The sequence below is a fragment of the Mchenga conophoros genome, linkage group LG14 (genome assembly GCF_057382185.1).
Source record: "Mchenga conophoros isolate Kocher_MC1m ecotype Shallow Benthic linkage group LG14, M_conophoros_male_GT1.1, whole genome shotgun sequence".
In the NCBI taxonomy this organism is placed as follows: Eukaryota; Metazoa; Chordata; class Actinopteri; order Cichliformes; family Cichlidae; genus Mchenga; species Mchenga conophoros.
The window spans coordinates 35,163,582-35,307,760 of record NC_140539.1 but is presented as its reverse complement, the minus strand read 5'-3'; the positions used below and the strand labels follow the sequence as shown (position 1 = coordinate 35,307,760).

The window sequence follows — 144,179 nt, the reverse complement described above, 5'->3', positions numbered from 1 at the left end:
TATTATCATTACAATGTCTGGTTGTTCAATTTAGGAACATGAAATCCCTGCGCACTTTAATGTATTTATGAAATTCATTTTGAAAGATGGCAAATGGGAAATAATATACAATGTTCAATAGTATGACTGGAAACCAGACCACACAGATTTATTAAACATCTCTTGATCAGAAACAAAGATTTCTGCTTTTCAGTGGATTCTCACTTAAAAAAAAAAAGTTTAAGAAATGATGCGCAATTTTTTTTAATACCATATGTCAAACTCTTGCATGTACTATGTCTAAGGATTGCACGTGTGTACTATTACAGTTCTTTACAGTATATAACATTTAACATTCTAGTATAAAATATAATCATAGGCCTGTCAATAGATTTTTTTTATATACATTCGGGGTAAAATGTAGGCTGGGCTGGATCTTGTATGAAAGCAACATTTAAATACAGTCAAACACTGAGTTTCTGCTGCTGGTTGACGCGCTGACAGGTTAACTGGTTGTGTCTACACAGCAAAATATTCTCCTTTCTCTGAGTTAAAGTCAGCTTCAATTTAAGCTGACAAAAAACCCCAAAACAAAAACAACAAATGCACAAGCGCACAGAAATGTCTCTACTGGCATTCTGTCCACATCTAACGCAGGTTTGTTTAGATGTTTTACTGGAGATTTAAAAGAAAAAAGAAAGAAAGAAAAATCTGTGCATCAGGACACAGACTCAGTCATGAAGCAATTAAAAAAAAAAATCTGCTGAAGGTACATTACATCATCACTGTCAGTGTCATGTCAGTTATAAGCTGTAAATTTAACTTGTAGAAGCAGAAAATATTTCATTTGATGAAGCATTGGTAAATAATATGGCATTTTCTCCCAAGACAATTAACTCAACTTTTCAACAATAAAAAGAACAGCTGTGGCTGCTGTTTAGATATACTTTGACATACATGTAAATATATATATATATATGTGTATATGTAGTATATATATTTGTGCTTTTTCCTGCACAAAGCTGAGTGTATGCTGACAACACTGGGAAGCGGCTATTGTCTAAGAGTTTGAGAACTCTAATCACTCATCTATCAGGTCTCCTAACAAATCATCACTGACACAAATTAAACTGATGTCAATTGCTTTGACTAAAGTATTTGTCTTTATCTCCAAGGTGCCAATCAGTACCACGTATTGTAGCTAAACCGTAACTAATTTATGCTCAAAGCGTCCTTTGGCATGTTTGCTGTGACACACTGGGTTATTGTATAAATGAGCCATCAATCGCTTGCAACGCATCATTTGTCAAGGAGCAGGGTTCACTAACCTTAACCAAGTAGTCTTTAGTGCCTAAACCTAACCAGTGAGTGGATCTGAGAGCATAAACAGAGGTAAAAAAAAACAAAAACAAAGAATAAAACACACAGCTATGAATGGGGTACAAATCAGGGTCTCTTGGCAGTCAAGCCAGTAAAATGTGCCATCATCACCTCTACATCCTCACTAGGCCTTTGCACTCCTGTTAAAAGTTGCTGTTACGCCTCAGCAGCCAATGTAGCGCAGCTATAGTGCCAAAGCACCAACACTAAAGGATATCTTGTGCTTAATGGGAAGATCCAGGAAGCACCTGACAAAGCTGCATTGTATGTGTTCAGATAGGAATGCTATAATCTATATCCATCTGCTAACGTGAAAGCGATGCTTGTTTCAAGTAACAGAACTAATTACCAACTATTAAGCAGTAGCCGCTGTCCAGCTTGTGAGTCTTCCTGAATATGTGATTCCACCATCGCATGATTAGGGATATGTATACGCTGTATGTCTGGTTGTGGTGGTGATATTCCATTAGTATCTCTGCTGTTTTCTGGACTGAAAATTTAAAATGGCATTAAACTGTTTTACAGCATTGCTGCAAGTGAGCGCGCAATGCACAGAATGCATTGGGAAATTTAATTTCACAAGCTCACTATACAGTGGCAAAAATCAGCAGTTGCTCAGAGAAAAAACAAGTGATGTGTGCAGGCAGTCTTTGCTGCCATCATCAGATCTCTGATTAGGCCTAATAGTTTTGAATTCATTGCAATGTGACAAGCAGTTTAACTTGCTTAGTGGATGTTTTGAGATTTGTAGGTTGTTGCATTGCTTCTCTTCTGGGACTCTTAGCTGTTCGGGGGAGACGTCTGTTCTGATCTGGGATACGATTCTGGGACAGAAAACAAACACGTGAAAATATAGTTAATATCAGCTGCAAGCATATCGATCATACCATGGTTGGGATTATGGATATTACTGTTAAAACACTTGTAGAATACAACAGGAGAGCATCTCTTGTTGTATTTTAACCCCATTTTGTGTCCCACTTTATATCAATAACAAAAACACCAAACATCAGTGCTTTTTATAAATTTTCTTCACAAAGGTCAGATGCCTGTAGACCTGCCTGTTGCTGTGCTGGGTCCATGCTGCCACTGAAACCACCATCACGTCTCTCTCTCTTTCTTGACAGTGACATCTCCACTCCCACTCCCTGCTCCGGCTCCAGCTGCTCCTGCTGCTGTTCCACTTCCAGGCCCTGATGAAGCTGCAGCTCCAGGACCAGTACTGGCTCCAGATGTAGGAGCTGATGCAGGAGCTGAAGCAGACCCTGCTCCGCTCGATCCTGAACTGGCAGCACCATTTCCCAAAATGGTGGTTATCTCCCCCTGCATGAAGGCCCATGGGGGACTGTTGGGAGAGGTATCCAATGGACAGCGCTCTCCGCTGGGGCAGTACACTTCCCCATCACCATGCCTACTCTGGATATACCCTCTTGTGCACGGGAAGCAGAACCTATATTTGGCGGAGGAAGAGTATTACAGTGGACATAATTATTTTGGACGCTAACAACTGCAGGATATATATTTATAACCAGTTTAACAAATACGTGCTTTTGTATGCAAGACATATTTAAATACCTAACCTGGCTAAAAGCTAAAAACAAACAATGTTATAGGATATTTATATAACAATAAATAAATGACAAACATACAAACCTGTGGCCTGGCACTGATGGACATTGAACAAAGTGGGTGTCTTCCAGTCTCTCATGACACAAGGTGCAGGACAGACTGTTTCCAGCCGAATGGCTGTTATTAGCAGATGCAGATGCCAGCTCAGAGGCACCACTGTGGGGTAACGCGGCAGCGGCGGTAGCTGCCTCCGCTGAGGTGCTGGATCCTAGGGGCTCTCCTCCTGACCTTGCAGTTAGGGGGCGTGACTGCCTGGCTGGAGATGATGCAGGTTTAGGACTAGTCTGGCTTACACCTCCAGCCATGGAGAACGATGAAGAAGCCAAGCTTGTACTCTTGCTGGTACTGCTGCCAGCCACAACTGTGTGGGTCTGCGTCTTGGGCTGGTTCTGGGAGGAACTCAGCTCTCGCTCCAGCTCTGGCGCGATAAAAGGGGTGATCCCCATGCTTATTCCCAGCTGTCTGCGGCTCATCTCTGCCAGCACAGGGGCAGGGAAAATCATAGGGCTGCTCATAGGGGCTGTCCGGGCCGTCAGACCCGCGGGCATCCCTGCAAGTATCCCAGGGGGAATACCGGGAATACCTGCAATACTCTGAGTCACTAGATTAGGAGGGATGGCTGCGCTAATCATGGATCTCCGGCTGCCACTGGGGCTCTGACGGTTAACTTCTTGAGGCGGCTGCCCGTCACGATGCAGCCCGTTTGGCGGTACACGAATAGTTGAAGCGGTAATTTCTCCTCTTCCTCCCCTCTCGAAACGGTCCCCGTGCGGCCTGCCTCCGTCTGCCGCCACCTCTCCCCGGGCTGATGTGCCGTGTTTATTGGGAGAGGGACCAGGTGACCTCACGTTACCGTCCTGCATGCCGTGAGTTCGCTTCAACTGGCGGGCGCTTGCGATCAGGAATTCAATCTGGTTGGCTCCCTCGTAGTTCACGCATCCACGGCAGACCACCTCGCTGAAGTCCCACACCACGGTCCATGGCATCTTTGGCAGGTCGCACAGGTAGCACCACTGGCGCCTGGAGGAGGAAGGGGACGACATGGCTGGCCGAGCTAACCTGAGCGTGTTCAGCGAACCTCCTAACGTGCTAGCACAGGTTAGCTGCGTTAACCTACTTAGCGTGGACAGGTGCACGCCCTCTTTGCTACTGACTTCGTCCCCTAACGGACCTCACACAGCTTTAAAATAATGTTACGCATTCTACATATATGAAATTAGCTCAAATACTTTGGTTGTTTGCAACTAATTTTGATATATTTGTTGTGTTTACCGACTTCGGCCTACTCTTCCCCGCTGTCAACGGCTTCCCAGACTGGCTCTGGAACGTTACGTAACCACGTGAGGTGAATTGTGGGTATTTGAGTTTGCTTACTCGCCGAAGTCAATAGAGGGCCTCGTCGTGGAACTACAGTGAGAACTGGCACGGAAGTGAAATACTTAAAGGTCACGGTTCAGTTTTTGTCAACACGTGTGCCTCCCACACAAGCCATGCGATTGGAGACAGAAACTTTTAATTTCAGAAATTTGATCGTATTTTAAAATAAAAAAATGCCGAAAGACATATCCTCATCGAGCGAAGATGAAGCGGACACCACTGGTGTGGAATCGGCGCCCAAACCGACAGAATCCGGTAAGTTAACACGCAGACGTTGCACGAAGTTGGTGTAATAATGGAGGTGATATGCTAGTAGTTACTTACGTTAGAGCAGATTCATTAAGGCTTAGAAGTAGCCAGAGGACGGCAAACGGTATAGCAGGCTAGCGGTAACGATTGTGTTTACATTAAATATGTGGTTTAGATAAAGCAACAGAAGAAAGTTAATATCCACACTAAAACGTGTTCCAGTTTCTGTGCTTCTGACTCGATGGTTTTGTTTTTTAATCCACAGATAAGACTACAAGGTACCAGTGTCCTCCTGACTTTGTCTCTTTCTGCCATGAGCCTTGCAGCAGCACTCTCGCACAAAACCTCAAGAAGAACAAGAATGAGTTATGGCTCATTAAAGCTCCTGCCAGCTTTGATCCCAAATGGTGGGTACAGTCTGCCTTTACCTTTATCCCACACAGCAAACATTTTTTTTCTAACATAATAACAATTTTTTAGCCTTTTTTCTTTTTTGCAATGGTTCATTCATTCATTTCATTCATTCATTTATTTGTTCATTTCCAGGCATTGATTTGTTTTTGTTTTTTTGTCCTTCCTCTCCACGCAATCATATAAACAGTTTAAACCACAAACAAGTTTCAGATGCAAATGCCACAGTAATAATACTTTCATAAAGAAGCCAAAAGCTGAAGATCTCTCTGATATCATCAGTAAACATTCACACAGACATCAGCCCTCGCATATCTCCGGTTACTGAAGCGAAATCTCCCAGATATCCTCTGAGGTTTTGGTTAAATTGAAACGATGGAGTCACTGCTCACCCCATCTCATTCTGGAATTCAGTTTAAGATTACAAATCTTATTTGTTTACAGCTCCCAGGTCTCTCTGAACCACTGGCAAACTTCTCTTATATGTCTGAATATCATGTCTTAAACAAAAAGTGTCAGAACCTTTAAAGATGCTCCTCTACGGTTGTAGAATCAGTTACCACTTGACATAAAAAAGAGCGATTAGTGTGTCTGCTTATTGTTGAACGCCTCTTAATTCTGTATCATATGTGTTCACTTTTTGTTTTGTTTGTTTTTTTACCGTAATAATTTGCCTGTGTGTGTGTAGTTGTAGATACTGTGTGCAGCACTTTGGTCAGTGAATGCTGAGATTAAATCTACTTAGGTAATTTCCAAAAGGAGTACACCTCTAGTCTCATTTTTGTTGCCGTGTTGCACAGTTTCCACAGTGGAACTTTGAGTTAACTGCATTTAACAGCAACAACCTCTCCGTGGCATTTGTTAAAAACTAGTCATGCAGTCGTCAGGTCATTGAAATGACTGTAAAATCTGTTAGTATCTTTTTAAAATCTACAAATGGTAACTGACCCATTATGACAAGTATCGCTAAGGTGAGTAAAGGTGTTGGTTGCTGGTAATGAATTCAACATCCCATTGTGAGAATTATGTTGCTTTTGTACTAAAATTACATTAAATATCAAGTAACAAAGTAACAGCATGAGGGTGTAAGCAGAAACAGTATGTTTAAACTTTTAAGTGATGCATACTTACCTTTTCTCATTCCATCCAGCTTCAGTGGCATCAAGGTGCCCCTCTCTGGTCTCCAGACCCTGAAGGTTCCTACTGCTGCTCAAGCTGGAGCCAAGACTGGGAGCAGGCAGCAGATCTATAGCATCCTGGCATCCAACCACAGTACCTCAGAACTCCGCCTGCTCACCAGTGACAAGAAGCCGTCAAATGGCATGGTTGTTGGTCCTGCTTTTTCAGGCTTGCTTAATGTGTGCGAGACCTACGGAGACAGCAGCAACAATCAGGCCCCTCAGGTCATCCCCGCTGCTCCAGCCCCCTCCATACCGCCTGGACTCAAACAGCGATTCCAGCCTTTTGGCAGCAAGACCCCCACTCTTACCTGCGTGGCAGAGAATGAGTTGGATGGAGTGGCCTTTGGGCCCTCTTCCACAACTCTCCGACCTCTGGTAGTCAAGCGATTCATAGAAGAAGCAGGTCAAGAAGAAGAAGATGAGGAAGAGGAAGGGAGGAAAAAGAAGAAAAAGAAGGAAAAACGGATAAAAAAAGAGCGACTAGAGGAAGTGGTGAATGTGAAAGAGGAACCTGTAGATGAATTTCGGGAAGAAGTAATGATGGAGCTTCCCTTCCAGGAGGGTGATTATTCTGTGGAGAAGAGGAAGAAGAAGAAGAAAAAGAAGGACAGAGAGCGAGAGGAGGTGGAGGAGGGACTGGAGCCCAGTGTCAAAGTCAAGGTGGAAGAGGTGCCTGTGAAATGTGAACCCATGGACACATTCTTTGGTGAAGAAGTGGAGGTCTCAGGAAAGAAGAAGAAGAAGAAAAAGAAACTCAGAAGTGATGGTGACTAGTCTGGTGTCATTTTGGAGTTTTTTAGTTTTGTTTGTTTCCTTTTGACCATGTGAGCACGTCAGAGACAGTTTACTGCTTAATTACTTCGCTATTGTTGTTGCCAAGACGTTGGCATGGTGTTGCTCAACAAAAGGGCACGTTGTGAATACAATGAGTAGTGAGGTGAATTATAAAGACGATTCACTCTAGCATCTTTAAGACAAATGTTCGTTTCAGTTTGACCAGATGGAGACAGATTCACACACAATGTGTGCAGCTGGAGGCATCAGCGACTACAAAACTGATAAGAGTGCACATGATAATGGTGTCAGGAACCACAACAGATTTGAGCAATGCCACAGCATCTCATTAGATTTAGCATTTGTTTTAGTGTTTTTGTAAACAGTGTGAGTCCAGTTCTGGAGACCTTTTTTGTTTCATGAAAACAAATGTCATGAAGTCCAAAAGCGATTAAAGGAAATTAAAAATGAGAAAAACTTGTTTTGTTTTGTTTTTGTCCTGCTGTTGGCAAACGCAAGTAACAGCAACATTTTCCTCTTGTGCCTTTTCAGAGCAGTGACTTCATCTACAAGGAATGAAAGTTGAATTTGTGTGTGAACTCCACACTGTGGATTTGAAATTGTGCAACAGTTTGACTGTACCCAGTTTACAGAGGTGTAGTTTTGTAATGATGTTCGTGATGTCAGGCAAAAAAATCCAAACCATCTGTTCTGTGAAATATGATTTTTATGAATGATCTTCCAGTTTTTTCAGATGGCCCAAAGACTAACATGAAATAAAATGGTTTAAGCCTTGTGTTCTTTTTTTTCTTCAAATTGGCAGATTTTTTATTCTCATGTAATAATATGGTTATAGAAAATGTGATTTCTCGACACATGAACTGCGGTTATTCAGGTAAATTTTCGTGCTCATAAGAAGTTGCGACAGGGAGAGGGCGCCACAGTCCAGCTAGTTGTCTGCGTGGAACGGCTGCCTGCAGCCTTTGAACAACCCCTGAGCTTCTAACCTACATGCTACTATTTCTTTTAACTAATTTAACACAGATCTGCTGTAGCCGTCTGAATGCACAAAGAGGCGATTCATAATTTTTGACATTTTCTGATGGCAGCGACTCTTCAGAGCTCTGTGACACTCAGGTGAAAAACCTCAGTCCATGCTCTGCATCCTCCCCTCCTCCCTCTCCTCTGCCTGCTCTGCACCGGAGTATGGTCCTGTTTCTTAATGAGCTCAGGCACCTCTGGTGCTATCACACTCACCATCTGTAGTAACCCCCTGCACATGCTGCAAGCCTTATTGATCCACCCTCATGATGCATTAACATTTTTTAGCCTTTTCAAAAGGCCTGTCAAACTCGAAATGCTAAACACCATGCTAGAGGTGTAAAATGTAGCCTTAACACAACAAGGAACATTTTTTGCGTTCTTTCTACTGAGTGTATTTGACATGACTTGGCATCAAGTCATCTATTTTTATTTTTATTTTTTTGGTGTAGCAGGCAGTCATTAAAGCCGAGAGCCACAGATGTCAGATGCTGGCTAAAATGTTTTTCTGAGAGTCGCAGATAATGCCAGATTTCTGTGTATCCTCACAGGTATGTCGAATGTGTGTGCGAGCTCCTGCGCCTCAGACCTTTCAGGCTTGAGTGCCTGAGTGCATATGGCTGTGTTGCTGAGAGAGGGTGTGTGCAGCTGTCTGAGCTTAAGGTCAATGAAACGAAAAATAATTTTTACTGTGTTGGCTAAAATATACAAAATTCATTCGTGCTTTCTTGTATCTTGAGCACTTACCTTTTAAACTAAGAGAAAAAAAACATTTGTTTCCATATACGATCTCCTATTGTTTATAGTATAAAATAAAAATGTGTAAAGACCAGACGCGATAAATTAAAAAAAGAAAAAGCACTGTCTTTCAGAAAATCCAAATATATACAAACCAATGGCAAGTGTTGATTGCTATCCCTGAGTCCAGCAGCCGGCTAAAATCCAAGCCAAGTCGATATTTCCCAAAATGCTTGTCTTTAAGAAATTTTGCCTCGGGATTGTAAGATGTCTGTTGTTATTTTTACACACTTGATTTGGAGCCCTGCTTCAAGTGACTATTAAAGGAACCTTGGCCTTAAGGTGTGCTCAGACTTGTGGTAAAAGCTATTTTAGACTTGTGATATTCGCATGATCTGTTGCAGTTTAACAGTTTTAACATTTCTGTGTTTGTTCAAGGCAGCCAGCATACTGCACCAAACGGGTGTTTTGTCTGACGTTTGTTAGCCGTTATTTAATTCCAGCTACGCATTTCAATTTGCCTCAATTCTTCTACTTACATCTAGTCAACTACGGGAACTGAGATCATTTGCTGTAGTTTTGAGACTAAATGTTTTCCTATCCTGTCTTGAGATACCATTTCAAATTCTCAATAGTTTTCGACTGATTTTGGCATATTTTTTCCCTATTACTCAAAATATTTTAAATAGGGGGCAGACCACTCTTTTATTACAGAGATGTGGTCTTGTAATCTGCTCAGAATCTGGTTTGGTAATATTTTGCTGAAAGAAACAAGAAGAAAACATTATCTGGGTGGGAACGCATGTTACACCAAAACCTGTTTATGGTGTTCAGCAGTAGTGATGGGTCGGTCGCGAACGAAATGGCTCTTAGAGCTAGAACATTTTATGTGGAGTGAATAAATAAAAGTATATTTACGGTGGCCCCTACAGACAAAGCACATACAAACTTCAAATCACGTACAAACTCTGAAGCACGTACAAACTCCAAAACACATAAAAACACGTAAAAACTCAGAAGCACATAAAAACTCAAAACACATACAAAAGACAACAGAAGTGCTCCAGGATGCTGGGCGCAGTGTTGAGCTTTTGTTACCTAGTGGCTACACAAGCCAGCAAGTACCAACGACCGGATTTGGTGTGTGGTAATAACAGGTAAATTAACTGTTTTTTAAAATTATTTGACTACATATGAATGCTTGTGTATAAATACACAAACAATACACACATGCTTTCAATTGTGTAATTTAGGTGATCTAGGTAGCTCTGTTTTGGAAGTTCAGTTCATCCTAGAAATGTGTTTTGGAGTTTGTATTTGCTTTTTGGAGTTTGTACATGTTTTGTCTCTAGGGGCCACCGCATATATTTATATATAAACATATATAAATAAAACCACTTTTTTTTTTACATTAGTAATTCCTTTTGTGCATAATTTTATAATATTGTTAATAATAAATTAATTAAAGCAACAAAACAACCTGAAGAGCCGGTTCGGAGCTGAAAGAGCCGGCTCTTTTTAGTGAGCCGAACCAAAAGAGCCGGTTCTCTAAAAAGAGCCGGAAATCCCATCACTATTCAGCAGTGATGTAGCTGTGCATGTGTACGAATCCACACTCACCATGTGCTGATAAAAAGTTTGATGATCTCTCTCCTCTGTAGACTTTACAGGTTGTTGCCAAAGATTTGAAATTTTGATTCGTCAGAGAATGTGATTTCACTCTCTTGAATTTCAAAATAAAATACCTCAGCTATAGTTTGTCATTTGAGGCCAGGTTTGCACACACACACACACACACACACACACACACACACACACACACACACACACACACACACACACACACACACACACACACACACACACACAAATAAAACAAATAAAAAAATCCTCCTATTCTGTATCTATGCTCAGTCTTTTCAGCCAACCTCCAACTTATTTAGTAGCAACAAGCCCACAAGTTATTATTCACATTCTTCCCAAACCTTCCACCTATTTAGCCCCGTAGTTAAATTGTAACTACCAGCTTGATTGCACAAGCATATATGTGGTCACTTAGTAGGTTTTGTTTATGCGTTATTTAAGTGTTCAGTTATACATATGTGAGGCAAAGAAAAATATCCTGGCTTCAGCTGCTTTTGAATTGAAACATAAAACAGTGGTTGGTGATGACATCGGGGAGCATTAACGCATTAGCAAGCTTTATATTTCTACCCCCCTGTATGCTTTCATGAATCATTAAGGAAACAGCTAAAGGCGTGATCTCTGACCCTTTCTGACGTGCATCTTTTTAATACTGCTGAGGAACAGGTTTTTATAAACAGTCATCTCCCAGGAACTATGTAATAGCTTTTATGGTGCATGTGAAGCACTACACAGGCTGATTCAAGGAAGCTGGTTTCAAGGTAGAATACCATTTATGTATCTTGTTATGCTTTTTATAATGTTTTTTTCTGAATCTTTCATCCTGGTTGCGTCATAAGAAATCTGTGTGTGTGTCTGTGCACGTACCAGTGTGGTCAAGACAAAGCGTTATAGTCTCACCTAATTTCCATTATATGTAGAGTTCACTATCTGTGATATTTTATGTGAAATACACAGGCAGATGAAGTCTAAGAGTTGAAATCTCCATGATATTCACTCTTACAGTCATTACTGGCCTTCCTCGAGTGTTATGCTGCACACAGGAACTGTCACTGGGCATCATTTATACCATCTACACTACATTTGTTTCCAAGGAAGGAAAAAATAATTGGGTTCCTTTCAGAGAAACGGGTTCGTAGATTCATATTGATACACCTGCTGGGATGCGAGTAATGGTTTCTGCTTCCTTGACAACCTCACTTCTCTGAAAGAATACAGTTATATTCTGTGTCCTGCACGTCTGAATGCTTTCGCCAGTTTTAAGCAGTGAAAAGCAGCACAACATATTTGCTAATTGCTCACACAAATGAAGGATTAGAAAGGAGATTTTGACTACGGGTGTAGTTCCTCTGGACCTGAGTCATCCTTTTAAAACGTGCCCTGAATTAGATGACGAGTGTAGCAGGAGAGGTGGTGGGAGACATTTCAGCCAGATTATGTAAGGTCAATCATTGTGGCCCTGCACCAGACCTGCCCCAGCAGTGTGTAAACCAACAGGGAAACTTCTCTTTGTAAACTGGAAGCAAACACACCAAGACATGTTGTTGTTTTTGTTTGTTTGTTTGTTTTTACCCAGCTTTCATGCAGATAGATGAAAAAAGTTGGGGGGTTTTTACACTTTAAATGTATTCATGTGCATACATTTTCAGTCACATAGAAGTTAGAGGTAGATGAACCTACTATGTGGATCAGCAATATCTTACTTTATCTTATCTTAAAGGCACACTGTATAAAATCTCACCACTAGGTGTCAGTAGATCACAGATTGCGGTCAACTGAATCCAGTTTTCTTCTCTCTACCAGTTCAAGTGCGCAATCTTATCTGTGGTGGCTGTTGCAGGACAAACAACTCTGGCCACAGTTCACCTGCAGTGTTTTAGGCTGCCAGTCCGCTGTTTACCACACTGTTTGTCCACGTCTGTTTGCTCTGGAGGAGCCTGCGAAACTTGGCGATGAGACTTCTGTCCAATAACAGTGATGCTGATGTTGAGTATATCCTGTTAGCCAGCAGTAGTGAAACTTTATTTAGTGAATAAACTCATCCAATGTGATGATATAATCAAGCTGTTAATCAGCATTATGTTAGCTTATAAGCAGCTGTTGCTGTTGTTTAGCCGGCTTGTTGTCAGCTGTGAGAGTTGCATTCTGCTGACAGTAAATAATTGTGACAAAATCTGGAATTAATAAGCTTGTTTATGCATACTTTGTTCTTTTCTGACTTTTTAAAAACACGATTTACAACCTGAATAGGTGATAAAGCGATAGATCTTTCAGCCCAATTCTACTTTTTCTGCATAATCCATCATACAAAATGTAATCAAATGGAAAACTCTCTTTTTAAAACTTGTTTTATTAGTTTTAATCTTTTAACTTTATGCATCAAGCAAAGATTTAATTATATGCAACATTCTCTGACTGGAAGAAATTTGTTTAAGATTTAAACCTATTTTCTGCACATTCCAGCACATAAAATAAAATGTTTTTTTGTGTTTACACTCAGTCTTTCAAATAGATGCAAGTAAAACACAGCAGAAAATAAATAAAAACAAAGACTAGCGGTCCTGTTGCTCTATTTTCACCTGTAAAGCAGGAGTGGGGTAGGCGGAGGTTTACCCTGGTGCAGGTGTGCCGTGGTCAGTTGAAGAATCCGCGAGTTTCTCTGTGAATTTCACATTACGTCATAGCGCACTCGGTGCTTGCTCGGAAGTTTAGGGTTTTTTTTCGCTGTAAAAAGAAGTTTTCTTCCCACGCACAACAGACACTAATGTTTTTGTCACTTTTTATGGAATCAAACTCAAAGTAAGGTCAGTACTTCCACGTTTTAAACGCTGCACGCTCATACTCTCTCCCGCACTCGATATATGATCCATTGTTGATCTGCACACAGCTGTTGCCACTAACGGCGCACTTGCTTATGTCACTGTCATGAGACATTCTCGCAAAAAAATCACGGTTTTAGTAACGCAGCATTCCTACGGGAAAGTAACTAATTACCGTTTTTGCAACAGTAATCCCTTACTTTACTCGTTACTTGAAAAAAGTAATCGGATTACAGTAACGCGTTACAAGTAACACGTTACTGCCCATCTCTGATATTTAATGTATCTAAGTGCTTCTTTATACTTGTGTCAAATAGTTATCATGTACAGCTACACATCTGAGACAAAGATAAACATCCTGGGCTCTGTTGCTTCTGAGGTGAAACATAAAACTGTGGTTATGCATTCTGGGAATAATCTTGGGCAGCATTAACATATGAGCAAGGTTTATATTTCTATCCTCTTGTATGCCTTCATGACTCATTAAGGAAACTACTAAAGGCTTTATTTCTGACCCTTTATGGCCTGTAATCATTATACTGGATGCATCCTTCGGAGATAAAGAGTAGAACAACAACACAGAACTGCAGGTGAAGTGATGTTACTTCTCTCAGGGGAAGCTTTCGACTGAGTAGTTAACTGTTGATTAGAGGTCTGAAGCACATCTAAATGGTACGCAGCCATCAAGGCTAAAATTGGTTTAAATCTGGTTCAAATGTAAATGTTTAGCATGTGTAAAATAAGTACACAAATGCAAACATTTATGCATGTTTGTTTGTTTTTTTCCAGCATTTTTTAGTTATGAAATTGTTGCAGTTGTGATTAGTAAGCCACACAACCTCCACTGCAAGTCATAAATTGGTATTAATGGATGGCTTGTTTTACTCCGGTAACTTGACAGTCTGAACCAGGCATGTCCAAACCATTCTATATGGAGGGTCACGTGCAGCCCACTCTGATCTTAAGTGGGCTGAATGAGTGAAACCCCACTTTCTTTCAGTGTAACAATGTCTTAATATAAGATAAAGAACTACAATTTCAACAGCACATCTTAGTTTTTCTACATGATAAATGTGTAGAATTACAGAAAACATCTGGTAGCTCGCTGCCCAGTCTATCCCACATTTATAAAACATAACATTTTTGTTGATTGATGAAACTTTTTTCTGTTTTTTAACCAAAATTTCTTTAGTAGAGAGTGAAAAACAGGAACTTTTCTGTCATTTGATTGTTTATCCACTGCTTAACTACTTTGGTGTAATGTCATTGTAATGTTAGGTTATAGCAGGAAAATCTATAAAACTCGTGAAAATACAGTTAAAAAATACAGTTTTCCAAAGCTGTCCACTTGGCCGGATTGGAGTCTTTGCCAGGACAATTCTAGCGCCTGCACCTTATGTTTGACACCCTGAATCATAACCATTGCTATAATCTGCTTTGACTGCCTACAGTGGTAAGTAGTGTCGCCTCACAGCAAGAAGGGCCTTCTAGTAGCAGTTCTGTCACCTTGGCAGCCATCTATCTAAATAAATGGCTATAACAGTATTTTATGGGGTCAGTGGGACATAAAAACCAGTCAAATCCAAAATTTTGCCCCCCTAAAATGCTTGTACTTCTACTATGCATGGCCAGAGATTCACTGTTTTGTAATTGCAACATTATTATAGGCTCTGAGGTATTAACAGCACCTCTGCAGCCAATAAAAACCAAACAACAGTAACAAAAAAAAGTACACTCACCTACATCCTTACTATGATAACAAGTAGAGAGACAGCACTGCCGCTGGCTACACATCAGCACAACAACATGGCTGGACACATGTTTCTGCTGTCGACTGGTTCTTTGGGCGCAGAGCTGGGACAGCTATCCTGCCATCTTAGTGTTTCAGACTTTTACATTATTTCATTTATTTATTTAAAATTTTAGATTCTTTGCTATGTCTCTTCTTTATTTATCTGTGGTTTGATGATCTGGCCATCTGAGGTGTTTGCAGAGGTGAAGAGCAGTTGGCCTTTCTCTTTTCTTCAAAATTCAGACGTAACGACAACTTTTCACCCTTTACTCTTTCACCATGTCTCAACTTTGCTGACATGGCTTTTCAACAAACTTTTTTACTAAGTGGGATATGATTAAACAATGGTTCTCATTATTTAATAACTGTGAGGACAGTTAGATGTGCAGCTTCAACAGTCTTTGCATTTTTTTATGTTTTATTTTATTATTTTTTGAGATGTTAGGGACGTAAAAAGAGAAACTAAAAGAGGGGCGGGGTTCTTGATGTTCTTGTTGCGATGTCCATGGTGGGATTCAGCCTGTATCTTAGCAACCCTGCCTCAATGTGTTCACCTGCTTGAATGCACCACTGTCCCTGCTCAGCTTAGCAGCTGAGGGGTCAAGAGGTCAGAGCTCAGGCAGTGAGGCAGGTTCGACTTGTGCTGGAGTAGGACAGACTGACATTTCACCACCAAAACAAACAAACAAAAAAACTTTTAAAAAAAAAACCCAAAAGAAAAACACATGTAGTACTATGTGTGAACATCTGGTTATATGGTGCCATTTAGCTATGTGCGTGATGAGCACATCTGTGACATCTGCATTATTGTTCCACATACCTGCTTGTTAACTTTGTATCCTATATCCACTAGAGGGCAGATGACGGCCTAATTATCCCTGAAAACTGAAAGTCTTGCTTGTGAAGACAACATAAACGAATACTAATCATGTAATACAAACGGTTACGGGCCATAGGGATTCCTTTTCTGTGAACTGGACCGATCAATGGCCTTACCAGCACAAGACTCTGAGCGCATGGGAATATACAGTATTGAGTATTGATGAGGAGGAATATAACTTTGGAAAGTTCTTCTAGAAAAAAATAAGCACTCATGTCTCTGCTTTGAAGACGACAAACTCTGACACCTTCTGATCCTGACAGTCAGGAAGAACATTTGAAAAAAACCTCACCTCACTTCTGTGTCAGTGGAAGGTTACAGGGGTTAAACGTGAGCTGATGCAGTGAGGCGTCTTCAGTTCCAGTGAGTCACTGTAACCTCCATCTACAGACAGTAATCTTACACCTGCCTGTGCCTCTACTGTATTGCATTATACCATCTAAAGGTAATAGAATGATGCAATATATCGCTGTGTGCAATACTAATTGTGTGTTCCTGCTGTCTGAGCTCAGTACAGGTCCTGAGGTGTGTGTGTGTGTGTGTGAGTGTGTAGCTGGGTGTTAGGCTGCGGTGCTGTCTGCGATGGAGGAGGAGGAGGATGAATAATAAATGCAGTCTGAAGTTTGGATCCAACGTGTTCAGACTACTGAGCAGAGTAGAGGCCCTTCTACTGCCCAGCCGTGGCGATGCCAATGATAAGATTGTTGGGGGGGTTGGGTTGAGGTTTTTTTTTTTTCTTTTGGGGGGGGGGGGGGGTAATGAATTGAATTGGAGGACCAATTCTCGCCTGCTCTCCCCTCCCTCTGCAGTGATCTCTCTCTCCCTCTCGCTCCCCGCTCCTCTCATGCTTTCTTTTTCAACCAGCGCGCCTCGCTTGAGCCAGCCTGCGGCAATGTGAGCGTTGCCATGGTAACGAGGACCTGCCAAGGACCATGGCGATGGAGAGAGAGAGAGGGAGAGCGAGAAAGGAGGGGTGCAGCTCGTCAATGTCTTAGAGTCCCCCGTCCCTCCCCCACCCAAACATGCGCACACAAACACACACTCACGCACAAAGAGAGGCACACACACACTCTTCAGGCATGCTGCTGAAAGCACAAATATCACAAAGGAAATCTGTGGCAGGGAAACTGAAACACGGTTTTCAATTTTCATCTATCTATCTATCTATCTATCTATCTATCTATCTATCTATCTATCTATCTATCTATCTATCTATCTATCTATCTATCTATCTATCTATCTATCTATCTATCATTCCTTTACATGACTTCACTGGTTTCATTTTCTTCCCATATTTTTTTAATTAAAAAATAAAGGATACAATCTACAGTAAGAGAATACTGAGTTGTTGTTTTTTTTAACTATCCACTTTTCTACTATTTCTGTTTTCTGCCGTTTGTGTGTGTGTGCTTACGTGCATGTGTGCGTGCAGCTCTGGCTCATTTCCAGCTCCAACCCTCTAATAAGCTCCTCTGCTGAAACTGAAAGGGTGACATGGATCAATAACTGGATATATGAAGCTCTTCTGCACAAACTGACATGGAAATGGCAATCCTTTTCTTGTACCTCTATTTTCTCACAGACAATGGTGGGAGTTGTTGTGCCGGTTGATTGTGTAGTGTGTACTGCGCGTTTGTGTGACACTGCAGTGCAGCTTTGAAAAGGCTGCGGCAGCCGTCGACAGACGACAGTCCTCACCGCACCAACAACTTGATTGCATACTAATGTTTTGGTATGACGCATCTCTCTTTCTCTTCCTCCCTCCTAATCAACTTCTCTCCCTGTTTTCCACTTCCAGGCAGCTCTCCCCCTCCTCATCTCAATTATTTTCATACGTCTCCCTCTTTCTTTCTTCCCTTCCTTCTTTCTTCCAACCCTCCTGCTCTTCACATTGTGTGGCAGTGATATGGCACTGAGCTGCTGCTGGTACAACCCACCCACCACCTCTGCAATGAAATATAGGAATTCAACCAGATGGGACATAAAGATATAAAGGCGCTGAACACAGCAGCAGTATGCATTTTACAGGCAGAACCTTTACCAGGGCTGGAGCTAACAATTATTTTCATAATTCATCAGTAGTTTACATTTCAGTTGAGTCTTTCAGCCATAACACAGTAAAGAGTCCCTATGCTGTGCTCCCACAACCCAGGGTGTCTTCTCTAACAGTTTCAGGTTTCAGCAATCTAACACGTTAATGTTGCAGATATTTACAGTGACGCAGTGTAAAACAGAGAGAGAGGCTGCAAATCTTCACATCAGGTCAGTGTTTGGCAGTCAGGAAAATTGACTGAACAATTAAAAGTGATGCTGATGGTGAAAGCATCGCTCGCTCTGAGCCGTTTAATCTTCTGTAGTTAAAGAAAGAGCGAAGACAGCAAAGGGAAGGGTTGTTAAGCCTTGTGAGAACTAAGAAGCTTGTTCCTCAGTATGAGGACATTGGCGATCATATTTTGGTGCTCAGTGAATGTTGAACGTTTGCTTTTCTGAGGGAGAGATTAGCTGTTATGGATTTTAGGATTTGAAGCTCCATTGCCTTTTCTTTCTTTCTCTTTCGCTGCTGTGAAAACCTTTAAAAGAACAAACTGAGATAAAAAAAAAAAGACAACATGATGTTTTTGCGCAAACAATCTCTGCCTCTTCTAATGGGGGTAGTTTTCTTCTGACTTAATCATCTCAGACCTCTGACAGCAAAGTCAAATGTTAGACCAGTGAACGCTCTGCAAGACAGCGTGATAGGCTGCACACAGAATCTGTTGCTAGGCTCACTGTGAACAAACCAGTCAAGTCTGACATATGTTTTCAAAGCAGCCCTCTTAGCAGCTTGCAGCAGTTGCCATGGAAACCCCAATGCCATTTCCCCCCATTGTTTGGACCGCTCGATATCCTGAAAGCTTTTTCAGAGTCCTGGTATATTAAAACCTGGAAGCCCAACAGTAAGGGTTGGTTTTGTTAGTATGCATGTGTGAATATTTGTAAAAAAAATTATGTGTGTAGTTTTGTGTAAATGCGGAAGTATTTGTGGTTGTGGCTGCCTGTAAGTGTGTGTGTGAGACTGTGAGCAGGGTCATCTTCAGTCAGAAGCACCGATAAAAGAAGACGTCCTCTGCTTGACCTTCACGGGACACGCAGACATGGACTGCTCTCTGTTAACAAAGCCGAGGTGTGCTCAGGTTGAGAATCACAGATATGAAATATTTTAAAAAGTTATTGTCAGAGGAGCGCTTTTATTCTCAAAATTTAATCATATTAAACTCTACCATGAAAATGTTTCCCTTATGATTCAGATTAGATTAGAGATGCATAAAACTCTGCTGATGCTTTATGCATTATAAGCTGCTCTGCCTTTACATTTGAGTGTGGTTAATGTCATCGTGGCGCCGAGCTTGAATAATTACTGAACTTTCTATTAATAAAACTATAATAAATACTCCCATTTGATGTTTCCATGTGAACAGCTTTTTAACGATAAAAAATGTTGCTTTGGGCAGTTTGTGCAAAGCAAATTCAATTATTTCTGTCGTGAATTGGTGACGCTCTTCTTCACAGACGTCGCTTTTCCAAACAGGCAGCTCCCAAAAGAAGATTTAATATAGAATCAAATATGTTAAAAATAGAATTACCTTAAAGAAAAACTGCTGGAAAGTAATTTATATCAACAGTGCAAATCAATTACCGTGTCTAACTTCTTGAAGTAAACAATTATTGTCAGTATTGCGTCATGGGTAGCTCCTCATCAACCAGACAGAGACCAAAGGTTTTGTGACCTCATTCTTTCTGCTTTTTCCCAAAGACCAGGACTACAGGTGAGGTTTAGATACAGATCGACCGCTAAATGAATGGATTTGCCTTCAGGCTTTGGTCAGGAATCCAATACAGCAGCCTCACTATCGCTGACGCTGCAATAATATGACTGCAGATCTTTCTTGCTCTGACTAATTAACAAGACAAAACACATTAACTCTTTTTTAAGAGAAATTCTCTCCAGTCCCCTACCATTTTCCTACTGCTTATCTTGCAAACTTATCTTGCAAACAATCATCAACACACAACAGTGAATCCAGAAAAACAACAGAGATGTAGCAACAGCTTTCAACAAAGTGTATCTCAAATAACTGTGTATATATATATATATATATATATATATATATATATATATATATATATATATATATGTAGAGAGAGATATATATATATATATATATATATATATATATATATATATATATATATATATATATATATATATATATATATATATGTAGAGAGAGAGAGAGAGAGAGAGAGATATATATATATATATATATATATATATATATATATATATGTAGAGAGAGAGATATATATATATATATATATATATATATATATATATATATATATATATATATATATATATATATATGTAGAGAGAGATATATATATATATATATATATATATATATATATATATATATATATATATATATATATCTAAAAAAACACCCAGCACGCCCATGCGGGCGGTTTATCCTTCAAGCTCTGGTCCTCTACCAGAGGCCTGGGAGCTTGAGGGTCCTGCGCAGTATCTTAGCTGTTCCCAGGACTGCGCTCTTCTGGACAGAGATCTCCGATGTTATTCCCGGGATCTGCTGGAGCCACTCGCCTAGCTTGGGAGTCACCGCACCTAGTGCTCCGATTACCACGGGGACCACCGTTACCTTCACCCTCCACATCCTCTCGAGCTCTTCTCTGAGCCCTTGGTATTTCTCCAGCTTCTCGTGTTCCTTCTTCCTGATATTGCTGTCATTGGGAACCGCTACATCGATCACTACGGCCGTCTTCTTCTGTTTGTCTACCACCACTATGTCCGGTTGGTTAGCCACCACCATTTTGTCCGTCTGTATCTGGAAGTCCCACAGGATCTTAGCTCGGTCATTCTCCACCACCCTTGGGGGCATCTCCCATTTTGACCTCGGGACTTCCAGGTTATACTCGGCACAGATGTTCCTGTACACTATGCCGGCCACTTGGTTATGGCGTTCCATGTATGCCTTGCCTGCTAGCATCTTGCACCCTGCTGTTATGTGCTGGATTGTCTCTGGGGCATCTTTACACAGCCTGCACCTGGGGTCTTGCCTGGTGTGATAGACCCCAGCCTCTATGGATCTTGTACTCAGAGCTTGTTCTTGTGCTGCCATGATTAGTGCCTCTGTGCTGTCTTTCAGTCCAGCTTTGTCCAGCCACTGGTAGGATTTCTGGATATCAGCCACCTCCTCTATCTGCCGGTGGTACATACCGTGCAGGGGCCTGTCCTTCCATGATGGTTCCTCGTCTCCCTCCTCTTTCTTGGGTTTCTGCTGCCTGAGGTATTCACTGAGCACTCGGTCAGTTGGGGCCATCTTCCCAATGTATTCTTGGATGTTCGTTGTCTCATCCTGGACTGTGGTGCTGACACTCACCAGTCCCCGGCCCCCTTCCTTCCGCTTAGCGTACAGCCTCAGGGTGCTGGACTTGGGGTGAAACCCTCCATGCATGGTAAGGAGCTTTCTTGTCTTTATGTCAGTGGCTTCTATCTCCTCCTTTGGCCAGCCTATTACCCCAGCAGGGTACCTGATCACGGGCAGGGCGTACGTGTTGATGGCCCGGATCTTGTTCTTACCATTCAGCTGACTCCTCAGGACTTGCCTGACCCTCTGCAGGTACTTGGTGGTTGCAGCTTTTCTAGCGGCCTCTTCATGGTTCCCATTCGCCTGCGGGATCCCCAAGTACTTGTAACTGTCCTCTATGTCTGCAATGTTGCCTTCTGGTAGTTCAATCCCCTCAGTTCTGACTACCTTCCCTCTCTTTGTTACCATCCGACTACACTTCTCCAGTCCGAACGACATTCCAATGTCATTGCTGTATAGCCTGGTAGTGTGGATCAGTGAATCGATGTCTCGTTCACTCTTGGCATACAGCTTGATGTCATCCATGTACAGGAGGTGGCTGACAACTGCTCCGTTCCGTAGTCGGTATCTGTAGCCAGTCTTGTTAATGATCTCACTGAGGGGGTTCAGGCCTATGCAGAACAGCAGTGGGGACAGAGCATCTCCTTGGTAGATCCCGCACTTGATGGTGACTTGTGCTATGGGCTTGGAGTTGGCCTCTAGTGTTGTACGCCACATCCCCATTGAGTTCCTGATGAAGGCTCTTAGGGTCCCATTGATCTTGTACAATTCTAGGCATTCCAGTATCCAGCTGTGGGGCATTGAGTCATAGGCCTTCTTGTAATCAATCCAGGCAGTGCACAGGTTGGTCAGTCTGGTCTTGCAGTCTCGGCTGATTGTTCTGTCTACCAGTAGCTGGTGTTTTGCGCCTCTGGTATTCTTGCCAATCCCTTTCTGTGTCCCGCTCATGTATTGACCCATGTGCCTGTTCATCTTAGCCGATATGATGCCTGACAGGAGCTTCCATGTAGTACTGAGGCAGGTTATTGGTCGGTAGTTGGAGGGGACCGGTCCCTTTTTGGGGTCCTTGGGGATCAGGACCGTCCGGCCTTCAGTTAGCCATTCCGGGTGTCTCTCGTTAACTAGCAGCTGGTTCAGGGAGGTCGCTGTGGTCTGCCCTCAGATCCTCTAGCCACTGAGCATTGCCGTTATGGGTTGCATCCTTCTCCCATATGCTCTTCCAGTATTGCTCCGTCTCCAGCCTTGGTGGTGCTGTTCTCTTATTGTTCCCTTGCCACTGAGAGTACACCTTTGCTGGTTCTGTGGAGAACAGCTGGTTTATTCTCCTGCCTTCTATCTCTCTGGTGTACCTCCTCAAGCGGCTGGCCAAGGCTGTGAGTCTTTACTTGGCAGTTTCCAAGGCCTCAGGTATGGACAGCTTGCTGTATTTCTTAGGCACCTTATTTGTCGCACCTTTCTGCAACTCCGTTAGTTGGCTAACCTCCCTCCGTGCTACTTTGATCTTGCCCTCTAGCCTCTAGCCACTTTGCAATCGTGCGAACTGTGTATAGAGAGCGACAGCACTGATCTGTGAGTGATGATAATTTGTGCACCAATTCCTCTGACATCGTCTTATTAATCGTTAGCTTACTATGCAAACATGACAAGTGAAATCTCCCGCAGCAAGCTTAAACATGTGAGAGGTTGATCGCGCAGAGAATCGCTGAGCTTATGTGAGTGCGTGTGTAAAAGCATTTCAGTTCTGCTGAGCCAAATAAGACAGGTCGGGGTGAAGAAGTGACAGCCAAAGAAAAGCTTACCACAAAATGGAGAAGTTATGACAAATCAGACTATAAGGCAAAAAGAAAGTGCAGCTTTATGGTTTCATGGACAAAAGAATTTCTGTGGCTGCAATATGATGAGCTAAATAACCAGGGCTGCACATAAGTGGTCCGCAGGTGCGCATTCGCTGTCAAAATAAAAAACACGCACAAGGGTTAGGGTTAAATTTAAAAACTGTACTTTTGAGTTAAAATATATATTTATAATTTTAATAAATGACAAATTAAAAATGCATGAACATTTTTTGTATCGAAAAAATATCGAACCGTGACACCAAAGTATCGAACCGAACCGAACCGTGAATTTTGTGTATCGTTGCACCCCTAATATATATATATATATATATATATATATATATATATATATATAACAAAAAACACCCAGCACGCCCCTGCGGGCGGTTTATCCTTCAAGCTCGGGTCCTCTACCAGAGGCCTGGGAGCTTGAGGGTCCTGCGCAGTATCTTAGCTGTTCCCAGGACTGCGCTCTTCTGGACAGAGATCTCCGATGTTATTCCCGGGATCTGCTGGAGCCACTCGCCTAGCTTGGGAGTCACCGCACCTAGTGCTCCGATTACCACGGGGACCACCGTTACCTTCACCCTCCACATCCTCTCGAGCTCTTCTCTGAGCCCTTGGTATTTCTCCAGCTTCTCGTGTTCCTTCTTCCTGATATTGCTGTCATTGGGAACCGCTACATCGATCACTACGGCCGTCTTCTTCTGTTTGTCTACCACCACTATGTCCGGTTGGTTAGCCACCACCATTTTGTCCGTCTGTATCTGGAAGTCCCACAGGATCTTAGCTCGGTCATTCTCCACCACCCTTGGGGGCATCTCCCATTTTGACCTCGGGACTTCTAGGTTATACTCGGCACAGATGTTCCTGTACATATATATATATATATATATATATATATATATATATATATATATAAAATTAGAAATCCAATACTTGTAACAAGGACTTCATTCATGAGGCACATGCTCGTGACATTTTAAGATCCCCCTTTTTCCTTTTCACTACAAAACTACATACAGGACGTTTGCCACATTTCAAAATAAAACTCCCATGACAGGATTGAGTTTATTTTTCACAATACCAGAGTTATAAAAGTTTGGGATCTACGTTTTTAAACATTTTTCCGTTTGTATTCAGAATTAGCTTTAGTGGGAAAAATAAAAATAAAAAGTATATGCTTTTCCTAAAACATAATTTTAATTATTTTTTCAGTGATTTCATTTCACATGTAGTTGTAGAATTTATTATAGCTCAAAATAAAGTCTTTCTTCTGCACTCAGCCATTTCTATCTAATGCCAGTATCTATTGTCCTCTAACTGGCAGCTGTGTAAGAACTCTGTTGATCAAAGGTATCAGCGTGGGACCCATCCAATCCGTGTTGCTAAAAGTGATCTTACTTCTTGTTGTACAAGTGACTAATTTTCACTGGCATCCAATCCTCTCTCGTCCTACGCTGGTGGATCCAGAAATCAGTTTGCCACAGACTTAAATTTCACATTTGTATTAATAATTAAATTACTAATTGCGAGTGAGCAGCAGGTGTCAAGTATTGCAGAAACAAGTTTGGACAAAACCAATCAACATTTTTTCAGTTTGAGATTTCAGTGTAAATTTTGGTTAAATATTTGTTAAACAAATCTCGACTGTGTTATTTAAGCTTCTGGTTATCAAATTATGGTCAAGGTTTGATTACATAGGTCTGCAAAAAAATAGTTTTTTTCAGCTGTGTGGGATATTTGATTGGTAAATTTGATGCTTTTTAGGGTGCTGAATCCAAATTGATCTCCATTTTCCTCCATCACATACAGTTGTTGTTGTTTTTTTGCAAAACATGAGGAGTTTATATTTAAAAAAGCACAACAGTGATGAAAACAAAAATATTTTATTACAATTATTTATGCATAATGTTTCTGAGATTCCTTACCTTTTGCGATGAACAAAATAAAGCTGTTGGGACATGATCATCTGAGCTCCTCACACCGCCAAACCCACCTCCCCCTCCTAATGACCCCCATCAATTCATCGCATTTTCTTTTTGTATTTCTCTTGAGTCTCACTCTTAGACATATTAAATTTATGTAAGAAATCATTATTGGATATGGTTCTTTGACTCAAGTATAGTTTACCAGATTTCAGTTTAAAAATGGAAATTGCAAGAAAACCTGATGAGATGGAGTTTTTAAAAATATTTTCCTGGTTTCAGTGAGTAAAAATCCCTAAGAAACAGTCAAAAAATCCTATGCAGTTTTTTGGTTGCAGACCTGTGTTATAAGCCTTTGCACATCAAAATAAACAATGGTAACTATACTTCATTTAATTTGCCTTACTGACAATTTAAACCTTCCATTACAGGTAGACACTTAAAACAAAACTTTAGTTGAGGCTGTAGTGATGGCGAGGTGATGATTTCCTCATTGAGGATTCTTCTTCTTCTTGGGTCGTAACAGTTTACTGGGCAGTAAAGGTGCCATGTGTTTTTGCAGTCTGGGCCTTTACTCATTCATCTCTTCATGACTTACATCATCTTTCCAGAGAGCCTTGTGTGTGTAGGCCCTCATTTAAACTTAGGTCAGAGTTCAGGCTGCTGGATAAGAGATGAATTGGATGTCGGAGACGAGCTGCTGCTCGCTCCGAAGTCCTGCTGGGCAGCCATCTGCATGCGGGAGAAGGCAGACGAACCATTCTGATCAGACTCTTCAAGACTGGGAGTTTGGTAAAGTAGGACTGCCCATTTGAAACTGTTACGACAGCAAAAGTGGATTAACGTGTCATTCTCCTCATGTAGTCTTACTGTACCAATGAATTTCAGACAATTGAAAGTTAAGTCAGCCTTTTAGCTCTGGAGTGTTGAGGGGTCCACTTTGTTCTGTCTGTGTTTTCTTGTTGAATTGTTGTTTGTTTTTAGTTGATGTGCAGCAGTTTTGGTAAAGACTCGGTGATATTGTGCACTTTAAGATCTAAAACAATATTTCTTGTGATTGTGGAAACCAAATATTATTCTGCCGGGGAGAGGAATTGCTCTCCTTTAAGTTGCTGATCTGCTTTATTCTCCATTAGTTAGCATCCTCCTTTATGTTATGATTAAATATTCATGATTGAGTACTTTAATCATTGAATTGGCCATTACTTAATCCACTGTACACACTTGTTTACTTTTGTTCAGGCTGCAACAATCAATATTTTAAAGTTAACAATGGCTCAAATAACTATGTGTCATGTGAAAGGTGTTGTTTGTTGGCTCAAATACAAGCAATTATTGCCTGAGTGCCCTTAGATGTGGGTAAGCTAAGAGCGCATCAGTCTGACTGATGAGCTCCACTATGATGTGATGTCTGCAGTCCAACCCTGCAAGGTTTTGTGGTTCAGGTTACGTTAGATAGCTTAAAAGCGATGCTTTGCCTTGTAAAACAAAGCGTTTTTGTGGGCTGGATATGACAGATGAAATGCAAACCCTCATTTTCCTGCAAATCTGCAGTGTGACAATCAAACACTAAAACCTCACTGCTCAGCGCACACTGTTAAATGTACTGCAGCATTTTATTTTTACAATATGTCAGTATAACACTGTAACATACAGCATGTTAAAACATAGCTTTTTTTTTATTGTACTCCAAAAGGTCTAGTCAGTTTTGCGATGTAAAATACAGCAAGAGCTGGATAATAAGTTACTCGCAATTTGACAATAAACATTTTGCAGTGTAACATCAAGCATAGGAAAAAACCATGACATTTAAAATTTTGCTCTAAAATTTCACAACTTCTTCATAAAAAGCCAGATTGTGGCGTTAGTAGCAAAGAAATGTTTTATCAGTCTGGTGGTCAGGATCCCCATAATGACCCCAGACATAAAGATAAAAAAATTAAATATACGAACGCATCTTAATCATCTATTAAAACTAAAAGCACTCAAGAATCAATAGTGAATATGAGTTTTTCCTGAAAAATAAACCCTTTCACTATAATTTATCTCACTAATGATAAATCTATATTCCCAACATCCTGAGTACAATAGAAAGATACATGCATCAAGGGAAAAAGTGCAATAAATTCCTCTAATGTGAGAAAAAAGGAGACTCAGTGAGACTTGCAGAACCATGACACTGTACAGTTACCAGCTCGCTTTTACTACATTACAAAATGAGCAATGTGAAATGAAAGTCTGAGGTATACCAACTTCACACACTTATAATATAAAAATCCTGCTGTTCACAGTCCTCCAAAAGGGGACTGTGCTCTATATGTTATATAACTCACAGAAATAGGTCAGTGCAATAGTAATGGAGTTGCTTCCATAGTGTTGTTCCCCCTCTCCCGTTGTGTCGAGTTTCAACATGACATAATGTGATATAATTTTAAAATATGTTTCCGTTAAAATTTAATATGGTTGACTTTAATAACAGATTCTGTTGTCAGACACGTGGCAGTGAATTATTGTACTGACAGTTTACTCCGACTGAACCTTTCCTGTTTTCAGACAGTCTGTTGCTCCATAAGCTGACTTATGTAAAGGAGATTTAGCTGGCACTGAGTGTGTTGCATAAATAGTCCCTTTGTATTCCAAATGTCCATCCAGAAAACTGCCTCCACTTTCACAGAGCAAAGTACATCCACTTCACCCCTAACCTCAGCAACAAGTGACTCAGTCTGAATTTACATGATTTCATTTTCCTTGAGCCCAATGTCCATGTTCCAGGACTCTGCAAGGGGTATTTTTACCAGACAGAAGCTCAAAACGAGACAAAGGAGGCACTGGAAGTCTTAAGATTAAGATTAAAGAAGTGGGCTGTAATAAACCTCGGACACAGAGGTAAAGACAGCATTGATTGCATGCACAAGCTGCCAAAAAGCAGTTTGTGTGTTTCATTTGGGGGCTCAAATGCAAAGGCTGTGGTAAAATAATAAAGGAGAGTTTGGAAAAAATAGAAAATAGTAAACTTGCTCATCTATTTCTGCTCTCCATTGTGATTGCTGCAGCAACAGGCTGTGCTGGCTAGTTAAACGTAGAAATGCACATTCAAGACAGTTTTTAATTGTGGTTAAGAATGAGGTGACTGAAACCATGACAACTGTACAAGAAACTCACTTAAAGCTATAACAATACAAGCATTATTTGTTGTCTTATAAATATTGACACTTACTGATATGTTTCTCCAGTTGCACTGACTTCTTACATCTTGGCATCCTATTTAAGGTCACCTGCCTCCGTTTAGGATGTAACTAGGTGTGATCATAGAGTGTATATAAAGAATAAACCTACCCAACATGACATTTGTCCAACACTGTGTGGATTATTCTGGAGCCACCTGCAGCATATTTGGACAAGAAGATGGAGAGTGAATACTGGGTAGCTCGGTTAGGAATCTGCACCCAGACTATAAGCTTAGCTGCCACACAGAGATAGATACCCCCTAATTAGTGCTAAGTACAAATAGCACTGTTGGTTAGCACTGTTGCCTCACACCAAGAAGGTCCTGAGTTCAGTTCTTTCTGTGTGGAGCATGCTCTCCCTGTGTTTGCATGGGTTCTCTCTGGGTACTCCAGCTTCCTCCCACAGTCCAAAGACATGCAGTTAGTGGGGATAGTTTAATTGAAAACTCTAAATGGCCAGTAGGTGTGAATGTGGGAGTGAATTTGAGGACAAATGGCTGTCTGTGTCTATGTGTTAGCCCTGTGACAGACTGGCGGCCTGTCCAGGGTGAACCCTGTCTCTCACCCTAAGACAGCTGGGATAGGCTTCAGCAGAAGTGAATGGATGAAGGGGCAAATAAAAGGGAATTTCCCTCACCAAAACTGCAGCACAACCTTCTTGGATGGTCTGCTAGTACAATGAACCATGCAATGATTTCAGGCGTGCACTACCTACACCAAAACTAACTAACCCAAATTTTTTTGGGTGGCATTTTCTCTAAGCCTTGGGGAACATAGCACCTAAGTTGGCGTAGCATTGGACTTTGACCTTTCTTGTTTTTTTCAAGGTCAAGATCTTATTGTGTGATATGTCACATAAAAAGGCACAGATGTCCCATGATGACGCAAAGATGCCATAACAGGCTGACGTTCTCTGAGGGCTCGTGTTTAGCCACTGCGTTCTACAGTTTTTTCCTTAAGGTGGAAAGTTTAACACTGCTGAATAACTTTGATTTTTTTGCTGTTTAAATATATCCTATAGATAGATTTTTATTTCTTGTTCTAACATCAATGATTTTTCCAATGAAATCTGCTTCATTGCATTTTGGATTGAAACCTTGGGATCTCATCCGTCTGACTGGAGGAATAAAGAAAGCTTCATTTCATCCTCTTTATTTCCGAGCACTTAGCCTGATCAGATTATCATTCAGTTATTAAATGACCCGCAACAGTAATAACTTAAAAGCAGAGCAGAGGAATGCAAAGACTGAAGGTTAGTTCAAGTTCACCAATCCGCTAAGTCTGTCTTGAATCTCACTTAGTCCTGACATTTATTTTTTTCCGACTGCTGTCTTCCAATGTCTCTTGTTCAAATGAGGAAAGAGGAAGGGATGGAGAAAAGCAGGGATGGAAAGCCCGAGGCAAAGAAGACTGAAGGGAGGAAACAAGTAAAAGGGGTTAAGGAGTGAGGCTACACTGAAACAGATAGAAAAGGCAAGGAAAGGCTGGAGTAGGAGTGTTTATGTATTTTTAAAGGTGGAGAAAAGCAAAAGCCTTTTATGGAGAGTAGTAGGCAGAACCCTGAAGTCGTGTCAGCGTTTGCCTCAGCTGCCTCAATCATCTTTAGTTATCACTGACTCATTCATCAGCTTCTTGATTACCAGCTGACTAATAATAATCAAACAATGTCTCAAAGTAGAAATAATACATGTCTCAGATATTAATTCATATTTAAAACTGCCTTTCACCACAGCCCTGATCATATCGAGGTATTTGGCATCCCAATTTTAACGTCAAACTTCTCACTGTTGCTTTTCTGATACACTCTCAAGCCGTGTTATCAGTCTCCTCCCTGTGCGCTGTGCTCTCTGGCACACATACAGACTTTTCCCTAAGATAATGTTCATGTATTGTCATATAGAGGCTCAGATTCTTAGAAAGAATGTCCAAACAGCAAATATTTTGCTGCTATATATAAACCTTATAAGTCATTGAGGACTTATGTTTGTCATTCCCTATTTTAATGCATTTTATTGGGACCGATGTGATGGGTTTTGACAGAATATTCACCAACGATTTACATTTTTACAAGATTACAAGAACATACAGCTCTCTTTGTTAAAATTTGATTTGGCGTGTGACTCAGTTATGCAGTAGTGACCACTGGGTCGGTAAAGAGATGTTACCTGTAACGGACAGACAGGTAAATGATCATGCGTGATACCTGCAGATCATAAAATAAAGCAAAAACAACCACGAGAGAACGAAGGAGCTTACATTGTGTGTTTTTGTTGCTCCGCTGTGACTGTAATGTGTAGCAGCCTCAGGCAGTCAGAGCAGCCTGATGTGGTTTCAGCGCTCTCTGGCTCACTTCCATACATCACGGAAAGTCTAATGTCTCCCGACAGGGTTCGCGTGATGGTTTGGGGGTCTCAAAGACAGGTGGATAGTCGAACCCGCTGGGCAGAGCCAAACGTGTCAAGAGGCTGCTACACTGTGATTAAAAATGACTCTGTAAGATACCTGCAGGCGGCTCTTCTGGTTTCCAGAGGAATACTTTGGCCAAAAAAACAGGAGTGTCTTTGTTTTTCACAGATTTGATCACAGTCTTGTAATTAATGAATGTCACATGTGGGTACACTAATGAAGTATGGCTTTATTGCTTATATTTTCATACATGATATTGGTAAGTCTAACCCTCCTAAAGTCTTTTCCTGCACCATCTAAGAGAAGGAATTTCCTGTTTGGCTTCCTTACAGATATTCCCACCCCCTGTGTGGCATGTATTTTAATACAAAGGTGGCGTATTAGTGACGTAATAGTGGGAATTAGGAGCCACCAACGTTAAACTGTTATGGTCTTGGTCACGACCAAAGCACCATTTTGGACCTTTGAAGAACTGTCTTGTTTTCAGAGTGCAGTCTGAGTGCAGAGGGCTGCTGGCTTCTCATAAACTGTGGAAAGACTAATGTGTCCTTGTGGGTTTGTGTGATTTGCAGGGCCGGGAGGCGAGGGAACGTTATTACAGTAAAAATAGAACAACAACGGCAGTAATAAGCTCTGTTTCTATGCATGTCTTCAAACTTGTGCCAAAAATAGAGTCAAATTTGGACTATGGCTGTATTATGTTGCAACACTGGATGTGTTACATTTTTCTGATTGGAACAACCAAATGTGTAACACGTGTATTATGTCTGTGTTAAAACAACAGCACAATCCTGTAAATGTAGCCAACACTTGACAACACTCTGTATATCCAGTCAGGTCTTTTGCACGGTAGACACACAACAGATAAAAAAAACTTATTTTAATCCTGCTCCTTTAAAAAATAATGCAAATAAAATAATGCAATAGCCTTTATCAGTTAATTATACAATACGCTGCATTACATATACTTAATGTAATACACGCATGTTAAGCCATGCTTTTCTGTCTGTGCTGTAAGAGCTTTGTTGGCATGACTGCATGTTTCACACATCCTATTAGAGGAGAGCTTACACTGTCTAACCCTGCTCAAGATTTCACTATTTTTACTTCCAAGCATTGCTGCCGAATCTATTCTTGATCCCTCATAATGCAAAAAGATAAATTGTATATTTCTACCCAAAAAATTGCTAAAATCCAGTAAAAAAAAATCACCTTTTGGCAATTAATTTCTCTAATCATGCCATTTTAATGGGGTAATGCAATAAAAATGAGCATAACTGTTAGCCAGGCGGTGGCTCTTTGACTACTCTTGTACTTAGCTGCACTTGCAGGCTCACAAATTTAGCCTTAATTACATATTTCTTTCATTGCATGTCTTGGTCTTTCTCTGAAATGAGCTAAATATAAATCTGAAAACATGCATTGCCTGAATAGCATTTAATGTTTAATAATTAGTTTGAGGTGAAAACCTTTAAGGTGACTATTTCCCAGCAACATATAATTTCTTATTCATTTCCTAATAAAGTAATGAAGACATGTCGCCTTTTATAATCTATCCATTTGTTTATTCATTTTTATTTCTTTCTTTGGTTTATTGTCATTTATAAAGTGTAAATCTGTATTATGGAACATAAACTGCGTAAAGGCCCACCACTCTAAAAATGCCGCCTCTCTCTCACACGCATCGACACCGTCTCTCGCTGCTGCCTCCTAAAGATGCTCACACAAATTTAGACTCCATCGCTGATTCCTCTTTGTCATCTTCCTCATGCATACTTGCGAACACACTGTTCACACTTTTTGTTATGTTTAGAAGATTACCCAAAGATTCTGCCTATATCCTCATTATGCTAATCTGTCCTCGTGAGCCCACGCAGCAGCTCTGGATGCTTCTGTGCTTCAGCCGCAGCTCAACACAATTTCTTAGTCTTATTCAAATCAGAGTTCACCCTGCACAGCTGCTCCGGAGGATTTGGTGAATTCAGGTCAAAGTAAAACAAAAATCTGCATGCTGGAAAGAGTGGGCTGAAAACATGCCCTGACACTTGCAGAGCTAATGGAATAAAGCATTAGCTCACTGTGTTGGAACATAATAACAAATATATATCATGCTGCACTTTCCTAAACGTTCCTCGTAATAGTCTCTTTAATTATACTGCAGGCCTATATAGTAGCAAAACGACTTTGGCACCATGGATAGCTTGAAATGCTGGGATATGATTCCTGCTGGCTGAGTTGTGGAGCTTTTTGATGAAAACAGCTGCCTGCTACAGCTGGAAATGAGCACTAAGACGTTCTGCAGAGCTGACGGGAAGTGCAGCATCAGGTGATAATTCTCTGCAAACCTTTTAGATGCCACATGCAATCCTTTATTATACTGCAAACGGAGATTAGAGCAATGTAGAGCATTAACAGCCGTCCAGATGTGTCTTACCTTCAACGCAACAAGTTCCATTTGCTTGCCTGAAAATGTTCCAAGGAGAAATAAATCCAAGAAGAAAAGAAGTAGAGCAGTAAAATAGTGCTTTATGTACTAAAAGAAGAGGCAGAGAGCATTTGGGCAAATTGCATTTTTATGTTGTTCACAAATGAAAAAAATAAACACCAGGGAGAGAAGGGAGCAGGACTTCTTTGCGTTCTGGTTCTGCCGCCACCCACAGCAACATCGGCTAGACACATCAAGCACTGCGTAGGTTTCCCTTTTGTGCCGTAGAAAAATGTATTTATTAAAGCATCGACTCCAGAACAAAAACAAAAGAAAACGAACAACAGCTGCAGGATTGCAGAACATATTAGGTACCATAAAATTGATAAAGCAATCACTGTACATACTACAGTGTTCTTTTTTTTAAGTCACAGCTTTTGTAATGCAGTTATGGTTGATGTAAATATTTTTTACACATATTATACATTCAATAAAACTGAAATATGTTTGAGAAAGAAATGTACATCTGAATTATAGCACTTATGATGGTGCTGTAGGAAAATAATATGGATTAAAGACGGTGACGAGCAATTTAAATTGATAAGCACTCTTTTTAACACAAAACTATAAATATATATTAATATCATTAGTGCAACAAGTTGAGTTACTTATGTTAGACATATGTTAGGTGTGTGTGTGTGAGGTCACTTGAAACACTTGATGAAGGCAGGAGAATGTGTTGTTCGGCTTACAGCTGCTGTAAGATTAGTTGCTTTTAGATGAAAGAGCAGACGGACTATCAGCTCATTTTCACTCCTAAATATTCTCCTTATGGTTCAGTGACTTTATGTGAGACAAATCTGCTGTATGTGGTTAAGATACTTTCATAATGCGAGATTTGAAGCTTTCCGTGTAAGTACAAAGCATTTTAGGTTCCAAAATTATTCAAGTTAATTTAAAATGAAGTCAGATTAGAAATCATATCTTTAATTATTAAACTTTTTATTACACTCTAAATTTCATATAAAATAGGTTGTATCAAAAACCTGCAAAGGGACTGCGCTGTTGTCTTCTTTATATCACTTAAAGGGTTTCCTTTCAAAAAGGTAAATGCTGATTTTTTAAATCTGTTATCTCTGAATCTGCTGGTGGTTGATATATTTTCATTTCTTATCAAAAGAAGAAAAAATTCTATAGTGAAACACATCCCAAGGAAGGAAAAGTGAGAAGATAAAATTTGAGAGCACTGACAGATGAATCATTTCATGTTTCTGCTCCATCTTCAGCATTTCATTCGGGGGCGAAGCACATACACTGCCTCAAAGCCGCAATTTAGATTTAAGGTGATATTATTAAAGATCCAATAATGCCCGCAATTTTACCTACTGAATTACATTTTTCAGATCTGTTTTTTAATTTGCTTCATCCCCTCGAATTAAATATAGCCCTATGGAATGAAACCCTTTGAGCCAACCTCCCTCCTCACTGTGGATCCAGTTAAACGGTGTTGCTCAGAATGTGAATTGCAAAGGATTAAGTGATTGTGTATCTTTTAGATTCAAAACATCTGCTGCTTAGTTTGGCAAAGGCTCACATGCCCTCAGACTGGGATGGAAAGCAGGCAGCTGGAGGGAGTGGTGATTATTATTTGGTTGTTTGCTGTAATTTATTTTTAAGGTAGACAGTCATTGCTTCTCTGTAGGAACAGTGGTGCGGTCATCTCCATCTTCACCATGAAAAAGTAGAAGATTATAGGTTTAGTCCAAAAACCTTCTTTTCCCTAACCTGTGCTAATAAAAACAAAAATGCTGTATATTCACCCCCTTTAGGAACCATGGAAACTCTTTGGGATCGATTGCCTTACTTATTTATAACAGCTACTAAAAGTTAACAGTTTCAGTGGGGTGTGGATATGTCACAGCTTAATGCCTATGGTTGTATGTAAACATGGTCAGGTCAGGGAGAAAGAGCACAGAGAGGCATCCAGTACCGAATCCAACACTATAAATAATTTGCTGTAATACTCTAAATATTTGCATGTCCCTTTATGCCTTCCTGAATTGTGAAACTAAAGGATGCATCTGTGGGTTGTTTTTTTTATTAATGCTGTGAAGATGCACTGCCAGCACCGGGGCAGTGTAGTGTGATTCTGCTTGTTGCTTACTTTGGTTTAGTTCAGATATCTACATCTGCAGATGGACAACTTAGACATTTGGCACAGACCTACTTACAAAATGTGATCATATGAACCTCCATCTAATCCTCAGAGATAAGGCAAAAACAAAAAACAAGAGCTGCAACCCAAGGCTCGTAAAAGCTGAGCATTGTTGCAGAAATATACACTCCATGAGGAAAGAAATGTTGCAGTAAGCGAGCACATGCGATTTATCTTCATCCCTACTTCCACCAAACCTCACTGGAACAAGTTGGACATTCCTGTGAAAACTCCTTTGGGGTTCAGTGAGATCTATTCTTAGAGTTCAGATGAATGAGGGAGCGTGTAAAGCAGTGAAAGGAACACATGAAGAAGGAGGAAAATCAATATGCAGCTTCTAAGAGGAAAGGTGAGCTAATAGCAATCGTAGGTGCTTTGTTAAAACTGACAAAGATGGATGGCAAGCTAGCACTGGCTACAATTAGATAAAGAGTTACAATTAAGAATCAGAGGAATTTCCTGGGAAAGATGCTTCATTTCATAGTTTATTAAATTACTTTTAAGGTCTGTGGTGGTATTTAAACTCTGGATTTTCAACTTATTTATAATTGCTTGATTGGTTGACAGAAAATCGCAGCTGCATGAACAACACCTGAGCAGCCTCATTTCAATGAAGTCGGTGATCTATGTGTTAGCACCAGGCTTAGTTTATTAACCTAGCTTCATCGCAAGGTCCTCTATAGAAAAGCAGGGCAGTGGTGACTGAAACACTGAAAAATGACATGCCATATAAAAGCAACTACACTTCCAGTTTGGATTAGTTTAAAAATGTCTTTCATAATAATGTTGTTTATGTATTATGTGGCTAAAATAATCGTCAGAAGACATTTCTCAAGCTTTCAAATGAAATGCTTAACTGACAGCATGAAGTTTCAACAGAAACGAGTTTTTAACTGTATATTTTAATGCAGGTTGTAGCAGTGATGTGAGGGGATTTATTGCTTTCTTTGTCTTTATTCTTCTACAGAGCTGTGACTTTGAAAATGTACTGTCTCTGCAGAGGAAGAACCAAGCTTTAATCACTCCCTGCACAATGCACAGGACCTTGGAAAAATGAAACTATTATATATATTTATAAACCATGTGTTCCTAGCTATACACAGGTAGAGAGTTTGCATTCATCTTCTTACACAAAATTATCCTTTAACCTCTCTCAAGCCACTAATCCACTTACCTTCTGTCTCCTCAAAGCACTCTGTGGTTCTGACACAACCTACAGCACCTTTGGGAGCTGATCTAAGGCACAGTGTAATTCATCTTAAAACTGGAGTACATCCCAGTGGTCAATTTTCAAGCCATTGTACAGATGAGGAGAAAGGACGAGAACACATTCAAAGTAACTGTCAGAAAGATGTTGTTTTGTTTCTAAAAGCATCTGAGTGAATATGTTTTGTCACAAAAATGTTTATTGGAGGAAGAAGTGCCCTGGAGCCAGAAATAATCCTTTCTGTTAAGTAAGAGAAGCCAAACAGTGGAGGCTATTTCGTGTTAACTATGAAGCCAAATGCCACCTTTTATTGATATATTGTGAATATATTATAAATGACAACAGCATGGAAAGATATTGGGGGTGGTAACTATTTGAATCAACATTTAGCTCATTGAGCCATAATCAAACAAGTTTTGCTTTGAAGTAAAAGCAAAAACCTTACCTGATTAAAATTTGGCCTCTTCCACTAGTATGAGATTATTATCCTGAGAGCTGGCACCATTTGCATTGCTGCATTCAAAAGTCCCAACAGCAAGGCAAAGCATCCCTGTATATACTGTCTTGGGTTCATATGTTGGATTTTCATGCTGCTGTTCAGCACAAAAAAATAGACTTGTGTGAGTATTTGTTCTTAATGGCTCAACAAGGTTTCACTGCAAAATGCCAAAGGGTTGTTCAGTGACAGTGGTAATTCAATTCAAACCCCAATCACAGAGGCCTAGAGACCAGTTAACATGGGGAAAATGTATATCTGCTAATGGGTTGGCAAAGCGATGAAGGGCCCAAGACTGACAGGCACACTACAAATCAGTGAAACCTGGTATTCTACCCCAAGATCCTTGAAGTCTGCAGACCAAATGCGCTTGGTTGTCCCAAGGTCCAGATTAATACACAGAAGAGACCGGGCCATGACTGCTCCTAAATTATGGAACACATTGCCCCTGCATATGAGGATCTTCCCAACACTGGATACTTTTAAAACCCGTCTAAAGACCCACTTTTATTCTCTGGCCTTTAAATCAAAATGTGTCTGTTACTATTGTTCTTTCTGTGATTCTATTTTCTCTTAATTTACATTCTATGTTATTTGATAAGTCTTCTGATTTGACTATTTTATTGCAGAGTACTTTGGTCAACAGTTGTTGTTTTTAAAAGTGCTATATAAATAAATAAACTTGAAATAAACTTAAACTTGAAACAGTTAATTAGTCTTTTTTTTAAATGAAAATAATGAACCTATCACCATAAAATAATGTTTACTTAACAGGTACTTTTAGCTCCTAGTTGACACTGAGCGGTACAGATGTAAGACGATGGGGTGGTTAAAATCAAAGTCTGGGTCTCAAACCAGAAAAGAGGGACAGCTGGAAATTAAACTCATAGTGAATTCAGAATTAAAGATGCTGCTTGCCTCTCCAAGTGTAACCAAGTGTTGGTTAGCGCACTTCATTTCTAAGAGACAATAATGTGTTTGTGGTTTTTGGTTTAGCCAACATGAAATCTCTGCAGGCAGACCATCTGTACATATACCGACCTGCTGACAGACCAAACACACCTGGATCAGGCCAACCACACACTCCTAACACTGAACCTGCCACCCTGATATCTGAAGAAGCAGGTCGGTTCTCGCATGTCTGATTACAGGATGCCTGCTGGGAAATGTATTTTTTCCTACATACTATTTATCTTGTAATAATAATACATTATCATTATAACCCAAATAAAACCCAAATGAAAAGAGCATTTTGAAGAAGTGCGTATTGCTCTGGACAGAGAGCTATGTTAGTTGGCTATACTTTGAAAATTAATATGCAAGAGAGTATTTAAGTTATATTTGTCAATACTTTATATTATAAATCAAATGTTTAAGCACATTTACATACAAAAAGCATTTGCATGTGGTGTATCAATGTAAAATAAATAAAGAACACTATCATTAAAACTATTAATTTTTGAAACAATGGCTTCCACTTTGGGGGCACAAAGTGATATATTATTTTCCTGGGCCCTAAATCCCTGGATCCACCCCTGCTGGTAATCACTGTAAAATAAACTGCTCATGCCCCGTTCATTTAGGCTTTAAATCTGATCATTGACACCCCGTCACCTGCTGGTTGCTAGGGAAATTCATGTATTCCAAGACTGACTTGTAAGTGGTTCGTAATGTGAAAGATGGTAGTTGGAAACAGGTTGCAAATACGGATACGATACTGCACCAGAACCTCCTAGCAGTTGCTTTGGTTGCTGGCAGGTTGCTGCGGTCACCAGAGGTTCGCATGGAAGTTGTCTGCAAACAACAGCAAACTACTCATCAAGTGGTAGTGAAACATTGTAATGTGTGATGAAAACCAGAAATAGAGATTTTTCAAAGTAAAGGTTTCAGCCTTTGAAAACGGTTCGTTCCAGCAATAAGGCTTTTACTTTGAAAGCAAACCATCACCATTTCTGGTGTACGACTCAATTTTTCAAGTTTCACTGCAGGCATACTGCAGGTATTTGCAGGCAAGTCAGCGTCTTTCATACAAACTACAAGCAAACGTGGCACTCAGTCTGCCCGCAACCAAAAGAATCACATTACGGTTTTTCCTGCACGCTGTTTGTGACCAGTTATACCTGGTGACAGGGAGGTGGTGTCTAGGTCTCTGTGACTGATGCTTTTGTCAGTAAGTTCAGTTTGAACTGATTTGTCGGAGAGCCTGGCACGCATATTTGTGGTATTTGGTCATAATAGTCAGAAATAATGTTATAATATAGTGATCAATTTGGTTGAGTTGCATCATTTAGAATTAATTAAGTCAAATGTATTTTTTATATGTCACATCCTGCGCAGGAAATGCCGTTAAGAAGATGCTGTTAGCTGTACAGACACTTAAGTCATGTACTTCTAAAGGAGTTTTGACTTGTTTGTATCTACAGCTTCATTTTAGAGCCACATCAGGTCAGGTCGAGTTCTATAGTAGTGCAACAGTGTGATTGGACCCTAAAGTTAATAGTTTAAACCCTGAATATCGGTTGTAATTTTTTATATGACCGGTAAATCACTGTACTTGAGGTATAGTTTCTGAAATGTGCCCTATTATTTTGAGCCTGTGACTGAACTTTTTTGCCAACCCCACTGTTTTTCAGCGTTTCCACGTTTGAGGTTAAAGTCTACCAATAAAGTAGTTGCTGCTCCAACAGCACTTCTAGCTTCATAAACAACAAAAAAAGTAAAGTTTCACATAGCATTTATAGTGCAAAGTGTAGCGATGAACATCTCAGTGGTTAGATCTTAATACTGAATGTATTATGTAAGAATTGACTGTAAAAAGTCACTTTTACCCATTTTTTCCATATTGTATTTTTAGCTGCCCGGAAAGCCCGTATATGTTCTTGTTTGTGGCGACCTAACCCATCAGGAACAAAATGGCATGACCTTCTCGCTGGAAGCCGGAGGAACTTCTTTAGTGGCGTATGGAGAAAGGTGTGTGGGAGGAGAGTGACAAGAGGTTGGTCAGACCATGCTGTGAATTGTTTGTGACTCCATTTCCCAGGAGGCTTTGCAACAACAGCTCAAAAAGCCACTAGCCACTTAGCCGATGGCATGGAGAGGGCTGAGACGATTTGGCCAGAGGTCACAGGAGCTGACATGGTGGATGCGGGGGTGCAGGTGTTTGTTGATCGGATGACTCTGGTGCACAGGAGGATTGTGGGTAGATGGATATGTCAGAGAGTTGAAGCTCACCCCTTCTTGATTGTGATGCCTGTCGTAGGGAGGATGGTGATGTGTGGAAGTGGATCGAACCCTGATTTTCTTTCGTTCTTGACCCTCTCTAACACTTTGACACAACTACATCGAGCCCTCCGAGTGTTTGAATGGAAGCACATCACCAGCTTTAACTGTTGAAACTTACCTCGACTGCATTATCCAAAGTACCTTTCTCGGCACTGACTTTACAAATAAACGTGTGAGGGCTTACTCCTTAAGACTAAAGATGTTAATTTGCTTCAATGGTTTATTTTACCCATAACCATGTACAAATAAACAAAACCTTTACAGCTTTGTATGGTCACACATTTAGCATTCATTGGTCCATAAGCACTCCTCACGGCGACATGAAAACACTTAGTAGACACCGGCTGACTTCTAGCATCGGTGTCTGAACGTTGCACTGACGTCACAAATGTACCATCCATTCTAACAGTTTCATTGCAAATAAAAATAGTCACATGCAATGACTGAAAAAAATTACATTACCTCATGTCACATAGAAAGTAAGCGAAAAGTTCCATCATTTAGAAATAAGTACTCTTCAGAGATTTGTCTCTCTTTTTTTCTTTTTTTTCCCTTTTTTTTTAAGTCCTAGACATTCTTTCAACAGCGTTGTTGGTCTCATTTGGGTTGTAAACATTAGTTACAGTGCTGAGCTCCTTTCAGCTCAAGCTCTCAAGAGAATTGGTCAATCAATACTATCAATCAACTGATGGAGAGGAATTAGTCAGTAGTCAATCAAACAAGGACTTTATCAGAGGAGGACATGATCGTCTTTGGGCTCAGTTAGGGGCAACAGGACACCAGTGAGAGACTGGAGAACAGACTAAACAGTAGATCTATATAAGACACCCTGAGAATCACAACTACATCTCTTTCATCTGTCATCCCTTCTTCCTATCCTCTCTCTTCCTCTATCTCTTCTTCTACGGAGCGATCATAGTCAGGTGGGCGTGGCCTCATCAGTTGAGAAAGATGGCTGGTTGGTAGGTTGTTTTGTTGTGGCGGAAGCCGGTTGCCATGCAACTGGCTCCTCTGTGGTTGGCATGGAGACAGGTTAAGGTGGATTCTGACCTGGTAAGGTAGTATGCAGCACGTACAGTAGTATGAACAGTAGAAATGTAATATGCAGTTCTGGGGAAAACAAACTAAATTTCATTAAATGACGCTGAAGAAATTAAACAGAACAAGTCCACCTCAGGCTGATTAACGGGTCAGTTCATCCAAGCTATCCAAGAAATAGTTTCTTACTTAGAGGTACAGTTCTTCTCAAAATCAAATTGACATTTTGGGCCATAGAGTTATTTATCCATCTCGATTTATTTGGTGTAAGCTGCCCAATTTTGGAGATACCAGCTTTTCGGTGTAATAAAACTATGCAGGACCCGGGCTGTGGTGATCAAGGAACCAAAAAACATGATTGGATGACACCACAGCAGTAACTACTGAAGCCTGTTTAAGTTGCTGATTTATTTATTTTTGTAAGGCTGGGTTATCATCTCAACATTTCAAGTTATGTACCTCAAAATTTCAATGTTATAAATCCAAATTTGTACTTGTCGAGTGCTATTTTCTTAGAGTTTGAAAAGATTACTAAAAAACAAACAAAAAATTATCTTTATTATCTTTGATGTAATTTTTATTTCGCTTCTATGGAACTATATCTGCCACTTAAAGGAAACATGTAGCTAACCATCATCACAGCTCAGCTGTCTTGTCACAGGCAGATGCACGTTTCCTTCCACAGTTAGCAGGTGTAGTTTGGCAGAGAGAAAATACTTTCTACATAAAATTATTCACAAGGAGTTTCTTATATAACAGAGAAGGGCATTGCTGTTATTTGGTAAATGTAGCCTATCTCCTTCATTATTATTTAAGAGAAATCTGACTTCTGTACAGCTAAAATCTCCCAAACTGTTCAAGTCACATTCAAATTTTTTTAGATGGTTAGACAGCACCTGTCTTTTTGACTCACGTGGTGTTTTGACTTATCAGTCCCAGAAACTACAGCAAAGCTGTTTGCAGCGAGGGCTGTGGTTTCCTCAGAAATATATGCACACAAATGTGAATTAAATTTACATATGCATTTTTAATGCTGTGAGCACCACCACGGACTTAACTCCATTCACCTCCAGCGTTTTGGAGCATAAATTATTGACAGATATTGCACTTGTTGGGAAAACATTAAATATGGGTGAACTGATCCTTTAAAAGTCAAACAACCTGAGGGACACTTGCCTTGATTTAAGGAGCGCTTAGTAATAATCTCAAAGGTGAAAACACCTCGAATGAACGAAAGCAAGCGTATTTATCCCCAGATCTGTCAGCATGTAACAGTAGATTGTGACAGTAGTATGTTATCAATGGAGAACATCACATGGGGCTGACGTGGTGTGCAGCAAAGGATGGCGCAGGGGGAAGGCGGTAGTGGTGGACAGTGATTGGTTGATTTGGTTGGTCAGGTGACTGAAGGGGTTATGGACAGTCGAGTTGAGTCAGATCACATGATGAGGGTTTGCAGCTATAACGTCAGGAGGTTCCATCAGGAAGTATGGAAGCCTGACAAGTTTTAGCTTTTGGTGGACACTGGACACAACACCCACCCCGAACCCCCCCTCACAGACCCAACAATCGCACACACACACACATCCACGCAGACGCACGCAGATTCGCACGTGTGAGCAGACAGACACGCAAGATACAAGCACATGTGCACCATATTTTGCATAGACACACAAATAAACACAGGTTCGTTAACTAACACACATTCACGACACACGCTGCTCACACACACCCTCGCGCGCGCACCTCGATTCGCCCAAACACACATTCGGTCCCCACCCTCAGACTTGCGATGTGTTACTGTGATGATGCAGAGTGTGGTGGAAGGTGAAGAATAAGACAACGGAAGACAGGTGATGCTAAAATGAACATTTATAATGACTGCTGTTGCTGTCGCAAAATAAGAATCCTTAAAAAAAGACCTCATATATATTAGCACTAGATTGCCCACTTCACTGGTAATCCACAAGTCAAGAAACACAACTCACTAGGTTTTTTTCTCTTTACAAACACAATGCTACAATTACATTAAATATTCAGTAATCTTTAAGTCAGTTAATGAATGTTGTTAAAAGCAACCACTAAATACTAAAAATAAAAACAAAACAATTATAATATTAATTCACCTTTTTCCAGTCGTTCCCTTTTTCTCGTTGTGTTGTTATTTATTAATAGTATAATAATAGTCTGAGAAATAAATAGCTCATGTGGTGTTCTCAAGGCAATGGGGCAGGCAGCATAAATCAAGAGTGGAGCTCAGAGCAATGCAATGAAATGGTGGAGTCTAATCTCACACAGTCACTTTAATAGTTTCAACATGTCTTTGATGTGGAGGCGAAATATGGAGATATGATACAAGTTTGGTTCTGCAGGCAGCGGAGTGGTTGAGCGGCACCTGCAGAGGTTAATCATCTCTAAACTATCCTTCTATGTTATGTAAACTAGGACTGTATTGCACAAAAGTTAGCAGCTCATCTTCCTCATTTTGTAGCCCGGGAGAAGCTTAATTTCTTCTTCTTTTGTTTTTCAATTTTCCGCCTCCGCCTCCCTGTTTTTGTTTTTCTTTCTCCGACTTGGAGGAGCTGAGTCGAGCCGTCTTCCACGATGATATGTCTCTAACATGACCAAGCGTTTTCAATCACTATGGCTTGATGATTAAAAAGATACTAGTGCCACTACAACTCACTGTTAAGAAACATCAACAAATGTACAAAAGCAAGCCTACGTTGAGAATGGCTCGGACTATTTCTCAAGATTAGTATTATTATTTGATGAGCACACTTATCTAAAAAGTTGGCTAGCCGACATGAACGCTAAACAGCGAATACAGTAGGTAAATCAACACTAATAACAACAGCACAGGTTAACACAGTAGAACTAGCATAGCCGATTATACAGGCAGACCTAAGTATCGGATACAGAGGATGAAAAGTGTTACGATCGTCTACCGCGTCCACTAGTTTCTCTTTATGCTGCCCGCCCCTTTCTGCTCAACACTTCTCTCTTTACACCTCGGCAAAAAATCTGACAAAAATATTTACAATGAGAGAGAAAAAAAATGAAATTGTGGAGAAACAATTGTTTAGTGTTTTATCCTTTTTTTGTTTGTCTGCATTTTTTAAAATATTTTTTTCTTCCTTTCATATGTTTTTTTTTGTTCTTTTTTGACTTATAGCTCCGAGAACTGTCCCCAATGGTGAGCAACAAACAAACAAACAAAAAAATCCAATCATATCAGCTAGCATTGCACAGTCTCAGAGAGGTTTTGGGGATGGAATGGAGAGTTATCGTCCAAACAGTTGGATGAACACAGAAGGGGGGTAGGAGGAGGAGGAAGAAGGTCAATAAAGTTCATGAGGGGGTGAAAGTTCAAAAAGTTCAAGAAGACAGAGGATGGCTGCGCAGCTGACGGTGCGTAAACACTCCCCACACCACTGCACTGGGGGCGGTGCATGTGTCGGCGTGCGTGGTTTGGATGTTAAACAACAACAAAAAAAATCATCATTAGAAAATGGAGGTTTTTTTTTAATCTTTCCCATCGAGAAAAATCAAATGGAGCGAGAGCGAGAGGGGTTATAGAGAGAGAGAGAGAGAAAGGTGGGGTGGGGGTATAGAAAGAAGGGGGAGGTGAGGAGAGTGAAAGGTGCCCCCAACACTATGGCACACAATCAATGAAGTCCCACAGGCTGAAGAAATGACAGAATTAGGAAAGCAGCTGGCATGAGCGGTAGGGCTTTTTTTTTAAGGTAGGTTGAGAGGCAGGACAGTAGGTAGGTAGCCAACCTGCAGAAGGGTTAATCCTTGTCGGGTTTAGCTCTGTGGGGGTGGTGAGGAGGAGGAGGAGGAGGAGGAGGAGGTGGTGGTGGTGGGGGGCAAGGTGCTGTTCAGTTGAGGCGTCATGAGCGACATCATGTTATGAGGGCGGAGCATGCTGGCTTCATGGGTGCTTCCAGGATGGATGTCCGACACACAAGAACAACTCAAAGAAACGCTTGGAATGGTAGTAGTAGTTGTTGTTGTTGTCTTTTTTTTTTGTTTTGTTTTGCTTTTTTTCCCTCTCTGTTCTATTTTGGCACTCGAGAGAAGAGACTCATGGGAGGCGGAGGAGGAAAGTGTGTGTATGTTTGGGCGAGGAGGAGGAGTGGGCAGTGAAAGTGCAAAAAAAGAGGGCATGGAGGATATTGTGTTTGTGTGTGTGTGTGTGTCTGTGTAGGGGGGGTGGGGGGTGGAGTAGGGTAAACAGGCTACATACAGAAAATGGCATTTTGTTAAAACTGGTTTGGGTTAGAGCATACAGTACAAATCAAAACCAGGAAAAAAATAAACAGAGAAACGAGAGAAGGAACAGAAAAACAGTGATATGACAAATGCAGTCTACCGTTGCTGGTGCTTCGATGGGGCCCGAGTTGGGGGAGGAAGAAGGGTGGGAAAGGGGGTGGGGAGCGGGGTCCCAAAAGATGTCTTAGATGTTGTTTTGAAAAGGTGGTGGGTGTGGGTGAGAGTGGGTTTGTGGAGGTAGGCGTGGCGGTGGAGGGTAGGCGGGGGGCAGAGAACAAGAGCTGGGGACTATGTCGGAGAGCCACACACCCACTGAGAAGCAATGAGGTCACCTGGCGAGCAGGTTAGAATTGAGTTTGCATTCCTCTACACGTTACAGTAAAAACAAAAGCCAACAAAAATAAGACATGAATAAAACATGGCTAGCCAGCTACGCTGCAACACAGACACCACGGAGCGGGCCTAAAGCAGACAAACTCAGAGGGCGGGAGAGAGAGAGGAGCATGCACATCTAAATACAATGCTGAATGAACACCTACAGTAAGGCTACCATCTACAGTAGTCTCGCACACTGACCCCCACCTCAGCTCGGCGTGCCGTGCACTGTAACAGCAGAAGGTTTAGTGCAAACGTGTCACTGAGGAGCAATAATGGAAATCCCGATCGTTTCCCCATCTCAGTTAGTTTTGTGAACAGCGGGCCACTTCCCATGACAACATCTGTCAGTATACGAAGCATGACCGCACTGCAAATCCGGAGAGAGACTTTGGCAAAAAAACAAAAAAATTTGACACCGAAGCCAATAGCATCGAATTAAACTGAACTGGGAAACTTAGGACAGAGAGAGACAGAGAGAGAGGGGAGGAGGGGGATCAGGATTCAAAACCCACACTGGCAATGTTCAGTGCTGTTTTTTCTCTCTCTCCCCGAGATCAGAGCCTTGGATTGCATGTTAAGGGAGTGAAAACACAATCTGTCCCAAATTCTGCAGCGAGTCACCCAAGGGAGGCAGGCGGTGCAGCACACAGCATAGTGTGTCTGTGCGTTATTTTGGATTTAAAAGTAAGGGAGGGGATCTTTCACCTCTTTCTCACACACTGTCTCTCTTTACGAGTCACTTGTGACCACGAGGGGCGGGACCAGAGATGCTCCATGTCATATTTGAGGTCAATAAGGTGCAATTCAATGACAAGACAAGCCAGAGCTCAGAGCGTGGGGGCTCAAAGGACAGACAACATATTAATACTGAGAGCCTGACAGAGTGCGTCGAGGGGTTAGTAAGGTTAGATTACAGAGACACACTAAAACACATGTAAGCCTCTACTGCACGCCAGTGGTCAGAAGAGTGATATGCAAACTTATGGAGAGGTGAGTACATTCATGGACAATCTCAGTCTATTATTTGAAAATAAATCCAGATTTTTTTTTTCTTCAAAAAATTGTTCGAAAGTTAAGTAGGAACTGAGAAGCGTTTAGTCCAAGCTCGCTCAACAAGTAGCAAAATAGTCTTAGGTTTGTTCGAGAGTTTTGTTCGTATCCCTCTGAGGAAGGTTAGACAGCTTAGCGACAAAATACTCACTCGGTCGTGACATCGAAATCAAACATCGTCTTCACCTGCAGCAGGTGGACCGGGACTTGACACGACTGCATCGAAAAACAACGAACATCTGAACGCGTGTAAAACAATACCAAAATGCTCTACCCTTATCGGCATGCAAAGATTTGTCTCCGAAAAATGAACAACACACACTTCCTAAATGGTTTTTCTTTTTTTTGTTTCTTTGATTTTTTTTTTTTGTCCACGCTTCACTTTGATATCATGCAATATAGACGTGCAAAAAAGATAACATCTATTTCCACAAAATACATCTTCATCGTAACTATAAAAGGCTGTGTTTAAGAATGCTATCTAGTCACATTTTTTTTTTTAGCATTATTATGCTAACCTATCACTATATTGAAACTCTAGCCCCAGAGTCATAGTGCTGTTGCATCCTGGGAAGAGTAGTTCCCAGAGGACAGGCTAACACTTGGCTAACATGGCGGTCCCTCGTCTTGTGGCAGGAGTGAAGAGGGATTGAACAAACTGCTATACTGAAGCGCTTTGTCTGTTAGTGTACCTAGTTCTCAAAAACTGACCCCCTATGTATTGATTTATAAATATGGTTCATTTGGCACTTTTCACATTTTCTTAATATAAAAGTATGTCTCCTCTTACCTAATGTGATTTAAATCAACACATTTACAGTTCTGTTTTGGCACAGGTTTTACTTGTTCAGGTTAAAATTATGCTCTTATTAACTTATTGTCAGCTTATAACAGAGCGTGTATTACACTGCTTGCAACTAGCCTCTCCAGCTAAAGGACAGATTTCGATATGTTTTTACCTTGTATTTTTTTTCTTGTTATTATTATTAAATAGCAGCATCTTCCACAAATTGAAAAAAAAATTACTCGTGTAAACCTATCCAACATCTACGGGTAAATCCAAAAGCTCCTACGGCACACAGAGGATAAGGGACGGGACGACACAACATGTATTGCTTCTAGTACTTGTCACATTTTATCTCAATCCCCTAACGTTATGATAACTAAAGAGATTAGCTGCTGCGTAAAAGACAGTCATCCTAAGGTTTAATTAATAAGATAAAAAAGAATTAAAGTATTAAATCAAATGGCACCTATATAAGAAATTTCAGTGCAGTTTTGCCACTGTAAACATACTGTGCTGCATGCACGCTTTCCAAAGCAGGGGGAGGAAACACGGCCACATGACTTTCAATTAATTAGCATTCAAAATCTTTAAATTACCTGAGTAATTATTGTTTCCGCTAAACAACTACATGTGACAAATTGCTTGTTTTGTCTGACCAACAAACCTAAAATTATTTTCCAAAATTGCTCAATAGATATTAAGTCCATAAATGAGTCTACCTGCAGAAAAAAGGCAAATCTTACTCTAAATGAAATGGAAATCAGCCTACTGAATGCATTCAGCACAGTATATTTCCATAGCAGAGCAAAAGCACACTGGCTTCCTGTGATCTTTTATGAGGTTTTGCAATAAAATCCAGTCAAACCCTATCAAAGAGAAATTATTCCCTCGAAATATGTGTGTGTTTGTGCAATGTTTTCCAAGCTAGTAATGTATCTCGTCACTGTTATGAAGTACAAACTACAAATAAGAGTGTTTATGCACTGTGCCCTGCCAGCTATGACTTCCTCTTCGGGCGTGGTTATTTTCTGATAGTGTCGCATTTGGTGGCCCGAGCCTCAGCTGCCCGAGGAGGCAAAGAGAGAAGAGGCTCAATCTGTGGCATTTGTCGGGGCAAGCAGCAGACATGCATTGATCGTAACACCAGACATAGTCACCCATGGAGCGATGTGGTAGGAGGAGAGGGGGTGTCAGGATGGGAGTGCACTGGAAAACTGAGGACGGGTGGGAGGGTGAGGAGAGTGTGGATGGTGTTAGATGGGAGTAAAGAAGCCTCCTTACCAAGCTGTGGAGATAAACCCTCACTGGCGCTCCAACAGAGAGTGACACATTCAAAAGCACAGTGGAGGATTTTGGGTCGGATTGGTTTCAAAAGAATCAAAAGGTCTGTTTGTTTAGTCTTAGAGGTGTTCCCTCCCCTCACCAGGCTTTTAGGTCAATAAATCAAATGCACCCCCTCCTCATTTTTGGCCTTTTACATTCCGTCATACTTCAGCTACTGTTAGAATTAAATCTCTGTCCAGGGCCTGTTGGATGTGCAGTACGTGAGAAAGACACAGCTGCGATAGGATATTGAATTTAGAATTTGTTCCAGTCTCTTTAATCTACTACTGGACACCTAACACTCCCCAACATCCTGCCCCCTAATTACGAAACACTTTTCCAAGATAACAGGTAAGTAGGATCTAATTGACCTCAATTGATTGATCCTCTTCATCGACCTAGTCTCTTTCACCTCCGTCAATATTCAGATATGATGTGCATTTCCGGTGAAGTTCTTCATATGCATTCTACATATATTTCATATATGTGTGTTTTTTTCCCTGCCATACAAAAAACCATCCAGTCAACGATGCCATCTATAGCACACATCCCTGACCTCATAGGTCGAGAGAAACTCTCCCTCGCTTCACAGTGCATTAAGACAAAAAAAATTCAGTGTACTCCGATTGTTAAAAAAAACAGACAAAAATAACACGACACAAACAAAAAAAAACTCAACAACAGAAGAAACAACAGCATCTTCAGCAGCCTCCTGGGTCTACAGTGGGCAGTAAATCCGTTTCCGAGGGAGACCTACAGCTTGCCAGAGGCAGAAATGAGCTCAGCTCCCAGGACATATGTTAAAAATCTCTCATCTGCCCTTCATCTCATTGGCAGTTGGACGGATGCGTGATAAGAGCAAAGGTCAGTGAGCCTATTTATCTCCATTACTGATATGCACGCTGCCGTAAAAAAGCAAATCTACTAGCGAGGCTTGCAGATTCAGCAGTGGACCCCAGATAAACGACGTTCCTTTGTCACGTTTCAGTGTTACCTCCGACTAAATGTTTGCATTTCTCAGTAGTATCTTGTTAGTCTTAATTGCTCTCACTCTATCTAGTCTGTGGTTTGGGTTATTCCGAAGGGTTCGGGTGTCCACAGGCCGAGCAGCAGTTTATCCGAGAATTAGTTTCAGTTCAACTGGATTATTCATTTTAGTTACAACTTTACAATGCAGGCAAACTGCAACAGGGCATATAAACAGCAGTGATCTTTTGCAGCATGAGCTAGGAGCTAAGCATGATAACCAGGTAGGTTAATTCAGCTGCACTGCAGCCTGTGGTACGAGAGGTTTAGAGCTTTTCTTGCTAATCTAGAAGTCTTACTGCAGTCTGCATCATAGATATGGTGATTTCCCTTTTCTAGCACCAAATATGGCATCATAATGTTCTGTTTCAGTGTGAAAACGTGTGCGTGTCTGTGTGTGTTCCCTGTTCTTTTCTTTGACTGGATATATAAGGTGATCCTTCACTGTAATGATCCTAATGCCTGGGGTGGCTTTCTTACTGGACTTAAATAAGACATATATTACACTATGTGACATTACTATTCATCTTCAATCCACTTAAATTAAAACAAAAGAATCAAATCAAAAATAGTCTCATTTACATTCATGTCAACCTGAATTCACAGATTAAAAAAAAAAACACAACTGAGCCTTATATGGGTGAACTCATTAATAAATAATGACGAAGGTAATGATTCCTATATCGACAATATAGTTAATAGAATTATCACAGCAGACTGCAAAAAATGCCATAGATCCTGTGTGTTTGCCGCAGCCTGCGCTGTATCGCTCTTGTCGTTTATGGGTTTTTCACTATGTGAGGTCATCGGCGTGCGCTTCGCCTTTCTATCTGAGACGTTAGAGCCACACGTGGGGGTGGGCGTCACATGCTGTAACACCCCTGCAGCGCTGCACTGCTTGTGGGATACATCACAGGTATGGGAAGGTGTGCAAAAGAAAAAAAAGTGCCCGGTTGATTCTCTTTCCCCGCACCTCTGCCCAATTTCACCTCACCCTTCATCTCCCAGACGAGGGGACGAGGAGGGAGGTACGATCATATGCGGGTGAAGTAATAGAAGGTGTCGGCGGTGGGGGAGGAGTCAAGGGCATTTCTTCTCTCGCACACCAGGCTGAGGTTTGCAGTCTTGTTTGTTATAAAACCCTTGTAAAAGGGAGAGGGGCGGGTCAGGGGAGCAAAAAGTGAGAGGGGCATTCAAGGGAGGTGGGGCGAGGGGTTTGGGGTAAATCTCCTAGAAGAAAAAACAAAAACCCTACTGGAGGGTGATGGGTGTGGCCTGCAGGGGGAAGGAGGGCTAAGGGTTGTTTCCGTATTGGGTTCGGGGGCGGTGGAGGGCTGAACCCTGCAAAACCCCAACCCTCCGCCTTGCCGCACCCATGCCCTTCCCTCCATCCCCCCACTTCCTGTAGCCTCTCAGGCAGTCGGCCTGTCTACATGGCATTCAGCTCTGTCCACACAATACACAAACAAACAGACAGCTTAATTTACTAAACGAAACAAAACAATAAAACAATAAACAAAACAATAAAAAATCCCAAAAGGTCAAGACGTTAAGTAATAAAACCTTATTTACATTTTGCACATTTTTTTCTTGGTTTTTCAGCGTAATAACTCGCTCCTCTCCCTCCTCGTCTTCTCAGCACATTTTTGCTTTGCGTCAAAAAAATTTTTTTTAATAGAGAATACTGAAAACACGCAGAAGAAAACGGTGCGAACGATTCCTTCCGACATTCTTGCTCTCCTCTCCTTTTTCCATTCTCACTTTTTTTTATACTCCTCCCCCAAGCCCCCACTCTTTTTTTTTCCTCTTTTCCTCCTCGTTTCTCATTGGCTGTCAGGTTTAGCCCACCTTCTGTGGGTTGGTGGCGCGTACCCCCTGCTCGTAGGTGATTCGCTGGCTGATCAGGTACTGTGCAGCCTGTGTGGCGGCCTGGGAACCTGTGATGGTCACCTTCCTGTTCCGAGTTCCAGGAATGAACTCGCCCTTCTTGGAGATCTGGATCCTGGCGCCGGTCAGCTCCTGGTACTCCACTAGCGTCTTCCCTCCTTTCCCCAGAATGGCTCCCACTAGGTTTTCTGGCACAGCGATCTCAACCACTTCCTTTGCTCCTTCTGCTAGCTTCTCTGTGGCCAGTAGAGATGATGCCACAAGTGGTGAAGCAGCGCTTAAGTAACCATTGGTGGCCCCTGTAGCAGCAGCTAGGGATCCCAGAGAGAAGCCTCCAAGACTGGCTGCAGGGTGAGCAGCGCTGGTGGATGCATCGCTGGCATAGGATGCTAACAAATTAGCTGCAGCAGCTGCTGCTGGATTTGCATTAGCCGCTACTGCGGCTAGAACCCCTGAAGCAGCAGCAGGGTTGAGCCCCAGGCCCAGAGAGTTGGTGTTGTAACCATAGCTGGCCAGAGTGTTGAGGGCAGAAGTGATGGCGAGCAAGTCGTTGCCTGATAGGCTGGACATAGTGGTTGGGAAGGCTCCAACCCCAGCCAGGCCTGCCTGGCCGAGCAGAGAAGAAGCCGTAGCCGCGGCAGCGGCTGCGGCAGCTGGCATGACCTCGGTTGAGTTGGCGTACGGTGAGCCGGTGGGGTTGGAGTTGGCGACTGGCCCTGTGATGTTGGAGTAGGAGATGTTGAGGCACGAGGAGCTCTGTGGGTCCTCCTGGATCTTCTGGACAATGATCTCCACTGCTTTCCGGTTCTGTTCGGGCTCGCCGCTGATGGTGACCACACGCTCCTGCAGGTTGATACCTTCTGGCTTCTGGGATAGCTGGACCCACGCCCCAGACTGTTCCATCACTGCCTTGACTGTAGCTCCGCCTTTACCAATGATCAATCCTGCTGTACTGTTGGGGACGATCAGCTTGGCCTGGTGGGAGGTTGGGCAAAAAAAGAGATAGGTTATTACTTAGTTATCGACGTTTTAAAGTACATTTACCCAGCAGAAATATAAGTGATAGATTTGTTTCTTTATTGATCAGGCAATTAATTCCACTACAATCCCAAAGAGAAGTATAAAGTCAGTCTTTCTACACAAATGTGTTTATCAGTGTTACAGAGAGATGTTCCTGATGTTTTACACTGTTCATGTTCAGCAGAGAGGGAAACGAGGCGATGTCTCACCTGTGAAGTTACGATTACACATGCATGATAACATCCCATCTTGAATTCAGTGGAATTATAAAATGAAGACGACATTATACAACGGACGATGAAGGCTCCTGTTTGCGAGATGCAAAACAGTGGGAGCTGTCTTTAGAGGTGCCCTTATAAAGGACGGGAGACAAAGAGATCCAAAGAAGAGATGAACTGAGACTGAACGATGTCTGAATACAGAGAGGAAGAAGGAGAGTTTCTGATGCGCTGTGTTTGTGCGTGAATGTGTGTCAACAGTGTAAAGATGTCCTGAAAGGAGAAAGAGCTGACACAGCCACTGAATAAAATGGACTGTGCAGGAGCAGATAATGAGTAAAGAGTGTTTTTTTCTTTATTACTTTGGTACACAATAGCAAAAGAAGAGAGAGACGCAATGCGAGTTGGTGAGAGAACAGGAGATGAAGAGTGGGAGGGAAGGATGGATGAGAGAGAGGGAGAGAGAGAGAGGGATTGCAAAGAGGCTACTTGTGTGGAAAAAAAATAACATTGACTCCCAGGGGTCAGCGTTGCCATGGAAACACAGCTCCAGCATTCAAAGGGTAGTGAAAGGGAGTGAGACACACATATGTACACACTCTCCTCACACCCAAACACGGCGCAGCATATTTAACTTATATGCATACAGAAATGAACAGAACAGTAATGCTCGCCAGTCGATGAATGAACTTAACGCACTTCATTTAGCCTTTCACAGTTAAAAGAGAATTGATTCACAGTGCATTTCTTAACAGCTGGAGACCATTTCAGCCAGGACCACTATAGCCAAAAGATGATTGATTATTTTCATCTGCAGTACTTCATATCTGGCATTACGGCTTTGCTCTGGGACCTCCCTGTGTGTCCACAATCATAAAAAGAGAGCCAGAGGAGGAAAAAGCAGCAGCAAACCCCTTACTCACAGGCTGGAGCAGGAGTTAGTGATGACAGACACCACACTGAAGTGGGTTTCAAAGCAGCATGCAGGGTGCAATAACTGTAGGCTAACTAAAGTAATTTAATAGCCGCCTTGCATGTGAGAGTTGCAAACTGGAAGCAAAATATCAGCTGAAGCCACCAGCTGATATGGGCCATCATTGAGATCTGTTGATCTGCTGGAATTGCATCTTCCCTCTTCTTCATGTTTTGCTGAATGAACAGATTAAAATAGTCGTAGGTGTTAATGTGAAATTTACGGGAGGCGCAGTCGTGGCAATTGCTCCACCCCTTCCACAAAAAACATTTAACTATGTGGCTGAAAGTTAGAACTGGTGGCAATTCTAACACCTATTCTTTATCTTCGTAAACATGTAGCTAATTGTATCTGATTTGGAATGGAACTTGTTCAAGTGCTCTGCTGGGAGGAGCCAGAGACGCTGAACATGTGGACAGTGCAGACTGAGCCACTAATGAAGCCGTTAATGCCTTATAGAGTTGAACAGCTGTAATAGGAGTCTAGCTTGCTGGGAGAAATCTGTTTTTAAATGTTATTTTGAGACAAAAGCAACACATTCTTTTTTTTAAGTTTCTATCTGCTGATTCGCTGCATAGTTTTTTTTCTAGCTTTTTTATGCCGCTCTCTTGATATTACAGGTATGACCTTTTAAGTTGGACATAGAGATTTAGTCTTGTAAACCTAAAATAACTCTCTTATGGTGTTACAGAGAAGCTTGCCAAGTAGTCAGACTAAAAGTGAACACATTTCACTGAATTTGCCCTCATTTCTCTGGGTTTGCTCTAAGGTTAAATTCTGTTTATGGCAAGGACATTATGCAGTTAGCTATAAAGTTTGCCGTTTCCACTTTTCAGGGACAGGTGATTGAAGTGATTCATGTTCATTTTGTAAAACAAGCTTACTTGTTCTGCTTTATATACACTGTTGGTTGTTCATATCGGTGGTAAGTGCAAAATGACATTAACCCTCAAAAAGATAAAATTATCAATTTGTTTTTGCCCTCAGTTTACTGGTGGATAATCTACAATAACCCTTTTGTATGAAAAGGTTTACACGAGGGCTGTCTGCCACAAACAGATCTGATGTCTGCAGGGAGCTAAAGTCTGAATGAACTGCGTATATGAAGGGTTCACTGCTGCTCCACTGACGCAGGCAGTGAGTGACGCATCCCACTCTGCCGCAGCGCTGACCTCCGTGCACAATAAAAGCGTCACTTTGCTGACTGAGAACAGACCAGAGGAAAGTGTGAGACTCGTGCCAGCATTCAACAGCAATAATGGAAAAAGCCCTCTGCTGCAACTTGTTGCAATATGTGATCCTTTTCTCTTTTTGTGCACACAAGACAACAGAAATAGAAACAAACAACCTGCAGCAGATGTTGTGGACTTCTGCTGCACATCAGCCACCTAGCAAATAAATGAATGCCCTGCCTGGACTGCTATCTGTGGTCTGTCTGAGTGAGAAAAATGCTTATTAAGTGCAGAAAGAGAGACGTTAGGTCGGAGAAATGGGTGGACAGCGAGCGGAAAACATCACTGAGTTGGCATTGATGAAGACAGGGGAGTAAAATAGGAGAAAGAGATGGTGGAAGGGGATTATTGATTCAACAATCTGAGATAAAACATGAGCAGAGCCACAATTTTTTTGTTTTCTGGCTTTCCATGTAGAGCACGATGGGAAAAAAAGAGCAGGAAGACAAGGTAAAGAAGAATGTAAAGGCCATTTCATTATTTTCCCTGTCTGACACTTCTCCTTTAACCCCCAGCCCCCATTTGCTGCAGTTTTAAGCCGTGCAACATTGTGTGGAGGCAGCCTCGATTACAGAGGCTTGCTGCCACGCCGAATCCCGTGTGCTCTGCACTGCAGCTTTCTGTCAGGCGGGAGATGAATTTACATAGAAATAGAAAATTAGTGAGAAGCATGAAGGAGGGAGCGGATAACAAGAGCAAATTCAAACCTGCAGACGGCGTCACATTTTTGCTTCTCACTGCTTCAACTTGAATATTAGCAAATTATCTTTTGCCTGACCGTGTTTGTTTGTGAGACGTTTCTTTGGGATTAACAGGTTTTTTTTTTCTTTTGTCGGTTCGTCATTCCTCTCAGACAGAATGGAAATTTGTAGCTAGTTTCTATTGATTAGCAAGCTGTTACGGCGAGGCACAACACAGCGATGCTCCTTCAACATGTCTCTTAGCGTCCTGCTGCTAACGGAGGCTTCGCTACAATCTGCCGTCCTGTGTAGATTCAGGAGAAGAGCAAAGTGCTAACAAAGTGTGAACACTGCTGAGCGATTTTAAGGATTCCTTCCTAACACAATATAGTTTTAATACTATAAAGCACTGAAAGAGAATGGGGTGAAATCATTCATGAAATATTTTCCTTTATTGATTTGAATAATATTACAGTGAAGTCACAATAAATGTGCTGTGCTAACATAGCGTTTTATGTGCTTTATGTTGTTGTTGCATCATCCACCCACTCACACCCACATCACTGGTGACTGAGCTGCAATATAAGGTGCTGGCCTGCCATTTGGAGCGTCAGCGTCTTCCCTGTGGACACTTCAACATGTGGCGCGTCTGGGGACAGAACTGCCACATTTAGTAGAAAACCTGCTCTACCACCTGAGCCACAGCAGCCCGTGATATAAAATAATCAACCTGATCTGTAGTACAGCGCACCCAACTGTTCTACATTTAATAACTCATGCACCTCATTCATTTGGAGAGAAGTTAAGTGCTTTGGTTATGTCACAACAGATAATCTACAAACTCTCAGAGGTCACACAAATGTGTGCAATTTTCAGTATTTGTTATTTTTTAATGACTGAAAGTGTTTTGAAATTATAATGTGTCATAATTCAGTCCAGATGTGTGTGTGATGGGAAATGATGAAAGTTTGAAAATCATTAGAAAGACTAAACATGCAGGGATACTGTGCACAACTCATGAAGACCTCACAAATCTTGAACATGAATTTGAATCTTTTTTTGTTTTTGTTTTTGTTTACCAATAACTGATTGTAATTGACTATCAAGGCCTTTCTAAATGTCTCTTAAATGAGCCCTTGGGCAATCTTTTCACATGCGTTTAGACATTATGTTTAACAGTATTTACTTGGCTGCCGTTTGGTCAAACTGTTTATGGTAACCTTGATTTAAAATGTTCCTTTAGTCTAATCCAGGGATGTCAAACTCATTTTAGTTCATGAACCACATCCGGCCCAATTTGATATAAAAGGGAGCTCGACAAAATGCAAACCATAACATAATAAGCTATTGCAAGTACATTCTGAGCATGAAAGAAGAAAGTTTAAGGAATCACCCATTTACGAAACTGATGATTCACAGCCTGCAAAATCTTGAGAAAAACAAGCACAATTTTAACAATATGCCTAAGTTTTTCCACACTGACTCAGTTCACTGTCATTACACAGAAATGCTACTGTTGTAAATCAAAGAAGCACCCTGGCGCTGCGCCTTGGCTACGCCATCCTCCTTCGGTGTGGTATGGCAGGCCGTGAGTAATGTCTTTTTCAGTAAGACGGCTGTTAGAGATGATTCTGCAGCCTCTGGTTAGGGTGAGATTAGCAAACGCACTCGTGATCTGATCCTTTCTTAACACGATGCAGGAAAAATCTTCATGGTGTAAAATACTGTCAAAACTCTGCAAACACTCATTCTAATCTGAACAGATGATTATGCTAATATCTACTGCTAATAAGTTAAGTAACAGTCAAATTTTGGATGTAAACATTTGTACAGATATCCTCTAAGCTGATAGAGGATTTGTGAAAAATTTGAAAAAATAAAATAAGATACCACTATTTGGCACTGCCTTAGATTTCATACAGCGGTCTAACCGTACATCCAAAATTCTGTTCAGGGGCAACGTTCTCCGGATGGATTCAGTGAGCAGATGAACCGGGTGGGGGTGAAAGTAAAGATGAGGGATAAAATAATGAAGCGACAACCAGCAGGAGAACTGCAGAGAGGAAGGAGCTGAAAAGATTTTACTCATGAGCCCTTTCATCCTCTGCACTCTGCACTGTAACATTCACACACACATCCACAGAGTGTCGGTGTAGAAGTGGGAGGATAAACAGTGGTGTACAGTGATGTCTGCATCCCTCCTGGTGCTACCGATCACATCTACCATCTTTATAGCCGACTGATTCTCTGCTAATGAGGTTCTAGATTTGTCTCCGCTCCTCCTCCGCTTGCTTCACTTTCTTTTCTCGCATTTATTTCTTTCCATATTGTTGATGCTTTTTCCTTTTTAAGGTTTCATAAACGTTAAAACATCTGTCAGTCCCTTAAAGCTGTGTAGCTGTGTACTCTTTGCGTCTTTCCTTATGCTGTGCTGTACTGTTGTAATTTTCCACTGTTCATTTCTTTCAATTTTCTGTGTTCAGTAAAGCAAAGCTCTTCTTGCAAGGTCAAACACAACTCACTCCCACTCCCACACACACACAAACACACACAGTTTTAATATGAAATCATCAACTTCATCCTGCTTTTATTTAGCTGACGCTGTTGCTTTGACTCGCTCCAATGACCGACTCAGCCAGGCAGCTCCTACCTACCCACAATCCCATGCTCCCAGCACCTTTCTGCAGAGCTGCCACAAAGAAGATTATGTGACAGTTGGCAGCACGCAGGCAATCTCTCCTACAGTGACAACTCTTTCATTATTTCCCCCCGTTAGCTGCTCAGGTTTAAAGCTTTTTGTTAAGGTTTCAGTTTTTTCTACGTTTTCTGATCTCAGGTGTCTCCTGTTTTCATTTGATTTTTTTCCCCTTCTCTTTGAAGAGTTTTATATCTGCTGGGAGAAACTTTCTTCCACAGAGCAGAGGAAGGTCTGGCTTCTATCCAGCTGCTGACAAGAACGCCCTACGGCTGCAGCTGCTGAGCTGAGGTCAAAGGTCAAAACCAATCTCCTGCTCGTGAATACACTCATGCAAATAGTTTGAAGGAGCAGGGATGTGAAGTGTTGACTTCAGCAGGGATGCCAGCTTAACAGATAAGTCCAAATCGATATTGGGATGATTGGATTCAGGAACAACTTGGAGCGTGTTCAGGGTCTGACTGTTGGGACTCTCAAATAAAAAGTTCAATTACCACAGTTCAAAACAACAACACGAGAGATGTTTGGGTATTTTTCTGGAACTGATTAGTTCGTCACACTGGGTCAAATCCTAACTCGACAAGTCATAGACATTAATTGCTCTCATTAATCTCCTTCCACCAGTTCATGCTTTTAAGCAATAAACTCCAATAAACCTTATACATTACTCACTGGATGTTCAATGGATATCTGTTACAGGAAATAAGTCTCCAACCTAATGTACAAATAACCAAATAACTGTACAATTAAAAATAAATTATAAAGTAGAAGACATAGAAGAAAACACTAAACTGAATCCTTCAGTATTTTGTATCTGCTGATGGTGCTGCAGAAAACATCAGCGGTGAATGACACTGAATGAAGAGCTTGCAAACATTTGCCATTTAATATATGGACAAATAATTACTAAGATCTGTCATAAAACATATTATATTACTGTGATCCAGAAGGAACCTTTGTAGCTACTAGGTGCTTTAATAAATTTGTTAAAATGTAGAAGATTAATGAGACGTTGACAGACTATAATTAAACGCCCTAAAAAGATGTTCTTGCTTGCTGCGATATGGTCCACTTGTCTCCACGTCCTTGTGTTTAAGCAGGCAGGCTGAAGGAGACAAACGCTTTGCTCTGCTTCATCAATCAAAACGTGTCACTTCACTTTGTGTATCAACAAATGTGTGTACGTATTTGTTTTTTGTCTCGCATAGACAAGTCAAAGTGATAAGCTAACAGGGGTGCCGGGATCACCGAAGCGTAACGATCCAAGAGAGCGATGCTTCATTTCACGAGCAACCTTAACGACTAGCGCAGACACATGTACGCTCACAGACACTGCACGTTGCAGTAGCTTGTTAGGGCTTGACCTTGATGTGCAGACATATTAACACGCAGCTTTTACGGCCAGCTGCCTTTCTCGAGTCATTCCCTCCTGTGTGTGTTCAAATTTCATGAAACACCAAATCTGCAAAATGGTTTCTCTGGAATCTCCTGAGGTGTAAGAGGCTCCTGTTCCCATCCTGATTAGCCGAAAACAAAGTCTGTGCAAGTTTATTTAGAAAAATCAGGGTTGTATTGTTTATTTGAGACTTTTACTTGAGCACCAACACAACTCGGGGAACAAAAAAATCAACTGAGGATTAAGAAACATCTAATAGCACGCCTGCTTTTCACATGTACATTTATCCAAATCCCTGCAAGAATTCACTTGCATTTATCCTTTCTGTTTACTTCTGACTGAAAATATCCAAATGGCATTTATGAATGCAACACAACCTCTACCTGATTTTAGCACGCTGTTCCTTATTAAAATTTAGGATTGTCATGATGTAATGATGACATTGTGTTACAAACGTTGTGTTGCAATCCATCCAGGTCACAAGGCCATTTGTCAGTGTCATCAGTGGATGCTAACATGAACACACACACACACACGGCTGCTCACACACATCATCATGCACCGATTCACAGTTTCATCCATATCCATGTGAGAAAAACAAGGACAGGCAAGCACACACAAACAAAACAAAACACGCATGTTCTCGGCGATCTCCCATGAGCGCACGCGCACAAACATGCAATGTGAGCGGACGGCGAACAACTGTTGAGGCTGCTGCAGTTTGAACTTTGAAGTCTTAAGCAGGGGACTTTAGTTTAATCTGCCTCCTACTGATCCACAGGCTTAGTCACCTCTCTCTCCCTGTGTCATCCCTCTTTTTCCACCGCTCTCACCGGCTTTCTTCTTTCATTCTCTGGCTCGCCCAGAAGCACAGAAACCCCCTTAGAGGTTAAAAATACCAGAATGACAGAAGAGCTGGGCTACAATGACCAACAGCAAGAGAACATGATGTTAACTTGGACGCATATACAGAACAGACTCCTATACATACCCACGCACATGAATTTATAGCTCGTATACCACATCATCTAACTTTCAAAGACCTCAGGTCTTGTTCTTGCTCCATGATGAGGGTTTCTCTCCCGAGAAACTGCCGTCACAAGTGCAAGCGCAGAGGGAATATGTGCGCAACGTAAAATTACATTACATTTTCTTGCTTTTAGAAAAATAAAGCTGCTTCAAGGACATTAAGCGTTTTTGGGGGTTAGTTTTAAGCATCATTTTTTCTTTATTCGCCTAAACCCCCTGCATGTTAGGTCACCAAATTGAAAATATTTCCATTTGCTTACATTTAAATGCAACGCGTTAAAAAACGTAGATACAAAATGTACAGATGTGGTCTTTTTAATTTGTTTTTAAGCTTTTCGGGTGGGTGTCATGACAAGGGAGCTTTTGACTTATTTCAGGGGATTTAAAGGGAGTGTCTGAGCAGCAGGAGGATTATTCCTGGCTGTCATCCTGTCCTTCAAAACAGGTATAATGCAGAATTACTGATGTGCAGTTTTTCATATATTTCAAAATGTTTTATTTAATTCTAGCACATGAGTTTGCAATATGCTCTCCACCTGTGGTATTTTTCCAAGAGTATGATATTTCTAAAGTTCATGTTGGAGAATTAAAGCCTCTTGTTTACATTTTGCATGCGTCTTGATCACAGATGAACAATAAAAACACCAACCTGATCATAATAAAGATTTGGCAGCAGTCATCTATCGCTGAACAGAAAGTGAGCTAAACCTAACTGAACAGAATCTGAATAAGATGGTGTTATGCATTCAGGAATCATTAGACATGAGGAATGGTAAGTTTGCAAATATTCATTAAATCCCCCTCAGAAGCATTACAAGACCATACCCAGAGATAGGTTTTTTCTTCCTCCACACCAGCTTCAGTCTGCTGTTATATGAACCGCTTCTTGGCTGGGGGAATATTAACTCAGAAGCATATACACTCAGAGACGCCGTTAGCTTGCTACACTGGAGATGAAGACGAAGGATTAACTGCAACTACTTACAGATAATGTAGAAAATGAAAAACATTGTTTTAAATGGGGAGAAACCATAAGTCTGTTTGTGTGCGGACCAATCAGATGGCAAAACATGAGACGGGGAGATCAAACTCATTACGAAGCCTCCTTCTCTTCTTTTCTCCATGTGTGAGATATTTCCTTTGCAAGCACATCACACCTATTAAAAAGCTTCATCTTTCTTTTTTTAATCAATTCACACACATATGTCTGAGGAATGAATGAGATCACACCCTAACTTGATAATTCTCTGCGTGTGTGCGTGGTCTACACCCTGAAGTACAATGTGAATTTCGGGCTGAGATAATAAAACGCAGACAATCATCTGTCTTTGGAGCAGATAAGCGAGACAGAAAAATAGAGAGTGCGCTTGTAATCACGCTGACTCGGCAGCGAGGCAGACGTTGCCGATTACAGGACTGACGGGAGAAAAAAAATGGATAAAATGTTATGTAAGAAAGCAAATCGCAGAGTGTAAAATCCTGCGTAAAACATCTGCACCTTGAATTTTGACTGAATTTAGCCCTAAACTAAAGCAATGACAGATATTTTTTATATATTAACAGCCTACATGAATACATCGACTGCCTCTTATCTGGAACACCTACATCGATCCCGATCTTACTGCAGTGGAGGGTTTTGGGAGCCTGGATTTAAAGATCTCTGAAATGAAACCTAGGAACCAACTCACCTCGCCAAGTGGTTTGTTCCTGACATCTGAAGTAACCGATGAAAAAGTCTGTTTAACACGAGCAACTTTTAACCATAAATCTTGAATTTGCTTCTCTTTGTTTTCTCTTTTTGTCTTTGTTTAAGCACAAAGTCATAGTTTGGTTAAAAATAGAACCTTTTACAATGTTAAACACATCTAAATGTAATGGAAGCAGCACATATTTATATGCACTTATTCACACAGCCACTACAGGCTGCTTAACTTTGAAATGCACCTATAAACAGTAACAGCAGCTTGCACAAATTATTTTCAGGGGTGGGGCAGTTACTGATAACCATGAGGAAAAGGCTGATGAGGTAAATCACGTCCTCCAAGGTACAAAATACTGGGTTGGGTTCCACCAACTGGTCGAGTTGAGCTAAACAATTCCTGTAGAAGTACACAAAAAGGAAACCATTTGGTTTGTTACCAGAGGAATTAACAATAGATTCAGGCAAAACCTTAAGGGCTAAAAATGAATCTTATAAAAAGTTAATTGATAAAATAAGAATGTGATCTTGTGGAGCAGGAGTCTGTTTACACCACTTTATGATCACAATGCTTTTGTCATTCATGGTAGCCAACAGAGGTCAGCTTTTTGTGATGAAATGATCAGCCGATCCTATAATGCCAAAATCCCGGGTGCATTCATTCACTGATCAGCAGCAACAACACAGAACTTTTCCTAACTGTTGGTGTGTTTGACTCATCGTTTGGCTGAAGCTGACTTATTCCTTTCTTGCCAACTAAGCTGCGAGTCTTACACTCCACCTCTATCATCTGACTCAAAGTGAGCCAGGGGCCTTCCATGTTTTCCTCGCATTCACGGCACGCTTCCTGTGCAGGCCTGCAATAACAGGAAGTAGGAAACAGGTGTTTGCAAAGGAGGTGAGAGATCACAGGAAATGACCAAACAAAGTGGCTGCTTGGAAATACTAGAGCTGATGCGAGTAGAGGCATGTGCGTGTGTGTCTGTTCACTCTTTAGCGCTGCTGTTATTACAGCATAACAATGTTAAAAGGCTACTGCTGTTTTCAGTCTGAATAAAGGCCAGCTTGGTCTGAAAATAGCCCCAGAAAAATACCACAACAAAACCACAGACCATTTGCAGATGATCTCACAGGGGACACAGCTCCGAAACGGCTGCTTATATCTAAACAGCATAATGCAACAGTAACAGGGGAGAGGGCATGCTTTACTGGCCATATGAAGTAGGTGGTGCTTTACTACGTCGCCCACAAACGCAGTCTGGGGAGTCTCCAGGGTGCTTTGCCTTTAAACAATCACTGATGTTTACATTCGTCTGCATAGGAAGGCTTTTGTGTGAAGAGTGAATTAATAATGCACATAAAAAGAGGAGGTAACTGCTGGTAATCTAAAACGTCATCTCCCACAAGTTATAATTTTAGCAAAACGACAGAATGTGAGAGACTGTTAGAACCACATAGTGAGAGGAGCAAATAGCACAAAAACACCCGAGCTGTGTTGCCACCTTCACAAATCTACCTGCCTAAAAGTGACCAACATGTGTAAGTGGGGATGGCAATAGTGATTCTTTTAAATGGGTCATAAATAAAGTATTTATCATGGCTTGCTTCAACTCTTAACTGGATATGTGATTAAGAAAATGGATGGATGGGTGGGTGGATGGGTAAATTCTAATCCCTTGCAGACTCCACAGACCTGTAGTTGTTATGATATTACTTTCTACTCTGCTTGGAGGGCACATTACATAAATGCTCAGTGGATCTCAGCGTTTATATAATGCTTGGATCGTATTTTCCTTCTGGGCAATATCCCTCCACAGATTATCACACACTGTCCTTATGATCTTTCACAGATGAACTGTCCTTGTAGCAGCGAGAGGACACATGCATATGGCCTTTCATTTAGATCACTGTGATCTAAGCCCATCCATCTTACAGCTGTAAGTCTAACACTAAAGTTACAGTTGCATAAAACAGAAGATTATGCATTTCGATACAAAAGAATGATTAAATTAATCAAGTGGATAAATTAAGCTACCTAACCAGTACTGTGTCTCAGTTCAGATACTTCAATTAATACTCTTCCATGTGGTAGACTATATACAATATACCTACTTGGTAGTGTGGTGGGTGAATTTTGACAGAGTAATGATGTTTTAAATCTAAGACAGTAAACTGTGTTTACTAGTAATGACCACTGCAGCATTCGACTGTAGCTGTGATGCTAGCTAGCTACTTTAGTTTCACAACATGACAACTTGTCGAGCGTCTGAGCAATTCATCTTCATTCAAAATATAAACATGAACACCAAACAGTCCTTCAACACTCTTACAGTAGATTTAATCCCTGATGTAATTCTGCCATCGTCACCAACGCGTGTCTAGCAGTGACAGAATGCTAGCTAAAAGCATGGCTTCCTCCTACTAGCTTAAAAACTGATTGATGCTAACCCCCCTTCTGCACAGAAACCACACAGGGTGAGAAGTGTATAATTCACAAACACTTAACTGTTTGGGAATTATGTGCACACACATCTGGATGCACTTCATGTAGCTATACTTTTCACAGTTAGTGCACTTTATGCAATGAAAATAGCAAGTGGAAGTGTGGAAGTGTGATTGGAGATACAGCACATTAAGGCAGAGGAGCTAATCTCCTAACTGTGTTGTACTGGGAGGAAATAGTTGCTTATAACTTAAACTTTTGCTTTTAAAATAGGAGAAACTTCCTTTATTTTACTTAATGGATCAACGTAATCTATGTAATCTATGAAACTCCAACTTTATCTAATGAGATACATTTTCTAATGTAGGTTAAAGTTAAAGAAAAAAAAACTTGTTTAATATTTGTGCATCAACATATATGAGTGAATTTTGAGAGCACTCACAATCTATGACTATTTAAAGATGGATCAACACTGTCCATCGTAACATTAGCACGTGCCACAGTGTGAAGAGGGGCATGGTGGTGTTTTACAAGAGTGCAGTTGGAGGTGTAAACAAAGGCAAGCAATGAATAATAAAGGTAATGAAATCCTTCAATAAATTCTCTTCATCTGTACATCACTTCAGACCTCATTAAAAGAATTCACCCAGCTCATAAATCACTTCCTCCCCGGTCTGTCGTCCCGTTATGCGGCCTTGAAGTGCGGCGTGCTGTCTGTCGGTGTTCTTGTTGCTGTTTTTCTTTCTATCAGCAGCTGCTTATTCCACTGAAGCTCTCTGCCACTCTGCAGCTGTCGGCTAACAAGAGTTCAGATCTGCTTCCAGCTTTCAGTCACCCACTCGGCCAGTCAGGCTAGCACTTTTGGCTCTGTTTGTTTTCTCCCTTTCTCGATCTATCTTTATGTCATCTCCTTTCACACTTTTTTGTTTTCCCTCTTTGACCCAGTCTTTTGTTCCGACATTTTTCCTCCTTTCCTCCCACAGACACCCTTCGGATATCTCAAATTCTCACGCTGCTCCCCTCTTTTTTCTGTGCCAGCTAGTCCTATGGGGTCAAACACTAAATGCCAACAGCAAATGCTACAACAGCCGCGGCCTCGACAAGAAGAAGGAGGAGAGGACATTTTATCCAAAACCAGAATAGTCGACACAATCGGCAGCCGCACTACACGGGGCACCAAGTCATCCTTCAGAGGCACATGTGTATGAGTGTGTTTGTAAATGAGATCCATTCAGCAGGTCAAAGTGAGTTTGTCTACAATGGGTCGGACAAGCGTTTGCACAATGACAGCCACGCTTTTAAAATGCTGTGAGGATCTACCAAGAGTTCTCATCTTACTAAGGACAACATTGCATTTGTGTGTATTTATGTATGGCTGTGTATTGTAGTGTGTTTGGTTACTCATCGCTGACAAACTATCTTCCATGTTACATTTATGAGTATTTTTCTTTGATTTTTTCAGTTTTAAAGACAGAAACTAAGATACACTGTTCAACTTTTGTTTGATGATTTTTACACCACATGTAATCCTCCCAATTATCTGGACTTAAGTGATACTACACTAGCTTGTGATCGTACCTGGAAGTCACGAAGTAGAACAAGAAACCTTTTGCTTGTTAGACAAATGTTTTTACGCTTACATTATAGAAACACATAATGTTTTAGATGACCTTGTGTGTCCTCTTCATTTTTATTATAGTGTTATAGGATAGCAACAAAAACATACCAGATATCCCTGAGGGGTTAATGTGAAAAATGTGCAAAATTACAATAGCGTAGGAGTTAGCGTGTTTGCCTAACACACAAAAGATCTCCAGTTTGCAGACAGGAGGAAACACAAACCCCAACATTGTGCCGTGGGGATCACAAGCTAGTGTAATCCCACTGCTGCTGCCAATCCTGGGTAAATGGGAGATTTGTGTCAGGAAGGGAGTCTGGTGAAAAAGGACTGTGCCAAAACAAAAGTTTTATTAACCTCACAGAAATATTGTAATTAGTTGAACAAGAAAATTGTAATTACCAGAACTAAATCGTAGCGCAAACAAAAGCAAAAGTTGAGAAAACTGAAACAGCCAATCAACCAAGTTGCTTACAAGTTATGAGTTTTCTCAACTTTTTCTTTATTTACAGTGAGTATCCGGCATGGCCGAAGAGGCTATTTTAGTGAGGGTGTTCTCCTTCTATGTGTGAGAACATGTCTTTTATCTGTGCATTGTCAAATGCTGCCCAAGTCCATTTGACTGCCTCTCTAACATGGTATAAATAGCCTAAAGAGCAACAGGGGATTCACCATCTATTATAAGTATCTAAATATCAACAGCTATTAGCCTGCCTGTCTCCCTTTGGCTGCTCGTATCATCCAAAATAGCATTATCCAGCTGTCGGTCAGCCTCCGGCTCAGGCTCATGATGCACAAGCGGCAAATTGGACATATACACTAACTGTATACGGAGGGAAAGAAGGACACTTGAGTTAAATAAATAATTCAGATTGGAAACTGGAAGCAGCTAACCTTGGTCAGTCCAATAGTAACAAAACCGCCTACAATCTGTGCAAAAACTGAAGTGGAGAAATTATAATTTGCCATTTCTCACCCAATAACTTCCCTGGAGCCTGCAATGGTTGCCTGGCCACGGAAACCTGAGTTTGGTGTGGAAAAACTTAACAGGCCGTAAGACCATCTGTCAGTTTCCTGAACTGCTGCACCGACTACAAGCCAAGTCTTATCGGCCAGCTTCAGTGGCTCACTCACTTATGCTCTCCTAACTGAATGGGATGGAAGGAGATAGGTACCATGACCCATGGGTGTCGCATACTTTTCGACATATAATATGCCTTTCCAGTACTACATATATTAAAATGATGAAATTAACTTTTCAGACACAGGGAAACAAAACACCAGATGTGCTAATGCGCTTCAGCATCGTTATCTGCATGCAGCAGCTTTTAAAACGCAGCAGCCTTTTTGAACAATTTGCCCGTTTGAGTTCAACTCTGCTGGGTATGTGTGGGCTCGAGAATTCTCTGTATGAGTGTGTGTGTACCCAGAATTGATTAATTATGCATAAAACTCTCTTTATAACGGCACCTCAGAATTGTGCACTCTGCGAAAACACCGTCTCTGAGGGCTTTGTTGTGTGTCTGTGTGTATAAAAGTCTGATAACTGTAATTATTCAAAACTATAAAGGCGTAGCGCTCCTTCCCCTCCCCAGCCCCCAAATTCTGCTCATGACAGAGGATGAGAAATCGCAAACAACGAGGGAAAATGTACGCAACTCTAATGCAACACCCGGACTGAGAGCAGAAGAAGAAGAAAAATAGAAAATTCTGGCATAAAAATAGTTTTTCACTCTGCAGCACACATAATACATTTAGATTATTTTTTTAAATGTGTGGTTGCTTTAACAGCCTTTTAAGTATAGTTTACACTTTTTAGTGTCTAGTGCATTGTGTGTGTGTGTGTGTGTGTGTGTGTGTGTGTGAGTGCCAACAGGCATGGCTGAATGCACTGTCTGGCAAGCCTGAAGAGTCAATAGATGGAAACAATGCCAGACTTGACTAATCAATGAGACCAATCATGAAGAGAGAATGATGATAATCACTTAAACAGATTGGGATCATAATCAATGTGGCCACCCTAATTGTCCTCCATTACACAGCTGGTATTGGCACTCACATTTAGTTGTGCGATCAGCAGTGGACTGAGTCTGTGCGAAGCACTGAACTCAGAGTTTCTGGGCAAACAACAACTTAGTGAAATGGTGACACTTGTGCTGCTTCTGACTTTTGAGTGCTGCGCCAGACAATATAGTGTGGGGCGATAACAGCGGTGTATGTGCTAAAACCACAGTCCTGCTTTTAATGCTATAACCTAATAATCAGCCGCAATGTGTTTGATGAACACTGATGCACTGTGATCAAAAGTTATATTAGAAATGTCTTCTCATATCTGGATCTCGGTGGATGGACAGTTTCTTCCTAATGTCACAAATTAAGTTAAAGCCTTTGATGCATTCCTGTACCACCGAATGCAATATTTCTACCACTACCAAAGTCCAGGGGTTTAAAATCTGTATGGACAGAAACAGTGAGCTACCTACGCATTACACCTAGAGAAGCTGCTAGGTCATGGAAACCCATGAAGCTCCTGGCGCACAGTTTTTGTGCTGATGTTAATGCCAGAGGAGATTTGGAGCTCTGAGGTTGCAGATTCAGCAGAGCGCTGGTGACGTTTCTGCACTTGGTCAATCCACTCTGTAACCTTAAGTGGTTTACCACTTTGTGGCCGAGTTGCTGTGGCTCATATATGCTTCCACTTTGCAGTAACACCACATACAATAATCACAGAATATTTAGGTGGGAAGGAATTTCACACTGATTTCACACTGATTGCTTCAAGGTGGCTTCCTTTTAAATTGCCTGTTGTAAATTCAGTGAGCTCATTAGAATGACCCATTCTTTCACACATGTTCCTAAATGTAGAATGCATAGCTAGGTGCTTGGTTGTATATACCTGTGTCAAACTGGGAACATCTAGATTTAAAGATTGCACCCACTACTTTTTTTTCTTTTGCCAATTAATATTATGAAAATATAACAACACACACAGTTAGAGATAAGAACCCGAAATAACTCAGTAAGATTAGCTATAAGTCATGCCCACACTGTGTGTGTGTGTGTGTGTGTGTGTGTGTGTGTGTGAGTGTGAGTGTGAGTGAGAGAGAGAGAGAGAGAGAGAGAGAGAGAGAGAGAGAGAGAGAGAGTGATCTGGACACTTGCTCACACTTCCTCCCTTAGTGGGAAGTCATTTCCTGTTGGGATGATTATTTAGGGATTTGGCACAGTCAGCATGTGTGTGTGTGTGTGTGTGTGTGCGTGGTGGGCAGGCCTGCAGTTGATGTCACGTGTTCGTGTTCATGTCCCATAAACTGCAGCCTGTTTTATGTTCGCATATTACAACGAATCTCATCTAATTCACTCTCTTTTTGATCTTTCCACCTTTTTATAAATATTTCCTTCTAATATTACTTTCTCTACTCCCTCGCTCTCTCTCGTCCTCCCTTGTGTGTGTACATATCTGTTTTGCCATCATTGTTTTCCCTCATGTTGTGCCTCATTCAACTTTACTCAGGCAGAAAATCATAGCCCATACACAGAAACAAGCACACACACAGTTCGCCATTCCAGAGAAAACCAAGGAAACCAGTTCGTCTCCTCCCTACCTTACACACCCAGCCGCCTCTCACACAAACACAGCTAATAAACAGTTATTTAAAAGAAAACAAGAATTCATGAACATTAGTATTTTATTGGCTTTCCTTGCATCCTATAATGAGACTGACCTGTTTGACTCGGTCCGGGTTGACGGTGGTCTGCGGCTGCAGGATGCTCACCGGCTCTGTCTTCTGGGTGCTCTGAGGCATCTCCCTCACCTTCTCAGCGATGAAGTCATGGACACCATTCAGTGCCTCCACAGTCCCCTGGATCAGACACACACGCTCTGTTGTGCCTACACAAACACACACAAACACACACACGGATGGGTCAGTGTGTGAGCTTAAACTGGTGGCTAGTGGTATCGTGATCATCATTTCAAGCAAAGATAAATAATAATCATCACTTGTCACGATATGAAACCATTCAGATGAGTACTTTTAATCTCTTGAGTACTTTTATGAATCAGCGTGCTGTGCAAGCCTGTAAAGCAGGGTGGCAGCAGCACACCACAGCTGAGCGCTACTGCAAGAAACATGCAGAAGAAGACGGCAATCCTTATAATTTAGTCAGCAGTTATTTCTATCAATGTGATTCCTATATTTACAAGATCTTTTTGAAATTATGACTGACTGTATCCCAGCTTTTTTCTCAGCATTTCAGAGAGGTTTCTGCAGCTTGGTGGGAAAGCACAGAGAGCAGGTAGAGGTTTGATGTAACGCAGCTCTTTCAGTTTAACTTGAACGTTCAGAATTTTCTGTTTTCATCTTCTTTATGCTGCTGAATAGAAATAAAACCAGCCATGGCACATGCTTCTATTCAAAAAATAACAACTGTGAGATAAGTAAAGATCGCAGGAAACTGTAATGATCCCCACTGGGAAATAACACTGCAGCAGCGGGAAATAGCAACAAAGAGAGAGAGGGGGTGAAAACACCAACTATCAAGAAATAGAACAAAAGATCGAAGTGGAGAAAAATGAACTTTGTATAGGTGCTGTTAAAAAACACAACAGAAAACCTAATTACAAACTTGTAATTACACAAATAACAAATGAAAGTATTGATTTAATACATCGTGCGTTTGTATATTTGCCAGGGAGAGAGAAAGCTGTTCGGAGTCAAAGCTAATTAGCCGCAGTGTCCACGAAAGCTAGTAAAACATGATATTCTTCACCTCACAGAAAACATCAGGGTTCATATTTCCTCTCTCCTTCTTCTGAACATATCGGCATCGCTCAGTTTATGTCTGTTTCCAGGATTTCGTCCAATCAGGAAATTAATCCCCAGGGCACAAGAAAAAAAATCAAACATGCTGTAATAATTTCCAAGCTTCTGCTTCAGTGTGTACACCACATGTGTGTGTGTGCATTAAAACTGAGCATCGGCTCCAAATAAGCTGGACAAAGTACATCACGCAGAGCTGTGGATGCACGGGGGATTCGCCCTCCACTACTTCAGCAGGAGAAGAAAATCAAAATGCAGCTTTTAGCTTCAGTTTAATGACGTTTGCATCTGCTAAAGATTAGCTACAGAAATTGTAATAATATACAAAAAAACCCACTTATATGGCTTTTGACAGAACCGCAAAGCACATCAGTTCAGGATTAATGTCATGGACATTATTACCGTAATGCAATTTTAAAGTGTAAATTAAATTGAAAAGCCTGTACTGAATTACCTCTTCACTGTATTGTTTCTTGATGTAATAAAAGAGGAGTCAATGCGTAAGATTATGATGATTAATAAGACCGGACAAAAAACACAAATTCTATATGACTTTTTCTTCTTTTTTGTAATGAAATCTGATAAAATAATGCAAGCAAAAACTTTTATTAAACTGGAACTCAAGCTCCACGGGGCACAAGATGACCTCATAGCAATGTGCTGGAGGAGCAGAACAATGAAAATCAGATAGGTTTCTGCCTAATGAAAATGCATACAATTGCTATAATACACGCTGTATGCAGAGAGAAGGGCAGACAGACACAGAGGAGAATCTAGGCCAATGCAAAGCCTCTCAGACCGGCTGCACTTTAACAACGCACTGAAACTAAATCTCTTTCTTTCTATCATTTACTATCACTCTCTCCTCTTTTTTCTACTTTTTTTGTCCTCACACACACTTTCTTCCTCACTCTCTTCCTCCATCCCTCACTATATCTCCCTTTCTCTATCCCTATTTCTTCACCCTCTCTCATCTCTCTCTTTCCCCCTCCCCCTTGAGTCCAGTACTTAGTAGGATCTGCTCTTATCTCGGCCCAGCAGCGTGTCATTTAGCTCTTCCTGTCCCTTGCCTCTCCCTGCATTGTTGGACCGTCTCGGTTTGGCCCAGCTTGGCCCTGTGTGGCAGCACTGGAGAGGAGGGATTGTGGGTTTTAAACTGCTATATTTGTGCAAGGGTGTTGGGAACTGATGACATATTGCAGAAGCCGAACAAGAGCTTCTTTAGCCAAGAGAGACTGTTTCAGTGCTTTTAGGATTTTGTTTGTAAAATTCTGCACAAGGAAACATTTCTAAAGGGTGAATATGTTAATTAGTGGACAGCCCTCAGATGAAGAGCTGCACATGCAGAATGAAGAGGTTGTGACAACTGACACTAAAAATAAAACACACAGCACATTACGCATTTGCAGAATTTGGCTACCTGGCCTTGCCGAACCTTTGCAATGCCTGTTAGCTTTACAGCGGTATTACTTCCCATTCCTATTTTTACAGTTTGGTGACAGCAGTGACAAACAGCCTCTGATGACAGCAGCTGAACGCTTCAGTTTGAGCGTGACGACAGGCCAACAAATCAAGCTAAACATTGGCAGTTCTCAGTTGTAGCCTCGCGCTACCGTTGTGTTGGTGAACATTTCTTTCTGCTTTTTAGTGAGTATCAGTGAGCGGAGCGGCATGACCATCGGAGTGTGTGTCTGTGTGTGTACGTGTGTGACGATACTGAGGAAACTGGGCCTCGTCTCTCCCTGACAGCTGGTGCCCTCTGGGTAATCTGGACCCGTCCAATCAGAAGCAAGGATTAGCAGGCCATTGTCTTGGCATGAGTGTGCGAGTGTGGGTTTGTCTTTATGTGTAGATTGTAAATATGGGTACATGCATGTGTGTGTGTGTGTGTGTGAGACTGTAGCAGAAAAGGCCATTCTGTCACTGGAGATCATATTGAAGCTGCCGTACAGCTGTGCTGCACCAACAAAGACCTGCTTAGTCCCATTACAAAAATATTCACACAGAGATCAGTGAATATGCATTTAATAAAAAACACATTGTGCTTTTCATTGCAGGCCAAGCGGATCCCAAAGCACTGCTATAATTTCTTGCACACCTTTTTTTCCCAGACTGGAATCAAGAAATAGTCCCTGAGTCATTTTTGTGTTAGCAAAATAAACTTTTTGGTTTTTGTGAGTAATTTCACATAATCAAGTGTGGCACTCTAATGTGTAACAGCACTCTAATCACCATCTTTGCCTAAACATTTTCTGGAAATGAAACTCACATTGATTTTCTTTCCTCACTTTCTAGCATATTGGATTTTAAGAAAAGGATATACGGATTTTTGACTTTTGAAGCAGTGAATCGAGCTGTGAAGCAAACAGGAAGTAGGCTCATATCTCAGCAACTGTTTCACGCATTGACATTAAACTTGGTGCATAATTTGAAGCAATGGGGTTCATTATCACTGTGACACATTACCACTCATGTAAAGTTATTAAATGTATGCATCCAACAGATATGGAAAAATTAGAGCATCCATTTGGAGTTGTGTTATTTGAACAGTTTTTAGTTTTCTTTCTCTTTGGTCTTCAGCTCCTGAGATAAATTTATGTCTTTGTCTTCTGGTTGTTCCACGTTCTTCTCCCAGCCAGTTAATAAATTAGACTGTCAGCAGGTAGTTTGTCTGATGAAAGACTGAGGAGAAACCAAAAGCCGTTCCCACACACTGCTACAGCCCTGAACCACTCTAGACATCACCAAGCAGATGCACATGAAGAAAGCGTACGTCCGACTCGATCAGATCAGAAATTTACCTGCCAGCTCCCTGCTACAAAGTCTGTATGCTATCCGATTAAGCGTGTGTGAGAATCAGCAGGTAATTGTCTGGTGAATTCACAGTGAGGGAACAGGCATCCTGCGTCCTGGCTCCAGCATGCGCTGCTCGGGCAGCTCCCTCGCCTAAACCAAATTGAGTATCTCCAATAGTGACAGTGTGTGAGAAGTGAACTGGCTCTCGCCTGCTGTGTGCTACATATGAACAAAGAACAAACATAAGAACAGAAAAGATGATAGAAAGATGATATCCTGACCTTATTTCTCCCAACATTAACCAAAGTTCATGTGCAGACTTTGTGTAATCTAAACTTATGGAGCTTTAAACTTTAAACTGTACACACAGATTTTACCATCTTATCTGGAAGTTGTTATCTCACAAAGCAGGAAGACTGAAAAAAAATATATATATATTTTATATATTTAAAAAAATTTAATTTAGCTGCTAAATGAAGAGACACACGAAAAGGCTGCTGATTATGTTCATGTTTTAAGGGGCCGTTTGTGTTTTAATTATCATGCTCATTCTCGTGTCTCAATGTCTTATTTCCCTGCAGGAAAAGCGTAGACAGTGAGCAACATACAAATGCCAAAACAGCACCAACATAATAGAATTTATGCATCCCTCAGAGAGCGAGCTCTGTTGGCAGTCAGTTCTACGCCGGTGCAAAAACATCACTATGTGTTTGTGTGTGTGTCTTTGTATATGACTTGAGCATTTCCCCTTGTAAAACGAACTTCATCGTTTGACATTTTAACGGCTGGAAGCTTTTTCCAGACTTGACATGCTGCAGCTGCTGAAGTAATATCTGTTCAATGTTGTTAAACCTTCTGTGTTTACATAATGTTTTAAGGGCATTTCTTAGACACAGAACACAGGGCAGGAAGAAAGACAATAAAGTCCTTATTTATAGCATTGCTATTCACGAGTGTGGACATAGTGAAGTTGTGCTTTCTTACTATGGTTTAAAAACTGCAGGTGCTTTCATGCGGTGTTGTCAGGCCTTGCTGGTAACGTTTTTCACATTGCTGCACGGATAATTGAAACAAGAGCAGTAAAAAGAAACACCAGTTACACTTACAGCAACAACAGCTAGGCAGCACCACTGAAATGCATTTCATAATGAGATAATGTCCCCAAGTTTTGGAAAACGTGAGTGCAAAGATGACAAAAATCAAACATTTATGATTTATGAACAGAGCACAAATAAATAGACTGGAGCAAACCACAAAGGAGCAAGCATTACAGCCTACGAAACACATCAGAGACACAAAGAACTAAGCTCCAAAGTTTCAGGTCAGGAGGTTGGTCAGTTCCTATCATGAAACACATGCAACAGTGCCAGCAACAGCTGAATGATGCCACCGAGTTCGAAATAGCAATGAAATCTATCCACTCGTGCTGCTGTGGGGCATTTCTATTAACTAACTGGCAATTGTTTTTCTGGATGCAATTTACTGCACAGGTTGCAGCTACTAGTCTGGTGTCGCACAGCACAAACCGGCAGCCATAAAACACAAAACCCCGACAAGGGTCATCCCCCGGAGCATTAACTTCTGGAAGAGGGTGACGGTGATTGGAAATGAAAAGAGGCTGTGAAATTCATAACAGACGTGAACTTCAGCTCGCAATTTCCACAGTGACCAAGTGACCCAACAGCATTTCGTTCAACACCAGAACACTCATCATCATCATCATCATCATGATCCAGGCTGTGGACTCTGGCAGTTGTTTTTATTAAAGTCTAACTAACATGACTCACTCCTTCCTCCACTGCTCTCTTCCTCCTCCTCCACCTCCTCCTCCTCCTCTCCCTGATGACCAGAGCGGCACCGTAGGAAGCAGACTGAAAGCACAGAGAGCTGCTTCTCCTCTGATTTCTGACTCACAGCAACATATGTATGCTCAGTATGGTGATGCATACTAAACTGTAAGATGACTGACACAAGAATGTCCCTCTGTGCTAAAAAAAAGAGAACAATAACAGCCACATTAACACGACAGAGATCAAAGAAACTATCCTGCAGTGGGAGGGGACACGCATGTCCTCTGCTACTGGAATACTGAAAACGGAAGAAGGAAGACGCTTAACGTTTGCTTTGTTTACAGTGAGAATACTTTGAACGAGGGTAATGAATATGAGATGAGGATAACCGTGCAGTAAGTATTGTGGGCTTGCACTGAGTACACTGATGTATTTGCAGTGCGTCCACTTAACAAAGATGTCTCTCTGTCTGTTAATTGAAACAGAGCGGTCAACCTACAACCGGCAGCCATGATTCATTCTGTCCAGTCTTGTCCAGCTGGGGGTGGAGACACGGCCACTTTGGGGCTGCTGTAGCTGAAAGCACTTTGCACGGTGACTGAAATGTCACACTTGCTCCTGTGGCTTTAAAAGTCAAAGATGTTGAAAATGTGCTACCTCGGTAACATTAAAGCGAGAAAAATGACATTATCCTCTCTCCGATCCTATTAACTTGCATTCTCAGAAATGAGCTAATTTGATCTTAACGATGTAGTAAAGGCTGGGGTAGTTTTGCTATTTTTATTGTTTTGTAAAATGCCTCCTGCAAACTTCCAAATGTACAAAAACAGTAAAAATCTGGAGGCCAAGCAATTCATTTGCTCATTTTGGTGAATTTTCATTTTTTTTTTAGTATTTTTAGTATTTATTTATTTATTGTCATTGTCAAGAACAATGAAATTGCGTTTGGGGCTTCCATACAACCCAAAAAAAAGAAGAAAATAATAAATACCCCTTAAAACCCAAGTGTACATATTTAACCCAGTGTGACTCCAATGCAATAAGACAATCCTTAGCAATAATGTTCGTAGAAATTCAGACAAAGACCTGAGAAACATGACAAAATACAACAATGCAACCCATTCAATATTATTGTACTGTGAGATATGATATCAGATATGATAGTTATCTATTTAAGAAAGAGGGGGGGGGGGGCAGGAGGGGGAAGAGAATAAAGATATGATGCACCAATGCAGACCAGTTCATTGCTATTAAGAAGTTGGACATGGTTATTGTCCGTGAGAGGGGGGCAGAGAGTTCAGGAGCCTCACAGCCTGTGGATACAGGCTGTTGGCCAGTCTGGATGTTCTGGCCTGTATAGACCTGTACCTTCTCCCTGAGGGCAGCAGATGGAAAAGGTGGCGCGCAGGGTGATGTTGGTCCCACAGGATACTGTGCACCCTCCTCAGACAGCGAGTGGGGAAGATATTACTGATCTCTGGCAGACTTGTTCCAATAATTCTGCCAGCTTCTTTCACCACCCGCTGGAGTGCTTGCTGATCGGCCTTGGTGCAGCTGGGAAACCACACTAGAAATCCATACGTCAGAACGCTGCTGATGGCACAGTTGTAGAAGTTCAACATCAGAGATCTGGGAATGTGTGTGCTCCGCAGTCTCCTCAGGTATTAGAGGCGCTGTTGGGCCTTCCGTACAACTGAGGTGATATGGTTGCCCCAGGACAGGTCCTCGGTCACAGTTACCCCCAAGAATTTAAAACTGCTCACCCTCTCCACCGCCTCACTGCCAATGAAGAGAGGCAGATGGTTGTTATGACCCCTCTTCCGGAAATCTACAATGATCTCCTTGGTCTTTTTGGTGTTTAAGACCAAGTTATTGTCGTGGCACCATGACTCTAGTTGTTGCACCTCTGTCCTATAGTTTGTCTCATCATTGTTGGATATAATTCATATACAAATGTGTGGCTTTGTCTGCAACATTTTAATGTGGAGATGGTTTTATATAAACCAAAGTGCTAAAGTCAGGCACCCACTGGCAATTTAAACTATAATGGAACATAATGCAAGTCTTTCAAGCAATCTGCATTACGTTTGAATATTTGTTCCTCTAGTAGATCGATTTTTGTCATTTAACATTCCTCCTGCGTTGGCATGAAAACCGACATCCTTTCCTCTTTGTTTGGTAAAGTAAGCTCTTTAAATGTGCAGCTGTTCACTTCATCAATAAATATGTTCAGTTTCTAACAGTGGCCTTCAATTTATTTTTCAGTTAATTTATAACTCTTGACTGTATCAGTTCATTTCATTTTCAACAAATAACAAAAGTAGGCATTAAGTTAGCCAACTTGTAAACAAGAACAAGTCTTATGAGCAGGACCTATGCCCTGCATTTCCCTCAAAATCTAGGCCTATACAATTTAACTATAATTCTGTTCTGAATCTCTAATGAATAAAACAACAAATTAATAAATGATAAATGATAAGCAAAGCCTTAGTAAATCCGTATGAACTCAGTCAGTCCTCAGTGGATAAAATGTCCTGATCTAGTGAAGCAAATGTTAAATTAAGGCAGAGATTGGAGGAAGGTTTGACAAGATGAAGCTGCAAACTGTGTCTCTCAGGAATACTTTCTGTTAATAAATGTACAGATCATAATGTGAAAATTCTCCTTAAAAAGTGAGACAGCTGCCATGACCTGAAAAAACGTATTTCTTCTTGGTTTATTAATGTTGTTTTCCAGCTCTAGCAACCACTAAAGGCGTAAACAGTCTGGTTTCCACCACAGCTCGGCTGAAAACCGGCAGCAAGTGCGGTGAACGTGCGAAACAACTTGTCAAATATATTCTGGTAATTTCCTGCAAAGTGACTCATTTGAAAAAAAAAATCCCCCGAGAGCTCTCTAGATCCCCGAAGTTCCCTGTTTGGAGAAAGTTTTCAAACTTAAAAAAAAAAATAAAAAAATAAATATTTGGGAAACATCAGAAAGGAATAACAGAGACGAGATGTGACAGAAACGCCAGAGGTCCTGTGTTCACAGGTACACGATGTTCATCGCCTGCTGTGCCAAGATGTACAGCTTCTTTACTTCCAGCACCCCTCTGATGGAAAAAACATCAGTGGCAGAGAGAACGACAAATGATAGAAAGAGATACAGAGGTTCACACGACTTCTGTCACATCTAAAAAACATCAAGCGAAGAGGAGGGAGACGCAAAGGCAGAGAAATGGACAGAAACGCAGAGAGGGGGAGGCAGATCAGCACAGAGTCACGATGCCGATGTCAAAATGGAGTGACAACAGAGAAAGAGGGGGACAAACAGAGACGAGGAGGGAGAGAGACAGCCTGGGATGCAGAGAGGGAAACCTTTGTGAGACCTGTCATAACAAAGTAATGTCAGAAAAACAGAGACTAGGAGAGACCAAAGAAGCAGAGATTCTGCAAGATGTGCAGAGAAATGTTGGCTTTTGCTTTGAGCGTGACCTACATACGATTTATAATTTACCTGAACATCACTCGTTAAGTTTGTATTATCAGTTGATTAATAAAAAAACAAATATCTCTTGTGGTTACTTATTTGCCTTTTCTCTCCTTTTGTCTTTTCTTATTTTGTTGCTGATTTCTTTCATTCCTCTACAAAGACAAATTCACGCCACAAGCTAAAACTGAGAGGGAGACAGTTAGAGAGACACAGACAGGTGCAAAATGACCGAAAGCAGGTATAAAGAGACAAAAACTGAGGCGAGAAGACGGCCACAGTCTGAGCGGGAGAGAGAAAGTGAGTCTCCATCTCTTAATATAAATAACCTCTAAGGCTTCATTGGAGCCGATTGGAAGCACAGTGAGACGTGGCGCTGGTTTAATGTAAGCTCATTAAACGGATCTCCTTAGGCTGCGGATAAGCTCAGGTTAACTGGCTACCTTTGATCAGATCTGCTGGATTAGCCGTCTGTTAGGGGTGCAGTTTAACACCTTGTTGTTTTAGGGGTTTAAAGAGTATATAAAGTAGCTTAGGAAACTACAGTAGCCAATATAGAACAGCAGACAGGGAGAAGTTTGATGGGAAAAAGAATAAAGTTAAAGACATGAAGGTCACAAATTTAAAATTGAAGTTTGGTGCAGGAGGTGGTATCTGACCTCTAACTGGCCTCCTGGATTCAATCTTTCATCGAAGCTACTCTGACATTACAAGTGAATATCTGACCAAGTCTCATTCAAATGCGGTTATTACATTTCTTTAGCACACCTTATTATGTGCCTGCTATTATTAAATCAATATCAGTCCATTATTAAAATCCAAAGATTCAAAGCAGCAGGAGTTTGGTGAGATACGTTTCAACTCTGTGAGCTTTGTTAACGTTTCAGCGCTCAGTGCTCATGTTTAGTCGTGCATATTGTCACATGTGTCTTAAAAGTATTGCTTTAAACTTTTAAACTTTGCAAACATACAGCTGAAGAGGCAGGCACTGGATTTTTCAGTAATTTACAACGTTTTTCAGTTTTGATTAGTACAAATTCGGCATTTCTTCTAGCAATACAATTAAACTCCTTATCTTTATGATTTATTCAACATTTTACCCATTGATCTGTTTTTTAATAGTCAATCTTTCCAGTGTTATAAAGCAATAGAGTAACAGAGTAGCCTTCTTAATGTTGCCCAACAAGCCTGTTAACTGACTCTAATAGTTTTTCTTAAAATTAATGAACTGATAATTTATGTATGTATGTCTAATTTCCTCCTGTCCCACAGTAAGACCAGCACTTTGAAGGGATAAAAGGGCTGAAGCTGACCAGTAGGCCTCTGTCACAAGAGATGGATGGATTCATTGACTGAAACCTTAATAAGCCAATAGAAACGACTGCACTGACTTCCATATTGAGTTACAAAAGGTGTATGGGCCAAACAGCTGTTCCAGCTGTGGGGGCAAAAGCAGAGGCGTGGGACCATGCAGAGGAATAGAGGGATGGAGCGAGATAGAAGACTAGAAACTGTTGCAAAGTGTTGCATAACTCCTCGAAGTTTTGTTCGAGTTGGTCTTCACTGTTTGACTGATCCTGCTCTGTTACCTAGGCAACTAACAGTATCACCCCTCTGACACACACAGAAACGCACACTGTTGTGCACATACACCAAACACACACTCTTTTATGCAGCTGGGCAGCTGCTGGTGATGTCATGAGTTGTTTTTCCAAAAAGAGTGTGTGTGTGTGTGTGTGTGTGTGTGTGTGTGTGTGTGTGTGTGTGTGTGTGTGTGTGTGTGTGTGTGTGTGAGAGAGAGAGAGAGAGAGAGAGAGAGAGAGAGAGAGAGAGAGAGAGAGAGAGAGAGAGAGAGAGAGAGAGAGCATGACTGCATGTGCTGATGTAATCAGGGGCAGTAAGGAAACTTGGACCTGTTCTCTGCTGCAGCCAACCAAGTCTTCATTAAAATGAAGAGAGGACAGAAAGACAAGAAGAAGAGAGAGAAGAAAATGGAAGGAAGGAAGGAAGGAATTATGTAAAGAAGGAAAAAAGGAAAGAAGAGCTGACATATGGAATAAGAAAAGACAAGGAGAAGAAACCAAAGAGAAGGAAAAAGGTTCAAGGGGGAGTCGCAGAAAGAAAGCAAAAGAAATCAAAGATGAAAGGAAACCAGAAAAACAAAAAGTTCTAGAGAAACATTAAAGAAAAGACAAAAATGAAAAGTGCGTCCCAGCACTGTAGCTTACGTGGATGAAAATGTGATGGTTGCTTTGTAACAAGCTGGCACAGAATCATCTGGTCTCCCCGAGTGCCCACGGGCCTGTAACACACACTCTCCCAACAGCCCCCGCATTATTTACACCAGACAAAATCATGGTCAATTAGGAAAAACATATTAAATCCCGGAGTTACCGTGGACAACTAGCCTGGGGGCAAAGCTTCACTGGTCTTTATTGAGTTTTACTGGCTTTAAAACAGCAAAACAGGAAAAACTAAAGTTTTCATCAGGCTGAGGTGTGAATAGTCTCGACATAAAATGTTCTCTTTCCAGATTACGGCGTCCACTCGACCTGAATGCTAGTTTTTAATAATAAAATCCTTTTGTTCTCAGGCGTGCTCGCTGTGAATACTACCAATCAGCACTAACAAGCACCCAGCAGAACAAAGCACGACTAGAGGTACCACCTTAAGTACAATATCCAAAAACACACACAATAAGAGCAATCCAACAAGAATCTGAAGAGGTATTGTACAAAATCATTTAGAACCGAGAAAGACAGGATCATAAAAAACTATAAAAGCATCAGATGCTGCAGAGGAGAGAATGCAAGCAAATTAATCCATAAAAGGCCAACTTACACAATGATCTCAGTTTTATAAGCAGTTACTCAAATTATTGCACCTAATAATTATTCAGCATTACTATTTTTTTCATAATAAACTCTGGCTTGTGCAGCTCTCTTCTTTGTTGGAGGACCTACTCAGAGAGTTGTGCCGATCCTTTCATCCACGTTCTTTGTTTTTAAAGCAGCCCAAGGTACTGTAAAAACATGGTTTCCTGTCATCCTCTCTCCCCTTCTCTCCCTCACTGTTTCTGCTCACTCATTCTCCCCCATCTCCTTCCTCCCCCATCACCTCTGCCCTCCCCCCATCTTTTATCTGTCTAGAGGTCCGGCAGTGACAGAGCACTCGGCGAGAAGACTAAGGCAACTCTTTCTAAAGAGTAACAAAAGAAGCTGGAAGAAAAGGCAGGAATTCCTCTGCTCTGATGTAAGGCTTTTCACTTGGAGAGACCTGCTGCTCTCCGTCCAATCTCCACCTCCGTGTCCTTCACGCCTCCAGTCCACAAAGTCCCTTTCCGGTTATCTGCTGACTTCACGAACACTTCTTCCATCCATATTTTCAAGCAGCACAGCTCAGAGCTCTTTGAAAACATGGCTTTTAAAGTATTTCTAAAAATCTGTGATAAATGGGCAGCGGTACATTACTAACAGTAAGATAAATGAGGTTGCCACTGCTTGTTAAAAAATCCTTTAATAATAGAAAACCTTCAAAAGTTGTGATAACAGGAGCAGCCAGATGTTCACTGCAGCAGGAATTTGAACTTTTGTGACCTTTATTTTTGCAGGAAACACTGTCACATTGCTCCAGCCTTTCTGTGCATATGCAGGCACCATTTACAACATAACTATAAGTTTAACTTAATTACAGGTAAAAACATGTTTTGTAGATTTTCAAATGGTTAATACTTACATTAACTAAATAAGTCTGTACATTTCTCAAGTTTCTTTTACTTATATTCACTTCTCTTTCATTTCTTTACTGTATTCTTATCACTCTCTTTTAAACCACAAAGTTTACACTGTTCTTGAATGAACCTTCATTAGCTCAAATCAAGACTTTTATTTTGAAGGCATCCTCCTCTCAGAACTGTCTGATATACTTCTGGTCTGTGAACCTTCCTCTTTATTTATTCTCAAGTTGATCAAATTCTAGCTCCTAAATTCTAAAACATCTGAATCATTGATGCTGTGCAGGATTCTTTTTTCCCCCAACTCATTAAATCAAAGCGGGAACGTTCAGTTTGTTCTCACAAAAACAGAAACAGCTTTTGCTCACAGTTTGTTTTCAGCATCCACCCTTTCTACCTCTCCTCCCATTTCCAGTCATCCTACCCTCCTTTCCTCTCTCCCTCTCTTCTCTTGTCTTCCTTTCTTTGGCAGCGGTATCGGTGTTGCCCAAGTGACCCAGGCCAGGCCAAGCAAACAGCTGAAAACATGCCATGACTGCCTCCCTTCCCAAATTTTTCTCTCTTTTCTTTTTCCTCCTTTCGACCCGCTTTGCTTTTCTTTAGCCTTCGGCTATTCGCCCTTTTCTTTTTCTCTCCTCCTTTTCATTGCTGCCTCTTTCTATCCCCACTTTTGCTCCTCTCTCTCTGTCTCTCCATCACTTTGTTGTACCTGCTGTCACATTCATCTAAGAGCTGCCAGCGTGCTCTGAGCAACAAGTAGAAAACAGAGAGGAAAACACTGTTCGAATTAAACTGTGGTCTTCCAGGGAGGAGAGGTCTCTCTTCATGTACCAGTGTATGGGTTGGGCATAGCAAACATACAAAGTACAAACAGCAAATGTGTCCTTTTATTAAAATTTCTTTCACCTGTCTGACAGAGAAGAGAAGAGACAGTGTCTCTTTTAGTTGTCACCAAATATTACAAGGAAAAATAAATAAGATCTCCTTGAGATTTACGCCCGTTTCTTGTTTTGTTGCAAAAAGTGTTTTGCAACTACTTTCACTGGACAAAAATCAATCTCTGTGTCACACATCCTCCAGCCTATTACAAAAACATGTACTGTATCTGAAATAACGGGGAAACCTGCTTCACTACATGATAACACAGAAAAGCAGGGAGGATCTCAGGTTTCATTAATGACAGAAATTAGAAGACAGAGAGTATGAACTCAATTGGATCAGCAGGAGGTGCAATCGTGCAGTTAACACTACATGGACCAGTTGATGAAAATGTGATTACACCCAGGTGAACAGGTCTGAAAAGTGAAGCCTGTGTGCAAGTGCATTGGCACAGAAATGTAATGGCCAGCAGAGGGTGACTCCTCTGGCTGCAGAAAGAGCTGCAGCTGACTCTTGGTTTCCATGATGTCTTACCTTGGGACTTCATTTTTCAGGTTAAGGTCACCATTAGAGTCGAAAAGTAGCACACGAGCACTGTTTCTCGGCCAGATCAGCTCCTTGCTTGTCACATCTGGATACATTAATCTAAGATTTTGATGGTCAAAACTTCCAGGCAAGACTTCACTAACTAACGTGTGATTTCATGAAATGAACACCACCATTATTACACCTTTGTCACTTAATAATTTAACGTGACATTTTCGCAGCAGGGACGTGTCAGCATGAAAGTCCAGCGGCTGTTCACTGACATAAAGACGATCCTGAAGAAAGATTAAAAAAGCGAATGCATTACATGATAAACTTTACGGAGGATACAGGGATACTTGATCTGAGGACACAAAAATAATGTGGACTGATGTTGTAAAGTAGGGAGAAAAGGTAGTCAGGCACGCCCACTAAGGTTCATGTGACTCAGGAAAATTCCTTTGCTGTTTGGTGGAGATGTAAGAAAATAAAACTGCATCACGTAGCTGTTTTCTGGCTGTATGGTCAGCGATTTGCCTCCAACGGGTGAATGTAGAAATTCTATTAATGTCTTTCGATGAGCAGGTGAAACTAAATATCAAACAGGATACAGATCACACAGGAAGTGATGGCACTGGCATCGACGCAAGCAGCGGGACAGCTGTAGAAATGTGTTCCACTGGGTCTTCCCCATAGACCAAACAGACTCACGTATTCTTGTCCCTTGTCATTAAATAGTGACATTGCAGGAACCCTTCCGCACACTTACACACTTGTGGAAAGAACGCAGATACACACACACACTATATACAGTTAGCTCAGCTATCCAGCTCTCTAGAAAGTCACACCTCTCACTATGTAACCACAGACAACTATATATACACACCTAATCACTCGCATACTCATCTGTCTTTCACACACACACAGCTCGTTTGTGTCCTCGGAGGGCCTGCGCGGTAACTGGACCTCGTGTGAATTCTTGGTCCACCCAAACGAGTTCAACACTGTTCTGATTTTACTCACACCTCACACACACATGCACACACACACAGATGCAGACGCATAAGCAGAAATGCAGACATCTTTCTCAAACACACACACTAAGTGACCGTTGTTATAATGAAGTGTCATAACGAGAGAGCGAGAGGAGATTTTCCTTTCTCTCATTCTGAGCCTTTCGCTCTGAGTCAGTACGTTTTCTTTCTCTTGTCCTCTTCTTCTTTCATTCTTTGAGTCTGCTTTCTTCCTCTGTGTTGACCACATCAGGAGCTTAAACCTTTTGGTTTTTTTTTTACCACATTTGCACCACAGATCCATTTTTGACATGTGAAAACACGTCACTCGCTGTGTTGATATCTTATCTGATCTGCTGTAACTAAATGACTTACCAAATCAAGTTGCTGAGAATGGAACAGTAGACATAAATGCAAAGTTCACGAGTTCCTAAAGATTTTTGATTTTTGATGACAATTCTCAGTAAAAAGAATATATGAATTTTTAAAAATCAACCTGCAATCAAGGTGATGCCTTGCTCATCAGCATGGATTTGTGTCGGCGTGAGTGGAGACGAAATCATTGCTCACCAGTTAACACACTGACCCTATGCACAGCTTGATGTTCATGTTTGCCCCTTTTTCTGGCATCATATTCATGATCTCTCTCTGCCTCTCTTTCCTCTCAAGCACACAGAGAGTTACACAGATGCACACTTCGCCTCTCTTTCTCCAACTTGTTGAGTGTTATCTCCACTGTTGGTATCTGGTGTCGCACAACTGCCTTGATAGAGCCACACCTGTCTCCCTTCCCAAAACACACACCCACACCCTCCTTCCACTCTTTTACCCATGCTGCCTTGTGTCCCAAGACCTCAAAGTTAACTAAACAGTCGACTGTAGCCTCTGTTCAAGTGTGCACGTGCTGGTGTGGCTGTTTGTTGTGTGTATGTGCACAGTGCATGTGTGTTTTCTTAATGTTTGGAGCCAGGCAGCATGCTCATTTTTTACTGTCATTATTTTGAGTGTGTGTGCATCTATCTGTGATGTGGACAGTGTCAGCTGGCCTAAGCCTCCTTGTCCCCACCCTTTTATAGCCTCAAATCCCCCCAAATCCATCTCTACTCCCCATGTGACTACAACTGCCCCGTTACTTCGTCAGCTGCCCCAACTCTGCTGTCAACCTCTTTTTCTCCCTCTCTTTCTCACACACACACACACACTAAAAACACTATCTCTCTCTCTGAGACCTCTCGCATACTAGAAGGATGATTTACAGATTCAACTATAGATCCTAAAAGCATTCCTCAGAGGCAAAATGAAACATGCTGGCAACGTTCTTAGTGCATACTGTACTAATTTCAAAAGTACTTTGAGCATTACCTTTGAAAAAAACCTGGAAGATCTTAAAGTCACAGCTTAAAAACAGAAGTAGACTGGTGATCCCATATCACCCCTTATCTCCTCTTCACTGCACTATATTTACTGTCCCTTTTACTTGAGTGTCCGAATCCTTGGAGGGTAAACTTAAACATAATGTGGTCAGAAAAGCTCTTATTGGAAGAAAAAAAAACAGAAGTCTATGACGTGTAATAATCTCACGATGCACTAACATAATATTTTATGAAATATCTAAAAATATTTTTTTCATCATGCCTTCATTCAGTCATTTGTTATCTTTAAAGACACAGCAGTAACTCAAAGTGAAACACAACCACTTTTTGATGTATATTTTTTACAGCTCTTGCTATATGAATCCAGCATATATACACTGTATTCCTCTCTCCTTTTCCCCTACATTCCTAATACTTCCTCTCATTTCCTTCCACTCTCTCTCAGTTGAACACACCCTTTGTCTTCTGACTCATGCTCCTTGGAAACACACACACATATGCACAGATAAAGTAGATGTCACTCAGAGTATCTTTGGAGCCAAGCTGAGACAAGCATTATGAGAATACTTGTCTCACTTTATCAGCATTTTCACAACTTTGCAGAGAATCAGGTGTTTGAATTCGAGCCTTCATACAATCCGCTCTCTCTTTAGCACCAAAGACCGATGTCTTGACATCACATTTGCCACGCAGTCAGCTAATGTAGCTCTGTAATGTTAGTGCCCTGCTCTGCTTATTAAGTTTTACCAAACGTTATAGTAATACTGAAAGAAAACTTTTTACTCTGGTGGCTAGACCTAAGAAACAAAATGATGAGTGGCACAATTTCCATACTTTATAAACACTATAATGCAGTTTTAGTCTTTAAGATATACCAAAAAGGTTTTAAGTATCTAAAAGGATCAATAAGTGAAAGACAGTGGATTTAACAAAAGCACATTGTTTTGTAGCAACAGCGCAAATTTGTAACAGTCTGATATGTTTCACCTTACATGACATGATGGCCACAAAAACATATTCGTCAAAAGATGGAATTTGGTTTGTGGACTCACATTTTTAGACTCACACAGATCCCTGATAATTAGTGCCATATAACTTAATGTAGAATTTCAATGACCAAAACAGAACCGGAGCCTTTTTGACCTCTGTTTAGTACAATTAACCTCATAGCAAACCATTATTCTTCAGGTAACAGCATTAAAAATTCTTTAAAAAAAACACAAACATGGTTGAGAAGTTCATATAAGTGACTCAAGTTAGCTGAGATTGTGGTAGTACAGTCCTAGAGCTACTCCCTGCCCGATTTCTCTTAATGCAAACTTTGGAATTTAAAAAAACTCAGTTGCCTTATAAACAAAATGAATCTTTGTACAGTTACTGTGAAGGAGTACAAACAAAATTAACAAGACCAAAGCTGTTTTTTAACAAGGTTGTAAAAATTTTTATTTTTTGTGTAAAGGCCTATGAGTTTTACTAAAGGTTGCCTCAAGTGGCCATTTGAGGAACTGCAGTTTTGGCACTCAGGTATTGGCTTCATTTCTCAGCCCTGGAGGCTGCTGCTCGAGCCCATCATGAAAAGAGCAGAGGAAAGTTTTTTTGTTCAGAAGTGAAAAACACAAATCAAACGAGCTTCATTACGTAATCATCTTTGTGAAACATAAACAAGCATTAGCAAACACGAAATGAACAAATAGGTACAGTGAAGTAAACCTATTCTGTCAACCCACACATGCATGTTTCTGATTGACTGCAGCACCACATGATGAATCCTACAGGGAAACGACGAGAGCCGTTTAATAGCTCATGGCACGTGGACCAGGGTTTGACCCCCCCCCCCCCCCCCCCCCCCACACACACACACACACACTGAACATTTACTCAACAAAGCTCGTCAACCATGGAGACCAGCATGCCTGGTCTTTTACATCATCATCATCATACACAATCTGGTCCCCATTTGTTACAGCTGGGACTTCAGGGTGTGAGAGCATGCGTGCAGTATGTCTTTGTGCGTCTGACATCATGTATGCCCGTGCATGAGTGTTTGTGAATGTGCGAGCTGGGACTTGGCTCTACACTGTGGACACGTAGCCTGAGAAAGTGAAAACTGTGCAAAAGTCTCACACACTAAAACATCCTCAACTATGCTTGAACTCTCTGCTCCAGCTCGTCCCTGCATGCACTGCTACTCAAACTGCCCGAGATTTTGCACTCAAATGCACGCTCCCCTTCCAACATGACATAAATCCACATTGGAAAAACAAATAAAACTCTCTGGCTCGGGAGGAGGGCTCGTACTGTAACTCTAACCCAGCTTTTACGCTTTGAGAAATTTGATCAACGTCTGAGCAGAAGTCAGGTTGCTTCCTTTGAGTGAGCAGAAGAAACGGAGCCAAAGTGTGGACCATCAGTGAGAGCGCTGGCCAAGAAAAATTGTTTCTTGACTTCTATCCCATGTCATCTCATATCACCAAGAATAGTGTTGATTGGCAAAAACACAATGGACTCCAGCCACTGAAAGCTCCTGCTAATTTAAGCTCCTTTCAATTTCAGTTTCTTCTGGTTTAATGAGGAGAAATAGAGAATAATAAGCGCTGTCACCTTTTCACGATGTCTGTCCAAAACAGTTATTGAGAACAGTTGGGAATAAGATTTTATTATGTCAGTAAGAGGAATTTTGCCTCATGTAGGGCAAACCATAAGGTTTTAGGCTGATGCAGATATGTAACACACGTAATATGTGATTATATGAACACTGGTTCAAATCTCCACTGGTCTGTACTGGTGCTTATTCATGTAGATGGCTTAAGAGAGATCTTCTGTAAAAATGTCACCCTTCTCTCAATTAAACTACACATTACCCATGATCCATAAGCAAAATCTATAATGTGAATACATACCAAACTTAGCACCACATGCTGTAAAGACAGATGTGTCATCAGTGGTTAGTATGACAAATGACATCTGGAGTCCTGACGCGTGTCAAGCTAATGTATTATTAGCATCTTAGTTGATTGTTGGAAGAAAAAGATGGAATAAGACTGGAACTGGTATCGGCAGACACACAGTATCAGTATCAGACATGGAAAAAGTGCTACAGAGCCATCCCTGTTGGACAGAGTTACAGTTAACCATAAACTTTTATGGGAATTAATGAGGTGAATAATTCTGAAACCTTGTTTCAGCTAAAAGTTTCAACTTAAAAGAAGAGGAGAGAAACGAGGGCGTACTCGATGAAGATAGGATGGACACGAGCAATTAGAAGTAAATGAACAAGTTTCTGATAGTAGCAGAAGTAAAAAAAAAAACATCCCTCTGCTTCCTCTCTCTTCTTCTCCTTCACCGCGTTGTTCGTAAGTAGGCGGAAGAAAGTGGCAATTAGCAATCAGCTAAAACACTAATTAACTCCCTCTCTCCAGCTTTATAGGCCACCCTCTCTGCAGAGTATCGATGTGGCTGCGAGTGGCTGCGCACCCGTGAGCGTGCGCGCGAGTGTAACGAAATGTTGTTTGAGCTTCAGTGTGCGTGTGAGCGTGGAGGGTGAGGTCTGACTGGAAGTGTGACCTCATCTTTATTAATGACAACCATATGGAACACGGTTGTATGATTTACAACAACAGACGGCTAGAGGCTGGAGGCAGATGAAAGTAGGAGTTTTATAGAACGCAGCTCAAGTTTATTGATGAGAGGACACACGTGAAAGATTTGATAATTGCTGGGAAACACCGAGGCTGCGAATAAATACCATGATTGAAGGTAACAATTGTGCAGAAAAGAGGTCAAATTATTCTCTTTTGTTGCGCTCTTGTCATCAGTTGTGTTAAAATAATAAGCAACTGCTTGCCAAAGTACAGTTTGTTGTGCAATTGTTTTATCTTTTTTTCATTAACTGTCGAAAGAAACAAAGGTTGCATTCGAAGCAGCTTATTAGTTGACATTCATGTCAAAAAAGATGGCGAATTAAAAGGCAGAAACAAAAAAACAAAACAGAAAATATGTAAGAGACCATCAGATGGTGGACGGGGTAATCATCAACCTGTCGTCACTGCTGGGTCAAAGTTCATCAACCCCATCAACCAGTCACGTGCACACCACTGAACCCTGGTTGGTACGCGCTGGTTACTGGAGAGGCCTCATGTACCCGCACCATAATCAGGCTCAGGGGTTCGTAATTAAAGTGAGAGTCCAGCCAGTGTGTCAGAGAGACGATATGACAGCTGACGACTTTGTGAGACCTCAGAATGGGAGAGAGGGGTGGGGGGCTGTCGTGCGGGGCGAAGAGGGTGACGGTGGTGATGGGGGGTGTATGTGTGTCGTGTGAAAGCGAGGGGGTGGGGCTCGGGCGTTGGGAAAGGGGAAGAAATTGGGGGAGCTTTCACTGGGGGATTAAAAATAATGGAAGTGGGGAGGGATGGGGGACTCGAGGCAGCTGTGGAGCCAGCTCTTTTGTGAAGGAGAGGTGTGTGTGTGTGTGTGTGTGTGTGTGTGTGTGTGTGTGTGCGTGTGTGTGTGTGAGGGGTTAAGGGGTCCCAGAGGGCTACCTTTGTCCCTCTGCCAGAGATTGTAGGTCTGTAAAGAAAAAAAAAGCGATTTCACAACTGGTTCACTCTCTTACTCTCTCTGTCATCAATGAGGCTCTTTGTTTGCCACGCTCACCTTCCTCCTCCTTAAAGAAAATGCCACTCCTACACAAAACAACACTATAGTGAAGGAACCTGCTCCTTTAAGTGCACACACACACACACACACACACACATCTATGCACAGACACACACACATCTGTGTTGGTGAGAGTGCATGCGAGAGGTACTCAGAGACATTAGCAGATTTAGACCTTTTAGATCTGACCCCTTTGTGCAACTAGAGGGATGTTGCTATGGCTACCACCAACGCTAAGTGTCATTGTTGTGAAGAGCCAATCAGGAGAGAGAGAATTTGTCGCTGCGTGTTTTGTGAATATGTTTGATCTGCACGGCCTTTGAAATATTTCACTTACCGAATCAAAATGACATTTTTGGCGACTTTTTTTGTTTTCACCGTACGATCTCCGGATTGTCTCGTAGTTCTCTTAAATAAAAACATCTCACGAGGCCCCGTGAGCAGGTCGTCCAGAAAAGCTTTAGTCAATGTTCCGCCGCATACACAATTTATGATGTTATTAAAAGCTGACACACAAATTACACCCTGAACTTCCTACCGGCGAGCGCTGCTTATTTCAGCGACTCTCAAGGACAGAAGGCGAGAGGATCTGGAAGGCGACCAAGACGGGAAGAAAGACATCTCTCTGTCTCTCTCACTCTTACACCTGCTGGAGGAGCAGAGAGGGAGCGCGTGAAGGAGGGGTGCAGGAGGAGGAGGGGGTACTCCTCCTCTAGGAGAGCTGTCACTTTGATTCTCATCACCAAGGCAACGGGTGTGCAGACCCACAATCCTCTGCTTTGTCCAATGGGGGTGGGGGTGGGAGTGTGCGTGTGTGTGTGTGTGTGTGTGGTAGCTGGTGTGCTGCACCTCTGCAAACCTGCATCAAACAGACACACACCGAGGCCTGGTGCTATGCGTACAAACAGCGAAACACCATGGTGACACAGAGACAAATCTAGCTATGTCTGCTATTTATGGGGATAGAGAGAGTGAAAGAGGAGGCAATATTCTGCAGCCAAACGAGCTGAAATTGCAACGTGTTTGTGTGCATGCTGTCTCCCCACATGATAAAGATGTTTTATGAAGAGGCCCAAGTCATGTTGCTGAGCCAAGCTCCTCACACAGAAGGGTTTTTTCATAAGAACTGACAGACATGAGAAGCTGGGTGACAGGAAAGAGAAACACAGAGACATCCATCAGTTGAAGTCTGCTGACTTAAACTCAGCCGGAGGCTTTGTTTTTCAAAGTCTGGGTCACAAACCCACCAGAGGGTCATGGAATATTCTGAAGGGTTGTTATGGGTCACGTTAAAACCACTTAAACAACATCTGCCTGTCTTCCTTTCGGTTAAAAGAAAACAATTTCCCTCATGTAGCTTGAAAAGATAAGCGCAGCTGCTATTTTATTACAAGTCGTCATGGTATAATGCAGTAAAATAGTAATGACACTGTACTGTTAATCACAGTTAAAAACATATTTATGGAGTTATGCTGCAAATATGATGAGAAAAAGTCACAGTTTCTTACTGGAAAAATATACAACTAGTTTCCATCGTACTGTCATTTTAGTGTTCCTACAGTAATGTCCGTAAACAGTTTACTACTGTTAATTATAACAGCATGGGCTCACCCTGAATACAAGTTCCTCTTTTTTATTTTTTAACTATGACAAGACATCAACTTCTTTCATATTTTCCCTGCTCATTGCACCACAGAGTTCTGGGAATGCTGCTGTATTCATCATTTTACCCTGAAGACGAATGCTCTGCACTGGTTACACAAGCTCCAGAAACCACATCACAGATTCACAAGAATCAACGTCTAAATTTGAACTGTTTATCCAGTGTGGGGTCGCACAAAGGCTGGAGTATATCTCAACTGAGCATGTGCAAGCAGCTTTCATTAAATAAATAACTTAAAATTCAATATTTACATTCCTATGTTTATATGTCCATGCTAAAAAGAAAACGAAAAAAATACTGCATTAATCTGTAAAAACGTATAGCACAACAAAACTCAAGCTGACACTTCGTCTGTAACGTAGATGCATTCGCTTTCTGAAACACTGAAATGCAGAGAAGTGCCCAAAGACATGAAGAGAAATATGTAAATGCGCTACTCAAGCATACGCAGTTTTGTCCACACAGCGCAGAGTACAGATGTACACACTCTCTCCTCTGAGACAGATGGGGACACCCTCCCTCCTCCTCCTCACACTGTCGTCCACCCCCCCTGCGAGCTTGACCGGGGTCAAAGAGCCTATTGTCATACAGAGCGCCTTGCCTCCAACTATTGTCTGCGACAGTTGGAAACCCTCAGAGCTCATACAAACCTCTGCACACTGAACTGTTCCTCCTCCTTCTGCCCTCTCCTTTCTCTTTTTTAATTTCACTCTCTCTTTTGCCTCCACACCCCCTCTCACAGCCCCTTTCTCTTTGTGCGCTGACTGGGCTCTACAGTGTGTTGCACACACTGACACAGCTGGACCAGTGCAGACACACACGGGAAGGAAAGGAAAAATAAAAAAAACTACATAAGAAGTAGTGCTTCACATTCTTTCCCAAACAGATGCACATTTCTTACTGACGCCGCGATCATTAGATCGGATCACATCAATCATTGTTGTGAAATAAGAATTAGCCATTAAAGATAAGCTAGAAAAAGCTGCTCATGTTAAACCAAGTATGAAGATATTTATAAACAGGCTGAACTTAAATTTTTCACAAATATTTATTGTTTTCATTTAAACTATAGTCTGTCTATAATCAAATAAAATAGCAGTGATAATCTACAACAACAAGGAAATCCCTGTAAGAAACTTTTTATGACCTAAATATTTAGCTGTAATCAGATTATAGTTATTCTGATTATTAAACAACTGTAAGTAATTGCAATTTTACTGGTAAAAGTCCCTGCTAAACCAGATTAAGATTGACCTGCTGCTGAAACAATATGTATGGAAAAATCTCTTTGAACTAGCTGTCAGGAGCCACTTTCTCCACATCTTAAACATACCTGGATGCGGATCAAGTGCATCACTGTAAAATGAATTTAACAGCTTCGACCAGAAGTCCTGCTGTCTACGGCCTCAGTGGAGCCTCAGAGCGGCGGTGGCTCCCTCACCCGGAGAGATGCACCTCAGCTGGGCACGACAGAAGCAGGAAGAGCCTTGAACAATGACGCTGCAGTTTGAGCGGCTGCAGGGCGCCATGATGCCGTGAGTAGCAGGTGGAATCGCTTTAACTCGTGCACATGCGCACAATGCTCAAGTCTCACTTCAGCCCTGCACAGGATATCTTCACATCCCCTCCCATTCCTCCTCCTCCTCCTCCTCTCCATTTCATAAGCAAAAAAAAAGTCATTTCACACTCCAAATTGCTGCACATCAGATCGTCGTCATATCACTTCAAGGTGTCTCCAGAACACAATCCCTGATGTTTCAGGCATTAGCATTCATGCCAAGCATTCCGAACAACACAAATCTAACAAACATTGTAATAATAATATCAGAAAAACTGATATTGTTTTGCTTGCAAAACTGGTGATTTGGGAATTCTTCATTTATTGTAAGTGAGGCCGTGAACAGCTGCCAAATACGAAAACAAACAAACAAACCCTTTAGTCCAGTGAAGTGTGAGCTTTTTTTGTCACATGAGGACAAAATAAAATTAGTTCCCCATTTTATTTAGGATTGTCTTGAAGAAAATAAATAATTGTTACTGTTTGGTTGCGAGCATGTGCCCTGAAGGTAGCCCAGAGCCCGTCTCTGTGTATCTAATATTAAAGTATGAGGCTTATAAATGTGAATCCAAGTGAATCCCATTCATCACAATGGCTCTCAAACTGAGGAGGGTGGGGGTGGACTATGATTTATGGAGCGAGATGAAGAAATAGAGCCAATAAATTTGCTGGGTTTAATACAGCTAGAAGGAAAATACAATAAAAACATTTTAGAGTATAATTTGTAAGAAAAATTAACTATTTAGTAGCAGGACAAGTGCAACTTTTTTTCTAATAGTGCTCTGTTTGCCTGAAGAAGCTTTTGTAGCACGTGCCAGCACGGCAAATATCTTTAGCTTTTCAGATGCTTAAATCTGATTTCCTGCAGGTGGAAACTTGTCAATAACCATCTCAGCCCAACCTCCGCTTCTCATGAATTTCATCTCTTTATTCCAAATAAAATGGAGCTACAAAACTGTTACATCTAACTATGGATTAAACGTTTAAAAGTTATCATGACTGAGAAGGTAACTTTGCAAACCCTTTAAGTAGGGCTGTTCGATATAACAATATATATCGGATGACGATATAAAAACGTCTATGTTTCATTTTCGTGGTGTCGCAAAATAAACTGTTTACGGCAATATTTTTTCATCGTTCTGATGGTCACTGTAGTGGCTATATTCATTTCTTAAAGTTCTCTCTTTCTCTTATATTTAGTATAACCACACTACTGACAGACAAGCACCTGTTTTATGCATTGTGGTTAGCAACAACGACGGTAACAGCATCGCGTGTCCGCTTGTTTATGTTCCACATAAACCTTTCACAATAAAGCTCAAGATCCTGTTGAGACTTTTCAAAATAAACTGAATCACGTGAAAGAGCAGATTATTTACGGATGAGAATTAAAAAAAGAGCCGCCAGGTGCTAAAAAAAATAAACCTTAGACTCAAATGTTAGAACAGGCTTTTCCCCACAGCACGCCGTGTAATAAACACTCACAAAGAAAACAGCGGCTGTTACAACTTATGTCTAAAAATGTATAGTTTCATGCATCGGTTAAAACACTCGACTCCAGCTACATGACGCGCAGCTGGAAACACTTCACGCAAGTCGAGCTGCCCGAGATTCACAGAATTTACAGAAAATGTTGCATTTTTGTGATTTATATCGTTATCGGGACGATAAAATTCTTATATCGGGATATGAGATTTTGTTCATATCGCACAGCCCTACCTTTAAGAGAATTTTGGTTAGCTGATACTCAAGGCATGTCTCTGCACTGACCGTGTAAAGATAAATGAAATGAGATTCAGGCAAGTAAACACACACACACACACACACACACACACACAGATCTGCAGTGGTGATCAATGGTGATTATCCCAAAGGCGGGTGTGTGCTTGTGAGTGTGTGTTCACTGTGCAGTGAAGTGAGGCATTGAAAGTGTTTGAGGGGGTTTACGACAGTCATATTTCACTGACAGAATGCATTATCCCATCGCTTCCCAAGGACGCACGCTCTCTCACTCCTCGTCACGCACGCACCGGTTGAAGAGCAGTCCCCACACTTACAGACAGTGTTGAGAGCTGAGAATCGTGCAGATACACATGCAAACACATGCACTGCCACTGCAGCATTGATCTGCGGGTAAAGCCGGCCATATTCCTGCTGTTCTATTTACAGTTGGCCTCGCTGGGACCCTCAACACTCCCTTATTAAAAGTCTAAACACAAAGACAGCAAATGGAGAGACGGAGAAAGCGCCGAGGTGAGGAAAAACCAATATCGATCAGCAGCTTCTTCATTTCTAATGATCAGTCACACTGATTTGAATCCTGCGAGCTATCACAGGCGGAGACAGAAATACAGAAAAGATAGGAAAGGAAAGGGAAAACAAATCTGAGAACAAAACAGGTCCACTGCAGGTGAGTTTACTCCGACACCCTGCCTCAGCCCTGTATGTGGCTGATGTGGTGCGCAGATTGATTAGCCATGCCTGTCTGCAGGCAGCAGTGTACTGACTGATGTGACTGCAGAGCTGCAGAGGTGCAGAGTCATTGGGTGAAGGAGGAGGGCTGTCAGTATGATTCAGGGTAACCGTACTCCATGTGACAATCACTCTACATGCTACAGTACGCCTGTCCTGTCTCATCTGTGTGTTACTGGGTCACATGTAAACATTTCAGGTCTCCTATCCATGACATTAGATTTACTCCCCGAAAGTCAAAGTCACGGGAAACGGGAAGAGAAACCTTCACCTTGAAAAATTATTATTAATGCTTCCTTCCTTTCTGGTTAATCACCAAGCCGCTTTGGACATAACATACGAAACAAGCGACATATGGAGGCGAAAACGCGGCCGCTGGCTTGATGTGGCTGACAGAGTGAGGTATTAGCGCCGCTCAGGTTTGACAGGTCGCATTCTGCATGACTTCATGTTCATTCTGCCAGAGTTCAGGGTTCAGCTCCCAGCAGAGCCTCCGAACACAGAAACACACTCAGAAAGGCACTTTGGAGGAGAGCAACAAGCTCCCACCACTTTTAATTTGACCCTTTCAACTGCGCAGCGTCTCAACTCCAAAGTATAGTAGAGAAATGGAATTCATCGAAATTCATTCATATTTCTAAAATGTAGCAGATAATCAAAAAATATACATAAATAGTTACTTAAAGGTTTTAGTGACATGCAGCAAGGTCAAAATTGACTCTACAAATCATTTCTCATTCATAAAAGTAAAAAATTAAATTAAGTTGCATGACGTGCAAAAAAGGAACAGACTGTAACTGTAAAAGATCATAAGACTAACATTATAGTAAGCTGATGGTTCAGTCACTGCATTTAAAGCAGATTATTATCTTGTTTTTTTACCTTCAAACATGCCTAAATAAGAAGTTAGTACCTACACTAAACTTAAATATCTCTGCCACTTATGGAAGTCAAACTTTCTGCGAGTTCTCCAATATGATCACGTGTCCGTCTGCCTGCACGGCACTGACTGGTACAGAAGCGTTACTCAGCCTGTGTGCCAGCTGACTGACGTCACGCACAAACAAACATGAAAAAAAAAAGAAAGAAACGGTGCCGTCAGCTTTTTTACTTCATTCAATTCTTTATCACTATCCTCAGCTACAACTGAGCAGGATTCTTAATTATTTTTATTGCTTTGTCATGTTCTGCACCAACAAATTACTGTAAATATGTATTTATTCATATCTATTTATTGACATTTACAGATTAATACAATATGCAATACAATTCTGCAGGACTCATATTTTTTGAGTACTTGCTACTTTTCTACTTTGCACTTTTTTGAAAAGAAGTGGAAACTTTCAGCACGTGGCATCAGGGAGCTCTTCAAACTAAACCATAATTAAATTAAACAGAATACTGAACCAATACAAGCAGCCTGTAGCAATAACTCATTTAGCTAATGGTGAGATTATCTCCAATAACTGGTGTGATTATGATGTAAAAGTGCCAGTTCTTTTCTCCCAAATGGGTAGTTTTTGTCTGCAGTCGCTAGGTCTAGGATGTAAGTCCAGAAAGTAAAAAGCTGCTGTTATTTCTGAATGAAGACAGAACACAGACAGGTTTAAATTTAGGGCTGATTGGCTGCGAAGCTCGAGCTCAGACAGCCTGCAGACGCTTTAACTGGCGTCAATTTTCCTCAGTAATTTGACAAATTCTGATGGAACCAAAGTAGGAATCTAATTTGGTGGAAATCATCTCGTTATAACTGATAAGCAGAAGACATTTCTAATGAATAAGTCGCTTAATTAAGAAGGGAAATAGCCGACAAACAGGAAAATCAGTCATGTGCGTGTGTGTTTGTGTGTGTGATTTGTAATATTGCAGTTTTCCATCTCTCAGTCTGAGAGCTTAGAGCTGCATAAGAGGCTTTGAGTGCTGAAATCAGTAATGTTGATAAAGGCTGGATGCACCGTGTGTGTCAGTGTGTGTCTGTGTTAGGTGTTGTGTTAGCTCGTGTGGCCTTTTGCGACAGATGTGCGCCGGTTTTGTGTGAGTGTGCATGTTTGAGAGGGATATTAAATGCTGAAAATCACAATCTTACTGTGGGATTAAAGACGGCACTCTAAAATGGTGGCACGCTGAGGCAGAGGACAGACAGAGGAGACAGACAGTGGCAGAGACAGACTGCAGGGGGCAAAGGACCGAGAGAAAATGAGCAAGAAGGGCCACCGAGTTCGATGGATTGACAGTGACTGAAGACAAGTTTGAGATAAATCCAGATTTAGACATAAATCCAATTATTTGTTATGCTTTCCATTCTCACTCTGACAGAATATTCTGGAGTGTCAACATACTTGTGGCCGTAGCGTATAATCAGCTGGGGATCAGGGTCTATTCATTTTTACATGTGACATAATGTCGCTGCAGTGTTGTCTCAGCGCCTAATGAGAAACTAATCGGCTCGGTCGTCTCCTCTGCAGTTGTGTGAACGTGAGTCAAATCTAAACATGTGGTCCCCGTCCTTCGGGGCGTCTCATTAACAATCAGATTCGGTTTAGATCAGGCTCATTGAAGTGGGTTATACGTGGTAATGAAGTCACCACAGCAGGAATGTGTTCTGCTGTGGGAGGGGTACCACGCAAACAGATACGCAGTCAACAAACACACACAAACAGAAAAAAGGTCCACTTCCCTCTCGAAGTGGAAGTGTGTTTACACTCTCGAAGTTGCATTTCTCTGGTATAAATCAAAACTTTTGAAGCGTTTCTGTATCTGTTCTGATTAAATAGGTTCATGTTTCTAGTAAGACGTGAAATCTGAAAAGACAAATGAGCTCAGAACGGACACGTTTACTGGATGCTTTGGTGGTTTGTCATACACTGAGGTCAGCGACTTTGGCAGTCGAATCGTAAAACAAATGTGGTTCCAGTTCCCTTTAGCTCGGAAAGAACTGCATTAATAAGGCTCAGTCCTCTGTAGAAAAATCAAATCAAATTTGTTTAAAGTTAGTTTCATGTGCATGCAAAAAATATATTATCAATATTACTGAATCTTTTAAAACAAGCCTTGACGAACGGTTTGGCTCGCTTGAAAAAGGTTATTTATTGGTTAACTGTTCCAGATCATGTTCTCATTTTTTACCCTTCCAGCTCAGGCCAGTTCTGCAAGACACACAAACGTTGCAGAATATGATGCTCCAAAAATCATTAAAAAAACCTCTGGTTAATGTTCACATCGTGACTTCATCCTGTTGTAACACTGCGAGATGCTCAGACTGAAGGCTGTAAAACTGAACTACAGCACTAACACCGCAAAAGGACACAGGGATGCTTTGGATGCATCAATACTAACTCATTTCAACCTTTAAGTTTGTCTTCATAGCTTTGTCTCTGCGTCTGACCAGTCAATAGCTCAGTGCAGAGCAGAGAAGAAGGAACGAAGCGGGTCGATTCTAATTATAAAACAGGTGTTGTGAATGAATATTTTATGTAAAGCGGCCGCAGCTTTGTTTGTTCTCTGGACAAACCGATCCACCAACCAGCGGATGCTGCTGATGAACAAGTTTTATCTAAGGACCGACAGCACTTAGCAGTAGCAATGAAAGTTCCTCGTGCATCCACAACGCTGATATGTAACTAAACGATTATTAATGGGCTCGGTAACCCATCGTACAGTCTGCCAACATAACCACTGGTGTAGAAGACAGGGACCAAGATTCCCATTCCTATCTGCCAGTAACTGTTAACTAACACAGGAAAAAGTTCCTGCTCTACAACTGCTCCAGCTCTGGTATCAAAAGTCTTGTCTCTTTCCTACAGAATCTACAGCATATGAATCCACTTTTTTCTAAATGTTGAAAGCTGCTGCATATCATCTCTGTGAAATAAATTTCATCCTAGTTTCATGAAAGTCATTTTGAGTCCTCGTATAGATTTAAAGGTCTAGTAGAAGCACAAAGTCTTACTAAAACATATGTAAATGGAAAGAGCTGTTTTAAATCGCTCTCTTGCCGATTGCACTTGTGCAGATGCACAGTTAAATATTAAACAGTGTTGTGTCCTTCCGTTTTCAGTTAACTCAGGAAATAGAAAGAGAGAGAGGGTAACAAATAAAAAGAGCGAGCAAGACTGAGAGGAGCTATATTTGGAAGCGGCACTGCCTTGTACTGTATGGGTATGTAATAAATCTGTTGTGCCATCATAGTGAATGGTGTGTCGCATAGAGCTGTGTGTGTGTGTGTGTGCGGGCGTGTGTGCGAGGATGAATGGTGGCCTGTCTCGTCCTCCGGTACTGCTACTCCTCGCTAATTGGTCATCGGCTTAAGTGCTGCTGCTGCATTATTCTCCAGATGGGATGAAGGGAGGGACGGAGGGAAGGAAGGGAAGAGGAAGGAGGGAGAGGAAGCAAAGAAAGCGAGATAGAGGGGAAGGGAGAAATGACTGATGGGTGAGATAAAGCTGGATCGAAGGATGCATGAATCAAAAGGGGGAATGGAGGGAGAGAAGGAGCTGGAGGACAGAAGGTGTAGGAATGTAGGCTGAGGAAAGGAGAGCAGAGTAAGATAAGGTCATGTGTTTTCTAATCTGAATGTTCTTAAGAAAATATACTTGAAGGAAGCTACATGTGCTTCAGTGCTTCCCCTAATTTGACCCACCTTTAATATAATTAAATAATATTGGAGTCACTCAGTTTTCTGCTTGCTTCATAAAAAGGCACACTATGGAGTGAAGAGACAATCTGTGCAAAGTCTAACAACTACTTGTTTACTTCCTGTTAGGTTGATTTTTATTGTCACTGCTCATCGTGAGGTTTTCTATTTTTAGCCCAGTGCTGTTTTTTTCTTTTGAGTCTCAGTGCTGCATCTTCTCTTGTCACATTAGCTTTGGTGCCACAAATTCTGAATTTACCCCAAGGGGCAAATACGGCGTTTATTTAAAAAAAATGTACCCATTTACTGTGAAAATCGAATTTAGTTTTAAAGTTTTTATCTTAACTGCATCTTTCAGCAGTTCTAATCTGCACGGCCCTGCTTGAGATGTCTCCCAGTGCTCTCTGTAGTGCACAGGCTGCCAAACACTGTTATGGCTTTGCGATAAAAAAAAAGAGCCTGAGGTAATTTATTTTAGTTCAAATTGATGATTTCATTTGGGAAAGAAACTCACATTTGTTTGTGTCTGCAGTTTTCTCGTTTCTGGATCAAATCTTGTTCTGCAGCTTTTATTCCTATAGAGACCCGGGCAGAATTCTTAACATTACTTTAACTGTGCTGTTATTATTTTCTTTTACTGTCAGTGCACATGGATACACCCAGGAATAGCTTTTATTTTGAAAATATTACAAATGTTAAAATTTGGGTGGCACAAGAAAGTTTAAACTTGTCTGTGTGGCTCTTTCATTGTTTTTCCAGGACAATGAGATGAAGTTCCCCAGTGACCCCTAACAGGTTTTCCATGCGGGACGTACTATATGAGTGTGCATATGTGGGGGGGAGGAGAGCTGCTAATGTCTTCTGAAGAGTGAGAAGAGAGGAATGAGATGCTTTGGCCAAGACACAGCAGTAACTCTCAACTCTGTTCATTAGACAGGCTGCGTTATTCCCAACACACACACACACACACACACACACACACACACACACACACACACACACACACACACACACACACACACACACAGACGGGCCCTTGCAGCAGGTGGGCCTTTTGATTTGTCACCCAGGAAGAACCGTGTCTCATTTGCATACAGATGCCCCCTTCAGAGCAGAGGAAGGGTGTGTGCGCGTGCACACATCCACACATGTCCTCCTCTCCTCCCCTTCTGACCAAAGCTCATACAACCCTCTCTTTCTTTCTTTTTCTGTCTTTCACTTGTCTCCCTTCCTCCCCTCTTTCTATCCCGTTCTTGTTGGCTTTCTCCCAGGAGATTAGAAGGCATGTCTGTGTGTATATCTGCGAGTGTGTGCATGGCTATAAATATTTTTCTCGATTTTTCATGCACATCCTGTGTACAAGGGTGCAAATATTCTTAGGATTTATCTACTCATTTTTTTTACAGCATGCCAAGCGCATGCATTGTGTATTAGTGCATGTGAATTCACGCGTGTGCATCTGCGTGTGTGCATAAATCTCGGAGACTCCTGCACCTTGCATCTGTTCGAGCTGGCAGAGCTTTCAGGAGTCTCGTGTGCCGATGTCAAACAACGGTGGCTTGTTTGCAGACCCCTGAAACACTGAACTGATACACACATTCAAACACTCCTAAACGCACACATCAAGACAACAAGAATGAGAGCTGAATTTCAAACCAAATAAATACTTGGAGACCACAGTGGAGCTTAAAGCATGGGGGGAAAAAAACGAGCGTTAATGCAGCTGGGCTGGACAGAGCACAGGATGATGTGAAATTAAGCTTTACAAGGACAACTATTCACGGCGTAGATGACTGTTATTTCCATGATGCATCACACTGAAAGCCACAGTCAAAAACCTTTTCATTTATTTCAAAGTAAAAAACAAGGCTCCACAGCTTCATTTAAGCTTTTATTTGTTTTCTTCTGTTGTTAATCAGCGTTTTCAAGAATGAAAAACCAATGAAAGCTTAGAACATGAAATTTTTGTTTGGGAATTTATATTTTTATTTTAAGCTTTATTGATTTGAAAACGTTCTTTTCTCTAAATTAAAGAGAGTCCTGGTCAAAACCGCCGCGCAGAACACACACCACTAAAAAAAGTAAAGAAAGTTGTGCATCTGGTGCCTTCTTTGTACAAATGTTTACTTCATATTCTTTCTTAAATGGTTATTTTCTTTGCAGCAGACAGTTTAAATACCACTTCCCATTGAAACCAACAGGAATATTACAGTGGAGCTCTGAAAAGCACTCAAATGCAACATATTGTGCGCCCGACAAGTCTGAAGAGAAACTTCATGCTGTGATTGGCTTTCGGTTAGAGATTACATCAGAAACTCCACGGGTGCAACCACAACACTGGGAGGTTGCTGGGAGTGTTTAGTGTCACTGCTAATGCCTTGCTTGACTGTACGGACATTTTATCATTAGTTGTAATTTTACTTCTTCCAGGATCCCAGACTGTTAATATTATTTTAGGCAGATAAATATACATTGTCGTAATAAATCTGGGTCATAAAAATATATTTCATCCGTTCTTATACCTGCGAACCTGCCACTGGGTACTCAAAACTCAAACGGACACATATGAAAGCACTTAAATTTTGACCCAGCACTGTTTTTCCACGTGCTCTGAGGTTATGCAAAGCGGAGGCAGCAAAGGAGTGAAACCACAGAAAGACACATGCATGTTATATTTCACTGAATATTCATCATCATCAGCTAAATGTATGTTGAAAATGTGCAACTTGTAAACCTCTAACTGTCACTTAATGTCATTTAATGTTTTTCACCAATGCAATCTTGCAACTAAAGCACAAGTAATGTTTTATGATTGGATTTCGGCTGCTCTGACGACTTGTTTGGGGTTATAGAACGTTTGTGGCCTTGGCTGAGTAATTTAGAGCATTAGATGGGACGCCCTGGATTTTTCTGTGTTTAACTGAGCCAACATTTTCCCCGAAAACGCAGCCAAAGTTCTAGTAGCATAACTCTTAATCATCTCGTACATTCTTCTTATTACTTCTGTGTAATACAATAATTTTGTGTCCCAGTTCAAGTATTTAGTATGGAGAACATGAATGCTGCAATCCACTTTGTGATTTCACCAGCTCAAAACAACAACAACACCTCACAGCGGGCAGACACACAAACATATAGACACGCACACATGCGCACACAGATCGCAGCGTCCTCCCCCTCCTCCTCACTGCTCGGGCCACATGTCACGTCAGGGCAGCATTAAGAGTTTAGACAAATACAATTTCACCCCTGATCCTGTAATCCTGATCTCTGGTGGGTTGTGTGCGCGTTTGCGTGCGTTTGTGCGTGTGCATGTATGTGTGTTGTTGATGGGGGATGCAAAGTAAACCCAGTCAAGGCCCCACTGTCCCTGAGGACTTAAAAACACAGACAAGATCTGTTAACACATGAGGGAGAATGACATTTTTTATGAATTATCTATTTCACAACATTGAGACTGTCAGTTTCAATGGCTCAGATGTCACAAAGCAAAAAGACTCAGCTTTAAATATCGTGTATGTGTTTAAACATGATGAAAACATTAAAGATAATAAAATGGTTTCTTAATGGTTCACAACACTTTCTACTGATGCATCTAAATAGATACAAATTTCTTTTGTCACATACACAGTATAGTGAAACGCGTGTGTCTGCGCTGCAGGCGTAGCCACGCCATTCCAGGGCTTGGTTTTAGAACAGCCCTTACTGGATAACGGGAGGGAATCAAACCTGCAACTCCCCCTCCAAAGGTGTGTAGCCTTACCACTACACTATCCAGCTATTCTGTCAGACACACTTCATTTCTAAATGGATGAGTAAATAGATCCATCCATTCATCCATGTTTCATTTTCTGGTTTACATGCCTCCATTTCTGTATCATTAATCAATCGCTTCTCAAGCATAACAGCACACACTTGTAATGCTTAACCAACCAGTAGAATTCAAGAAAAAATAGCTACGAAACATACTAAACATAAACATTTGAATACATTTTAACCATGATCTTTTCTTTTTCTTTTTCTTTTTATATCTATATATATGTATCTTTATCTATCTACCTTTAAAAAAAAAAAAAAAAAAATATATATATATATATATATATATATATATATATATATATATATATATATATATATATATATATATAGTAGGGTTGCAACGATACACAAAATTCACGGTTCGGTTCGGTTCAATACTTTGGTGTCAAACGTACAGTTTTTAAATTTAATGTTCCTGAAACAACAAAATAATAACAAATAAATAAATCTATCTGATCGAGGAATCACTCATCTTTGGAAAAGAGAGTTTATTACAGAGAAATGACTCTTTCCAAAATAAAAGCTATGCTATACGCTTCTTCTGGGCTATATTCTCAGCAGCATATTAAACATATCAGGTCCCCATAAGGAGAATCATGTGCTAACGGCTGTCTAAATGACTCGGGTAAAGTTTGTAGCATGCGTGCTTGTTGTTTTTGTCTGCTTCCACTTGTCTTTGCACTAGGATGATGTCGGCGTAAATGTGCAGTCATATTCGTTGTGTTCCCACTAGTGCTGTCAGCGTTAATCTGAAATGACGTTAACGCCACAACACGGCAAATCTCCGTTAACGAGCTACCGCGGATCGCCCCGTGCGTGGGGCTGGACGGCGTCAACACGTTAACGAGCAAACTGCGCTAACGCAGTAGTTCCCACCCATGTAATTGAGCATTGCGTGGCACATCCGACATACTGTTTTACTTTTGTCCATGACGCGCTTACCTTCAGGGTCATAATTCACATGAAAACCAAAATAGTTCCAAAGGCCAGATCTGAATGAGGGTGGGGGAGGTTCAATTTGCCATGTTGCAACGAGCTTAGCTTCTGTCTTGCTAGCTTGCGCTGCGCTCAGTGGATCTGCGCTCGACAGTGCAGCCTAGGCGGAGTAGTCGAACGCAGATCCACTGAGCTCTCCACACAGACAGCATCGTCAGAAGAAAAGTTAATAAAATAAATTTAAAATTTTGTATTGTTCGATACATATGCGTACCGAACTGAAAGCACTGTATCAAACGGTTCAATATCGATACGAGAATCGTTGCACCCCTAATATATATATATATATATATATATATATATATATATATATATATATATATATTCATTGACCAGCATATTAACAAAGGGTTTTTTTTCTCTGAGTTATATCTCAGTGAACTGCACTGAAAATAAATACGATACTTTAAACAGAAAAATAAAATGTAAGCTGTAAACGAATGCTTGTCTGCCGGTTTAAAAATAAACTTAAGGTAAGTCCCCTCAAAAGTTCATTTCAGACAATCCTGCAAACAGTGGTATATTTTGTGTCATTATTTCAGATGATTTACTTTGAAGTTTTCCCATCATGTAAATTCTTATTGATGACATTTTCCTTTATTTTCCTCCATCATTCATCCGTATATAGCAGAGGTCGTGGTGTCTTACCGGGGTAGAAGTCTTTGGATTTGGACAGTTTGATGGTGGCGCCAGTTTCTTTCTGGAGCTGGACGATGGTCTGACCTCCCTTCCCGATGATTGAACCCGCCGCATAGCTGGGAATCAAAACCTTCAGGAAGTACTCGCCTTCCTCTGCAGCAGGAAACAGGAAACAGGAAAGAAAAGTCAGAGACAGCTACTGCAGCTCATGTTGTTTTAATACAAAGCTGTAAAAGAAGAACATTACAAAAAGCTACAGTATGCATTTAGCCTTTTTAAACCTTTGCCCTCATGCGTGCCTTTTGATTGTATATTTTTCTTGCAGGCCAAATCGTTACTTCAGACATCGTTATGTGCCCAGGATTTCACAATCAGTGCATCACTTGTGTAAACTGTGAAGTGGAAGGAAAGTGTTTGTCAGTAATCACAGTCTGACAGAACAGATGCGAGCTGGTGCCGCATCGCTACGCCAAAGCAGAATTCTTTGTCTTTCATCTTTCCTCTTCAGCTCCTTCCTAAGCGACCATCCAAGGCTCCCAAAGCTGCATAAATCCACCCAATCACATCAAATGATGACTGTTATCCATGACAACTAATTATTTCTATAATCTGATGAGTCCGTGCCAGTGTTATCTCTCCCCATTCTCTGTTTGTCCGATTGCACGAGCCTCTAAACACTCTCCCCAGATTGGTCTGATCTAATTTCAGCGTTGGGCCCGAGGAATCTGGTCCTCGTCACCCTCTTGGCACGAGGAGAGGGGAGAGCCGTGGAATACGCTGCACGTCGGTTTTGTTATTCAAGCTAAACAGATTCAAACGATGGGCAGCCCTGTGGATGCATAGCACCACATGGCTGCCATGACAGTCACACAAATGCCCTGATTAACATGTGCAAATAAGCTCACGTAAACAAACACAAAGCGGGCCAGCGCAGATCCAGATATTTTATTATTTATAAATTTTCCCCTGCTTACACTGAGCTGCACCTGCTTCAAGGGATACAGTGTGAACCGTGGATATGAAAAGAAGATGTCGTCTCTTTCATCTTTATTTTCTTCACTGATTAATGGAAATAATCATTCATAAACTGTTAGAGTTCTACACATAGTTTTAATATCTTTGCCTTGGCTCCTCCCCCCGTGTTTTTATATTTGACATGTAATTTATTTAAAAACATCGGCATGTTGATCTAACCTTCTGTAAGCCGAATGGCTGCCTCTAACACTTAACATCTGGCTAAATGTGCCAATAATGATGATAAATGATTGTTTCTTGAGAGGCACTGTTTCCTTTTAACAGATCAAATCTGCAGAGCAACTCTGAGAAACAGCATCCACTAATAATTTCTGGCTCTTTAATAAATATTTGATAAGCACCATCATTAGTCAAGAGTGCAACTGGATTTTAACATCTAGGTGAGCATACACGAACACGTTCGGCTCTGTGCAATTTATTGAAAGAAAGCGAGGCACGAAACCAAAATGTACTTCACCCAAAGCCTCCACAGTGGCGGTCTGTTGTCACAGAAATGTTATATTTGCATGTGAATCGAAAACAACCTCAGCTCCAGGTGTGTTGAATTGACTTAATAAGGTCTGACATTTTCAAGTTAATGTTTTGGGTTTGTGAAAAATCACAAAGTAAAGGAGAAAGGGAATAAACCAAAAGGTCAAAGCACACCTTAATCGATTTGTGTTCATTCAGAGCAGGGATACGTTCACTGACACGTTGACCTGAACCTTCAACCTTTTCCATGCAGCCTGCAGCTTCTTTGACAATGAAATGAGAGAGAAAAAGCAAGAGCAAGCCATTGCTCCTCTGCGAAACACGGGCCTTTGCTTTTCAGTAGTATCTACATGCTGTAGGTCAACTAAAGAGTAGCACTACCTCACACTTGATTCTTTATTGCTTTGTGTAGAGACAAGAGATTTGTGTTAAATAGCAGAAAATATTAGCCCTCAAAAGAATTAAGTCTTTTTCAACATTTTGGGCAGCAAAAACAGATTTATATATATAAAAAATAATACTGTCATATAAATTATCTTTAATAGCTACTTAATGAAGATACGTCATATTAAAGAGCTGCAGATCACAGCATATTCTCATACTTGTTTCCTTATTCTTTCCTGTTAGGACATTAATGTCATTTTTGTACAGTAACACTGAACATGCTTCCAAAAACATATATAAACAAATATAATTAAACGCATCTTTCTGAGTCATGTCTCAGAGTGTGAGAACTTGCTCAGGGACATCAGTTGGCTTAGAGGTTAGGAAACATACCACATGGGTATGAATAGCATCAGCAGGGAGTCCCTGGCTTCTTTCTTAACTGGATACAAACCAAATGTCATTCCCCAGCTTTCTTTTTGGTCTCTCCGTACTATCTGCACTGTGCCTATTTAATAAAAGCTGAATGCAACACAGTTATTCTGTGAAGAGAACCTCTTTGTTCCCTTTGGTTTTGTACATTTTTACACAGTAATGTTTCCTAGTTCTAAAATATAAAAGTGCTAATCTAAACTGTTCAGAGAGTTTTTGGAAGCTTTTAGAAAACAAATAAATTTATATTCGCATGTTTGTTATTGGAGTACCATCAATCATCTCAAAGCTCGTCCCAGCTGCCTCCAGTAGGAATAAAGGTATTTTTGGTTTCATGTGACATGTCAAACCAACTCAATAAAACAATGACTCTTAGGAATAACTGTCAGTAATTATAAACTGATTGTATCACCAAAATAAATAAAATTGCCGATGATTTAAGCCAAGAGTTCTAGATTTAGGAGCAATACACTCACCAGATTATATAATCCTATTTTTTCAGTCTTTAATATCGATTTTATGAGACTGCGAATCCATAGCAACTGTTCTATCATCTCTCTCTTTAAATTACCTCATTCAGTGTGTCTGTGCTCCCTCCCTAGCAGCATTCTTCATATTTGGTAATCCAGGACAGATATCCTCCAGAGACAGATTAAAATAGGATTACTGTTAGGGGCGCACTTTCTCACAAGGGCACGGCACCTTGTAACTGCACTTTAATTTGTCTTTCATCCACAAGTGGAGACGCCGAAGTACAAACACGGACATGCATATAAAACATTACAATGCCTGCTCTGACTATGAGGCATAAAGATGAGAGCTATCTGGACGGAAGATTTATTCCATGCAGTCACGCTGACTCAAATGAAGTGCCTTTTAATAGTTCTAATTCCTACGAAATCCCTGTAACACAAAACAGCAGTGGAAAGGAGGCGTTTGCGACACCTAACTATAAATAAATGTAATTAGTAAAGTGCCCTGCAGACCCCCACAGGTGTTTGCAGTTTATATGGCTGATCAGGTCCCTGCTCAGTTTGATTAAGTGCGGTCGTTGAGGAGAAACACACTGCAAGTTTGCTGAGGTTTCAAGAGTCTGCACAGCAAAAACAGCAAAGAAGTTTCCGTTCTCTAAACAGGTGCAATAAAAATCACATCAAGAAAGCGATAGGAATACTAATCGCACCAGATGGATTCTGGTTTTGACTCAAACTTTCCTTTAAGATTTCAGGTGAGGTTATATAATCTCAAACTAATGATTTTAACACCCATGTTTCATCCACACGTGTTTTCACTTACTTTGGACAATTACATTAGACTTCTCCTCTCAACTGTGCTGGATGCACAAGCTGGACACACTTAGGTCAAACAGCAGGGGTGGAAATATTCACAACTCTGAGCGGCTGGGCCCGGCTCAGTGACATTTAAAAAGACAGATAAATTGGTCTAATTATAACAAACGACTGACTTTTTCAGGCACTCTGTGTTAGTAAGTCTCAAGTCAGAAATAATTCAGAAAAGAATTATGATTTATATGTTGGCTTTGGCATAATGGTAATTACTATAACTCGATACTACATAAATGTGGAATAAATGCAGCTCTGATCCATTTGCAGACTACTCTGTAATTTAATTCTTCACTGTAAAGACAGCAAATTTGACTATGTGTTAACACTGATGTAGTCAAAAAACATACACTGTGAATGAGGTGAAGCTGAGATCAGGAGTGAGAAAATTCCCTGTCAAGTTAATTAATAAAAGTGTGCTTACTCTAACAACGAAGAATGGTTTCTTACTATAAGAAAATACAGTACAGCGCTGTATAGAATACAAGCTGACAGCATACTGTTATTTTAGTGTTTAGTAATCTCTGAGTGATATATTATTCTAGGATGCATCTGCATATCGTCTCCATGAACGCAGTTTCTCATGAGTTATGATGAAACATCAGCTTTGCTGCCGTCCTCCTTCCACACACACGGTTATGGAAACGCAGCATTCAACATTTTAACAGCGTTCTGTGTTGTGCTGTATCCACCACAATGTCACAATACTTTAAGATGCTTTACTGAATTTTTATGTAAATCTGTCACATCATACATTCGTTAATTTTAATTACCAGAAATTTCTAAGAGCCTGATTTACAATTAATCCTTTGCTGTTTTTGTTAAACAGTGAGAAACGATTACCGTATTTCCCGGACTACAAAGCGCACCTGAATATTAGCCGCACAAGCTAAAATCAGGGGAAAATCCTGTTTTGTACATACATTAGCCGCACCTGACTAAAAGCCGCAGGTGTTTCAATGTTGACTTATCATATGTAAGAGAATATGCACAAAGGGAATTGTCAGGAAAGAGATGGCTGTTTGGAGACACACCCCTTTTATTAATATTTTGAAAAACAAGTTATGGGTACATATTTGCACATGTAGTACATAACAGTAACCTACAGCACACCAGAAAAATAGATTCGGACTACCTTTTAGGCTCAGGTGCAGTGACACGGCTTTAACAAGAAGAAAAGTCAGTCATTCACCATCTTTCTCTTCTTCCTGCGCTCTAAAACCACCAAAGTCCTCTTCTCCAATGTCGGAAACGAACAGGCTCAGGATGGCTTCGTCATCCACTCTCCGCTTCTCTCCTTCGTTGTCACTTTCAAAACCAAAGAAATCCTCGTTGTCAGTGTCAGAGTCGAACACCCTCAGAAGGGCCGTGGCGGTGTCCTCCTCTCCATCATGCAGCAGTCCAGCCCTTCAAAATCCGTTGGTGATCGTGGATGTTTTCGCACTTTTCCACGCTGTCAGAATCCACCGGTGGAGTTGGGCATAACTTGCTTTTCGCAAGTTTATCGCCGCTCGTCATCCACGACTCCCGCTGAATGCGTAGCGCTACTTTGAAGTTTGTTTTTCGCGCTACTTCGTACGGCACTACGTTGCCTGGCGGACGGACATGTGACTAACATACCACTCTTGAACCCCGATCCTTCGGCCAGGCAACGTAGTGCCGTACAACAGCGGAACAAACAAAACAAATCGTCTTACGATATCACAAAAATCATGGAAAATCCATAGAAAAGCCGCACCTGACTAAAAGCCGCAGGGTTCAAAGCTTGTGCAAAAAGTAGCGGCTTATAGCCCGACAATTACGGTACTTGACACCCTAAAGTTCCCCTAAAGTTTTGCAGCTACTATTTTTTCCAGAGTGGGTGTTCTTTCTTTGATACTAAAAATGTTATCTCTTTGTTTGGTTTTGGTTTTTTCAATCATTTGTCCTGTGCTTCAACCCATGTGAGTTTGCAAAATGATTGTAGTGTTACTGGGTGGGCTCTGTTCTCATCTCTGAGTGTTCAGCCAAGTCAAAGCATGAGCACACAGACAGGAAACCTGAAACTCCCCTGCCCTTCCTCAGCTCTGCTGGTGATGAAATACAAACTGCAGACAGCTCACACATGGATCCAGAGGAGAGCAAAACCAACCTTACCTCAGTTTACCCACTTTTGGGTTTGGTTACTAACAACCAAATAAATAAGATGAATGAGGTTTCACCTCTTCATTTGAAATCCTGTGCCATCTGAATTCCATGTTGTGCATTAGCAAGGCAACATTTTTGGTGTTTATTAAAGGATCTTCTACTCAGAACCACTGGTTACTAAAGTCCAACACGAAGACACCTGCTAGTAATGGTCTACCTATCTCTCACTAATCATCCTCACTTCTATATCAGTCTCTTTAGCTTGTACTGTCCTACTTTACATTTATCTGTATATAATCTGCTTGTACCATCTCTCCTTTACGTTCTTGCATCTCCTAAGCTCTTAAAGTTTTAGAAATATTTATTAGAAGCAGAGCTACCTCACACAAAATTACCTGATCAGTTATAAATCTAAATAGGTCAGGTTTAACACGGCAAACAAACCAAAAAAAGTGGGTCTGGCTATAGTTTAGTACTGTTTGGTTGAAAGGTCAGACCCGAACCAGCTAATGAAACAGTAATAATTAATCTCCGTAACACTAACTTCTTCTGCAACCTTCTGATTTCTGCACATTAACTGAACAGAGTCATACTGTAGTTGTACATTTAAGGAGTTTTAGAAAAACATGCTTGCGGTAATTTATGTTCAGCATCTTCTGCCAGTGAAAGTGGCTTTATTACTGCAGCACTCATTGCACTGTCTGCAGCACATGTGGAACAGAAGCATTTTCGCTGATCAGAGTCAAATGTTGCATTCATGGTGGCATATGTAGATTATATGTTCATATATCCATAAAAAAATATTTATTTTTTAAATATTAATACATTAAAATAATCTACATATCAGCCCAAATGTTTCCTTTTAAACTTACATTCCCTATTTTTAATCAGACTACGTGCTTCACCACAGGATTCTTACAACAGAAAGATGTTTCATAACACAAATTTCAAACATGAGCTTGTCGCATAACTTTGTCTTGTCTGTCTTAATATTTTCCTTTTAGTAACAACCGTATCTTGAGAATCTCATGCAAGCTGCGTATCAGTAATTAGCTGCAAATAGCAACAACAATGATGTAACATTTATTCTCGCCATCTTCAGCTCGAGAAAATGTCACATGGTCGTGTCCTAAAACTGTCTTTCGGTTCCTCCTCTTCGCTTTTTTGTTTATCCCTCCTCCCCTCCAGTGATCTTTTCTTTTCCTTCTTCCCCTCATCATTTCCTTCCTCCTGTATCTTCTCAGCTTGCCTCTTTCACAATCCCAGTCCTCCCCTCTCCTCTCCGTGCTGCAGTGACCCACTTTGACTACGAAGCCTTGAACTGACCTGCTTTAGATAGAGCCTGGCTAATTATAACCAGCTCGTATTAATAAGGCAGGGGAATTGGTAAATACACACACACACACACACACGCACACACAACGCCTTACACACACAAACAACAAAGGATCACAAAGCAGACAGAAGCACACACTCAGAATCACCTCCTCCGCAAACAGATCGTTTCCGACGTCCCATAAACAAGCCTACACACCTTGGCAACGTGACTCATCACGTATAAGAGGACGTAATAAGAGTGACTCACGTTCATCATTTGTATCTGTTGCAGGTAACACTTGTACCTGTTACCATGGCAAGAGTTAGAAAAAAATTATTTATATATGCATAGAACAAGATCGCCAACAAAAAAAGAAAAATTAGACTGTCATCATCATTTATTATCACACAGATATGTTTTATATCTACTAAATGGCAGCTTTCCACACTAGCAATCTGTTTTTAAAAAATATAAACCCAATGCACATGTTTACAAAACCTTCCCACTAAGTTGATGACATATTGTTGAACTCAGCTGTATCATTAAAAGAACTGCAGAGCTGGTGTTGATTGGTAAACAGGGTTATATAACACGGATTGGATCGCACTTCTGGAAAAATCTTTTATCAGGTTTGACAACTGCTGTTACTAAATTTTCAAAAATATGAACTTCTAGACATGAAAAAAGAAGCTTGAAATCTGTGCAGAGCTACCTGCCTCCTCCTCCCACGCTGCACCACAGTTTACAGGAAAAGTTTTAGGAACATTCCTCAAGTTTTACCTGCTTTTTTAAAGCACATAAACATCGACAAAAACTTGAGAAGCTGTGCATCTTTCGCTGTCTTTCTTTCAGCCTTTCAAAGCCGTAGCTCTTAATGCACGGCATAAAGAGAACCTTCCACATCCGAGACACATTAGTCTCTAAACTCTGCTCTGTACTTAAGGATGTGATGTTTTGACTCAGTACGCACTTACGAAGCTCTTTCATACGAGACTTCACAAAATCGTTTTGACAGTTTAAATATAATTCCCTGGTAAAAACTAAAAGCAAACCACAAATGCACGATAACCCTGATTCAAAACAAATCACACTATTTATTTAGTTATCTCATGGTACTGGTGTTTTCCCCACCATTGCGTGACCCTGCCCACAGAGATCAGTTTGGTTATAGTCTTAGTACAGTACAACAGTACAACACTGGCTTCAGTGTCACTCTGCATCCCAAAGATACAGGTGAAAATCCTGTGTACTCATCTACTCAACCATAACAAGCAGCTGGAGGCTCTCCTGGCCATATCTGACCTACCGGTGTCGACCTCATACTCCAGCAGAGGTCACGCAATGCTCACCCACGCGTTACAACCTCTCAAAGCTCAGTGAATTAAAAAGCGGTGGTAAAACACTACTAGTGGGTGTTTTGTTTATTCGCCGGAAAAAAAGGTAACAGAAATGCTAAAAGAAAAATGTTTGGTTTTCTAGAAATCACTAAAAGCTCACTGGGTTTGCTGATGATGCTAAAGGAGCGTTACATGGCAGAGTCAGGCCAAAAAACACGCCAATCAAACCAGAGTCACCTGCTGAGGTTAATGGCGACTCACGGCAGCGTCGGGATGCTTTAAAAACCCGATGTCTCGGCATGATGTCAGACTCATTGTTCTCTGCTACTATTTTGTGCAATTTTTGAAATAAAGAATCATCAGAGATACAGAGTCCCGGCCCCCTTCATGTGCAGCGCCTCTTTCATGCTGACAACATAATGAGCATGTAAACTTTCAGTCCAAATAAGAACAAGATAAACACCGTAATTACAGCAGTGGTGATTGTTACTGATTAGTTCTTACTGTTTTATCTATCAGAAAGTACGGCGGGGGGTGTTCTGTGGCGTTCCTAAAAGGCTGCACTTCAGGATACCGTAACGACCTTAATGTCATCGAGGGAGAGCTGCAAGCGATTAAACAAGACGTTTATAAGTTTAAACTTTATTTGAACACAGCTTGAGTTTGGCAGTCAAACAGCAGTGTTATGCGGCAGCTGCCCAGGTGTGCAGAGGTCTGAATTTGGGGAAGGTGAACATTTCACTCAGTGCTCCTGTTTCTCATTTGTCAACAACAATCATGAGCAAGACAGCGAATAGGAGCGCGAGTCAAGAACTTGTTCTGGTTGAGAATCAGCTCCAGGTCGCAAAACTCCATCAAAACCGTATGTCTCAGTACTCGTCAATTCAATTCATCAACTTACTCTGTTACACATTGCGCAACAATGACTTCAAAGTCATGGCAGTGACGCTTTGGCACCAGAACCACATGCAAGTATTTTTATTACACTTTTTCTTTACCTGCAGTTCAGTTAATAATACAGCTTTAAATCGGAAAATAAATTCTATCAATCTTTCTTTTTTTTTCTTAACAAAAATGTTCAGTGGTCACAAAGGGAATTAGTAACAAATTGGGACTTTGAGCAGAATCCTTTTCGGTATAGGTATCAATAAAATCCCTCGTAATGTATGCCTTAATTTCCATTTCTACAATTTAGTGAGTCATTATTTAATGCTTACTCTTACAGGATATCTTGTATGCTTTTCTTATGATAAAAGTATGTTGGTGGTTCACATAAAACATGACCAAATGCTCAGTTTCACACAGTTCTTTTCACTCTTGGATTTTCATGACGTAAATAAGACACAATCCCTGATATTTCAATTGAATTTAATTCAATTTTATTTATATTGCACCAAATCACAACATCAGTCACCTCAAGGAGCTTCATAGTGTAAGATCAAGACCATAAAATAATGCACAGAGAATCCCAACATTAGACGCCGCTCTGTGAGCAAGCACTTGGCGACAGTGGGAAGGAAAAACTTCCTTTTGACAAGAAGAAATCTCCAGGTGAACCAGGGAGGGGCAATCATCTGCCATGATGGGGGGTTGTGGGTAAGAAATAGTCATCTCAGGCTACGTCTACACTAATCCAGATAAATTTGAAATTAGCATTTTCGTCTAAAAACGCTCCATGTCCACACTATCTTTTTCAATCATTTTCTTCCCCATTGAAAACGCTACGTTCCTGTGCTGTGCATGCGTGAAACGTAAGATGATTTGACTTGCATCATTTCCGTCTGCCGTTTATTTACTTTCCGGCTCCTTGAAATGTCGCGGCAAAATGTCTTCTATCTGGAGCTATCTGGAGCATTTACAAACTAATATTAATCTTTAATAAGGCTGTCAAAATTGAGAGCAAAGAAAACAACTGCTGTACAATGCCGTCGGCCATCTTAGTTGAATTGGTCACATGACTGCATCATATGACTAAAATGCGTCATTGTTTTCAAAGCCTCCGTTTTCGCATTCCACACTGCGACGTTAAAAGATCCATCTTCCTTGACCAAAAACTAGCGACACAGGTATGTTAGCATAACTTTAGCACAGTGAAGCTGGAGGATGAACGTCAACTTTTTTTCCACTCGATAAAAGTGAACGTGAGGGATTCTGGTGGTCAGGGTCAAATGCAATCGCATAGCAGGATGCTATACACGGGCCAAACTTCAGTCAGGAGAACAACTGAGATTATTCATCCACAATACGAGGTTAGTTATTAATATACTGCAACAACATGGGAATAGAGCAGCTGCGAGAGAATTCAACATTAATGAATCAATGTTACGGAAGCGCAGTTTTTGGCTTTCCCCAAAAGTGCTTCATCTCTTTGCTATGACTGTCGGCATAATTTGCAGATGATGATTGGTTGTAGCTGCTGCGATGCTTTCAACCAAAACAGGCGCAGCTTGATGACATCATCAACATGCGCTATCGCCGTAGAGCGGTATAGTCAAAATCTCTATCGTTGGCCAAATTTATATCGTTCCTATCGTATATCATTTATATCGCCCACCCCTAGTCTCCACCATTTTTATGGTGTTCTAAGTGGACTGTCATTAAGTCACATGACATTTTAGTTAGAGTTGACTTATTAACTGATACAAGTAGCCACAGTTTGACTGAACAGAGCAGTTTGTATAAATGAGCACATGCTCAGTTGGTGCTCAGTTGCTGCTCAGTTTGCTTACTTACAATCCAGCATTTCTATAATAGGCTGATATGGCAAATACTGGCCGCGGAAGATTAAATATCTACCAGTCATGCTTCCTTTACAGAGATATACAATCAAAACAGGAGAGCGTCATTTCAGCTTTAGACAGAGTAAGCCATTTAAAACAATTTCTTTTCCCCCCCACAGATACCTCTAACCCCACAGCCGCAGAGATCCACTTAGTTTATGTAAGGCTACGAAGACCTTAAAGTTATTTTTACAAAAGTGTAAACTCTCATGTGCGTATTTTTCCTCCGATGCCCTGATTCACACTGATAACTCATTCCCGTTCAGCTGTTGTGTTATGCAAACTGTACATAACACAACAGCTGAATAGGAAGGAGTTAAAAACACGCCTTAAAATGGCAGCTAATAATCCGTTTAATCTTTTGTATTATTAGTTTAGTATTTCTGCTTTATTGTGTACTTAGTTTTTTTCCCCCCAGATGATGTAAACTTGCAAGCTTCCAGTGCTCATGAACCCACAGGATTCCCTCAACACAAACCACAAACCACAAACACACACAGTTTTAAAAAGGAAATTAAATCATTTGGGCTAGAAAATGGAGGGATTAAAACTTTAAACCACTGGCTACTAAAGAACAAAGTAGGTAATGGTGAGTGTGTGTCTGTGTGTGTGTGTGTGTGTTTGTGTAGATGTGCAGCTGAGTAACTACAGGGTTCCCTACTGGTTGCTGTGATGAGGGTCTTTGTTTTCACTCTGCAGTTTAGTTACAACACACACAGGAAGTACACACACTTTCTTTTACGAGCCAAAAGGATTTTTTGATGAAAGACTTGCATCTTTTTTCTGTGTGACTGTGTGATATAATAAAAATGTGGATAACCCACGACACCCCTACAGTTTGTCATCATTAAAGGAACCAGCAGGCCTGACACTAAGGTTACATGTGGCCGAACTACACGGCTGTACTCCAGTGTCCATTTCTATAATAGTACCATGTTTTTTGTTTTTTAAAAAGATATGTTTAGGCACGAGCGGCCACAGAAAAACTAGGGCTGATTAAATTGTGCAAAATCTCTGCATATGCTCTGCAGGTCAAGAAAGGCCAATCTCAACATGTATAAATAATAAATCCTTCATCACCATGGCATATCTGGATGAGTAAACAGTCCAATCTGTTGCTAAGGCCCCTGCAGACCCGCCAGGCCCAGAATAGGCTCTCCATGCTGGGGGATTGGGGGCTCAAATCCCAGGATCTGGTGTCCACAGGCCTGCACAGGCAGGGTAGGAAGGTTGAAGATCACAAAGCCTTTCTCGTATTCTGTTACTTTTCCTCAAACGCTTCACTCAAACAAGCACACTTAAAGTCACCACTTAACTGAAGTTTTAGTTTGTAAATTACATGTCCAGTCATTTCATTATTTTGTAAGTGTTTGGTAGCTCTTTTCTTCTGGCACTTGTGCTCTACTCCCCTGATACTTGGTCATATTCTGCTATGAATATTATGCAAAAACCTGATTTTTTGGAAGTATGTAGAGAGCTCCTGACCAAAGGCTTTGGAAATTCAGAAAATGCACACTAGTGCCTGTTATGATTCAGAATTAAGAGGTTTGTTGTTACAGAAATGACATGATTGGAGTATACTCTATCTGAAGAATCACAGTTATGAATGTTACACTGCTGAATGACATTTGTCAGTAAAATGTCTCTTAAGCGAGGTTTTCTGATATAACCAACACGAAAACAATAGAAAGATTTCAAGTATATAGATATATCTGTTATAGTCTTCAACTGTAGGATCAATGTTCATTTATTTAAAAGAAAAATATTTTCTCTCAATCTTTTTCAACACGTTTTGATGTTTTTGCTTTGCTGTAATTCAGTTTCAGAAACCTGAATTTCTATTTATCAGTATTAGTAGATTTTAAAAAGTAAATTGAAAATGTTAATTCCTTAACCAATTCTTGGATTTAAACATTAAAAAGATCAAATGTAAATTAGATTATTTAAGTGTGTCATATTTCATACATTAGTTTTTGTGAGTTTTTGACATTTCTGCGTCATCAGTTTGATTTTTTCCTCCCTAAAAAAAATAAATAAATCACACAACATTTGTAATGGAATAAACTGAATGTTGCAAATTTGATACAAATTAAAAGTCACATTTATTTTGTTTTTAATTTCATCTGGAGGTTCACTAAACACTCACTTAAAAAAAAAAGCATTTTCTGGCACTTATTTCAATGGTTAAAATATGTCTATAATTTAGGAGCCACAACTTTTTGATATACCTTTATGTGAAGGGTTTAATCAGAATTAAGTCAAGCATAAAAATAGGGGTTAATCTGGATTCCAGCAACTAATTTTCCAGTACAACAATGGCCTCAATCCCCCTTTAGATATTTTTTCCACTCTGACGAGATTAAATATCTAGGGGAACTTCTGAAAATCCAACGATAATGACAGATATCAGTACCAAATACCCCAATCTGTCTTTAGAAAATAATATGGGTCAAATGTAAATATGAAACCCACATGAGGGGGAAACATCTTAAGTGTAGCAGTGTGAACACAGCCTTGGATGAGGGAAAGGGGGGCTCTGGTATGGAGGTTCACAGCTCTGGGGACTTGGAAAATATTCATCTCCTCTAAGCAGGGACAGTTAAGGGGGGCAGGCTTTGTCTAACACAACCCCTCCAGTCCTCTTCTCTTTTGTTGGAAAGAAGCATTCACACACACACACACACAGACAGACACACACACACACACACAGACGTAAAGCACTCCAGCAGTGAGGCTCTGACCAGCTGTCTTCATTCTGAGAGATAGCCATCGTCGCTCATAAACACAGAGAACTCACAGAGGAAGGCGAGCAGGAGGAAATGTCTCTGCTTCACCTTTTCTTTAATTTCACGCCAGCATCTGCGTCCTTCATTTTAGCTGACACCTCCGCAGCACAGAAGGAGCGTTCATTTTTTTAATTGCTTGCTTTAGAACATATTAATGTCTCATAAAGTTTTTACATCTAAAGTTTGAAGTCAATATCCAAAAAATCGCACACGAACATCCCTAAAGGCATCGAGACGATTCAAACGCCAGCAGCATGCAGATACTCTCATTTGTTTTTGTGCCAGCAACCGCGTAGAAGTTTGCAGAGAAGCAACATCTCAATTTAAAAATGATGCCGGAGGGGCTCGGGTTACATGCAAACAATTTCGCAACAAAAATGAGAATAAATTACAAAATTATAAAACTTAAAAGACGCCTGCGTTAGAGCAACACCTGCAGGAGGCAAATAATTATAGAAAGAGAATGGGTTCCTCCACCGATTTATCACGTGCCTGAAAGAGCTTATCTGAGATAAGACAAACATCGTGCGGCAGAATTTCAGTTTGAATAGCGATTTGGGGAGAACCAATCAAATGCCTGCATACTGCCTCCATATGTGCTGTGATCAGGGCGTCTGCGTAGAAATCGAAGCAGACACGGCGGCGACGCTAACAAAGATAGCCGAAGCCGCCTGCTTTCTCTCTCTTCAGAGTGTGTGTGAAAAGTGGTGTGTATTGTTCATAGACCGAGGCTATTTCAGAGCAGGGGGGCCCTTCCAGTTGTCCTCCTTACATCGGCCCTTTCATCGCTCCCTCATCCATATTTATCGCCGCTCAGCTCTCCTCACCTATCAGCGACCAGCTAGCTGTGACCGATGTCTCGCTAAACCAATCACATGCTTCCCTTTGTGGGAACATTAGCACCTCTCAGTGCCTTCACCCCACCCTGTACAATGGCTTCTTTGCTTTTTTTTTTTTTGACGCAGTGGCTTAAAAAAAAGAAGAGGAAGAAGAAGAAGAAGAGGAGAGAATAGAGGAGAAGGAGAACTGCAGCTACCGGTGGCAGATTCAAGTCGATGGCGGCTCCAAATCGATTGACAGCCTCGGAAACAGTTGCCGAGTGAGCGTCGTCAATAGCAGCCAGCAATTGATGAGCGGGTGGGGGATGAAATGATGGGAGGACGAGGGTGAAGGAGGACAGGAGGAGGAGGAGAGTGGAGTCATGATGGTCTGAATAGAGCATGATTAGTATGGATGAAGAGGAGAGGAAGATGGAACGAATGAACCTAGGAGAGAGGAAAGGGAGAGGAACGCTTACGAGTGAACAAAACAGGCGTGTCGCAGAGGAGAACGCTGTGTTCTGATTCTCGCGCTAAAGGACGAGCGGGAGCGCTATCAGTCGTTATATTTACCAAAAATATCAGCTTGAGTTTAACGGCAGGAAAAAATACAACCGTGCATATTTTGTAAGATAGCATCAACAGTTGTAACGTGTTGATATTTAATTTAAGATATGAGCTTATTTTCTTCAATCTGGCTCAGACTGAAGCAGTTTTAGCTGAATTTAAGAGTGAAACTCGGTCCGGGTGGTGTCGGGGTTTCTTCCTCCTCGACCAGACGGACGATCAATGTGAGGAAGACTGTCCTCCTTTGTATGGATGGCCCAAAAAAGGATGCACAGCTCAGCTCCAGGAGCAACAGAAAACACTCAGATCAATACCATCAAAGGCCTTGTCTCACATAGTCAAGGCTCGAGTCACAGTCTGACTCTGGGTCTGCTACTGTAAGTGTGTGCATGCAGCGCCACATATCATTTACACACCACCTCATCTTTTTCGTTAAACTTCATCTTTGCTTTTTGTACCCGAAGTCGAACATATAACACACACACACACGGAAAGCTTTGAGTGTACTGCTAGTCTAGTCCCCTAATGTCACTTGGCAAGGGCATTTCAAGCCCCTCCTTCTTCTTCCCAGCACTTGCTTGCCAGTCCATCCATTTACTAAATGAATGTATTATATCTTAAAGGCAGCAGAGAAGACAAGGAGGGAAAAAAGAGGGGAAAGAAGAAAAAAAACATTAAAGGCTTATAATTAAAGAACTGAGAATCTCTGTACACCAAGGTCAGCAAACTTATCCAAGCTGATAAACCTGCACACCTCCCACACAGTCACATGTTGGTTTCCTGATCACCTACATGAAAATCAAAAAAACAAAACAAAAAACCCACTCCAGTTTATTTGGTTGGTGCTTACGTAAGGCTTCTTAATGGCTTATACAAGCAGGTTTTTCCCCTGAAAGCTGCATTTGTTTTCAGTGGACTGAATCACAGTAATTTCTTTTAGACTGAAAGGCTGTTTCTGGGTATTTGTATGTACTGGTTCTTTGCATTTGCCCAAACAAATCAATCCGGTGCTTTAACCTATGGTGCTGGATGCTACATCTTACTTGGATTAAAGTGAATGAAAAACATGGAACTTCCAGGACGCTTTGATAAAATATTATAATGCAAAAAACATTCTCTACATGAAGCACTGGAAAATATTTCATGTTATAAAAAGCTTTTTAGTGAGTTATGGATCTATTTTCAAGTGGCTACAGTTCACTGCACATAACACAAATACTTCAAATTAATAACAGTATACTTCTTTTAAAGCTAAGCTGAAAAAATTAAATGTAAAGCTGTACATCACACATAGCTATATATATATATATATATATATATATATATATATATATATATATATATATATATATATATATATATATATATATAGATATATAGATATATAGATATAGATATATACAATTAAATGATAGGAAAAGACCAAAGCACATTAACACATTAAAATATTGAACCCTGAGTGGCACCAAATGTATAAATCATGAAACTACTGGAGGATATTTATCCTTTGAATTCATCATGATCAAGCCCGTCTTTGTAAATAATCTATTTAAACATAGGAAACCGGATTAAGCATGAATGAGCTCATTAAACGTCTCTGATCATATATGTACACGATAAAAGGGAACTCTGAGATTCTTTAATATCTAGAAGAACCCTGCTGGACGCAGTGAGGGGAGCGGGAGGCGCAGAGATAAGAATGGGCTCGGGCTGGTGGATTAAAGCCGTGGTGGGGGTGGGAGCTTGTGAACAGCAGCGACTGCAGGTCCTCATTGATCTTTCCGTCTTTAAGACCTTCAGCTTTTTTATAAGGCATAGCTGTGATTTATGACCTGCAGGGCTATAGCTGTCCCATGTTGTCCTATCTACAGTCTGACAGCAGACCAGCTCCTTCTTCCTGTCGCTTGCCTTTTTCTTCACTCCCTCTCACACACAAACACGCACACACAGATATTTGGATAAACCCTGGACACTGGAAAAATCCAGGTCCATCTTTTCTCATCATTTTTGACCCGAACGCATTCTCTCGCTTCTAATGAACGCAGCAGATCTGATTGATACGAATGGAAATGCCCTGGCATTAAAATCTGCATCTGGACATATTTATAAGTTGCAGCTGTTGGAGGAAAAAAAAGACTTCAAAATATTTTAAAACTCTGATAAAGATAAATTTCTTTGATTTAAAAAGTTTTTTTCCTTCTTTTTTAGGTCTACTCAATAAAGCTTCAGTCTTCCTGTTATGCATCTCTTACCCAGCAGCAGCTGCACGGTGCACGCTGCAGCACAATTTAACCACAGTGAACAGTGAATGAACATTTCAACAATACATCAGCGGTCGTAAACCCAAATGCTTTGATGGCATGGCTAGCATGAGGTCAAAGGTCATCATCTGAGCAGCAATGTTGAGTATCATGACAAAAGAAACACTGGATTTGTATAAAAAGCATGACAATGAATGTTATGGAACTGGTAACATACAATATAAAAAACATCAGCATGCATTATCCTGAATCATGAGCAGGATATGAGGGTGTTAAATGTTGCTTTAAATCCTATTTAAATATCAGGCCCTGCAGCAGTCAGATCACCTCATTAAAGGCCCTATATCTTTTCTTTACTCCAGGATTTTGCACATTAAGTCTGTGTTGTGAATCAGAATTTCACAGTAAAGATTATAAAACAGGTAGAAGATCAAAATCAAAGTCTCTCTTACCATGAGTCTCAGTTTCTTGGTGAGGGAATACAATGCCTTCAGTTTCAAATAGGGGCTGCAGGAAGGCCACTACAGAGAGAGGAAGCACAGGGGTGGGGAGTGTGTGGTGTAAACTAATCATACATAAAAACAACCATTATTATGATCTCTTAGCACCACTTTGATTTCTAAATTTACAACTGCAGCGTGGGTGCAGCTTAAAAATATCAAATACAAAAGCATGTTCTCTGTGAAAAAATATAGCTTCTGCTTGGCTAAAATCAGCCGTTACATGGTGAATGTTTTCTCTCCATCAAGAGTCAGGCATACAAACACTTTGCGTATCTCAATCCAAGTAAAAATCTAGGTTAGGCTCAACGCTGTTATCCAGAGAATTCTAGCTTTAAATCACCAAGACCAAATACTCTGATTAAAATTCAAACAAAAATGCATTTTCAGAACAGAGTAGAGTTTACTGTCAGTGCAAAATTTGTCACAATAGACCCACAACCAAGCTCTGATTCCTCTTTGTTGCTGTAGTTTTGCATGTGTGTGTGTGTGTGTGTGTGTGTGTGTGTGTGTGTGTGTGTGTGTAGGAGCTACTTGTTCATTTTCAACCAAATGCTATCGGATCATCGGCCTGATGTTGCTGGCTGACCTGGCAGCACTGCAGCCGTCCCCTCTGCCTGAGTCTGTTTAGCTGTCTCATCATCATCATCATCATCATCATCGTTCCAACCTTTTCATTTGTCTAAATAGACAAGCGGCCTGAGTGTTACGCAGGCAGGAAGAAAGTCCCCAGAGGGGCCGCCTGGGCTTTTTACATACAGTGAGGAGGAGCCTTTAGTGCTCTGAGTGCTGCATCGATCTGGAGTTAAACACTGCTGGCGAACCTGCAGCTCACACCTCCTCAGTCAGACTCTCCTCGCTCGCTGTCTAATTATTACTCCTGAGGATGGCTGTCATGTTTCCTGGTGGGACCTGAAGAATCTGTTATAAATGGCCGTCCTGATTTTTTTTTCACCGGGGCCAAGTCATGCAAAAATCTACCAGAACATGAATTTCAGTAATCCAGAGGAGTCTGTCGCTTAGCTCGCACTAAACACAAGTTTGTTTTCAAATTTCACATTATGCCACCTGTCATTGTCATCCAAAAGGAACAGGGCACTTAAGCCCTATGGATCTGCGAGAGTTTATGTTTAGATCGTATTACAGCAGCCATAACAGTTGCACTAACTGAGCGAAGCCAAATCTTCTGACCATTTCAAATCAAGACTGAGAAATTAGGCCAACAATCACAGCTCAGTCATGCTCACCCTCTCTAATACGATGGAGGTTCCTCTTTAATATACGGGCAGAATTACCTGCAATGAAAATTACATTCCCTGGGGCGTTTTTTTGTTTTGTTCTGTTTGTTCAGGGAATTCAGTTTAACACTGAAGACATTTCAGAGTTTAAAGCTAAAATTTTAAATGCTGTTTTGCAATCTTTAAGGCCCTGGTGAGAATTACAGTTGGGACTAAACTCTAACAAACTCCACATTAGAGAACACGTTAGGTATCTTAACCTTAAGCATATAACTATAGTCTTCAAATCAGTTTAACTGGCATTACAAATATTCAGTCTTCACAATCATAGTCAGATTGAACTCTCTGCACTAAAAGATCAGGTCCCATTAAAACCTATAGAATCTAACTATTTAAGCACACTCCCAGAATCTCCAGCAGCATTTTAAAAAGTCTCCTAAACCTTTATCATCTTTTTGCTGAGTATAAATAGCACATTTAAAGGTGTATTGTATGTCCAAATGTCCATGATAGGGTGCATGGCCAGGATAGGCTACTGATGGTTGTAATGATGGGAATGCTTGGCGCATGACAGCATGTAAACAAAAAACCAAATATGGTGATTACCATGGTGACATATCCATATTTCATCAAACCAGAGAATAATGAAGAAATCATTCATCGAAGAAATTAGTGGAAAAGAAATCAGCTTTCCCTTCCAGCCGCAGAATATTAAAATCAGGACAACAATGAATGATAAAAATATCCTCTCCCTGACACACTGCATTAACACAGACTGTCGCATTCTAAACTGCTCTGGATTCCCCCTGTTTTCCCTAGCTCGCCACAGGGCTGCTGTTAATATGAGTCCGCTTGTTTATCCGCTTGTGTAATTGTACACAAAGCGGCGATGGTGGCTGATGTGTGAGATTATCACAAGGTCATCCGTCGACGGGATGAGACCCTGCGATCACGCACTAGTCTGATCTGGCTTTCACTTGTTTACATCCTCATTTTGGCTCCAGCATGGCCGCTGTGGCTGCGCGTAAATCTTAAGACGCAATAAAAACACCCAATTCGGCTGATGTAAAGAGGCTAAATCATCCAGGATGTGCAAGAGGGGAAGCGACGGCTTCCCTCCAAATAACACCCCCCACCCCCAAGTCCCTCTCATTGTTTCCTTTCCATCAAATGCGGCGACCCGTGATTATTTTAATACTGATGGAAAATGACTGTCGCTTATGACGAAGCGAATAATAAAAAAAAGACGGTCTCCCTAAAATTTGCCCTGTATCATTTTATTTTATTTCCCTAAATGTGTGAATTTGCCCTTCCACCACGCCACGGTGCACATCAAGAATCAGATCAACCTGCTCTCCTTTCTCTCTGCCTGCCTCAAGACGAAGCAACATTCACCGAAACCCGAACAGCTCCCGCATCCCCGCTCTTACCTCCCGTGTTTGTACGTTTGGTGCTGCTGGCTTCCGTTGGGGTCTCCAGGGGTCTTTTACGTGAGTCCGGGGGATCGGACTCCATGTGTGGTTGTTGATTGTGATGGTGAGGATTTGAGAAAATGCCGTTTTGTTGTACTGCTCCGCCGGCCATCATTTTCGAGCTTGCTCTTGGATGCTTAGGCTGCGTTTGCGTTTAAATCCCCCCTTTCCGTTTTTTTACGCAGCGTAGCCGTGCAGATGAGTCCTTGGAGAGGGTAAAAGCGATTTAGGAATTGCAAAATACGCCTGTTTCCTACGAACGGGGTAGGTTAGCTGCGCGTTTCTCCGTGGTGCGCCGTGCGTACAGAGAGATGCTGCGCAGGGGCAGAAAGAAAGAAACGCTGGAGCGGCTCAGAGAGGGAGAAAACGGGAGACCTCTGCAGATGGAGCGACTTCTAGGCTACTAAAAACGTGCCAGTGGAGCGTCACAGTTCCATCAACCTTCAGATAAGCGGGCTAGGATATGTGTATCATTCCGCTGCAACCAGTACTCATGTCAGGCGGTACAGGATGGTGGCGCTCCTCTGCAATAACCAGCGAAACGGAACAATAACCAAAACAAAACAAAAACACAACGCAAAGCGCAAAGAGGCGAAATCAGCCGAAGAGAGAAGAAAGGAAAGGGTGATCGGTGAAGCAATTATAACAATAATAGAAAAAAAATCCGATTCTTAGGCTATTAGAATTTCGTTCTTCTTATCCTTTCCTGGCTCCAGTCGCGAAGACACCCAGGGGTGACGGGTGGGTGAGAAGGGTCCGGAGATTCGGAGCTGGAGGAAGACAGAGAAAGAGACGTTTTTTCCTGCTCGTTCTCTCGGTGAAGATGCTGCAGTCTTGCGTTCAGAGCATCCCTTCGCTGACTGGCTGCTGGAGGAAGCGCAGGGGAGCGGCTGACGTCACAGGGCCTCGTGATACCTTTCTCGTTTTCTGCACCCTCGGATTTCCGACGTTTTACCAAAAATAATTGTTGCTTTTTACTTTGTTCAGTTCCCCATTTCACTGGACAAATGTCTCACTTTGCAAAATCTGCACGTTATTTAAAAAAAACAAACCTTTTTATATTAATTATGAATAATCAGCCGCGCTGTGTTACAACACTTTTCACCATCTCGTGATCCAAGACTCAAATTTAGTTGCACCGAATGAGGTTAAATGAAATACAGCAAGCAAACGCTTTAGCCGAAGCTAAACAGGCCAAAGAGAAACGATGCGTAATGCGCTCAAGCAAACCGACAAAATTGAGTGCGCGCGAAGCTCAGAATCACTGATTTTCGACAGAAACTGAAAGCATCACGAAAGAAAGCGAAAAACTGAGAGAGGGAGTGAGAGAGGGGGAGAGAGAGACGCCTCCGCCGAGACGCGATTGGCCGAAGCTGGAGGCTGCGTTAGTCCAGAAAAACGGAAAGGACTCGGATATGTTCTGCCGGCGGAGTCACGTGACGGAGAGCGAAGGATGCGGCGGCGGCGGGTTTTTACTCCGTTACAGCGGCAAATGCAATTATGGCTGAACGGGAGCTTGAAGGTCCCGCTGCGGCTGTTTGAAGGTCTGTAAAGGCCGAGGCAGGCCGCCTCGGACACACGTGGAAACCTGCAGCTGATTTCTGCCTTAAATTTCAATCAGCGAGTGGAATTCAACTGGCAAGAGCATGAAGGGTGTTTTTTTTCTACTTAAGAAGGAATGACATGAATAAGAAGGGTTTTTATAAAAACTGTTTTGTTCATATTTGTTATTGTTTGCCAGATTTTTGTGTCCAGAGAGCTTGGACCAATCCAGATGACCCTGGCCAGACTGTAGGCCTGTTCAGCCTACTTGTATTAAAAAAAAAGAAGAAGAAGTCTCCTCCCCCCTTATTTTCACATTTTTGTCAGTCTTGCAACAATTTTATGCAATAATAATAATTAAAAACATGGCTGACAGCATAGGAATTACATAACCTGAGCTAGGCCCACCTGTCCCCTCAGCTGCTCTGTATGACCCACCTGTGTGTGCTGCGCCTGACATCTCTGCGTCGCTGTGCCTGGGTCTGAAGAGGGATCCTCCAGCACTGTGAGCTGTGTGAGAGAGCTATACCCGCCTCACTGTTTCTCCCTCTCTCACGCACACACACACTCACACGTTTGGCAAATTCTCACACACACACTCAGAGAGACACGTAAATATCTTCAACCCCCACTCTCCTTCTCCGTCCAGAGCTCTACAGATGCCGATCGTCCTCGGTGCCTCCTGTAGATTGTAGTCAAGGTGACATTGTCCTGCTTGTTCACACGCACGAGCATACGCGCACAGAGCAGCCACTCACACTATTTCACATCAACGTGAGAAGCACACCGGTGAGCCAGACTCCTGCTCTGGAAATACGTGGCAAATCCAAGGCAGATGGATCCCAAGCTGCAGTCTGAAACAGATTCCGCACCACAAATAGCAGGAACTGCTCAGAGGTACAAAAGGCCTGGATGCTGCAGGCACCTAATTGTATGAGCTGCAGCAAGCATCTGAACTGTAGCACAGTTTCAGCTCGACACGGACATTTATATATTTGGAGCAGAGGCAACATTCGCTGGAAGCAGAATTTTGAGGGTCCTGCACAGCCAGATCGCCCATGCTGCTGCTGCTGCATATGGAAAAAGTGAAGTAACCCCATAAGCAATAAAGCACACAGACTAACAGCATTCTTGAGTTTTTATTAGGTTAGGTCTATGAGCAGATGTTAAGGAAACGGTTTTTAGAGATTTGGTTCTGCAAACTCCTCTACAGCTTTGGGTACTGACCAAACACTTCAAGCAGTTGCCACAAACTTTCCCGAGCAACACATGCAATGTGGAAGGACAAGATTCCTGCAATATCCCAGATTTCCCTCTGCGTCCTAATCTAAATGCAAAAGCTTCATTTTAGCCAACAACAAATCTTATTTGGACTCCCACATGCAGTTTTCTTATGGAAAAAGTTACCACTAAGATTTTTTTCTTCATTTTGGAACCAAAGCCTGGAATTCCCTGTTGTCCAAGATGTTATGTAGTCACTTAAGGACAAGAGGCAAGAACAGCTCAGACACAAGTCAGCTGAATAGTCCACTAAGAATGTTTAAAAGGTCTTAAATTTGATATAAATATTTAATCCTGTAATTCTATAATCAGTCTCCTAATTTAAAAAGCCTGTTTTTCCTCTGTCACTTGAAATAGACACAGTTTTCTTTTCTTTTCTTTTTTTAAAGAGTAAATCATTCAAAGCAGGTGTTGCTGGCGCACACCTGCTTTCCATGCAGGGTCTGGTAGTGTACATACAGTAGGCTGTTCTGGCTCTTACTCTAACACTGGTTAAAAGGTTGACTGCAGCTAAATGGATCATCAGGCTGTAAAAAGCCGCTCTGGTGCCTCAAGTGGCGGAACATTGGTGCCACCTTATGGTAGCATGACGAAGAGCAGGAGTGTTGCCGCTCCTCAGTAAACATGTTCTCGTGGATTTCATGGATTCCACAGACTATTTCTTATGCGTGCGTTTTTGGCCCTGTTAGTCGTACATGGGTTAATAAAACACTGAGTGGCAAAGTGTCCTAACTAGTGGTTTATTTTTGCATGTACATAATGATAATAAGCATAATTTAACATGTGCTTGCTATGGCTCATAAACACAGTAAACTATGTATTTGTACAATGGATTTTTGCACTTTTTTTTGAAAGTTTAAAATATAGTGTACATTCAAAAATTCATAATAATGAATTTTAAAGAGCATAGTTCATTTAATGTTGACAGTTTCTTTCTTTCTTTCTTTCTTTCTTTCTTTCTTTCTTTCTTTCTTTCTTTCTTTCTTTCTTTCTTCGATTAAGGAAAGATAAGTTTAACATCACTTGGGATGAAATGGCCTGTATGAAGAGGAAAGCCAGCCAATTAACTCTTGACACTATGTATATATGTCATTTTATATTTAGTTTTATGGTGAACTAAAAGTATAACGTGAATCATAACTGTTAAGAACAAATCTAATATTTAATCATCTTAAATCTCATTGTCAGGCTTCAGCTTCAAAAATTAAAGCTGGAATTTAACCATCACCATCCGATTGAAGTGTTAACTTCTAAAACCTTTAAAAAGACCTCCTAGAAGAAGTCGTCCTATGCAGAGTTCTGCAAACCCAGTAGCACTAAGAGTGTATGTGTAAGACTTCTTCCGAAAGCTCAGTCAGTCTCCTCCCACTCCCACTTATGCATAATTGTCCTCCCACCCGGTATTCATTCAATTTCATCGCAAAAATCAATAGGACAGTCGATGCAGAGCAGGAGGCTCAACCACTCTGTGAGATTGAAAGGAGACAGATGTGATGTGTTCCTCTTTATTTTTCTAGTGGCTGCCCTGACTCATGCCATCATACTGAAGATTTATGAGTGAAACTAACACGACCTGAGTGCATCAGAGGAAAGTGAATTGTAGTGATATGTTTAAAGACTTAATTACTCTTTCAAATCAGTGCCTGTTTATTTTTAGAAGCTGCAGCATGGAAGCACAGTGCCAGCGTTACTCATTTTTTTACTTCAGATATTTTCAAATGAGGGTGGAAACTCATGATTGTTCATGATTCAACTTCTCAATAGGAGAAATTGCTCATTTTATAATGGCCAGTTTATCTAAAATACAATGCAATAAAAATGAGTAAAGTGGTTAATAAAAAATCTCTTTTTTTTACTGATCCCTGGACTGAACTGCATACAAAAAAAGAAATAAAGAGAAAAACATCCAAACAGGGAGCCTGGAAGGAGAGATTGCAGTTTAAATCTGAAGGTGCGTGCTTTCTGGTAATTCCTGACAGATGGTGGGGGGTCGGCTGGGTGCACACCCATCATTTCACCACGTCTGGAGGAGGTTTATGAGCTTCTACATAAATCTACATTATTCTCTGCACGCTGTGCTTAAACTGCTGCTATGTGTGGTGTGTGTGTGTGTGTGTGTGTGTGTGTGTGTGTGTGTGTGTGTGTGTGTGTGTGTGTGTGTGTGGCTGCACATATTTGAGAGGGGCGTTCTCCACTTTGTGTTTTTCTGCCACGATCATTCTTGAGATTCCAGATTTGTACATTATCCTCTGACCTTCAAACTGCTAATGTGTTCATAATCACTCATGTGATGCTCACTGCTGCTGTTTTGTTGCACATGCATTGCATTTCCACGTGCTGCCACTTTGGATAATTTTCTGCTAGTTCACTGAAACAATGTTGCACCGCTTAAGTTTGTGCTAGAAAATAAGAGAGAGCAAAGCGAGTCAGTAAAAGAGGGAGAACGAGAATAAATCATCGTCGCCTTCTTTGAGATTTGAACCTCCGAAAATGAATTACCTTCTCATTGTGTCCAGTTATTACAAATGAAAATATAGAGAGCAGTGAACTGTGACAAGTATTTGGGCTGTTTCACATGATTAATTATTATAGGAAGTCAAGAGGCAAGCGAAACAGCCATTATTTCACAATGAGACTGGAAAAATAGAACACATTTCCATATTGAAAAAATATGTCTTTTCACCTTCTCGGTGATGGAAAAGGGAGAATTCAATGGCAAGCCGCCATTACGGTTATTGTTCTGCTGCAGACTGATGAGCGCGCACACATCTGGTCAACTGGGAATTTTTTTCCCCTCTTTCTAATATTATTTTCCTTTGTGTGGTGAAACTAACATCAGGTCTGCTCCATTAGACATCAATATCAGGGCTGATTTCAGCAATTTTGATAGAAGCCTCTTTATAGTTACATCACAAATCTCTCAGATCATACAGCTGTCTATTATCTTGGAAAATCCATTTGGGGATTGGCTATGGACAATTCAGAGTCAATCCCATATATATGTGGCTGAAATGGCAAAAAGATGTTTGATTGAGATGGAAAATGACAGATTTACAGTATGGAGCTTTTGTTTTTGTTTTTTTTGCATTAGCAGCAGTAACTACTGCCAAGAATATACAGCATGTCCTGCATGTGCTTCATACTGATAATAGGTGTGAAAGTACTATAATACAAAAACTGTAATCTTTCATTGTTATTAGCTAATCCCATCTACTGTACTGTGTTATAAAATATTTCTAATTAAGATTTAACTAGAAACCTCGAATGGGGTTTAAAGAGGCAACACTTTAAATCAGTACAGATTCATACCGACATACAGTGTATAGTAATATCTCTAGATTTGTATGTTATTAATTTTTTTATTTAAATTTAGCTGGTCAGCTTCAAGGGGAACCGCAGCATTTTGAAGCACTATACCCTTTAAAATCTAAAGTGCACATGATTACAGAATTTTAATTATTGTTACATAAACCATTACTACTGTCACTACTGCCACTGTGGTACCATCGCAAAACAACTGCTGATACTTCTGCCACAACCACAGTCTCAAATACATCTGGAGTGACTGTTCTGTGGAAGTTTTAATCAAAGTCAAGTGGTCATTTTGCTTTGCACACACTAGATGGCGTATTTGTATTGGTATAAAAATACTAAACAGACCAGAGTTCAGCATGCATGAATTAAAATTGAGGGATTATTGATTTAGCAGGCAATCATTAAGCTCCTAATAAACGTCCTTTTGGTGTAATGTAAACTTAGCAAATGTAAAAGCATGATGATGATGATGATGATTATTATTGAATAGAAAGTCTTCCTTCGGCCAGATCCACTGTATTACAAGCATATTTTCCATATTCTCTGTCAATAGAGTTTATATTTCATTCCGACAGTGCTATATTTATAGATACTTTGATGGGGATACTGTTATGTTAAGCAGTATAGAAAACAAAAACTGTTAAAGAAAATAAATAAATGGAAAATTATCCACAAAATACAATAAGCATAATCAATATAATCGGTCAATTTGTCGGTATTTAAAATAATGCACACACTTGTTTATTTGTTTTGGCAATTTTGGGGTTCATTTTTAAACAGTTTAAAATTAAATAAATATAATTGTATTAAACCTGCAGGCCTTGAATAAAGTCTTGCTAATTGTCAGGTGACTCGTCTCACGTCTGAGGATAAAGGGTGCAACTTGCCCATTGCTCGGGGCGAGATCCCTGAGGTAGTTTAACAAGTCCTTGATGGCAGGGGCGCTGGGGTGGATGACAATCCCTGGAGCTCCTGAATGGCTCTGGGGCTGTTTTGGTTGACACACCCCTGAAACATTGCTTGGATGCCTGTGAATTGGCAGATTAGGGTGATGGGGACAGGAGTAGTGTGTTTCAGGTTGAGAGGAGGGTCCATCTGCTGGTTAAACATCCGATTCAGGAGGAACTAAGCGTGTGCAGGAGTCTCCCCGACAGGTCAATATGTGTTTTGTGGACTGGTATGCCTTAAGATGTCGTGTTGGGGGTGCTTTGAGAGGGTATTGGGCCCATTGTTACAAGCTATTTGGTTTCGTTTCATATGACACATAAATTAATAACAATGATGATTAATTTCAATCTTAACTTAATAGCCACAAAACAGTCAGGAAATGCAATGATCTGAGGATTTCCTGGACATCCTGCATGTTCATATCCTTACATTGTAAACAACAAAAATAACTATAGCTTCTTAATTTGCATCAACTTAAAAAAAGCTATACTGCAATGCCATTTTCATCTTATAAATAACAGTAAATAATTTTAGAAAGGGAAAAAGGCTGAATCACTAATGCCCATTCTCACTCAGGCTAACAGGAAGTGTGGGACTGAGCTTCTCAGAATAAGAGAACGAGGAAGACAAATGTACCCCTGTAAATATCCCATTGCCAGAAACAGCCTTCCCATTCAGAAACATCAGACTTTAAAGCATCAGAAGCCAAATAAATATAATTATCTCACTTGCTGAAAAAACGGCTGGTTATTGATTTAGCGATTAGATCATTCTGCACTGAAAACAAACCAAAGCTAATTCAACGGTCTGCAAATAGCTGGAGCCAGGCTGAACAGAAATAGGAGGAGAAAAGGGAAATTTTGTTTGTAAATAGTGAACTGGAGAAGCTTTTTGCCCAGCTCACTTACAGATGATATAAGCTGTTTGTTTTCTGAAGCTGAGGCTGTTTACTTTGGACGTTCTCCTCTGTGCCTACTGCTTTACATTGTTTCAGTCTGAGGATATCCCTGATGAACCCTGTGCTCCCAGGCAAAGATTGGAGTTCTGCAGAGGTAATAAAATTAAGACTCTTAAGCCCTGAAAATAGAAAGTGCTGCACAGATCAAGGTATAATTCTCCAAAGATTTGCTTTCCCCCCCCAACACTCGCTCTTTAAGCTTATCACTTTAAATGCCCATTGTCTCCTGATTGGCTGGCTCTAGCCTTGTTTGAGAACCAGAGACACATTCAATCACAGAACAGCATGCATTGTTTTTTTGTATTGAACAGCATGTTTCCTGGTTGCTCTGCAGGGCTCTGCAGCACCTCTCATTTGCTGGGTGTGTCAGAAGTGTTACCCATTCAACAGCAACAAGTACATAAACATCAGTGCATTAAAAAAGTAGAGCACACAATGACAGAGTGACCTTAGGGCCAATACCTAACATACCAGGGAGTTCAATGCACCACTGTTTCAATTTAAAGAAAAAAGCTTTTTAAAAAGGGAGAATTTTAAAGCAATTCTTAAACACTGTCATCTTGTAGTACAGGCTTAGCCGGAAACCTAGCTTCAGCTGCATTCTGTTAACAGTTCCTCTGGCATGAACCAATACTTGGCTTTAAAGTCCGTTGTTTCGAAAGAATAAAAAGCATCTAATGCTGTCTCGTGTTGCCTTTCCTGGAAAATCTAAACATAACCCTTGTTCCATTTGTATAGACACAATTTTTATGATTAACCTCTGAAAATTTCAAGAGAACTGCTAAGTAGAAGTTGGAAACCCTTTCTGAGAGGGTTGGGGAGGGTGGGATGGTGTGCTCAGTGTCCATGTAAGGCCATGTAAGAAATCCCTGCACAGTGATTTTAACCAGGCCAAAAGCACAACAAATATTTGAAATTCAGAGATATTCAGAGTTGGTTGAAGCTTAAGCCTGTACCTCATGTATGTTGTTTCAATAAGCACTAGCTGTATCGCTGTGACAGATTTTATATGATAACATAAAATATGAAAACACATTATATTGTAACTTTAAATAAATAAATTAATCTTCTTATAGAAAAATACCAAAAACAGTCTGAGTGGTCTGAAACTCTGGCAAGGTAACTGCATTTAACCCCCCCATTTAAATCTTCTGTTCTGAATGAATCACATCCAGAATCCAGCTCCACAATTAATGCAAAGAAGTGATTTACAGGACAAGTTTGTTTTTCCAACTCTGACACAGAACAGTGCACAAGTTGGCTGTCCTGTTTGAGTGGCGCTAGCCAAATAAGGTGGAACCACTTGGTGCTAGTGGACAGTATATCCTTGGTTTAACATGAAACTCTGTCTTGCAGCCAGGAGCAGCACAAACATGATCCTCTTAAACCGATTTTTAGTTTTAGTGCCATTACGTTCTATGTCGCTAGTTAGCTAACCAACTAATGTAAGTCTTTAATGTAAGTCTTTAATGTAAGTCTTTAAGTCATTAGCAGTTTCTGGGTCCAAACACGTCTTCTGGTCCCAAGGTCAATCGAACACTGCGGCATCACTGAGAGTTACAAACTGTCTAAATTCTTTAATGTTTAATAAAATAATCGGTGTTGCTGCTCTGGTGTAACAATTAAGTTTAACATCCAGGTATCCACCAAAACAGTATTTATGAAGTTTAACGGAGTTCAAAGTTAGCAGGGAGTTAGCTCGCTAGTTTCCATCTAAAGATGACAGACGATGTTCTGACGGAGGGATTCCTGAAATATTAAAACACTAACACACAAATTAGTTTTCTGTCTTCATTTCCGACACAAATGAAGACAGAAAACTAAACAGTATACGTTTGTAGGGTTACTGAAGTTAGCATGTATATAATGATGTGCTACGTGGTGGCTAGCTACACAGCTATGGTTAGCATGATATAAAGACATTAGCACAGTGAAGCTGGATGATGAACGTTAAACTTTTTTCCACTCGAAAGTTAATGCGAGGGTTCCCGACAAATGCAATTGCATGGCAGGATGCTGTAAACGGACCAAACTTCAGTCAGGAGAACAACTGAGATAATCCATCCACAAGGTGAGGTTAATCATTAACATACAGCTGCATGGGCTGGGCTGAAGTTACATTGTAAGGTTTTAAAAACTGAGCTTTGAAATGTGCTGCTGAGGAATAGGCCTACCGGTAATAAAAGCTCCACTTTTTTGGATTAAATAGAACAAGATACAAAACATTAAAACATGTAACAGCCTTAATAAACACAGTTTGGACCCGGAAGCAGGTTTTATACGTCATCACTTAACAATTGGATTAGCCGCCGCAACCAACCAACCAACCACAAGACGCCACGCTCCGTACTGACAGAAGACGGCACTAAACATGTTTTTAAAACTTTAAGCAATTCTTTCTTAAATCCAGCTTCACAGACAGTTATATCAATGTCAGATTTTGAGAGCAGGGCCCAATGCTGTCAATTAGCCTTTATATTTGTAGTGTTTCATGTCCCCTTCAATTAGTTATCATACATTTTAAAAAGCAGTACTTGATTTTTCAATTTTAGCATTCGGCTTTGGACAGATGACCAGACTGCTCTGCCATGTTCGGAGGGAATTCCAACGTCTGAGTTTAGGAGCCTGCAACAAAGCTAATCCTTAATTTCCAGGATTTTAAAACTGTCTTAAAAAAATCAGGAAAGCTGTCATAAACAGCTGCCAGAATTGTAAAAGCCATCAGTCACTTTTTGCCTGTCGTTGAGTCTCTGCTGTAGCTGCTGCACCAACAGCCATGGCCTCTCACCCAAGAATGAACTCTAAGCTCTCAGAGTAGGATGTAATACCTGATATTGATGTCAAAAATCAGATGTGTTGAAACAATGATAAGAGTCTAATGTTATCACTGGCAAAGTGTACCTTTGAATAGTGACACATTCATTTATTGTTTGTGTTTATTAATCTCACACTAGACTTCTGTTCCCTCTTTGCTCGTTTCTGATCCTGTGCTGAAATCTTCAGTCCCAAATCTACATCCAATCTTAGTTCACTTGCCTCAGAGCGGGTCCCCAGTGTATAGTCCTTCATGTCCCAGTCTTTAATCTTATCCTTGCTTTCCCAAAATTCACAGACCCTACGGTAACACAGCTGGACTGAAACTCTGTCATCACCTTGGGGACTCTCTGTCAACAGGAAGTACATAGACTTTATACTTCAGGTCTCATTTTCGTATTTCCTCCTCAGAGCAGGATTCACATACAGAAGCAGACTGCCAGCTCATCAGACCTTCAGGAAACATCTGCAAGGGTTAGTAAGGATGTGGGACACATTTTAAAACCCAGATAAGTGAAGCTGCTGGGTCAACATCATGACCACACCCAGTGATACCAGCGAACCTTTAAAAATTGCATACTACACTGAACTGTATAACATAATTAAAGCTTTTGATAAAATGTCAATATAACCAAAAATATATATATATATTACTGCTTTATATAACATAGGGCATTGATAATTATTTGTTGCAATTGTGGCAGATCACACAGTGTATAAAAAAGGATGTGGATTTTGGTAGGTGTGGGAAACAAACGTAGCTATCAAAATATAAATATATAAATATAAGCATAATCTAGGTCACCAAAAAAAAGCTTTATTGTACATTAATCAACTCAGAGTTGGTTGAGTTGTACAGAAGCTTGGCAGAATGCATCCTTGCAATTTCAAACAAAAGGATATAGATGGACAGCCCAAGTTTTATTTGCTAATCCACCCCTCCACAAAGTTCAGCCTGGTAATGTGAGAGGCAAGGTACACCCTCAGCAGGTCAGGGCTAACACAGCCATAAAACCAAACACCTACAGCCAGTTTAGAAACATCAAGTAACCTAACAAGCACATCTTTGGACTGCGGGAAGAAACCGGATTACACAGAGGAAATTCACAGGCACTGAGGGAACATGCAACGGCCACACAGAAAGACACACCCAGTCAGTCAATGAGGCACTGTCCCTTCATCCTACACTAAGAGGAGTTGGTGAAGCGAAGTAAGAATAAAAACACGCTGCTTAAAGTTCTTTATCTTTGCTCTGTTGTTTCTTATAATTAAGACTGATCCATTGCAGCATAATAAGCCCTTGTGTTAAACTAACATCGTCTAAGTCAGTTATCCTCCTTCTCATATGAAACAAAGAGAAGGTGGTGTGTAAAATCATGTGATGTTAAAATATGCTGTGTAGGTCACAAGATAATCACACTGGTTTGATTTCCATGAGAATGAAAACAAATATTTCCAGCATGAAGCAGCATGATGTGAAAACCTTACATAAAGTGCTTCCAAGCGCCTTTATTTGGTTTATTTGCACGCAATTAGTAGATATTGGATTTAAAACATGATTTAAATAGTTTTAGGTAAAAAATATATATACTTGGGTATATACTGTATACCTAAATATGTATATGTATAAAGTATATACAGCCACCATTGAAGAGGTTACACTGTAGTTTCAACCCCCCTGTCTGAGGTTTGAGTAATCGTCTGTCAGTATTAATTTTAAGTACAAAATGGCCTGTATTTGTGTAGCGCTTTACACATCCAGTCATCCACACATTCACACACTGGTGATGGCAAGCTACATTGTAGCCACAGCCACCCTGGGGCGCACTGACAGAGGCGAGTATAGCGGTAAAAAGAAAAGAGAACAATCATGTAAAAAAACAAAACAAAGTAGAATATATATATATATATATCTTTTTTTTTAGTGCTGTCAGCGTTACTGTATTTGGTGTCAACACCATAACCGTATTAACGCGGCAAATCTCCGTTAGCGAGTCAACACGGATCACACCGTACGTGGGGCTGGATGGCGCTAACGCATTAAAGAGCTAACCGCGCTAATGCGTTGATGCCGTGCAACCCCATGCACCGGGCGATACGTGTTAACTCGCTAACGAAGATTTTCTGTGTTAATGCAGTTATGGCGTTAACGTCATTTTAACAAGATTAACGATGACAGCGCAATTTTTTTTGTTATATAGCAAAATAAATCATGCCTGTACCAGATGTACCGGTATAAAGTACAGTAGCTTTGCATTATTAAACAGAGCAATGGCTGTCTTGTCTGTCACACCCTCCTCAACTTTTTTGTGACAGTTTCATCAGATATAGTTTCCACTTTTAGAGTTAAATGAGAAACAGAAAAAACTTTCCATCTGATGATTCAAACACAGTTCAGCGTATGTGCTGTGCATCATGTTTCTGGCCCAGATTGTGTAACTGTGCACTGAAGTTGGGGTGAGGTGGTGGACTAGATGATGATTGAGCTTCAATGCCGCATGTGAGTCAGAGTTATGAGCATTATGACTCCATGAAGCTGAAGCACAAGCAGCCATTGTTTCATTTCCCATTCCCTCTTTCCTTATCAAATGACACATCGCACACAATAAACTGCCCAGACACGTAAGCATGCACAAGGGTGTATGCAATCTGTGTAGTGGCAGGATCTCAAACAGACACAGATGCGTTTGAAGTCCTGGGCCCTCAGTCCAGTCAGAAAATGGTATTTTTAAACCCTAACCTTAACTTTACGATTACAATTTGCCATGGGCGTAACTTTGTGCTGAACATTGGGGGGGTCAAGATCTCTGTCTAAATAAAGAAATAAATCTGGGTAATTCCCAGATGATTAAACATGCAACTATTTTGCTGGTAATATCTGAAATGAGTAAAGAAAATCAACAGCCTATTTATGCAAGATAATTTTATTGGTTGGGTCATTTTCAGTCCTTGTAAAAACAATAGCACCCAGAGAACTGATGCCACCGCGTACGATTCTTTAGAATTGGGCTCAATACTCAGAGGGCAAACTATAAATCACTGAATCTATCAAGGCTTTAGACTAAAGCTGCTAAAGTGTCTCATTAAATATAGCGCTGCCTTTTCTGCAGATACAGGACTGTTCTGATGCTTGCATTGTCTGATGCTGCAGATATTTGCTCTTTGGTCCTTGCTTGTTTGCGATGTTGCTCTAATGGACCGCATTAAATGCAAAACTAATGCATCCTAAAAATAACAGCTGTTGTTAACACACGAATACTGGCTTAATAAATTATTTTGTCCCGACGTATGGATACAAATCTGGCAGTCTGGCAGCCAAACAATTGTGTTTGTTTTTCTAACTCAAATCTAAAATCTTGCCCACATTGATTAAAAAGGCGGCCAGTAGCTAATCTACATCTACTGAGGGGTCTTGCTTTTTGTGGTACGTGGTCAGTGAGCCGTGGAGGGCGCCAGCTGTTTCCTGGGTTTTGTTTTGGTTCAATTGCTTTAGTCTTTCCTTAAAAACAACTGTGTTTTACAGCTGAGACTTACGAAATCATTAAAATACAGTAAAACAGGCTGACTGAGAAAAAGGTTGCTCACAATAAAGACTTAAGAGGGTAACTGTAACAGGATGGAGAATCTATAAGCTGCTAAACTTTAACCAAGAGGGAGCAGGATTTTAGCTAAAAGTTGTAGTTGTAGCTTGTGATCCCTGTGTTATGAAAAAGCATCTAACATGTTATGAGTTCAACATCACACTCAGCATCATCACTCATTTCTAGAGACCAGTTTTTAGCGTATTCCCCAACCGATTGTGAGCGGTTACTGGAGGTTGCTGACGGTCACTGTGAAACCATTTGCTAAAGCCCTGGTCACGCAGATTTGCACGTGACACCATGTGCACATTTCTTAAGACCATATTGGACGTAGCCAATATGTCCAATCACTCATACATGCTTTACATAGAAATTCACTAGCTAGGCCCACGTCCTCATTTGAGGTTTGACAGCATTTAGTAGATAAAGGTGAATGGCTCGGACATGAATTGAGCTGCGGGTTGGGGAAGGCCTCGAAGGGGACTGGCAGTGGCTCCCCGGCCTGGCAGATCCCCACGTACTAAATAGAAGTAAAGAAGGTAAAGAATTGAAAAGGAGAGGAAGGGTGGGGCATGTAAATGAGAACGAACAGCTTGTAGAACTGGCAGAACATATACAGATGAGAACCGGAAAGAGTGTGTTTGGAGGCGTGGTCCCGCTCCTGAAATTCAGATACTTTATCTTCAATCATCATTACTTTTTTGCCCTCACAATGACAATATTCATCATCAAGGACAGGTTTTTACATCACTTTTCTGTTGTTTCAGATAGAAGAGTACAAAAAACAAACAAAAACAATTAGCGATACAGGAATCAGATAAATAGTATATCAGTATAACAATTATAAGTTACTTGACTTTTTAAAATCATCAGTATCTGTTTCAAACAATATTTAACAATTTAACATTTTTACAT

At 41.0% G+C, this 144,179-nt stretch overlaps 3 protein-coding genes across 4 annotated transcripts in view; 1 reads left to right on the top strand and 2 right to left on the bottom strand.

The window, feature by feature from the left end:
• The window catches only part of irf2bp1 (interferon regulatory factor 2 binding protein 1), a 5,365-nt gene extending 1,057 nt beyond the window's left edge, over positions 1-4,308 (bottom strand). Inside the window, exons 1-3 of the mRNA XM_085244177.1 lie at positions 3,013-4,308; positions 2,421-2,809; positions 1-2,183 (exon numbers count right to left, since the gene is read on the bottom strand). The exon at positions 1-2,183 is cut by the window's left edge and continues 1,057 nt beyond it. Coding sequence (XP_085100303.1) covers positions 2,461-2,809; positions 3,013-4,031 — 1,368 coding nt within the window. The 5' untranslated portion in view covers positions 4,032-4,308 and the 3' untranslated portion in view covers positions 1-2,183; positions 2,421-2,460. The remainder of the gene's footprint in view (positions 2,184-2,420; positions 2,810-3,012) is intronic.
• An 86-nt stretch (positions 4,309-4,394) lies between these two features.
• polr1g (RNA polymerase I subunit G) lies at positions 4,395-7,457 on the top strand. Its single transcript, XM_085244178.1, has 3 exons — positions 4,395-4,620; positions 4,880-5,021; positions 6,176-7,457. Exons 1-3 carry the CDS (start codon positions 4,539-4,541, stop codon positions 6,978-6,980), a joined length of 1,029 nt encoding a protein of 342 aa, XP_085100304.1. The 5' UTR covers positions 4,395-4,538; the 3' UTR covers positions 6,981-7,457.
• A 33,093-nt stretch (positions 7,458-40,550) lies between these two features.
• nova2 (NOVA alternative splicing regulator 2) lies at positions 40,551-130,034 on the bottom strand. Of its 2 annotated transcripts, XM_085244174.1 has the most exons (5): positions 128,784-130,034; positions 126,068-126,136; positions 107,966-108,109; positions 70,840-71,006; positions 40,551-53,086 (listed from the first exon to the last, which is right to left on the bottom strand). In XM_085244174.1, the coding sequence occupies exons 1-5, from the start codon at positions 128,938-128,940 to the stop codon at positions 52,064-52,066; spliced, it is 1,560 nt and encodes a 519-aa protein (XP_085100300.1). In that variant the 5' UTR covers positions 128,941-130,034; the 3' UTR covers positions 40,551-52,063. The 2 variants fall into 2 exon arrangements, with proteins under 2 accessions (XP_085100300.1, XP_085100301.1); XM_085244175.1 differs by lacking the exon at positions 126,068-126,136.
• Positions 130,035-144,179: the final 14,145 nt, after the last annotated feature.

Excerpts from the sequence above, each read along its gene's own strand:
- polr1g (XM_085244178.1), top strand. The coding sequence starts at position 4,539 with ATGCCGAAAGACATATCCTCATCGAGCGAAGATGAAGCGGACACCACT. Across the intron at positions 4,621-4,879 it reads GCCCAAACCGACAGAATCCG|ATAAGACTACAAGGTACCAG; the intron begins GTAAGTTAACAC and ends TTTAATCCACAG. Across the intron at positions 5,022-6,175 it reads GCCAGCTTTGATCCCAAATG|CTTCAGTGGCATCAAGGTGC; the intron begins GTGGGTACAGTC and ends CATTCCATCCAG.
- nova2 (XM_085244174.1), bottom strand. The coding sequence starts at position 128,940 with ATGATGGCCGGCGGAGCAGTACAACAAAACGGCATTTTCTCAAATCCT. Across the intron at positions 108,110-126,067 it reads CCAAGAAACTGAGACTCATG|AGGAAGGCGAGTACTTCCTG; the intron begins GTAAGAGAGACT and ends TTCCTGCTGCAG. Across the intron at positions 71,007-107,965 it reads ATCCAAAGACTTCTACCCCG|GCACAACAGAGCGTGTGTGT; the intron begins GTAAGACACCAC and ends GTGTTTGTGTAG.